The sequence below is a fragment of the Phyllobates terribilis genome, unplaced genomic scaffold, assembly GCF_046119375.1.
Source record: "Phyllobates terribilis strain yellow unplaced genomic scaffold, ASM4611937v1 Scaffold_7__3_contigs__length_470593459, whole genome shotgun sequence".
NCBI lineage: Eukaryota > Metazoa > Chordata > Amphibia > Anura > Dendrobatidae > Phyllobates > Phyllobates terribilis.
In genome coordinates this window covers 82,083,362-82,227,540 of record NW_027362767.1, presented here as the reverse complement: position 1 = coordinate 82,227,540, position 144,179 = coordinate 82,083,362, and the positions used below count along the sequence as shown (strand labels likewise).

The following is a 144,179-nucleotide window of genomic DNA, read 5'->3' as shown; positions in this document are numbered from 1 at the left end:
ATGAACCTGTAGCCGCCATCTTGGTAATGATAAATCATATCCAGGGATGGCCACACTTCAGCAGCCCCCACCCTTGGGACCTTCTGTTAAAACGTCAACTAGATAGTTTCCCCCCATCCAGGCTCCTGTAAGATAAGAAGCCCCGGGGCCTACTTAACACTTGAATGCTAGGAGCTTCAAAGACTTCGAGAGGAAACACAGCCAGCAGGGGGGGGTGCTTCGTCTATCTGTACCTGACCATTTGTCCCATAGGACTAGTTTCTTTGTCTGTCACAAGCATGGAGGCATAAGATATAGAAACATGAAAAGTACACGCATGTTGCATGGGATGGGCCAATAAAAAAATATCACGGCGTCCCGGAGCCATTGCGCACACAAGCCTCCGCGGTAGACGTTTGTACGTGCTCTGGAAGCCAAGATATAGCGCGGAGCCATTCCTGAGGACCGTATGGTATCATAATTGATATCAAAAGGTCGGTTACGGCGGCCCGAATCCATGGGAACCCCTGGGGGTATCATGAGACCATCCCAGAAGAAGTTATTGGGTTCCATAGAATTTGGGCTTCTGATCGAAGTTAGACCTGAGGGTGGAGACTGAGCCAGCTGACCTCACCAGCAGTGGGCGGGACGGGGCAGGTAAGATAGCAGGACAGACAAGAGATAAGTCAGTCTTGACCCAAGAGTGGGGTGCTGAACATCTGAGCACCAGCTGAGGCCACCAAGGGGAGGAGCAGTTTGACCATGCGGTGGTAGGCCTCAGCCTGTAACAAAGAACCGTGCCTGCGACCGCAGAATCCTCTCCCTGCGTCACAAGAAAATCAAGAAACCGGTAACTGATATGCTGTGGTGATTCTGTGTGTTGTATTCCATTGTTGTATAGTTTAGCCTGACCTTATACCTGTGTATATTTAGTTGTATATCGTGTATCTAGTGTATTATTATAATCAATTACCTCAAGTAATTGTGGGCCTGCCTTTTATTCTGCATAACGAACGCACGTCCGTGTGAGCTCGGCTCAAGCCAAAACGCTACCCAGGGTTGGTTCCTGACCCGATATAGGCCCATTCACGGACTGGGCGTATATCTAAAATAGGGACTGGTGGCAGCATACCAACTGGGGATTGGGGAAGGCTGGTAGTGACGGTCGGAGGTTCAGATATATATATTCCTGGCGCGGCCAAGGAAGATATATATACCGCCCTCACTACAGAGGGCCCCGATACCCAGTAGGTTACAGGACAGTCTCCCTGGCGACCGCTTATCCTAGGTGCAGTTCCTTGACTGACCTGAGGCTAAGAGGGCGCTAGCGAGTTGTGCTGTGTAGTGACGTTACGGTTTAGTGACGTTGAAGGGATAACACACTACCGTGTTCCCTGCGCTGGTTGCAGCTTCCTGGCACTACTTTCTCTAGGTGCAGTACCTTGACTGACCTGAGAGGTAAGGGGGCGCCAGAGAGCTGCACCCACCGGCCGGCTTTCATCACATTGAGTAATGAAGAAATTCTTTTGTAACCTTGGCCAGATCTGTGCTTTGCCACAATTCTGTCTCTGAGCTCCTTGGGCAGTTCCTTTGAGCTCATGATTCTGATTTGGTCTGACATGCACTGTGAGCTGTGAGGTCTTATATAGACAGGTGTCTGCCTTTCCAAATCAAGTCCTATCATTTTAATTAAACACAGCTGGACTCCAATGAAGGAGTAGAACCATCTCAAGGAGCATCACAAGGAAATGGACAGCATGTGACTTAAATATGAGTGTCTGAGCAAAGGGTCTGAGTACTTATGACCATGTGATATTTCAGTTTTTCTTTTTTAATAAATTTGCAAAAATTTCTACATTTCTGTTTTTTTTTTTTCAGTCAAGATGTTGTGCATAGTTACATAGTTACATAGTTTATAAGGCCGAAAAAAGACAAGAGTCCATCCAGTTCAGCCTATTTATTGTGCACTGCAGCTATTCCGCAACGTTGATCCAGGGGAAGGCAAAAAAAAAACATGCGGTATAGGCCAATTTACATCACTGAGGAAAAATTCACTTCCTGACTCCAATCTGGCAGTCAGATTAAATCCCTGGATTAATTAACTATCACTAAGCATAAGATGTAATTTTATTGTTCTCAAGAAAGGTGTCCAGGCCTCTCTTGAACTCATTAAGTGAGTTGGACATCACCACTTCCTCTCCCAGAGAGTTCCAAAGTCTAACGGCTCTGACCGTAAAGAATCCCCTTCTATGCTGGTGCAGGAACCTCCTTTCCTCCAGACGCATAGTGTGCCCCCTCGTCTTTGTCACCATCCTTGGTATAAACAGGTCATGGGAGAGATCTCTGTACTGCCCCCTGATGTATTTATACATGTCTATGAGGTCTCCCCTAAGCCTTCTCTTTTCCAACGTAAATAGGCCTAATTTTGACAACCTCTCTGGGTATTCTAGGCCCTCCATTCCCTTTATTACCTTAGTCGCCCTCCTTTGTACCCTCTCTAGCTCCAATATGTCTTTCCTGAGCACCGGAGCCCAGAACGGTGCACAATATTCTAAGTGCGGCCTTACCAGCGCTTTATACAGAGGAAGAACAATGTTCTCATCATATGCCCCTATTCCTCTTCTGATGCATGCCATGACTCTATTTGCCTTCGCAGCTGCTGCCTGACACTGGGCACTCCAATTTAATTTGCTGTTAACCAAGACGCCCAGGTCCTTCTCCATGTCAGATTTCCCCAACGGTTTCCCATTTAATATGTATCGGTGACTGCTGTTTTTCTTTCCCATGTGCATGACCTTACATTTATAGGCATTGAACCCCATTTGCCATTTTTTGGCCCAACTCCCCAATTTATCTAAATCCTCCTGTAGCTGTGCCCTATCCTCATCTGTATTAACTACTTTACAAAGTTTAGTATCATTTGAAAATATTGCTATTTTACTATGCAACCCTTCCACTAGATCATTAATAAATATATTAAATAATATAGGGCCCAAGACAGACCCTTGAGGCACCCCGCTAGTAACCCTGACACACCCTGAGCTTACTCCATTGATAACCACCCTCTGCTTTCTATCACTCAGCCAGCTATTTACCCACTTGCACACATTATCCCCCAGACCAAGCATTCTCATTTTATATACCAACCTTTTGTGTGGCACGGTATCAAACGCTTTGGAGAAGTCAAGGTATACAACATCCACTGACTCTCCCCGGTCCAGCTGTGAGCTCACCTCCTCGTAGAAGGCCATCAGGTTTGTTTGGCAGGAGCGATCCCTCATGAATCCATGTTGATATGGAGTTAGACAGTTATTATCATTAATATATTCTACAATAGCATCTCTAAGAAATCCTTCAAACAATTTACCCACAACAGACGTTAAGCTGACTGGTCTATAGTTCCCAGGGTCACTTTTAGACCCCTTTTGAATATTGGTACCACATTTGCTTGGCGCCAGTCTAGTGGGACAGTCCCTGTCCATAAAGAGTGCTTGAATATAAGATACAGCGGCCTGTCTATCACATTACTTAATTCTTTTAGTACCCGGGGGTGTATGTCATCTGGACCTGGTGACTTGTCTATTTTGATATTATTTAGGCGTTTCTCAACTTCCTCCTGGGTTAGGTGGGTGATATTTAGCGGAGGGTTTACTTTATCACTCTGCATTTCCTCCGATAAATTTTTTTTTTGTGAAAACAGTGGAGAAGAAGCTATTGAGTAGGTTTGCTTAACCCTCATCGCCCTCTATGATTTTACCCAGGTTATTCTTCAATGGGCCAACTCCATCAGTTTTAATCCTTTTACTGTTTATATAGTTAAAGAACAGTTTGGGATTCTTTTTACTTTCCTTGGCAATTATTCTCTCTGTCTCCTCTTTTGCTATTCTTATTTGTTTCTTACAGATTTTGTTTTTTTCCCTATAAGATATTAGCGCTTCCCCGCTGCCTTCTTGTTTAAGTTTACCGAAAGCCCTTTTTTTGTTTTTCATTGCCCTCTTGACTTCCTTATTTAGCCACATTGGCTTCCTCCTATTCCTAGCCCTTTTATTCCCATAAGGTATGTACCTTCTACAGTGACTATGTAGGACTGTTTTGAAAATTTCCCATTTTCTATCCGTGCTCCTATTACTGAAGATACTATCCCAGTCTATAAGGTGAAGGGCATCTCTTAGCTGATCAAACTTTGCCCTCCTGAAGTTCAGTGTTTTTGTGACTCCCTTGCTGGGCACCCTACTGAAGCACATGTGGAATTGTATCATGTTGTGGTCACTATTTCCCTGGTGCCCCCCGACCTGCACCTCAGTTATTCTGTCTGGCCTGTTAGTTAATATTAAGTCTAAAAGGGCCGTCCCTCTAGTTGGTTCCTGCACAAGTTGTGACAAATAATTGTCTTTGATAATTGACAGAAACCTGTTTCCTTTCTGAGATCTACAGCTTTCGGTTTCCCAGTCTATATCGGGGTAGTTGAAGTCCCCCATAATAATCACCTCGTTATTTTTTGCTACTTCGTCTATTTGTCTCATTAATAGACTTTCCGTGGCTTCTGCTATATTTGGTGGTTTATAACAGACTCCTATGATAATTTTGTTATTGTTTTTTGCCCCATGTATCTCCACCCATAAGGACTCGACCTCCTCATTTCCCTCCCATACATCCTCCCGTATTGTAGGCTTTAGACACGTCTTTACATATAGACAGACTCCACCCCCTTTCCAATTTCTTCGATCCCTTCTAAACAGACTGTAACCCTGTAAGTTAACTGCCCAGTCATAGCTTTCATCTAACCATGTCTCGGTTATTCCCACTATGTCATAGTTACCTGTAGATATTTCTGCTTCCAGTTCATCCATCTTGTTTGTCAGGCTTCTGGCATTTGCTAGCACGCAGTTTACACGATTTTGTTTTGTTCCAATCTTCTCCCTGTGGATTGTATTAGAAATTTTCTTACCTCCCTTCCAAGTATCTTGTCTTGGACCTTCTTTGTCGCACTTCATATCTTTCATTAGTATGTTCTCTGGTTTCATGTTCGTGTCCGGTGTTTTTCTTCCCATCCCCTCTTCTTCTAGTTTAACGCCCTCCTGATGAATGTTGCGAGTCTCCTGGCGAATGTGTGTTTCCCGGGTTTGTTGAGGTGTAGTCCGTCTCTGGCAAGGAGTCCGTCATAGAGGTAATTCACATCGTGGTCCTGGAATCCAAATCCTTGTTGTCTGCACCATCGTCTCAGCCAGTTGTTCACATCAAGGATCCTGTTCCATCTCCTGACGCCATGCCCGTCTACTGGAAGGATAGAAGAAAAAACTACCTGCGCATCCAGTTCTTTTACTTTCTTCCCCAATGCTTCAAAGTCCTTGCAGATTGTCGGTAGGTCCTTCCTTGCCGTGTCATTGGTGCCAACATGTATCAGAAGAAATGGGTGGACATCCTTGGAACTGATGAGCTTCGGTATCCTATTGGTAACATCCTTGATCTTCGCACCTGGGAGGCAGCATACTTCTCTTGCGGTTATGTCCGGTCTGCAGATAGCTGCTTCTGTTCCTCTCAGTAGTGAGTCTCCCACCACCACCACTCTTCTTCCCTTCTTGGCTGTCCTTTTTCTTGTCGCTTCTGAGTGTTTCTGGGTGCTCTTTTCTTCTTTGCTTGCTGGTAGTGCCTCATCCTTAGGTGTGCCATCTTCGTCTTCCACAAGTCCTTGGAATCTGTTTCTCAGTTGTGTGGTTGGTGGTGTCTCCATGGTCTTCTTGCTTCTTTTGGTCACTTGCCTCCACTTATCTGCCTCTGGAGGTTCTCAGACGCTTCCTTCACTTTCCGTGACCAGTAGTGACGCTTCTTTTCTGTCCAGGAAGTCTTCATTTTCCTTGATGAGTTTTAATGTCGCAATTCTTTCTTCCAGTCCCCGCACCTTTTCTTCTGAAAGAGCCAGTAGTCTACACTTCTGGCAGGTGAAGTTGGTGAAGTTGCAGAGTGACTTTAATGAGAAAAAATGAACTTTTTAGAATTTACCAAATGGCTGCAATGAAACAAAGAGTGAAAAATTTAAAGGGGTCAGAATACTTTCCGTACCCACTGTATATTGATGATTTCATTATCTATTTTATAATCTACCTTATTTTGCAGATTATAAGGCACATCAGACTATAAGACACACCACAAATTCTGGGGTGGAAAATAGGAAAACATTTTTTTTTTTAAATAAAATGATGGTGCATCTTATAGTTTGTTCTAACAATGGCTTACCTGGTGGGCGGATGCGGTGGAGCGGGGTCACAGGAGTCAGGGTCGCTACTTCAGGAGGCCGGTGGCGGCGGCGATGCTGCAGTGACAGGGTTCTCATTAGTTGTCAGAGCTAGTGAGAGGAGTCCCCTCCCCAGTAGATTTTTCTGCGGTGGGCTTCAGGAATATGGCCTCCGGAGGTGGTGCATGTGCAGATTGAGATCTTGGGAGACAAGATCTCGTCTCCCGAGGTCTCATTCTGCACATGTGTCGCCGGAGTCGGCCATTTTCCTGAAGCCCACAACAGGGAAATTTACTGGAAAGGGGACTTTGCTCACCGGCGCAGACATCGTCTGAGAGCCCAGGCACTGCAGCATCGTCACACTCCTGCCGCCACCGGCCTCCTGAAGCAGCGACCCTGCCTTTTCTGACCCCACTCAACTGCAGCCCCCCCCGGTAAGCCCACTTTGGATTATAGGACACACCCCCAATTTCCTCCCAAATTTGGAGGAAAAAAGTGGGTTTTATAATCTGAAAAATACATTATTTTGCATATATATTTATATTTCTTTTTTGCTATATCTTGTGTACACAGACTAATATTTGTAGAGAATACAACACTATTATCTATACTACACCCTTTTCTAAAACGTTTGTCGGGAACTTTCTTTTGTGTTTTGCCCCTCGTGATTTTAATGTATACATATTTTAATCTTTACGTATCAATAAAATACATATTTTTATGATATTTTGTTTTGTGGCTACTCACCTCCCCTTCTTATGTGTAGATTATTATTATTATTTTAGCATAATACATTGTGAAATGCTGTAGATTAAAAGTGTCACAATAAAATATAACTAGTAACATTAATCAAACATTAAGGGAATGTAGCAGAAATACAACTGGTCTGCAACATTGTCTGGAAAGTCTTCCTACCCAAGACATGTGCAGATGGTAATGGGATGTGAACACCTGCTCTTTCTGGGGTCAAAGACGGTGTGAGTTGTGGGATCAGGTGTCTCTTGGAGCCTTTTCTCGCACTTACTTTACACCTATGTAGAGCCGTGCAGAATACAGGAGGTGCATTGTCCTGACGCACTAATTACACTGTTCAACTGCCAAATTGTTTCTTAACTCCTTAGAATATTGACATGTTTCTTATATGTTTTTGTTCAGATATGCCTTTTTCTTGCATTAACAACCAGATAGTTTTCGCTACATATGAGAAGTCACTTTTGTGTCACAAAGGCAAAACTTGACTACGATGATAAGGAAAGCCTACAACCTGTATTTTGATGCAGAATAGGAGATCAGGACAGAGTTGGGTTACACACATATGCTGCAATAGAAGTACATCACATCTTACCCAGTGGTTGCTTGGGAAGAGGCAATTTATGCCTTCTACCGTCCCAATGACCTGGAGAGAGATGTGTTGCGGGTGTGTCAGAAGTGACAGTCTCCCCGTAGTTGGTTGCAGGAGATCTCTATGTTTGACATTACAGACATCTTCTTAGAGGCTGTCTCTAGGACCCAGCGGCTAACTTCTTCTGGCTAATTAAGTCCCTGGCCTGAGTGTATAAATACCTGGTGTGTTCTAGAGGGAGGTGCCGGCGATATTCATTACTGCTGGTGAAGGCTTTAGCAAGAGCAGTACTTCTTCCTCTCTGGAGCTTGAGGGCATGTGCGTATTTGTCTGGAGTCATCTAAAGTGTAGCATCGGCGTCCCTGCCTCCTGCTAGGCAGGGACGCAGCTTCCCTCACCTCTCCGCTCCGTGCCCGGCGTCTTCCTCCCGCTCTGCTGGCAGCGCGCGCTGCTTTCCGGCCTCTGTGCTTAGGGCGCGCGCGCGCTCTCCCTCTCTTAAAGGGGCCGCGCGCGCCGTCCTAAGGAGTCCCCGGCCAATGGCCGGAGGACCTCACCATATATAAGGCACCTCCTCCAAAATGGAGGTGCCCGAGCAATGTTGTTGCAAAGCCTTTCAACTCTGCTTCAGCCCTCAGGTCCCTTTACCAGTTACCTGCCAGTCACCTGCCAGATTCCTGCTTGATACCTGCCTGGTACCTGCCTGATACCTGCCTGATATCTGGTTACCTGCTTGTTATCCTGTGGTCCGACAGTCTGCCTACCAGCACCTGCCAGTCTGTCTATGGATCAGTCCGCCTGCGGACAAGGAAGTACCTGCCAGATACCTGCCTGATACCTGCCTGCCTGTCCAGAGATTCTTACTCGCTCACTTGGGAGCGCTCACCTGCTACCTGCCTGCTAGCCTACCTGGAGGCTTAGCCGTCACTTGCTGTGACCACCTGCCTGTCCAGAGACTCTTATTCGCTCACCTGGGAGTGCTTACCTGCTACCTACCTGCTAGCCTACCTGGAGGCTTAGCCGTCACTTGCTGTGATCACCTGCCTGTCCAGAGACTCTTGCCCGCTCACCTGGGAGCGCTCACCTGCTACCTGCCTGCTAGCCTACCTGGAGGCTCTGCCGTCACTTGCCGTGACCACCTGCCTGTTCAAAGACTCTTGCCTGCTCACCTGGGAGCGCTCACCTGCTACCTGCCTGCTAGCCTACCTGGAGGCTCTGCCGTCACTTGCCGTGACCACCTGCCTGTCCAGAGACTCTTGCCCGCTCACCTGGGAGCGCTCACCTGCTACCTGCCTGCTAGCCTATCTAGAGACTCTTTCCCTGCTGTCACTTGCCGTGACCACCTGCCCGTCTAGAGACTCTTTCACTGCTGTCACTTGCCGTGACCATCCGCCTGTCAAGAGACTGTCCCCGTCACTTGCCGTGACTTCCTGCCCTTCTACCCAGAGACTGTCCCTGTCACTTGCCGTGACTACCTGCCCGCCTTCCCTGGGAGCCACCCGCTTCCTTACAAGGACTGCCCCTTTGTATAGTTGCTCAGAGGTTCCACCTCCCAGACCCGTTACAGTTTGCTCGGGCCATGGAACCCGGTGGCACCCAAGCTCCCTCGCTCTCGGACCTATGCCATGAACTGTCCCGTCAGAGGTCCCAACAGGAGTCCATCCTGAGTCACCTGTGTAGTGTTAACTCCCGCCTGGACACACTGACTACATCTTCGGGACCGGCTTCCAGTCGCACGACTCCTACCCCGGCAGCGTCGCTGCCCATCAATTCCATGGCATCTCTTCCCGGTCCCCGCCTCACCGCCCCGCCTCGTTTTGTCAGGCACGGGGCTTCATTAACCTGTGCACTCAGCACTCCGAACTGTTGGCACATCAGTTTTCCACCAATCGAGCCAAAGTAGCCTTCATCATGTCCCATCTCACGGGGGAGGCGCTGGCTTGGCTAAATCCTCTATGGGAGAGAGGAGACCCCCTGGTGTCCAATCTGCCACCTTTCTCTCGGCTTTCCGGAAGGTCTTCGACGAACCAGGACGGAGGACCTCATTCGCCTCATCTCTGCTACGCCTCCGCCAAGGAAGTCTCACCGTGGGCCAATATGCCATAAGGTTCCGTACCCTTGCTTCGGAGCTTGCCTGGGATAACGACGCCCTGGTGTCCGTCTTCTGGGAGGGTCTGTCCGGCCGTATTAAAGATGAACTCGCCGGTCGGGACATTCCTACCACTCTCGACGACTTAATTACACTTGCCATCCGGATTGACATCCGGTTCCAGGAGCGCACCAAAGAGGTCACCCATGAGAGAAGGTTTCCACGCCTTGTCCCTACCTTCCAGAGACCCGTCACTTCCTCCGTTACTCCTCCGGCGCACTCACCCGAGCCTATGCAGGTCGACCAGACCAAGATGGTCAAGACCCGTCAAGAATTACGCCGTGCCGAGGGGAGCTGCTTCTACTGTGGCAGTAAGGAGCACCGGATCCGTTCCTGCCCGGAGAGGTCGGGAAACGCCTGTGTCTAGGATCGCTCAGAGAGGTCACCCTAGACAGAAATAAACCCTCTCCATCTCTAATGCTGTCGGTCTCTATCATCTGCGGGGAGAACCGTTATTTTGAACTGGCTCAACTTGACTCTGGAGCTGCCGGAAATCTCATTTCTCAGTCCCTGGTAGAGGAATACCGCATTCCCACCAAACCTCTGGCTGTACCCTTATCTGTCGCCGCCGTGGATGGGGGCCTCTTACCACATCCCATCCAACTCATCACCGAATCCATAACTCTGCAGGTGGGAATGCTGCACTCTGAGAGCATCTTCTTCCATGTTCTGCCTGGACTCTCTCACGCCCTCTTGCTAGGCCTACCTTGGCTCCAGAGACACGCACCCGTGCTTGATTGGCAGACCGGAGAAGTTCTTCGCTGGGGACAGGACTGCCATAAGACTTGTTTAGTTCCCGTTCATCCTGCTCATCCTTCTCCTACCCCAGCCAATCTACCCGGCCTACCGGTTCCCTATTGGTCTTTTGCGGACGTCTTTAATAAAAGAGAAGCAGAGACATTACCCCCTCATAGACCATACGACTGCCCAATTGACCTGATGCCCGGCGCTACTCCTCCCCGTGGGAGTATTTACCCTTTGTCCGCTGCTGAGACCCGGTCCATGTCTGAATATATTGAGGAGAATCTGGAATCCGGGAATCTACCTCCCTGGCGGGAGCAGGCTTCTTCTTCGTCAAAAAGAACGACGGCTCACTCCGTCCCTGTATAGACTATAGAGGCCTTAACCAGATCACAGTGAAGAATAAATACCCCCTTCCGCTCATTCCTGAATTATTTGACCGTCTGAGGGGGGCTAGAATCTTCACCAAGCTGGACCTCCGTGGGGCGTATAATCTGGTCCGTATCCGTCAGGGGGATGAATGGAAGACGGCATTCAACACCCGGGACGGCCACTATGAATATCTTGTAATGCCCTTCGGTCTCTGTAATGCTCCCGCCGTCTTTCAAGAGTTGGTCAATGACATCTTCCGTGACCTTCTCTACTCCTGCGTGGTGGTGTACCTGGACGACATCTTGGTCTTCTCACCGGATCTTCTCACTCACCAGAGGGACGTTCGTCAGGTCCTGCTCAGGCTCAGGCAGAACCACCTCTGCGCTAAATATGAGAAGTGCCTCTTTGAGCAGACCTCGCTTCCGTTTCTGGGCTACATAATCTCTCAGACCGGCCTACAAATGGACCCTGAGAAACTGTCTGCCATCCAGAAGTGGCCCCGACCAGAGGGGTTGAAGGCTATTCAGCGGTTCCTGGGCTTCGCCAACTACTACCGCCTCTTCATTCCGCACTTCTCTTCCCGGACTGCCCCTATCTCGGCGCTCACCCGTAAGGGCGCTAATCCCAGAGAATGGCCGCCCGAAGCAGAGGAGGCCTTCCTTTCCTTAAAACGAGCTTTTTCCTCCGCCCCTGTGCTGCATCGTCTGGACGGCAACAAACAATTCTTTCTAGAAGTCGACGCTTCCTCCTCCGGAGCCGGAGCAGTACTTACTCAAAAGTCGTCTTCCGGAAGAATGGTAACTTGCGGCTTCTTCTCCAAACTCTTCTCCTCTTCTGAGCGCAATTATTCTATAGGAGACCGAGAATTGTTGGCCATTAAGCTGGCACTGGAGGAGTGGCGTTACCTGCTCGAGGGGGCTCTTCACCCGGTAATAATTTACACGGACCACAAGAACTTGGCTTACCTCCAGAGTGCCCAGAGACTTAACCCGCGCCAAGCCCGGTGGTCCTTGTTCTTCGCCCGCTTTAATTTCATTCTTCATTTTCGCCCGGCTGACAAAAACATCAAAGCTGATGCCTTATCCCAATCCTTTTTGGTCTCTGATCTTGAGGAGGAGCCTAAACACATCATCGACCCCGCCAAAGTAATGCAGGTGGCCCCCGTGAATCTAAATCGTCTTCCACCCGGTAAGACGTTCATAACTGTTCCTGATCGTGAGAAGGTTCTACACTGGGGACACTCGTCCAAGCTAGCTGGCCACGCTGGTCAGAAAAAGACCCTTCAGCTTATTACCCGGCATTACTGGTGGCCTACCCTGCACAAGGACGTAATAGACTTTGATTCAGCCTGTGTGTTCTGCGCCCGCAACAAGGTTCCGAGACATCTGCCAGCCGGCCGTCTTCTTCCTCTTCCTGTACCTGCTGCCCCGTGGCAGCATATAGCTATGGACTTTATAACGGACCTCCCTGTCTCTGCCGGTTGTACGGTCATATGGGTGGTCGCTGACCGCTTTTCCAAAATGGCTCACTTTATTCCCCTGCCGGGTCTCCCGTCTGCATCAGAGTTAGCTAAAGACTTTATCCATCATGTCTTCCGTCTTCATGGTCTTCCTCTCCACATCGTATCCGACCGAGGGGTTCAGTTCACCTCTCGTTTTTGGCGAGCCATGTGTAAACTGCTGGGGGTCACCTTGGACTTTTCTTCTGCTTATCACCCACAGTCCAATGGCCAAGTAGAACGGATCAACCAAATTTTAACCAGCTACCTCCGGCACTTTGTTAATGCTCACCATACCGTGGGCCGAGTTTTCTTACAATAATCACGAGAGCGAATCTTCCTCCAAATCCCCGTTTTTTGTAGTCTTCGTTCAGCATCCTCGGATCCCGTTTCCCGTCTCCGCCTCGGTGGACAATCCGGCTGCGGAATCTCTCGTTAACGAATTTTCCTCCATTTGGGAAAGTACCAGATCCACACTTCTTCAGTCATCCGAGCGGATGAAAAAACAGGCTGACAAGAGACGTCTGGATCCACCACAATTCCGTCCTGGAGATAAGGTCTGGCTCTCGTCCAAATATGTCCGGCTCAAGATTCCTTCCTACAAGTTAGGGCCTCGGTTCATCGGCCCACTGGAAGTTATCAAACAAATCAACCCGGTGGCCTATAAATTGAAACTCCCGGCCAACTTGCGGATCCCTAACTCCTTCCATGTATCTCTACTCAAACCCGTTTTGCTTAACTCTTTTTCCAAGTCTACAGGTACGCCTCCTGCTCCGGTTTCCGCTGAAAACGAGTTTGAGGTAGAGAACATTCTGGCCACCAAAAGGGTAAGAGGAAGGACCTTTTTTTCTAGTGGATTGGAAGGGGTTTGGTCCTGAGGAGAGAACATGGGAGCCCCGGAAGAACATCCATGCCCCGCTCATCCTTGATAAATTTCTGTCTGGCCTAAAAAAGGGGGGGCCTAAAGGGGGGGTACTGTAGCGTCGGCGTCCCTGCCTCCTGCTAGGCAGGGACGCCGTTCCCCTCACCTCTCCGCTCCGTGCCCGGCGTCTTCCTCCCGCTCTGCTGGCAGCGCGCGCTGCTTCCCGGCCACTGTGCTTAGGGCGCGCGCGCTCCCCCTCTCTTAAAGGGGCCGCGCGCGCCATCCTAAGGAGTCCCCGGCCAATGGCCGGAGGACCTCACCATATATAAGGCACCTCCTCCAAAATGGAGGTGCCCGAGCAATGTTGTTGCAAAGCCTTTCAACTCTGCTTCAGCCCTCAGGTCCCGTTACCAGTTACCTGCCAGATTCCTGCTTGATACCTGCCTGATATCTGCTTACCTGCTTGCTATCCTGTGGTCCGACAGTCTGCCTACCAGCACCTGCCAGTCTGTCTATGGATCAGTCCGCCTGCGGACCAGGAAGTACCTGCCAGATACCTGCCTGATACCTGCCTGCCTGTCCAGAGACTCTTACTCGCTCACTTGGGAGCGCTCACCTGCTACCTGCCTGCTAGCCTACCTGGAGGCTTAGCCGTCACTTGCTGTGACCACCTGCCTGTCCAGAGACTCTTACTCGCTCACCTGGGAGCGCTTACCTGCTACCTACCTGCTAGCCTACCTGGAGGCTTAGCCGTCACTTGCCGTGACCACCTGCCTGTCCAGAGACTCTTGCCCGCTCACCTGGGAGCGCTCACCTGCTACCTGCCTGCTAGCCTAACTGGAGGCTCTGCCGTCACTTGCCGTGACCACCTGCCTGTCCAGAGACTCTTGCCCGCTCACCTGGGAGCGCTCACCTGCTACCTGCCTGCTAGCCTATCTAGAGACTCTTTCCCTGCTGTCACTTGCCGTGACCACCTGCCCGTCTAGAGACTCTTTCCCTGCTGTCACTTGCCGTGACCATCCGCCTGTCAAGAGACTGTCCCCGTCACTTGCCGTGACTTCCTGCCCTTCTACCCAGAGACTGTCCCTGTCACTTGCCGTGACTACCTGCCCGCCTTCCCTGGGAGCCACCCGCTTCCTTACAAGGACTGCCCCTTTGTATAGTTGCTCAGAGGTTCCACCTCCCAGACCCGTTATATAAAGCTAAGCTATTTCCCCTTGTTTGTCCTTCCTTGTTGTCTATAGTGTTTAGTGGAGATCGACTAGTGCTCATCTCCTCCCTTCCCTAGCCTGAGCCTAATGCCAGGGAAAGACAGGGCGAGGCACGCGTGTGGCGATTGGTGAAGAGCCAATATAGAGACGTTAGGGAAGACAGGGTGGCGCTAGATCAACCTAGGAGGTCTCCACTCCCCCTCCCTTTCCCTAGAGTCTGGGTTCCCTTTCCCTCTTCCCTTTGTATTGCACTAAGTCATTCCCACACTTTGCATGACAGACAGCAGATCACACTACCAATTGTGTTTCTGTATGGTGCCCCCCATTAGGAAAGGAGTTTTAAGGAAGAAGAAGTGGACTTTACAGTATCCAAACATTCCATCTACGATACGCGCAGTAAAGCAAACCGGAGAACTGTCGGTCAGAGAGCCTATGCATACAAATATCAAAAGACTAACCGTCTCTTACAAACAGAATACTGGTCTGAACAGGTGCATACTAAGAGTATCCATCTCCATACATAAATAACAAATAAAGTTTTTACAGCAGCAGTTTTTACCTACCCATATAAATGTAGGCTATCAGCCCAGGAGAAGATCCCCTTGTTGTGACTACTGGGCATACGTGAATTAGCCAAATTATGTGCTAAGTATCTTTGTTTTTTTTTCTATTTTCTATAGCAGTAATACAATTCAAATTTCATATATTTCATGTTTGCATGCTATAGCGTTATAGAGTGAAACTTTATTTGTTAGTTATGGCTACTCTTAGTATCCACCTGTTCAGACCAGTATTCCGTTTAGAAGTGACGGTCAGTCTTTTGATATTTGTATGGATAGGCTCTATGACCGAGCGCTCCACCCATCAGCCTGTAGTAGTTTTAATTACAGCAGGATCTTACCTACCCATATAAATGTGGGCTATCAGCCCAGGAGAGGAAACACATTAGGATAGGTTCCCAGCAAAGAAGATCACCTTGTCATGGATGCTGGGCATACATAAATTGGCCAAATTATGCCGATTTTCTAAAGCAGTAATGCACTTCAAATTTCATATATTTCATGTTTGCATGCTTTAGCACTACAAAGTGCAGCTTTATTTGATTGTAATACATGGAGATGGCTACTCTAAGTGTGCACCTATACACCTGTTAGTAATGCCTCCTTTCATTTAACATAAGCTCTGGAGGCAGATTCTCAGGGAGATCTATGTCCGGCTCATAGATCTTAACATCTGATTTACATATCAGGAGACTTAATATCTGTCTACAAATATCTCAAGGGCTGTCACATTGTAGAAAGATCATCTTTATTCTCATTTTCACAAGGAAAGACTAGAAGCAATGGGATGAAACTGAATGGGAGGAGACACAGATTAGATATTAGAAAAAACTTTTTGACAGTGTGGGTGATCAATGAATGGAACAGGCTGCCCCGAGAGGTGGTGAGTTCTCCTTCACTGGAAGTCTTCACACAGAGGCTGGACAGATATCTGTCTGAGATGATCTAGTGAATCCTGCTTTGAGTAGGGGGTTGGAGCAGATGACCAAGGAGGTCCCTTCGAACTCTACCATTCTATGAGTCTATGATTCTATACTGAGAAAAATGTAGATTTCTCCGCAATAAGACATCAGATCGCAGATATCAGCGTGTCATTTTATTCAGCTTCTTATGACCAACATGCTTATATAGAGGGGCTATTAGTGTTGATTCTACTGACAGATTCCATTTAAAGGGAATCAGTCACCATGTTTTTGCTACCTAATTTGAGAGCAGCATAAAGTAGGAACAGAGACCCTGATTCCAGTGATGTATCAACTACTGGGCTGCTTGCTGTAGTTTTTATAAAATCACTGTTTTATTAGCAGGAGATTAGGACTACTTGGCTTTCTGCCAAGTAGTCCAACCCCCCAACAACTAATTGGCCACTTTCTGCTTATACACAGTGTACACAGAAAGTAGCCAATCAGCGGTGTGGGTGGGGTTATACGGAGCTCAGCATTAAAAGACCTGCTAGATCTGCAGCAGATAAAGCAGTGTTTAATCAAGACTGCAGCACCCAGTAAAGTAAATGATACATCGCTGGAATCAGGGTCTTTGGCCCTACATCATGATGCACACAGATGAGGTAACAAGTACCTTGTGACAACTTCCCTTTAAATCATCGATCAGCACAGGACTGGAAGCATATTGGCTGGCACTACTGGAGTATCAGGGCACCTGGGATAATAAAGTTATATTAATAAGTTATACACACGTGGTCAAAATTGTTGGTAGCCCTCGTTTAATGAAAGAAAAACCCACAATGGTCACAGAAATAACTTGAATCTGACAAAAGTAATAATAAATTAAAAATCTATGAAAATGAACAAATGAAAGTCAGACATTGCTTTTCTGCTTCCGCAGAATTTAAAAAAAAAATTAAACTCATGAAATCGGCCTGGACAGAAATGATGGTTCTTCTTAACTTAATATTCTGTTAAACAACCTTTTGAGGCAATCACTGCAATCAAATGATTCCTGTAACTGTCAATGAGACTTCTGCACCTCTCGACAGGTATTTTGGCCCACTCCTCATGAGCAAACTGCTCCAGTTGTCTCGTGTTTGAAGGTTGTCTTTTCCAGACGGCATGTTTCAGCTCTTTCCAAAGATGCTCAATAGGATTTAGGTCAGGGCTCATAGAAGGCCACTTCAGAATAGTCCAATGTTTTCCTCTTAGCCATTCTTGGGTGTTTTTAGCTGTGTGTTTTGGGTCATTATCCTGTTGCAAGACCCATGACCTGTGACTGAGACCAAGCTTTCTGACACTGGACAGCACATTTCTCTCTAGAATCCCTTGATAGTCTTGAGATTTCATTGTACCCTGCACAGATTCAAGACACCCTGTGCCAGATGCAGCAAAGCAGCCCCAGAACATAACAGCCTCCTCCATGTTTCACAGTAGGGACAGTGTTCTTTTCTTGATATGCTTCATTTTTCCGTCTGTGAACATAGAGCTGATGTGCCTTGCCAAAAACTTCCATTTTTGTCTCATCTGTCCATAGGACATTCTCCCAGAAGCTTTGCGGTTTGTCAACATGCAGTTTGGCAAACTCCAGTCTTGCTTTTTTATGATTTTTTTTCAACAATGGTGTTCTCCTTGGTCATCTCCCATGAAGTCCACTTTGGATCAAACAATGACGGATGGTGCGATCTGACACTGATGTTCCTTGAGCTTGAAGTTCACCTTTAATCTCTTTAGAAGTTATCCTGGGCTCTTTTGTTACCATTCGTATTATTCGTCTCTTTGATTTGTCATCAATTTTTCTCCTGCGGCCACGTCCAGGGAGGTTGGCTACAGTCCCATGGATCTTAAATTTCTGAATAATATGTGCAACTGTAGTCACAGGAACATGAAGCAGCTTGGAGATGGTCTTATAACCTTTACCTTTAACATGCTTGCCTATAATTTTCTTTCTAATCTCCTGAGACAACTCTTTCCTTTGCTTCCTCTGGTCCATGTTGAGTGTGGTACACACCATGTCACCAAACAGCACAGTGAGTATCTGTAGCCCTATATACAGGCCCACTGACTGATTACAAGATTGTACACACCTGTGATGCTAATTAGTGGACACAACTTGATTAAACATGTCCCTTTTGTCACATTATTTTCAGGGGTACCATCATTTCTGTCCAGGCCTATTTCATGAGTTTAATTTTTTTTTAAATTCTGTGGAAGCATTTTCATAGATTTTTAATTTATTATTACTTTTGTCAGATTCAAGATATTTCTGTGACCATTGTGGGTTTTTCGTTCATTAAACGAGGGGTACCAACAATTTTGACCACGTGTGTATAACTTACTATTTTTAGATTATTTAGGTACATTTTCCCCTGGAACACCCCTTTATGAAACATTTTCATCAGGGGAACCCATAGACCCTGGTTGGCTTCACTTGGCCCGCTCCCATAAGGCAGGTGTTAAAAAAATCAACACACACACATTTTCTTTGCAATTCAGGCTGTGGCCCAAACAGTTTTTTTAAAGAGCGGCAATGAAATTAGGGAATAGATCAATAAGCTTTTCTCAGACTTATGAGAAAATGAACTGCCCCCTCCAACTCCTTGCTCTGCCCACTGACTAGAGATGAGCGGACCCATGGAAGTTTGGGTTTATCAGGTTCGAGAGATTCAGAACTGTACCCGAACTTGAATCAGATCCCCAACCCCATAGAAATCAATAGGGACCCAAACTTTGGACCTGGAAAATTTGTCTCTTTCTGAACACGAAAATGGAGTCTTCGAAGTTCGGCACCGGACACCCCAAACTTTACAGTTCGGGTTCGCTCATCTCTACCACTGACCTTTACAGCAGACCTTTTCAACAATTTCTGCTCCATGTGACCTGGCACCTATTTTAGGAGTGCATCCGGCAGGTCTCCAGGGAGCATGACTTGTGGCTCACGTTTCCACCAGTCCAGACTAACCTTAGTTTATGAGTTTTGTATAGAACTAATTTACATTTCCAAGTGCTACAAAATATATTAGGAGAGTTAAATGGACTACATTTTCCATCAGTAAACTAAAAACGTAGGCTTACATTATATAGCTACCTCCTCTGTCTTGGGTTATTCCCAATTCCAAATCATTCCCTTAAAAAATGGCTGCCCTTCATTGGTGAATGATGAGTTAATAGCGGAGGGAGTCTCGGCGGAACAACATACCTGTAACGGGTCTGGGAGGTGGAACCTCTGAGCAACTATACAAAGGGGCAGTCCTTGTAAGGAAGCGGGTGGCTCCCAGGGAAGGCGGGCAGGTAGACACAGCAAGTGACAGGGACAGTCTCTGGGTAGAAGGGCAGGAAGTCACGGCAAGTGACGGGGACAGTCTCTTGACAGGCGGATGGTCACGGCAAGTGACAGCAGGGAAAGAGTCTCTAAACGGGCAGGTGGTCACGGCAAGTGACAGCAGGGAAAGAGTCTCTAGATAGGCTAGCAGGCAGGTAGCAGGTGAGCGCTCCCAGGTGAGCGGGCAAGAGTCTCTGGAAAGGCAGGTGGTCACGGCAAGTGACGGCAGAGCCTCCAGGTAGGCTAGCAGGCAGGTAGCAGGTGAGCGCTCCTAGGTGAGCGGGCAAGAGTCTCTGGACAGGCAGGTGGTCACGGCAAGTGACGGCTAAGCCTCCAGGTAGGCTAGCAGGTAGGTAGCAGGTAAGCGCTCCCAGGTGAGCGAGTAAGAGTCTCTGGACAGGCAGGTGGTCACAGCAAGTGACGGCTAAGCCTCCAGGTAGGCTAGCAGGCAGGTAGCCGGTGAGCGCTCCCAGGTGAGCGAGTAAGAGCCTCTGGACAGGCAGGCAGGTATCAGGCAGGTATCTGGCAGGTACTTCCTGGACCGCAGGCGGACTGATCCATAGACAGACTGGCAGATGCTGGTAGGCAGACTGTCGGACCACAGGATAGCAAGCAGGTAAGCAGATATCAGGCAGGTATCAGGCAGGTATCAAGCAGGAATCTGGCAGGTGACTGGCAGGTAACTGGTAACGGGACCTGAGGGCTGAAGCAGAGTTGAAAGGCTTTGCAACAACATTGCTCGGGCACCTCCATTTTGGAGGAGGTGCCTTATATATGGTGAGGTCCTCCAGCCATTGGCCGGGGACTCCTTAGGACGGCGCGCGCGGCCCCTTTAAGAGAGGGGGAGCGCGAGCGCCCTAAGCACATAGGCCGGGAAGCAGCGCGCGCTGCCAGCAGAGCGGGAGGAAGACGCCGGGCACGGAGCGGAGAGGTGAGGGGAACGGCGTCCCTGCCTAGCAGGAGGCAGGGACGCCGACGCTACAGTACCCCCCCCCCCTTTAGGCCCCCCCCTTTTTTAGGCCAGACAGAAATTTATCAAGGATGAGCGGGGCATGGATGTTCTCCCGGGGCTCCCATGTCTCTCCTCAGGACCAAACCCCTTCCAATCCACTAGAAAAAAAGGTCCTTCCTCTTACCCTTTTGGTGGCCAGAATGTTCTCTACCTCAAACTCGTTTTCAGCGGAAGCCGGAGCAGGAGGCGTACCTGTAGACTTGGAAAAAGAGTTAAGTATCACAGGTTTGAGTAGAGATACATGGAAGGAGTTAGGAATCCGCAAATTGGCCGGGAGTTTCAATTTATAGGCCACCGGGTTGATTTGTTTGATAACTTCCAGTGGGCCGATGAACCGAGGCCCTAACTTGTAGGAAGGAATCTTGAGCCGGACATATTTGGACGAGAGCCAGACCTTATCTCCAGGACGGAATTGTGGTGGATCCAGATGTCTCTTGTCAGCCTGTTTTTTCATCTGCTCGGACGACTGAAGAAGTGTGGATCCGGTACTTTCCCAAATGGAGGAAAATTCGTTAACGAGAGATTCCGCAGCCAGATTGTCCACCGAGGCAGAGACAGGAAACGGGATCCGAGGATGCTGACCGAAGACTACAAAAAAAGGGGATTTGGATGAAGATTCGCTCTCGTGATTATTGTAAGAAAATTCGGCCCACGGTAAAAGATCCACCCAGTCGGAATGATGAGCATTAACAAAGTGCCGGAGGTAACTGGTTAAAATTTGGTTGATCCGTTCTACCTGGCCATTGGACTGTGGGTGATAAGCAAAAGAAAAGTCAAAGGTGACTCCCATCAGTTTACACATGGCTCGCCAAAAACGAGAGGTGAACTGAACCCCTCGGTCGGATACGATGTGGAGAGGAAGACCATGAAGACGGAAGACATGATGGATAAAGTCTTTAGCTAACTCTGATGCAGACGGGAGGCCCGGCAGGGGAATAAAATGAGCCATTTTGGAAATGCGGTCAGCGACCACCCATATGACCGTACAACCGGCAGAGACAGGGAGGTCCGTTATAAAGTCCATAGCTATATGCTGCCACGGGGCAGCAGGTACAGGAAGAGGAAGAAGACGGCCGGCTGGCAGATGTCTCGGAACCTTGTTGCGGGCGCAGGACACACAGGCTGAATCAAAGTCTATTACGTCCTTGTGCAGGGTAGGCCACCAGTAATGCCGGGTAATAAGCTGGAGGCTCTTTTTCTGACCAGCGTGGCCAGCTAGCTTGGACGAGTGTCCCCAGTGTAGAACCTTCTCACGATCAGGAACAGTTATGAACGTCTTACCGGGTGGAAGACGATTTAGATTCACGGGGGCCACCTGCATCACTTTGGCCGGGTCGATGATGTGTTTAGGCTCCTCCTCAAGATCAGAGACCAAAAAGGATCGGGATAAGGCATCAGCTTTGATGTTTTTGTCAGCCGGGCGAAAATGAAGAATGAAATTAAAGCGGGCGAAGAACAAGGACCACCGGGCTTGGCGCGGGTTAAGTCTCTGGGCACTCTGGAGGTAAGCCAAGTTCTTGTGGTCCGTGTAAATTATTACCGGGTGAAGAGCCCCATTGAGCAGGTAACGCCACTCCTCCAGTGTCAGCTTAATGGCCAACAATTCTCGGTCTCCTATAGAATAATTGCGCTCAGAAGAGGAGAAGAGTTTGGAGAAGAAGCCGCAAGTTACCATTCTTCCGGAAGACGACTTTTGGGTAAGTACTGCTCCGGCTCCGGAGGAGGAAGCGTCGACTTCTAGAAAAATTTGTTTGTTGCCGTCCGGACGATGCAGCACGGGGCGGAGGAAAAAGCTCGTTTTAAGGAAAGGAAGGCCTCCTCTGCTTCTGGCAGCCATTCTCTGGGATTAGCGCCCTTACAGGTGAGCGCTGAGATAGGGGCAGTCCGGGAAGAGAAGTGCGGAATGAAGAGGCGGTAGTAGTTGGCGAAGCCCAGGAACCGCTGAATAGCCTTCAACCCCTCTGGTCGGGGCCACTTCTGGATGGCAGTTTCTCAGGGTCCATTTGTAGGCCGGTCTGAGAGATTATGTAGCCCAGAAACGGAAGCGAGGTCTGCTCAAAGAGGCACTTCTCATATTTAGCGTAGAGGTGGTTCTGCCTGAGCCTGAGCAGGACCTGACGAACGTCCCTCCGGTGAGTGAGAAGATCCGGAGAGAAGACCAAGATGTCGTCCAGGTACACCACCACGCAGGAGTAGAGAAGGTCACGGAAGATGTCATTGACCAACTCTTGAAAGACGGCGGGAGCGTTACAGAGACCGAAGGGCATTACAAGATATTCATAGTGGCTGTCCCGGGTGTTGAATGCCGTCTTCCATTCATCCCCCTGACGGATACGGACCAGATTATACGCCCCACGGAGGTCCAGCTTGGTGAAGATTCTAGCCCCACTCAGATGGTCAAATAATTCAGGAATGAGCGGAAGGGGGTATTTATTCTTCACTGTGATCTGGTTAAGGCCTCTATAGTCTATACAGGGACGGAGTGAGCCGTCCTTCTTTTTGACGAAGAAGAAGCCTGCTCCCGAGGGGAGGTAGATTTCCGGATAGATCCCCGGGCCAGATTCTCCTCAATATATTCAGACATGGACCGGGTCTCAGCAGCGGACAAAGGGTAAATACGCCCACGGGGAGGAGTAGCGCCGGGCATCAGGTCAATTGGGCAGTCGTATGGTCTATGAGGGGGTAATGTCTCTGCTTCTCTTTTATTAAAGACATCCGCAAAAGACCAATAGGGAACCGGTAGGCCGGGTAGATTGGCTGGTGTAGGAGAAGGACGAGCAGGATGAACGAGAACTAAACAAGTCTTATGGCAGTCCTGTCCCCAGCGAAGAACTTCTCCGGTCTGCCAATCAAGCACGGGTGCGTGTCTCTGGAGCCAAGGTAGGCCTAGCAAGAGGGCGTGAGAGAGCCAGGCAGAACATGGAAGAAGATGCTCTCAGAGTGCAGCATTCCCACCTGCAGAGTTATGGATTCAGTGATGAGTTGGATGGGATGTGGTAAGAGGCCCCCATCCACGGCAGCGACAGATAAGGGTACAGCCAGAGGTTTGGTGGGAATGCGGTATTTCTCTACCAGGGACTGAGAGATGAGATTTCCGGCAGCTCCAGAGTCAAGTTGAGCCAGTTCAAAATAACGGTTCTCCCCGCAGATGATAGAGACCGACAGCATTAGAGATGGAGAGGGTTTATTTCTGTCTAGGGTGACCTCTCTGAGTGATCCTAGACACAGGCGTTTTCCGACCTCTCCGGGCAGGAACGGATCCGGTGCTCCTTACTGCCACAGTAGAAGCAGCTCCCCTCGGCATGGCGTAATTCTTGACGGGTCTTGACCATCTTGGTCTGGTCGACCTGCATAGGCTCGGGTGAGTGCGCCGGAGGAGTAACGGAGGAAGTGACGGGTCTCTGGAAGGTAGGGGCAAGGCGTGGAAACCTCCTCTCACGGGTGACCTCTTTGGTGCGCTCCTGGAACCGGATGTCAATTCGGGTGGCAAGTGTAATTAAGTCGTCGAGAGTGGTAGGAATGTCCCGACCGGCGAGTTCATCTTTAATACGGCCGGACAGACCCTCCCAGAAGACGGACACCAGGGCGTCGTTATCCCAGGCAAGCTCCGAAGCAAGGGTACGGAACCGTATGGCATATTGGCCCACGGGGAGACCTCCTTGGCGGAGGCGTAGCAGAGATGAGGCGGATGAGGTACTCCGTCCTGGTTCGTCGAAGACCTTCCGGAAAGCCGAGAGAAAGGCTGGCAGATTGGACACCAGGGGGTCTCCTCTCTCCCATAGAGGATTTAGCCAAGCCAGCGCCTCCCCCGTGAGATGGGACATGATGAAGGCTACTTTGGCTCGGTCGGTGGAAAACTGATGTGCCAACAATTCGAAGTGCAGAGTGCATAGGTTAATGAAGCCCCGTGCCTGACCGGGATCTCCGCCAAAACGAGGCGGGGCGGTGAGGCGGGGACCGGGAAGAGATGCCATGGAATTGATGGGCAGCGACGCTGCCGGGGTAGGAGTCGTGCGACAGGAAGCCGGTCCCGAAGATGTAGTCAGTGTGTCCAGGCGGGAGTTAACACTACGCAGGTGACTCAGGATGGACTCCTGTTGGGACCTCTGACGGGACAGTTCATGGCATAGGTCCGAGAGCGAGGGAGCTTGGGTGCCACCGGGCTCCATGTCCCGAGCAAACTGTAACGGGTCTGGGAGGTGGAACCTCTGAGCAACTATACAAAGGGGCAGTCCTTGTAAGGAAGCGGGTGGCTCCCAGGGAAGGCGGGCAGGTAGTCACGGCAAGTGACAGGGACAGTCTCTGGGTAGAAGGGCAGGAAGTCACGGCAAGTGACGGGGACAGTCTCTTGACAGGCGGATGGTCACGGCAAGTGACAGCAGGGAAAGAGTCTCTAGACGGGCAGGTGGTCACGGCAAGTGACAGCAGGGAAAGAGTTTCTAGATAGGCTAGCAGGCAGGTAGCAGGTGAGCGCTCCCAGGTGAGCGGGCAAGAGTCTCTGGACAGGCAGGTGGTCACGGCAAGTGACTGCAGAGCCTCCAGGTAGGCTAGCAGGCAGGTAGCAGGTGAGCGCTCCCAGGTGAGCGGGCAAGAGTCTCTGGACAGGCAGGTGGTCACAGCAAGTGACGACAGAGCCTCCAGGTAGGCTAGCAGGTAGGTAGCAGGTAAGCGCTCCCAGGTGAGCGAGTAAGAGTCTCTGGACAGGCAGGTGGTCACAGCAAGTGACGGCTACGCCTCCAGGTAGGCTAGCAGGCAGGTAGCAGGTGAGCGCTCCCAGGTGAGCGAGTAAGAGTCTCTGGACAGGCAGGCAGGTATCACGCAGGTATCTGGCAGGTACTTCCTGGTCCGCAGGCGGACTGATCCATAGACAGACTGGCAGATGCTGGTAGGCAGACTGTCGGACCACAGGATAGCAAGCAGGTAACCAGATATCAGGCAGGTATCAGGCAGGTATCAGGCAGGTATTAAGCAGGAATCTGGCAGGTGACTGGCAGGTAACTGGTAACGGGACCTGAGGGCTGAAGCAGAGTTGAAAGGCTTTGCAACAACATTGCTCGGGCACCTCCATTTTGGAGGAGATGCCTTATATATGGTGAGGTCCTCCGGCCATTGGCCGGGGACTCCTTAGGACGGCGCGCCGACCCCTTTAAGAGAGGGGGAGCGCGCGCGCGCGCCCTAAGCACAGAGGACGGGAAGCAGCGCGCGCTGCCAGCAGAGCGGGAGGAAGACGTCGGGCACGGAGCGGAGAGGTGAGGGGAACGGCGTCCCTGCCTAGCAGGAGGCAGGGACGCCGACGCTACAATACCTCTATCTAACGAGGCTCTACTAGCCATTAACAGTAATGGTTACCCTGCAGTACCTTATTTTGACTCTAAAGTTATTAGCTGAACATAGGTCTCTCCTTATAGAGAGTGACATGCCTGGCATGAAAGTGTAAGGAGACTTGTAGACCATGCAATGCTCCTATGGAAAATTAAATATGCAAATTGATTCTTCAGAAAGGAAGAAGACTAGAATTCTAGCGCCACCTATTGGAATTAGCAATCCTAGAAGTCAATATTGACCCTTTAACGCGCTTTGAAATATGACTTAGGATACCAACCAAATCTCAATTTGCAGCCACATGTTTTGGGGTGTTGCACCTCCTCAGTGCAAAGCAAGAGATCTGATTTGGCTGTATGAGAGGCATCTGACTGGTGTGTAAGGGTTAAGGTCTCTTCTTGTGGAGAGTGATATGAGGCAATTTGTCAGGACCTGTCAAAAGGTGCAAAAGAAGGCAGTTTTTGCTCTTATTTTATTCCCGCTGCTCCCCTGAGTATGCTTTTGTTTCTATTTTTTTTAAATCCACACTGCCCCAGAAATATGAGCCTTTTTATTAAATGGGCCCAATATTCTAATTTTTATGGTCTTTACCAAGGAGACGCTGTTCACAGGACTGAAAAGTGATTAAAGAAAACAAGAGGGGAGAAATTCAAAACAAAACAAAACAAGAAAACAATAACAGCAATTTCGCTATTGATTTTTTGGGTTCTGTTTTTACTTTGTCGTAAAAATGACTTGATGACTTTTGTCTCCCAGTTAGTATAATTATCGTTACCAATTAATAAAAATAAAAAAAAAACTTGCAAAAGAAAAATTGTTTTCAGTCTCCATATTCTGAGAGCCATAACTTATTTATTTATGTTTTGGTCAATAGATTTGTTTTAGGAAAGCCCTATGCTATAGATGTGCGTATCCCCCTCTTGGCTTCCTCAGGGGAGCTAAATACACAATGTGTACATCTTTATTTTGCCTATAGGTTTTGGCAATATTTATTGGTTTTAGTGTACTATTATTAAATGTTATATTTTATAATACTCGCCTTAATGCTATAGACCAGATCATTTTTATCCCAATATACATAGTAACATAGTTTTTAAGGTTGAAGGAAGATTAAGTCCATCTAGCTCAGGGGTCTCAAGCACGCGGCCCGCGGGCCGCATGCGGCCCTTCAGGCTGCTTCATGCGGCCATCAGGTACCATAGACCAGATCGCGGCCCGGTCCAGGAGCTGCCGGCAGCTGGGCTTCAGTTCAGTGTATTGCCGCGCAGAGACCGGCTCTCTGCACAGCAATACCAGTGCCAGCCGCCGGCCTATCAGAGGCCAGCAGCTGACATCTGCGCATGGCAGTGACATCATACACCGCTGCGCTGGGATGCAGATGTCAGCTGCTAGCCTCTGATAGGCCGGCGGCTGGCACTGGTATTGCTGTGCAGAGAGCCGGTCTTTGCGCGGCAATACACTGAACTGAAGCGCAGCTGCCGGCAGCTCCTGGACCGCGATCAGGGTCTATGGTGCCTGCGGGCCACAAGTGCAGAAAGGACGCCGAGGGAACGGAGGACAGGTGAGAAGAATCTTTTTTTTTTCTCTTGTATGTGTAGAACGGCACAAGGGACAGTCCTCCAAGATGGGGACCAGGCTGGGGACAAACCTAAAAGATCGGGACCAGGCTGGGGACAGTCCTAAAAGATGGGGACCAGGCTGGGGACAGTCCTAAAACATGGGGACCAGGCTGGGAACAGTCCTAAAACATGGGGACCAGGCTGGGGACAGTCCTAAAACATGGGGACCAGGCTGGGGACATTACTATAAGAGGGGGACCAGGATGGGAACATTCCTAGAAGATGGGGACATTACAACAAGATGGGGACCAGGATGGGGCATTACTACAAGATGAGGACATATCTACAATATGGGGACCGGTATGTGACATTACGACAATATGGGGCCCAGGATGGGAGACATTACAACAATATGGGGATCAGTATGGAATATTACGACAAGATGGGGACAAAGATGGGGGACATTACAAGATGCAGACCAGGGTGGGGCACATTACTACAAGATTTTGGCAGAAAAACTTCAAAATAAAGCATGAAAAAATATTTTGCCACTAAAAATGCTGCTTTATATCTAAACTAAAGTAAACAAAAAAAGTGCATGTTTTATTATCGCCACATCCATAATGACCCAAGCTATAAAAAATAAAACAGCAAAAATGTTCAAAAGGTGTATAGAAAAAAATGGTATCACTAAAAATGTCACTTTGTCCTGCAAAGAATGCGGCCCCCCAAATTAATTTTTTTTCCATGTGCGGCCCATATACCCAGCCGAGTTTGAGACCCCTGATCTAGTCCAACCCATAGCCTAACATGTTGATCCAGAGGAAGGCAAAAAAAAACCCACGTGGCAAACACTAAGCTCCACATTGGGGAAAAAAATTCCTTCCTGACTCCATACGACAATCAGACTAGTTCCCTGGATCAACGCCCTATCAAGGAATCTAGTATTTATAACCTGTAATATTATACTTTTCAAGAAAGGCATCCATGCCCTTCTTAAATTTTAGTAGTGTATCACTCATTACAACATCATGCGGCAAAGAGTTCCATAGTCTCACTGCTCTTACAGTAAAGAATCCGCGTCTGTGATTATGATTAAACCTTCTTTCCTCCAGACGTAGAAGATGCCCCCTTGTCCCTGTCTCAAGGGGGCATTGTAAAATTATGTTCTCCTCATGAGCATCTATGCCTCTTTTAATGCATCCCATTATTTTATTTGCCTTTGCAGCAGTTGCCTGACACTGGCCACCAAACATGAGCTTGTCATCCACCAATACACCCAGGTCTTTTTCAGTTACAGTTTTGCCCAGTGATTTACAATTAAGCATATAATTATACATTTTATTTCCTCTGCCCAAGTGCATTACCTTACATTTATCCCCATTAAAGCTCATTTGCCATTTATCAGCTCAATCTTCTAGTTTACATAGATCCTTCTGTAATAAAATTGTCCTCCTCTGTATTGATTACCCTGCAGAGTTTTGTGTCATCTGCAAATATTGAATCCGCGTCTGTGATTATGATTAAACCTTCTTTCCTCCAGATGTAGAAGATGCCCCCTTGTCCCCGTCTCTGGTCTCAGAGTAAAAAGATCAGTAGAAAGGTCTTTGTTCTGTCACCCCATATACTTGAACATAGTAATAAGATCACCCCTAAGCCTTTGTTTGTAATAACCTGTCTTGGTATTGCAGACCCCCCAGTCCTCTAATAACCTTGGTCGCTCTTCTCTGCACCCGCTCTCGTTCAGCTATGTCTTTCTTATACACCGGAGACCAGAACTGTACACAGTATTCTAAGTGTGGTCGCACTAATGACTTGTATAGAGGTAAAATTATGTTCTCCTCATGAGCATCTATGCCTCTTCTAATGCATCCCATTATTTTATTTGCCTTTGCAGCAGCTGCCTGACACTGGCCGCCAAACGTGAGCTTGTCGTCCACCAATACACCCAAGTCTTTTTCAGTGACAGTTTTGCCCAGTGATTTACAATTAAGCATATAATTATACATTTTATTTCCTCTGCCCAAGTGCATTACCTTACATTTATCCCCATTAAAGCTCATTTGCCATTTATCAGACCAAGCTTCAAGTTTACATAGATCCTCCTGTAATATAAAATTGTCCTCCTCTGTATTGATTACCCTGCAGAGTTTAGTGTCATCTGCAAATATTGAAATACTACTCTGTATGCCCCCTACAAGGTCATTAATAAATATGTTAAAAAGAAGGGGGCCCAATACTGACCCCTGTGGTACCCCACTGTTAACTGAGACCTAGTCTGAGGGTTTTCCATTAATAACCACCCTTTGTTTCCTATCACTGAGCCAATTCTTAACCCACATACATATATTTTCCCCTATCCCCATTGTTCTCATTTTATGTATCAACCTTTTGTGTGGAACCGTATCCAAAGCTTTTGAAAAGTCCATATACACAACATCCACTGCATTTCCTTGGTCCAGTCCAGAACTTGCCTCCTCATAAAAGCTGATCAGATTAGTTTGACAGGAACGGTCCCTCGTAAACCCATGTTGATATTGGGCCATGAGGTTAATCTTCTTCAGATACTCTAGTATAGCATCTCTTAGGAAACCCTCCAGGATTTTACCCACAGTAGAGGTTAAGCTTACTGGCCTATAGTTTCCAAGTTCAGTTTTTGTCCCCTTTTTGAATATTGGCACCACATTTGCTATACGCCAGTCCTGTGGTACAGACCCTGTTATTATGGAATCTTTAAAGATTAAAAATAATGGTCTATCTATGACGTTACTTAATTCCTGCAGTACTCGCGGGTGTATCCCATCCGGGTCCGGGGATTTGTCATCTTTAGTGATTTTTAGACACCGCCGTACTTCCTGCTGGGTTAAGCAAGTGACCTTTAATGGAGAATTTTTGTTATCACTGATCATGTTTTCTGTCATGAGATTTTCTTGCGTAAATACTGTTGAAAAAAAATCATTTAGCATATTGGCTTTTTCCTCATCCTCATCCACCATTTCACCCAGACTATTTTTAAGGGGGCCAACACTATCGTTTTTTAGTTTTTTACTATTTATGTAGTTAAAGAATATTTTGGGATTATTTTTACTTTCTCTGGCAATGATTCTCTCTGCCTCAATCTTTGCTGCCTTGATTTTTTTTTGACGAAATTAATTTAATTTTCTGTATTTATTTAATGCTTCCTCACTACCTACTTGCTTTAGTTCTCTAAATGCTTTCTTTTTGTCACTTATTGCGCCCCTTACAGCTCTATTTAGCCATAGTGGTTTCCTCCTATTTCTAGCATGTTTATTCCCATAGGGAATATATTGTGCACAGGTCCTATTCAGGATGCTAATAAATGTCTCCCATTTGCTTTGTGTAGTGTAGTCGCACTAAGATCATCTCTCAACTAGTGTTGAGCCACCCCCGTAGTGTTCGGGTTCGGTTCGGTTCGTCGAACACCGGGATGTTCGAGGAACTGTTCGTCGAACTGTTCGTCGAACACCTTAGAACACCGTCGAACACCGTTAAAACCAATGGCAGGCAAACAAAAACACATAGAAACACATAGAAAACACCTGCAAAGGTGTCCAAAAGCTGACAAACTGCTCAGAAGACACTCTCTTTAAAAAAGCCGGCCGGCAAATTCAGCAGCGGCATACACCGGTACCCGACAATTTAGACAAGAAGGAATAGAGCATCACACATAGATTAGATAGATAGAAACATGTCAGTCACACATATAAGAAGCACAGTGACAGTGTTGGTTACTGCACTTGTCATTTAGTGTAAAGGATTTATTAAAAAAAATATTAGTGTTTTCATGCACCGTCTCTTTAAAAAAGCCGGCCGGCAATTCAGCATCTGTACCCGACAATTTAGAACAGAAAGAATAGAGCTTCACACATAGATTAGATAGATAGAAACATGTCAGTCACATATATAATAAGTACAGTGATAGTGTTGCTTACTGTACTTGTCATTTAGTGTAAAGGATTTATTTAAAAAAATAATAGTGTTTTCATGCACTGTCTCTTTAAAAAAGCCGGCCGGCAATTCAGCAGCTGTACCCGACAATTTAGAACAGAAAGATAGAGCATCACACATAGATTAGATAGATAGAAACATGTCAGTCACATATATATGAAGTACAGTGATAGTGTTGGTTACTGCACTTGTCATTTAGTATTAAAATAAAGGATTTATTATTAAAAAAAATTGGCGTGGGGTTCCCCTTAATTTTAGGCTCTAGCGGAGGTTAAGCAGACGGCTGGGGCAGATGTTTGAAGCCTGGGAAGGGGGTAATACCCACGGAGCTTCCCAGGCTACTAATATCAGCCCCCAGCTGAATACATAGCCTTTACTAGCTATTAAAATGGGGGACCCCCCAAAAAAAATGACGTGGGGTCCCCCCTAATTTAATAGCTAGCAAAGGCTAGGCAGACAGCTGGGGGCTGATATTAATAGCCCAGGAAGGGAGCCATGAATATTGGCCCCCTCCCAGGCTAGAAACACCAGCCGTCAGCCGCCCCAGAAATGGCGCATTCATAGGATGCGCCAATTCTGGCACTTAGCCTCGCTCTTCCACGCTGCCCTGGTGCGGTGGCAGGGGGTAATAGGGTTGGGGTTGATGTCAGCTTATAATGCCAGCTGACATCAAGCCCAGGTTAGTAATGGAGAGGCGTCTATAAGACACCCCCATTACTAACCCCATAGTCAAAGTTAAAAAAAACACAAACACCCAGAATAAAGTCCTTTAATTGAAATAAAGACACAATCCTTTATTGTTCTAAATTAAACCATACTTACCATCACGCCCATTCCAGCTGAAGCCAACGATCTCCTGCAATAAAAGAAAAATAATAAAGCAACCTCATCCTTACCTTTCCATGGTTCCCACGACAGCTTCAGCTCTGCTACATCGAGATGACAGGCTGGACCGCAGCAGAACGCTGCCATCCAGCCTGTCATCCCGCAGACACTGAGAAGCGCAGGCTTGCTTGCGCTGCTCAGCGTCTCTCTGTGACGACATCCAGATGAGCCGAGTTCATGTCCAATGAACTCGGCTCACCTCATGCACGTCACTGACAGCGTGGGAAAATTCTCACGCTGAAGCGCTGATTGCAGGAGAATTTTCCCACGCTGTCAGTGACGTGCAGGAGGTGAGCTGAGTTCATTGGACATGAGCTCACCTCATGCACATCACTGACAGCGTGGGAGAATTCTCCTGCACTCAGCACTTCAGCGTGAGAATTTTCCCACGCTGTCAGTGACGTGCATGAGGTGAGCCGAGTTCATTGGACATGACCTCGGCTCATCTGGATGCCGTCACAGCGAGACAGTGAGGAGCGCAAGCATGCCTGCGCTTCTCAGTGTCTGCGGGATGACAGACTGGATGGCAGCGTTCTGCTGCGGTCCAGCCATTCATCTCGATGTAGCAGAGCTGAAGCTGTCGTGGGAACCATGGAAAGGTAAGGATGAGGTTGGTTTATTATTTTTCTTTTATTGCAGGAGATCGTTGGCTTCAGCTGGAATGGGTGTGATGGTAAGTATGGTTTAATTTAGAACAATAAAGAATTGTGTCTTTATTTCAATTAAAGGACTTTATTCTGGGTGTTGTGTTTTTTTTAAATACTTTACTAGAAATTCATGGCGGTCATGTCTAATACTGGCGTGACCCCATGAATTTTGGGCTTGGGGCCAGCTGATAATACCAAGCTGGCCCTAACCCCTTTATTACCCAGTGAGCCACCGCACCAGGGCCCTGGATGAGTTGGGTACAGCGCCAGAAGATGGCGCTTCTATGAACGCGCCATTTTCCGGGGTGGCTGCGGACTGCAATTTGTAGCGGGGGGGGGCCCAGAAAGCTTGGGCCTCCCTGCGCTGCAGATTCCAGCCCCCAGCTGCCTAGTTGTACCTGGCTGGACACAAAAATAGGGCGAAGCCCCACGTACTTTTTTTTTAATTATTTCATGAAATTCATGAAATAATTAAGAAAAAAGGCCTTCCCTATATTGTTGTGTCCGGCCAGTTACAAATAGGCAGCTGGTGGTTGGGGGCAGCCCGTTCCTGCCTGCTGTACCTGGCTGGACACAAATATAGTGCGAAGCCCCACTTCAATTTTTTTTAATTATTTCATGAAATTCATGAAATAATTAAGAAAAAAAGGCCTTCCCTATATTGTTGTGTCCGGCCAGGTACAAATAGGCAGCTGGTGGATGGGGGCAGCCCGTTCCTGCCTGCTGTACCTGGCTGGACACAAATATAGTGCGAAGCCCCACTTCAATTTTTTTAAATTATTTCAGGAAATTCATGAAATAATTTAAAAAAAATTGACGTGGGGCTTCGCACTATATTTGTGTCCAGCCAGGTACAGCAGGCAGGAACGGGCTGCCCCCAACCACCAGCTGCCTATTTGTACCTGGCCGGACACAACAATATAGGGAAGCACTTTTTTTCTTAATTATTTCATGAAATAATTTAAAGAAAATTGACGTGGGGCTTCGCCCTGTTTTTGTGTCCAGCCAGGTACAACTAGGCAGCTGGGGGCTGGAATCCGCAGCGCAGGGAGGCCCAAGCTTTCTGGCCCCCCCCCCGCTGCAAATTGCAGTCCGCAGCCACCCCGGAAAATGGCGCGTTCATAGAAGCGCCATCTTCTGGCGCTGTACCCAACTCATCCAGGGCCCTGATGCGGTGGCTCACTGGGTAATAAAGGGGTTAGGGCCAGCTTGGCATTATCAGCTGGCCCTAAGCCTGAAATTCATGGGGTCACGCCAATATTAGACATGACCACCATGAATTTCTAGTAAAGTATTTAAAAAAAACACAACACCCAGAAAAAAGTCCTTTAATTGAAATAAACACACAATTCTTTATTGTTCTAAATTAAACCATACTTACCATCACGCCCATTCCAGCTGAAGCCAACGATCTCCTGAAATAAAAGAAAAATAATAAAGCAACATCATCCTTACCTTTCCATGGTTCCCATGACAGCTTCAGCTCTGCTACATCGAGATGACAGGCTGGACCGCAGCAGAACGCTGCCATCCAGCCTGTCATCCCGCAGACACTGAGAAGCGCAGGCTTGCTTGCGCTCCACAGTGTCTCTCTGTGAGGGCATCCAGATGAGCCGAGTTGATGTCCAATGAACTCGGCTCACCTCATGCACGTCACTGACAGCGTGGGAAAATTCTCCTGCACTCAGCGCTTCAGCGTGGGAGAATTCTCACACTGAAGCGCTGAGTGCAGGAGAATTCTCCCACGCTGTCAGTGACGTGCAGGAGGTGAGCTGAGTTCATTGGACATGAGCTCACCTTATGCACGTCACTGACAGCGTGGGAAAATTCTCCTGCACTCAGCGCTTCAGCGGGAGAATTCTCAAGCTGAAGCGCTGAGTGCAGGAGAATTCTCCCACGCTGTCAGTGACGTGCAGGAGGTGAGCTGAGTTCATTGGACATGAGCTCACCTTATGCACGTCACTGACAGCGTGGGAAAATTCTCCTGCACTCAGCGCTTCAGCGGGAGAATTCTCACGCTGAAGCGCTGAGTGCAGGAGAATTCTCCCACGCTGTCAGTGACGTGCAGGAGGTGAGCTGAGTTCATTGGACATGAGCTCACCTTATGCACGTCACTGACAGCGTGGGAGAATTCTCCTGCACTCACCGCTTCAGCTTGAGAATTTTCCCACGCTGTCACTGACGTGCATGAGGTGAGCCGAGTTCATTGGACATGAACTCGGCTCATCTGGATGTCGTCACAGAGAGACGCTGAGCAGCGCAAGCAAGCCTGCGCTTCTCAGTGTCTGCGGGATGAGAGGCTGGATGGCAGCGTTCTGCTGCGGTCCAGTCTGTCATCTCGATGTAGCAGAGCTGAAGCTGTCGTGGGAACCATGGAAAGGTAAGGATGAGGTTGCTTTATTATTTTTCTTTTATTGCAGGAGATCGTTGGCTTCAGCTGGAATGGGCGTGATGGTAAGTATGGTTTAATTTAGAACAATAAAGGATTGTGTCTTTATTTCAATTAAAGGACTTTATTCTGGGTGTTTGTGTTTTTTTTAACTTTGACTATGGGGTTAGTAATGGGGGTGTCTTATAGACGCCTCTCCATTACTAACCTGGGCTTGATGTCAGCTGGCATTATAAGCTGACATCAACCCCAACCCTATTACCCCCTGCCACCGCACCAGGGCAGCGTGGAAGAGCGAGGCTAAGTGCCAGAATTGGCGCATCCTATGAATGCGCCATTTCTGGGGCGGCTGACGGCTGGTGTTTCTAGCCTGGGAGGGGGCCAATATTCATGGCTCCCATCCTGGGCTATTAATATCAGCCCCCAGCTGTCTGCCTAGCCTTTGCTAGCTATTAAATTAGGGGGGACCCCACGTCATTTTTTTTGGGGGGTCCCCCATTTTAATAGCTAGTAAAGGCTATGTATTCAGCTGGGGGCTGATATTAGTAGCCTGGGAAGCTCCGTGGGTATTACCCCCTTCCCAGGCTTCAAACATCTGCCCCAGCCGTCTGCTTAACCTCCGCTAGAGCCTAAAATTACGGGGAACCCCACGCCAATTTTTTTAATAATAAATCCTTTATTTTAATACTAAATGACAAGTGCAGTAACCAACACTATCACTGTACTTCATATATATGTGACTGACATGTTTCTATCTATCTAATCTATGTGTGAAGCTCTATTCTGTCTGTTATAAATTGTCGGGTACCGCTGCTGAATTGCCGGCCGGCTTTTTTAAAGAGACGGTGCATGAAAACACTATTATTTTTTTTGATAAATCCTTTACGCTAAATGACAAGTACAGTAAGCAACACTGTCACTGTACTTCGTATATATGTGGCTGACATGTTTCTATCTATCTAATCTATGTATGATGCTCTATTCTGTCTGTTATAAATTGTCGGGTACTGCTGCTGAATTGCTGGCCGGCTTTTTTAAAGAGACAGTGCATGAAAACACTATTATTTTTTTAAATAAATCCTTTACACTAAATGACAAGTACAGTAATCAACACTGTCACTGCACTTCTTATATATGTGACTGACATGTTTCTATCTATCTAATCTATGTGTGATTCTCTATTCCTTCTATTCTAAATTGTCGGGTACCGCTGCTGAATTGCCGGCCGGCTTTTTTAAAGAGACAGTGCATGAAAACACTTTTATTTTTTTTGATAAATCCTTTACCCTAAATGACAAGTACAGTAAGCAACACTGTCACAGTACTTCATATATATGTGGCTGACATGTTTATATCTATCTAATCTATGTGTGAAGCTCTATTCTTTCGGTTCTAAATTGTCGGGTACCGGTGTATGCCGCTGCTGAATTGCCGGCTTTTCATGTTTCACTGTTGGCACTGTTCCCATCGATTTGGGCAATCACTGTAATGCCACAACCACCATGGCTGTGGCATTACAGTGAGTGGCAGACAATCCCTGCATGATTGGTGCTCTAAATAGCGCCAGACATGCAGGACACGCTTTTGGTGCACGAACAGTTATCGAACATAACCTCGAACAGCCGAATTTTTTGCAAATCGTTCGGGTTCGTCGAACAACTCGAACACCGCCCAAAACAGCTCGAATTTCAGATTGGCGAACAGTTCTAGTCGAACACCGCTCATCTCTACTCTCAACCTTTGGAAATTTGCCTTCCTGAAGTTTAGAACTCTGTAAAAATTATACCCTAAAAAACAATGACATTATATTGCAGCGTAAACAGTGAGATAAAAAACTACAACTCTTCGCCCCCAAAAATACAAGTTCTGGCTCTTGGAAGAGAAAGCAGCGGAGATGCAGGTCAGCACCGGCGCTTCCCGGCTTCTCCTCAGGTGAACACTGCAGTGACGGTACAGTCCAGATGTGCCGTGTGCACTTCTAGGAGCGGACGCTAGGTGGCGAGCTCAGTTCCGCCAGTTGGTATCGGAGACGCTCTGCCCCGCACTCTATGGTTGTACAGAAGGGAGAACGAGCGCTGAAGGCTAAGGCCGCTCGTAGCTGGAGGACCCGAGCTTCCTCCGGGGGTGAGAGGAGATAAGATGGCCGCCGTGAGGCCGCCCGGGCCCCTCTCCAGTCGTTGTGTCCCTTTCCTTTTGCGGACGGGAAGGTGAAGGCGGCGGCCCGGAGGACGGGGTGACGGAGGAACATGGGGTCTCAGACGCTGCAAATCCTCCGGCAGGGAGTGTGGGCTTCCATCACCGGGGGCTGGTACTACGACCCTCACCAGAGCACCTTTGTCAACACCCTGCACCTCTACATATGGCTCTTCCTGCTCTGCTTCCCCTTCACCCTGTACATGGTGAGTATCCTGCCTCCTCCATCTTGTGTGCAGGCCGCATACTGGAGCTGCCAGCCCTGATCCGGGCACTGCTGGCTGGTGGGGGGCCCTGCTGAGGCAGGGGTGTGATGGTGGGGGACACTCCAGGTGGGGTGGGGGTGGTGGTGTGGGCACTGCTGGTTAATGGGGGGGCCCTGCCGGGGCAGGGGGTGTGATGGTGCTGGGCACTGCTGGTTGAAGGGGGGCCCTTCCGGGGCAGGGGGTGTGATGGTGGTAGGCACTGCTGGTTGGTGGGGGGGCTGACGGGGGGTCCTGCCGGGGCAGGGGGTGTGATGGCGGGGGGCTGACAGGGGGTCCTGCTGGGGCAGGGGGTGTGATGGCGGGGGGCTGATGGGGGGTCCTGCCGGGGCAGGGGGTGTGATGGTGGGGGGGCTGACGGGGGGTCCTGCCGGGGCAGGGGGTGTGATGGTGGGGGGGCTGACGGGGGGGTCCTGCCGGGGCAGGGGGTGTGATGGTGGGGGGGCTGACGGGGGGGTCCTGCCGGGGCAGGGGGTGTGATGGCGGGGGGGCTGACGGGGGGTCCTGCCGGGGCAGGGGGTGTGATGGTGGGGGGGCTGACGGGGGGGTCCTGCCGGGGCAGGGGGTGTGATGGTGGGGGGGCTGACGGGGGGTCCTGCCGGGGCAGGGGGTGTGATGGCGGGGGGGCTGATGGGGGGTCCTGCTAGGGCAGGGGGTGTGATGGCGGGGGGGCTGACGGGGGGTCCTGCTAGGGCAGGCGGTGTGATGGTGGGGGGCTGAAGGGGGGGCCCTGCCGGGGCAGGCGGTGTGATGGTGGGGGGCTAACGGGGGGGGCCCTGCGGGGGCAGGGGGTGTGATGGTGGGGGGCTGACGGGGGGGCCCTGCCGGGGCAAGGGGTGTGATGGTGGTGGGCACTGCTGGTTGATGGGGGACTCACAGGGGGGGGGCCTGCTGTCATACTGTGCTGCCCAGTGAGCAGGGTGAATATATATATATATACAAACATACTGCAGTTGAGCAAGATGTACAGCACTAAAGTATGGCAAAAGTATAATACAGGAGAACAAGATGTGTAAGATACAACATAGGGATATAACGGATATAATAAAGGAGGACTAGATGTACAAGGCACAACATGGGTATAACATAGAAATATAATACAGGATGGCAAGATCTGCAACAGCTAAATGTGTAACGTAGGAGTATAATACAGGAGGGTAAATATGTATAATACGAAAAGGCAAGATGTGTAAGATACATGAATATAACAGGTATAATACAGGACAGCAAGATGTACAGCACTAATGTATAACAGGGGTATAATACAAGAGGACGAGATGTGTAAGATACAACATTTGTATAATAAAGGAGGGCAATATATAAAGGGTACAAGACAGGACGGCAGCATGTACAACACTAATATATTACACATCTTGCCCTCCTGTAGTATACCCCTATGCTATACCCATGTTGTATCTTACACATCCTTCCCCCCCTTGTATTACATATATTGCCTTCCTGTATTATATAATACAGGATGGCAAGTTGTGTAAGATACAAAATAGGTGTAACATAGGGATATATTACTGGAGGACACAATGTATAACTGTAGGTTATGACATGGGTGTGACATAGGGATATAATACAGGAGGGTAATATATATACCCTTATGTATAGGTGTAGGAATGAAATATATATATATAAAAATCTCACACACACAGTGGGTACAGAAAGTATTCGGTCCCCTTTAAATTTTTCACTCTTTGTTTCATTGCAGCCATTTGGTAGATTCTAAAAAGTTCATTTTTTCTCATTAAAGTACACTCTGCACCCCATCTTGACTGAAAAAAACAAATGTAGAATTTTTTGCAAATATATTAAAAAAGAAAAACTGAAATATCACATGGTCATAAGTATTCAGACCCTTTGCTCAGTATTGAGTAGAAGCCCCCTTTTGAACTAGTACAGCCATGAGTCTTCTTGGGAATGATGCAACAAGTTTTTCACACCTGGATTTGGGGATCCTCTTCCATTCTTCCTTGCAGATCCTCTCCAGTTCCGTCAGGTTGGATGGTGAACGTTGGTGGACCGCCATTTTCAGGTCTCTCCAGAGATGCTCAATTGGGTTTAGGTCAGGGATCTGTCTGGACCAGTCAAGAATGGTCACGGAGTTGTTCTGAAGCCACTCCTTTGTTATTTTAGCTGTGTGCTTAGGGTCATTGTCTTGTTGGAAGGTGAACCTTCGGCCAAGTCTGAGGTCCAGAGCACTCTGGAAGAGGTTTTCATCCAGGATATCTCTGTACTTGGCTGCATTCATGTTTCCTTCAATTGCAACCAGTCATCCTGTCCCTGCAGCTGAAAAACACCTCCATAGCATGATGCTGCCACCACCATGTTTCACTGTTGGGATTGTATTGGGCAGGTGATGAGCAGTGCCTGGTTTTCTCCACATATACCGCTTAGAATTACCACCAAAAAGTTCTCTCTTTGTCTCATTAGACCAGAGAATCTTATTTCTCATAGTCTGGGAGTCCTTCATGTGTTTTTGAGCAAACTCTATGCAGGCTTTCATATGTCTTGCACTGAGTAGAGGCTTCTGTCGTGCCCTCTGCCATAAAGACCCGACTGGTGGAGAGCTGCAGTGATAGTTGACTTTGTGGAACTTTCTCCCATCTCCCTACTGCATCTCTGGAGCTCAGCCACAGTGATCTTGTGGTTCTTCTTTACCTCTCTTACCAAGGCTCTTTTCCCACAATTGCTCAGTTTGGCTGGACGGCCAGGTCTAGGAAGACTTCTGGTGGTCCCAAACTTCTTCCATTTAAGGGTTATGGAGGCCACTGTGCTCTTAGGAACCTTGAGTAATGCAGAAATTCTTTTGTAACCTTGGCCAGATCTGTGCCTTGCCACAATTCTGTCTCTGAGCTCCTTGGGCAGTTCCTTTGAGCTCATGATTCTCATTTGGTCTGACATGCACTGTAAGCTGTGAGGTCTTATATAGACAGGTGTGTGCCTTTCCAAGTCAAGTCCTATCAGTTTAATTAAACACAGCTGGACTCCAATGAAGGAGTAGAACCATCTCAAGGAGGATCACAAGGAAATGGACAGCATGTTACTTAAATATGAGTGAGCAAAGGGTCTGAATACTTATGACCATGTGATATTTCAGTTTTTCTTTTTTAATAAATTTGCAAAAATTTCTACATTTCTGTTTTTTTTCAGTCAAGATGGGGTGCAGAGTGTACTTTAATGAGAAAAAAACATGAACTTTTTAGAATTTACCAAATGGCTGCAATGAAACAAAGCGTGAAAAATGTAAAGGGGTCTGAATACTTTCTGTCCTACATACTTTCACTGTATCGTATGTGTGACATAGTGTCATATTTACCCTCTGTATTATATTATATCCCTGTTATACAGATGACAGTGTATAACACAGGAGGGTAATGTGCACAGTATAGTTGTAACAGGCCTGTAATACAATACATGGTGGTAAATGTAGCACTTTGTTATACAGTAAGGGGATAGGATACAGGAGGGTAAATATGTTATTTCCAAGGTCAAAAAAAAATATTTCTATCTTATTAGCCTGCAAATAGGAAATGATAAATTCTTAATCCTCAGTCCTGTGATTTTTTTAATACCATAGATATAATACAAGAAGGTGAATATATAACACTGTGCTGTAAATGTCTATCAATACAGCATAGTCCTATAATGTATGACGGGATGGATGTAACACTAATATATAAAGCAGAAGGATAACAGATCTGTCCTGTAATAAAGGGTAACATCTACAGCAGCAAAGAAATAATATAGTACAATAATATAATACTACATGCAGCCACAGATGAAATGGTTTCTCCGGGGAAAACAAAGGTGATAACCTGCTATAAGCCATTGTGCCTGTTAGACTGGAGCAGCTCCATTCACTTCATATGGGGCTCATCTTTTTCCCGCAGCCCCATAGAGAATGAATGGAGCAGTGGTGAGGCGTCCAACTTGCTGCTCTATTTTGTAAAAGGGATGCAAAAATTCTCCATTCTACTGATCTTTGTGGGTCCCAGCGATCGGACCTTCAACAATTGGCAAGTTATCCTCTATCCACAGGATGGCCCCTTTGTACAAATCAGGGCTAATGCAGTGGTATAACATCCACAAAAAATGAGTTCATACAACTTTGTAACATTTACAATAACTTGGGGATATAAATGGAGTCTTATTAGCAGTAAGCACAGTTTGTGGTGGTGTAATGTCAGTCTTGCACTCCTGTGTAGTATTCTGCATTGTACCCATTCATAACTTACTAGATGTTAGATAGTGTCTGTGAGGATCTATCCAGCCAGGATAACATGTAAGGTCAGCACTGATGTTTAGTGGTCTGGTCAACAGTTCTCCTTCTAAGTCATTGCATAATGACATGAGCTCTTGTAAGCTACCTGCAGGTGTGAATACGGCTGTGACTTTCAGCCTCAATGCTCCACATCACGGATCTTCTTTCCCGGTGTTGTGCCTCTTCAGCTCTCAGTATGTCCACACAGCCAGCATCTGCTTGGTTGGACAAACAAAATGAATAAATAAATGCATGGTGATTCTGCTGTGCCCGTCTACATCTACTAGGATGTGCTGCAACAGCAGTGATGCCAATATGGCCACAGAGACGACATAAGCTAAAAGCTACTGGCAATGCTAAGTCATGACATTTATGAGATCAGGAAGACGCTGTACTGGAGGAATTATGTTTCAGGCTGGTTTGTTGGTAGCAGGTCATTAAGATGCTATTGAGTGTGTTTAAAATAAAATTACTTGAGAATCATTGAGTATAGGCGGTCTATACACCTAAGATAGCAGTCTGCCAAACAGCAGCAGTTAGAGGTGAGCAAAAAGATTTGCAAGACCCTGGTCCAGCGGCCACTTTGCAGCGCCTTGCAAACCTCTCGTACCTGTTGGCATCTTTTTGTTGTACCTTAATAGCAGAGGATATATTGTCACATCACAGACCTTTCATCCATGCTGATGTCACATGATTGGCCATCATTATGTACACGGGGTAAAGGACCAGAAGCAGAACGGATCTGTTCATTTTGGTTTGCAGTATTCCAGAATGAAGAATGGAACCAATCAGGTTGCTGGAAAAGGGGCAACTGGAATCTGATTGGCTTAGAAGATGTACTTTGATACCTTGACTAATGAGTGCATCTACTTACGAATTTATCGAGATAAGAGCCATTGCTCGGTTGATTTATTGTTTTATGATGTGAGCTGAGATCTGAGTTACACGACACATGGTTATCCTGCTATACAAGCTTCTCTCTTTGCTGTTTAACTTTTGACCTTTTTTTGTGAATCATTTCTGGGGGTGGGGGGTGGACTCTATTTTTAGCACTGCATGCATTTGACATGGGGCTGTAAATAGGATCCATGGTTATTTTTTGTTCTATGCTTCTGCTTTTTTTTTTCTGTGGCAGTACTGTGTGATACTTCACATGTGCAGCAAGGTACAGTATACTGCACTATTATGTGCACCCTCTGACTCTTTAGAGTGTTGGCTTTAGGGTTCAGTATTTGCTATTTTTATATGTGAAGTTATTAAAAATAATAAAAAAAACTACAGCACAGCAGTTTTTTTTTACATGTTGAATAGTTTTTCATAATGTACTTTACTGTATTTGTTAAAGTTAATTCTTATTTAAAACCACCTTTCAAAAAAATTGGTGTTGTTTTTGTGGGGCTGGAATGAATTAATAGCATTTCAATTCATTTTAATGGGAATATTTCATTTGATATACGAACAAAATGAGTTAAGAGCTCGGTCACAGAACGAATTAAACTCATAAGTCAAGGTATTACTGTTCTATTAATTGCATATGACATACATTTAGGCTCATTTTCTCGTTCTAATCCCCGAACGTGCCACAGTTCCCCTGCTTGCCTATGTTTGCAATGTCTGCGGCTACATCGTGCTAAACAGACTACAGCAGTGACATCAGTAAGTAACAACCCATGACTGCCACAACCAGTACAAATGAAGGCTAGCAGGGGATCATGGACTGATTGTTCTGGTGAATGTTAAAGGAGATTGTGGACTATTTCATTTGGGGCTACTTAGAAACTTTTTGTAGGGCCAGACTCCAATTGTAAAGGGTTTTTCACATCTTATCAGATGATGGCATATGCCACTAGGCTATGCCATCTCTTAATGATCATTGGCGTTTTGGCTTCTAGGACACCCACTGATTCTGAAATTGAAGCGGCTGCAGCACTGTGTTCCAGTCAGTGTTTCCCTGGTCACCTGACTAAACTACAGCTGTCTCTAGTCTATTGAATGGAGGTGCAATGCAGCTGGGGGCTGGCAATGACTTTGTAGGAAGGATGTTCGAAGGCTTGAATTGCTGAAGCCGCACTGTCGCATCTTTATTCTCAGGATTGGTGACTCTTTGAGGTGTGACCCCCACCTCCCCCTTAACTCCCCTGCAACCATTAGTGATGGCATGTACTAGCGATTTGCTATTACTTGCTGAAAAGGGAATATCCCTTTAACTGTCTGAGGAAATGCCTGTATCCTTTAAGCTTTAGGTCCACACAACATGTAATGGCAGTCAGATAAACTGGCGATGTCACCCCCGCTCATTGTTGTTTTCTGTGGTGAAAATCTGTAACAAAAATGGGTTTACTGTGATATCCAGTGTGCATTGCTGGGCAGTTTCAGAGCATGTGGATGCAATTTAGTAAGATCTCGTTCAGTTTGATGCTGTGGATCTTGTGCCTGGAAAATCTAGAAGGAAATTCTGCAGCTGATCCCGCAATGTAAATGATTAAAATGACTCCACTCCTAAGTACACGGTAGAACTGGACGTTGTTTGAGATGTTTTTTGAGCCGGTTTGTTGGTTGACCTGTAGTGAGACAGTGATGGTGACGCTTTAGCTTTTGTGTTTTTCCCAGTGTTTTGCTGCCTCACGTTTCCAATGGGTTGGAAGTGTAGTTTAGAAACTAAAAGAGGGGGTTGTCCTATAAACATTTATCACCTATCCAGAGGGGAGGTGATAGTTATTTGATTGCCCCAGGCCTTACTGTTTGTGGCATGACCACCGCTCCGCTAATGTGGCAGTGACGCATGCACACGCTACCACTTCGGGATCATCGTTCTCGTCATCCGCAGTGGTCAGAACCCCAGCTAGAATACATTTCTGTCCTGGGGATAGGTGATAAATTTTTATGGACACCACTTTAATTGATTATGTATGTTTTTTTTCTATATACATACTTAAAGGGAATCTGTCACCAGATTGTTGCTATGTAATTTGGGAGCTGCACGATGTAGCAACAGAGACCCTGATTGCGGGGATGTATCACTTACTAGGCTGTTTTTTTGCTTTTTCAATAAAATCAGTGTTTTATCAGCAGGAGATTAGAGAGCAAACTTGCTTGTGCCTCCTGTTCCACCCCCACCCCCACCACTGATTGGCAGCTTGCCGACAGTGTACACAGAAATCAGCCAATCAGGTATGTGGGCGGAGTTATACAGAGCTCAGTATTCCGAGTTCTGCTAGATCTGCAGCAGAGAAAACATGGATTCTATCACAATTGTTGCACCCAGTAAGTGATACAGTGGTGGCCAAAAGTATTGGCACCCCTGCAATTCTGTCAGATAATGCTCAGTTTCTTCCTGAAAATGATTGCAATCACAAATTCTTTGGTATTATCTTCATTTAATTTGTCTTCAATGAAAAAACACAAAAAGAATTGTCCTAAAGCCAAATTGGATATAATTCCACACCAAACCTAAAAAAGGGGGTGGACAAAAGTATTGGCACTGTTTGAAAAATCATGTGATGCTTCTCTAATTCTTGTAATTAACAGCACCTGTAACTCACCTGTGGCACCTAACAGGTGTTGGCAATAACTAAATCACACTTGCAGCCAGTTAACATGGATTAAAGTTGACTCAACCTCAGTCCTGTGTCCTTGTGTGTACCACATTGAGCATGGAGAAAAGAAAGAAGACCAAAGAACTGTTTGAGGACTTGAGAAACCAAATTGTGAGGAAGCATGAGCAATCTCAAGGCTACAAGTCCATCTCCAAAGACCTGAATGTTCCTGAGTCTTCCGTGCGCAGTGTCATCAAGAAGTTTAAAGCCCATGGCACTGTGGCTAACCTCCCTAGATGTGGACGGAAAAGAAAAATTGACGAGAGATTTCAACGCAAGATTGTGTGGATGGTGGATAAAGAACCTCGACTAACATCCAAACAAGTTCAAGCTGCCCTGCAGTCCGAGAGTACAACAGTGTCAACCCGTACTATCCGTTGGCGTCTGAAAGAAAAGGGACTGTATGGTAGGATACCCAGGAAGACCCCACTTCTTACCCCGAGACATAAAAAAGCCAGGCTGGAGTTTGCCAAAACTTACCTGAGAAAGCCTAAAACGTTTTGGAAGAATGTTCTCTGGTCAGATGAGACAAAAGTAGAGCTTTTTGGCAAAAAGCATCAACATAGAGTGTACAGGAAAAAAAAAAAGAGGCATTCAAAGAAAAGAACACAGTCCCTACAGTCAAACATGGCGGAGGTTCCCTGATGTTTTGGGGTTGCTTTGCTGCCTCTGGCACTGGACTGCTTGACCGTGTGCATGGCATTATGAAGTCTGAAGACTACCAACAAATTTTGCAGCATAATGTAGGGCCCAGTGTGAGAAAGCTGGGTCTCCCTCAGAGGTCATGGGTCTTCCAGCAGGACAATGACCCAAAACACACTTCCAAAAGCACTATAAAATGGTTTGAGAGAAAGCACAAGAGACTTCTAAGGTGGCCAGCAATGAGTCCAGACCTGAATCCCATAGAACACCTGTGGAGAGATCTCAAAATGGCAGTTTGGAGAAGGCACCCTTCAAATATCAGGGACCTGGAGCAGTTTGCCAAAGAAGAATGGTCTACAATTCCAGCAGAGCATTGTAAGAAACTCATTGATGGTTACCGGAAGCGGTTGTTCGCAGTTATTTTGGCTAAAGGTTGTGCAACCAAGTATTAGGCTGAGGGTGCCAATACTTTTGTCTGGCCCATTTTTGGAGTTTTGTGTGAAATGATCAATGATTTGATTTTTGCTTCATTCTCTTTTGTGTTTTTTCCTTGCAAGCAAATTAAATGAAGATAATAAGACCAAAGAATTTGTGATTGCAATCATTTTCAGGAAGAAACTGAGTATTATCTGACAGAATTGCAGGGGTGCCAATACTTTTGGCCACCACTGTATATTGCTGGAACCTGTGTACATTGTGCTGCTGCCAGATTACATGGCAAATAACCTGGTGACATATTCTCTTTAAGCTCCCCATATATTAGATAAAAGTAGGTTTGGGGCATGTGACTGTTTTACCATGCTAGATGTTTGGGCAGGTGGGTGAGGTTCGGGCATGTTGAATTTAACATGCCTGTCTTATCTGGTTAGAGAGAAGATGCTGCCCAAATGGTCCTGCAGTCGATTGTCTCCGTTTCCCCAGTTATATAAGCGTGCTTGCCCGACTGAGCCTAGCATACATGTTTGTCCGGAGGTTAGGGGAGAAGACGGCTGTGTAATGTCTACGATCGGCTGTAATAAGGCAGCACCATACACATTGGCTGGCCACGTCCCCTAACTTGCTCATGTTTCTGAGAACAATCTCCCCCCTGCTTGACCTATGTGCCGATTGCTGTCACATACAGTTATTGTCTGCTTACATTGCCTGTGGCATACTGCTAATTGCGGCGAGCCAAGCCTAAGAGAAAATTGCAAAGATCATCATGGGCTCGTTCAGGACACGGGGTGATGAAGGAACGTTTTCCTGCTTTGTCCTGACTCCACCAGATACCATCATTGGCCTGTAATATATTGCACCTTTTCAGCTGTGTTATGACTCTATTAGAAGCCAGCATACATATTGGGAGAAAAGGTCATACATTTGTGTGAGAACTGGATCCAAATCTGGGAATTTATACAAAGGAGCTTGTGAATGTTGTAACCCTGTGCAGTAGGTTGTATTCTTCTCCACATTATTATGTTGAGGCTCCTAACTTTTTGTCAACTGGGGGGGAATTCTGTGGCTTTATTTCTAATCTGATTTGTTAGAGCTTACTATACTTCACCAATTCTTAGGTTTTCGGCAGCAGCCCTGGGTTTGGCAGCTCCACTTCCGGGCTCGAAGCACGAGTGCTCTTTGGTGCCCTCTGTGAGCGCTACCTCATTTCAGTGGCACAACCAGTCCCCTTCTGTTTATGCATTTGCTATGAGATGGTGGGGGCTGGCTTAGATATTGAAACGAGCCATCCCGCAAGTCTCTTGCTCTGATAATGTGAAGTCGCCATTGTCGAGCACAGGGCCTGGAAGTGGAGCTGCTGAACCCTGGACTGATGTCCGTATAGAAATAAACGTAGATAAGCTCTATATATTCATACTGATTACATATCTCCAAGAATGCACTTTCTTCATCTTGTCACCTCTCTGGTATGTTTTCTAATACCAAGTTTTCTTAGCGAGTTTGGGTGATGTGCCTCATGAGCTGTTCTTATTACTTGCTATAAATTATATTCCGTATACATTTCCAGCTATAGCTACAATATAAATTCTCCTGCTAGAGCTTTGTTGGCTTGTATTTCTTAATACACGGCTAGTCCTCTCTGATGGTAACAAAGGATCTGACCTCATGAGCCACTAATCAATGAGCCGGGCTCCTTAGATATTGAAAATTCCATCTAGTTCAGTACTCCTGAGCCCTGCATCAATAAAAATACTTTTATGAAGTTCTCTGTGGTGGAACAAGTAAGTGAATGAGGCCGGGTGCAGTTCCCTGCACAACCTGGTGGCCAATAGCCCTGCTAAGCTGGGGCTGTGGTCCTAATGCTGTCAGGATCAGTGGGGGCTCAGGAGGTGACTCACAAAGTGATACCTTAGTGATACGCCTTCACTCTGAGATGGGAATAATAATTTTACTGCATATGATGTGCACGTGTTCTGGATGTAGGTGACTTGTGATGAGGTCACCAATCAATCCAGGAGGGACGAGTGGCGATCTTGACTGTTTGGGCGAGTGGCTCCACACCTGTGACTTCTTACTGCTGTATCAATGTAGTGGTGAAAGTTATTTTCCACTCTTATGCCTAATGATTGTCAACCTTCAATTCTAACAGCTACAACTAGAAAGTTTAACATGAAGTAAATTCTATTAAATTTGCCTAATAGATTATTGGGGGCTGCAGGGGCTGCGCAGACTCTGTGGCTTTTGTCATTATGGTTCATATTTGCTTCTTCATTTTACTTTATTTCCTAGAATTGTTAATTGAGTTCAAACAAGTAGAAGAATCCAATGAAAGTAAAGTCGTCCCCCCACAATGGATATTTAATACTTCTTCACACATGTGATAAATATCTGATTCCTGGAGACCCAAGTCTTCCTGTTCCTCTGCACTGTCGTAGTCTGAATGCAGTGCTTGTCTCCATACAAACTTCTCCATGCCGCAGTCGTACAGGGTCATTTTTTTAGTGATCGTTGAGGCCCCTATTAATTTCCCTTCCATCATCTATCATGCTAAAACCCCTTTAAGCACAAGTCTGTATTAATGTATGTTAGACAGTTACTATCAAAGTGGAGAAACTTTACCGTGGTGCAGCTAAGCGCACAGGTCAGCTTGGCAATTTCTGAATCAACCACTAGGGTGAAATGGAGAAAGAGGGGAGGATATGGCATATGGCTGGCTAGGAGGATTTATGGGTTAATGGGCCAGGAGGTAGAGAGCTGACTTGCACAATTTTATACAGTGAATTAAGAAACCTAACATCTGTTATAACTAAAGGAAATCCATTACAAAAATATTCTTGGTGGCTCCATGATAATCTTTTTGGCCAGTGTAACTGTTGTCATTGCTCCTGTGTAACCCTGGCCATTGCTTGACTGTCTTTTTACGTGCTTTTGCGTTGCATATATTTTTTTTTTTGTGTGTGTAAAGACATAAAGGTGGGAATTACAAGCTGGGGTCATACACGGCCGGAGGAATTTTAAGCTGTTTAAATACTTTAATCTGTAAAAGAGTTGGCAACTGTGTTCTGTGTGTTGCGTTAGGATGTAGTGTACCCATCACTGCTTGTGCCAGACTTTTTTTAAGAAAATAAGCAGCCGCATACTAAGTCTTTGATTGAATATGATTAATAAAAAAAAAAATAGCAAACTATTCGTAAGCAGCTTCTAAAAGAGTCTGGTCCAAACTCGCAGGTTGAAGGATCTCCGCATGTTGATCGGCATCCTACAACCCTCCATGGTCGCTCTCGGTATATTGCATATTCGAGGATCATTTTTGCTGTCAGTATATACATGGAACCACAGGTAACAGACTTCCCAGCATGCAGGACCTTCCTTTTGGAAATAATAGTTTGCATTGAACAGCAGGTATAAGACAAACTTTCCGTTACGCAAAAAAAAAAAAAAAAAAAGCTGTGGAGGGAAATGGCACAAAAAATTGGGTAACCCTATTTGAGGTGGACAAAAAATACCATGGTATCGCTCACCTAGGGGATTGCATTGTAGCCCCTAGTCTGAAAATCCAAGTGCTGCTGCCTTGTAGCTGGGGGAGATCCTCCAGGTAAAATTCACCCAAAGAATAAAAAACTCTTTAAAATATGCTGCGCGGCTGGAAGAAAGTCTCTTGCTGCAGAAATGGTAGATGACTGCTCCTTTATTGGACGATGCTTTTTGACACCATTGGGCATCTTCTTCTTTTTTTTTTTTTTTAAGTACCAAAAACTCCAAAATAGTTGTTTTTTTGGTGACTTTAAAAAGACGGTAGTACGGTATCGAAATGCGTTGTCAAATAAAGGAACTTCCAGCTGCAATTTTTACAGCAAGAGAAAGTAAAAATAATCCCCAAATATTCTTTAACTACATAAATAGTAAGAAACTAAAAAAATGATAGTGTTGGCCCCCTTAAAAATAGTCTGGGTGAAATGGTGGATGAGGATGAGGAAAAAGCCAATATGCTAAATGATTTTTTTTTCAACAGTATTTACACAAGAAAATCGCATGACAGAAAACATGATTAGTGATAACAAAAATCTCCAGTAAATGTCACTTGCTTAACCCAGCAGGAAGTACGGCGGCGTCTAAAAATCACTAAAGTTGACAAATCCCCGAGTCCGGATGGGATACACCCGCGAGTACTGCAGGAATTAAGTAACGTCATAGATAGACCATTATTTTTAATCTTTAAAGATTTCATAATAACAGGGTCTGTACCACAGGACTGGCGTATAGCAAATGTGGTGCCAATATTCAAAAAGGGGACAAAAACTGAACTTGGAAATTATAGGCCAGTAAGCTTAACCTCTACTGTGGGTAAAATCCTGGAGGGTTTCCTAAGAGATGCTATACTAGAGTATCTGAAGAAGAATAACCTCATGACCCAATATCAACATGGGTTTACGAGGGACCGTTCCTGTCAAACTAATCTGATCAGTTTTTATGAAAAGGTAAGTTCTGGACTGGACCAAGGAAATGCAGTGGATGTTGTGTATATGGACTTTTCAAAAGCTTTGGATACGGTTCCACACAAAAGGTTGATACATAAAATGAGAACAATGGGGATAGGGGAAAATATATGTATGTGGGTTAAGAATTGGCTCAGTGATAGGAAATAAAGGGTGGTTATTAATGGAAAACCCTCAGACTAGGTCTCAGTTAACAGTGGGGTACCACAGGGGTCAGTATTGGGCCCGCTTCTTTTTAACAAATTTATTAATGACCTTGTAAGGGGCATACAGAGTAATATTTCAATATTTGCAGATGACACTAAACTCTGCAGGGTAATCAATACAGAGGAGGACAATTTTATATTACAGGAGGATCTATGTAAACTAGAAGCTTGGGCTGATAAATGGCAAATGAGCTTTAATGGGGATAAATGTAAGGTAATTCACTTGGGCAGAGGAAATAAAATGTATAATTATATGCTTAATTGTAAAACATTGGGCAAAACTGTCAGGGCTGTGGAGTCGGTATAAAATGGACCGTCTCCAACTCCTAAAATATATAATAAATTGTGTACAGTAGTTCAGTGCAGAATGTGCTGAATATTTTTTCATAGGAATTTGGGAAAGTTATGAAATGTCCTATAAATGGCTGTTCTATACCTGATCTAAGGCTACATTCACACACAGCGTTTTTGCTGCGTTTTTTTGAGGATACGTTTTTCAGCTGCAAAAGCAGATCAGCTTTTTAAAAAAACGATCTGTTTTTGAGCCCAAAAACGGATCCTCACAAAGCGATGAGTCTGAATGTCATATCTTGAAACCCATTGACTTTGCTGGGATGCCCAGAGTCACTGCATTTTACTGAAAAAAAAAAACGGATCTGCAAAAACGCTGTGTGTGAATCATGGCCGTAGCCAGCGAGGGGCAGGGGGGGGAGCTGCCCCCCCCACTAGAAGCAGGGGCACGCACCTATCAAAACTTACTTGTCTGCTGCAGTGCTCCCGTCCTGCACCGGCTCCAGACTGCAGGGGGCAATCTCCCCTCCTCTGTCCTGCCTTCTGCCATCTTCACTCTTCACCAGAGAGAGGAGGGGTAGGGGTGCCTGCCCTGCACAGGATCCGATTCCTGGGCCCCGAGCTGGAGAAAGTGAAAGTACTACTACTCATCTCTGTCACAGGAAGGTAACTAATGCTAATATTGTAGGTGATTATTATGTGCTCTCTGTACAATGTGTGAACTATATGTACAAATGTACTATTTGCTGTCTGTAGCTGTCATCTGTCTATCACACTCTGTCTATCCCTCCATGTATTCGTCCATCTAGCCGTCCGTCCCTCCATCTAGCCGTCCGTCCCTCCATCTAGCCGTCCGTCCCTCCATCTAGCCGTCCGTCCCTCCATGACTTTATCTATTTAAATATAAGCAATATATGTGGGAGTCGTGGAATCGGAGTCAGAGTTGGTGTAAGGGAAATTGAGGAGTCTGAGTCGGAGTCTTAGGTTTGGCTTACTGACTCCACAGCCCTGAAAACTGTCACTGAAAAAGACCTGGGTGTATTGGTGGACGACAAGCTCACGTTTGGTGGCCAGTGTCAGGCAGCTGCTGCAAAGGCCAATAATATAATGGGATGCATTAAAAGAGGCATAGATGCTCATGAGGAGAACATAATTTTACCTCTATACAAGTCACTAGTGCGACCACACTTAGAATACTGTGTACAGTTCTGGTCTCCGGTGTATAAGAAAGACATAGCTGAACTAGAGCGGGTGCAGAGAAGAGCGACCAAGGTTATTAGAGGACTGGGGGGTCTGCAATACCAAGACAGGTTATTACACTTGGGGTTATTTAGTTTGGAAAAACGAAGGCTTAGGCTATGTGTCCACGATGCAGAAATGCTGCATATTTTTTCCGCTTCTCCCTGGCAGGAAAAACGCATGCAGATTTTACATGCGTTTTTCCTGCCAGGTAGAAGTGTTTGTCAAGCGTTTTTTCATGCATGTCTGCATGTGGGTTATCAAGCGCTTTTCCAAGCGATTTTAGCATCACTTGGAAAGTGCTTGACAACTTGGTCACACTATATAAATCCATGCAACCGGCATGGATTTATATAGTGTGACCAAGTAATAGTTAAAAGAATAAGAATGGTAAAAAATAAAGATTATACTTACCTTCCGATGGCCCCCGGTCTCCTTCTCCGATGTGTCCGGTCTCCCCGGTGTCTCGCGGTTGTGTAAAAGGACCTGCCATGGCGTCATTTAGTCATGTGACAGGTCACGTGACTGCTGATGTCAGTGGTCGCGTGACCTGTCACATGACTAAATGACGTCATGTCAGGTCCTCACACCACCGCGAGCCGCCCAACACATCGGACCCATCGCTGAGGAGACCGGGGGTCATCGGAAGGTAAGTGTAATCTTTATTTTTTATTTTAAATTCTTTTTTTTTACAGGTTCTATGGTACCCGAGTCTGGATGAGAGTCTCCTCTTCTCCAAACCCGGGTACCATCCGCACATTGAATCGCTTCATATCTGCGTGTGCACATGTACTCATGCGGATATTAAGCGTTTCAATGCAAGTCAAAGGCGGCAATTACGCTGCGTGTCCACAAATTTAATGGACATGCTGCGGATTTTTCCGCAATGATAATCCGCAGTGGAAATTTCCGCAGCATGTGCACTGCAAATGCGAATTATCATTGGGGACCATGGGGCACTTATTACCAAGCGTTTTTTAGGCATTTTCGTTGCGGAAATTCCGCTGCAAAAAAACGCTTGAAAAACGCATAGTGGGCACGCAGCCTTAGGGGTGATCTTATTATCATGTACAAATATGAGGGGACAGTACAAAGACCTTTCTACTGATCTTTTTACTCTGAGGCCTGAGACAGGGACAAGGGGGCATCTTCTACGTCTGGAGGAAAGAAGGTTTAATCATAATCACAGACGGGGATTCTTTACTGTAAGAGCAGTGAGACTATGGAGCTCTCTGCCGCATGATGTTGTAATAAGTGATTCACTACTAAAATGTAAGAAGGGCCTTGATGCCTTTCTTGAAAAGTATAATATTACAGGTTATATATACTAGATTCCTTGATAGGGCGTTGATCCAGGGAACTAGTCTGATTGTCGTATGGAGTCAGGAAGGAATTTTTTTCCCCAATGTGGAGCTTAGTGTTTGCCACGTGGTTTTTTTTTTTTTGCCTTCCTCTGGATCAACATGTTAGGCTATGGGTTGAACTAGATGGACTTAGTTTTTAAGGTTGAAGGAAGACTATGTTACTATGTTATTGCAGCCGCGCAGCCTATTTTAAAGTATTTTTTATTCTTCTGGTGATCTTTCCACTTTGTCACTTTTTTGTCACTTTAACCATAAGTAATACCTGCCAAATGTGTGGTGACTGACAGTTCTCTGCCTGCATGCATGTATAGAAAGGGACCTGTCATTCCAGGGCAGCAGGGAGGAGAAGCTGTTGGGACCGGCCTGTCTGACTAGTCGTCTGTGCTAGACCAAACCTGTGCTCCTGTGTATGGGAAAATCTGCCCAGAGGGTTTGGCTAACGACCATGTAATGTGTATGGCTGCCTTACCTGTAGTCCGATTCTATTCATAGCCCTAGGGATAGCTTCATGGGTTTGGAGTGGGTCCGCTCCCAAAACCAGCCTGAAATGGGCTAACAAAAACAGTCGCAAATCATGCACACGGAAGCGACGCAAATCATGCACACGGAAGCGACGCAAATCATGCACACGGAAGCGATGTAAATCATGCACACGGAAGCGATGTAAATCATGCACACGGAAGCGATGTAAATCATGCACACGGAAGCGATGCAAACATATCACCGAGCAGCTGTAAATAGTTGGTGAAAGGGTTAACAAAACATACTCGTTCATCACTAATAACCATATAAATTTCTATGCAACAACAATTTGCTGCTCCTATGTTCATTCTTTTGAATGTCTCTTAAGAACTTCAGATTTGCAAAGACTCCAAGCGGTTAAAAGACAATGGACCTGACAATTCAGGTGTTTTCCACTTTGAAGACGCTCAATACTTTACAATACAAATCGATGGGAAGGCTCAATAGTCACCCGGAAGATGCCTGCTTGTGTTTTTGAGCTTCCAAAACAGCTATTGTTGAATGAATTAAAAAAAATAAATAAATAAAAAAAAAAGTCAAATTCGCCATAACAGAAAATGCTAAAAACTGGGGGCAAAAAAAAAGAAGCTTCATAGAGAAACAACCAAAGACTGTATGAAAAGCAGACCTTTTTGGCCCCCTGAAAAAAACCATTGTGTGAATGTGTATAGGCGGTCTTTCCTATAAGGTGCTGGACGGTGGCATATACCATTTGTTCTGCCAACCACATCTATCTATCTTCAGCCTTGAGGCCTCTGTAGGATACTCTGCCAACATCATCCCTTAAGGGGTCTGTGGAAATAAAACCACACTCCTGTGTCTGGATCTGCCCACCAAGCTCCAGTCCCAGACTATTTTGCGAAAAAATGTAACTTATTTAATTCTGGGCTTAGTTTTCTAATTTGTATCTGGAAGGCAAGTATGCAGCCGTTCCTGATATTTCTGTAACACATACAAGCATATACCCAGTCACTGCCGCCTTGCTTGTGACGTAGCGTGAAATGATGGGGGTTGTGTGGTCTGGCATCTGTAGTCTTGCAGCTTCCTTAGGGCATCTATGAAACAAGCCAAGTGGCATGTTTTTCCTGCTTTTCTTTTCTGAAGCTACTCAGGTGATAATACTGTTAGATTTCCTTGCAGTCTGAACAGCTGCAGCCATTGTGTCTGCGCTCCATTCATAACAAGCCATTGTTACATGTAGTCGCCAGGAAGCTTTCACAGACCAGTCTCTGCTTGTGAACTGCATCTTGTGTCTTGGAAGGAATAGATTATTCTTTAAGTTCCATGCAGTAGAAAAATTCTATTGTATCATTCTTCCCTGAGATACAAATTTGGATACAGCATTACTTTGATTTTCATAAGGAGGGGGATATCGGATAGAAAGAAAGATGCACATCTTGTATGCCGAAGGCAAACCTCTGCCAGGAGTTTGTATGTTCTCCCCGTGTTTGCGTGGGTTTCCTCCGGGTTCGCCGGTTTCCTCCCACACTCCAAAGACATACTGATAGGGAATGAAGACTGTGAGCCCCAATGGGGTCAGTGATGATGATGTTTGTAAAGCGCTGTGCAACTAATGGCGCTATATAAGCCAGGAAAATAGGTAAAAAATAAATTTGAGAATTATTTGCCTCGAGCATAAGTTTCCATGTGCGAGATGTATATTGAGTACCAAACCGTGGCTGTGGGTAAAGGCTCCCATGCACATTAGATAGCTGTCGGCCACATGATCGATCGGCTATCCTCTTTCTCTCCCAACTACAACATACACAGGAACGTTCGAGACTGTGAACAGTTAACTAATGTGTTTGGGGGCCTTAAAGAGTAGCCAAATTTTATTTTTTTTTAAATAATTTTGTCCCGTGTGAAAAGTTATGAAACTTTGCAAATCACTTTATTAAAGGATTTGTCCTCTTTACTGTACAAAAAAATTGCATGTAAGTGACTTAAAAACCCTGCTTTTTCCCCCAGTCTATTTGCCTGCCTTAAAGGGGGTTATCTAATTAGTAGTTGATGCCGCTCCAGCAGTGTCGGCACTTGCTCTCCTTGAGCTGCCATCACATTGGCTGCAGGGCTCGTGTGACAATCAACACTGACTTATTCTCTCTCCCCGCCTTCTGACAAATCAAAAATGAACAGGAAGTCGGATCTGCAGCTAGCCACTCACTTCCTCTAGACGTTTGATTCGCCTGAAAGCACAAGTGAGGTCAGCGCTGATTGGCTGCAGGGCTTGCTTGACACTAGTGCCGACATCTCTGCAGCACCGGAGTGTTATTTGACACAGGACAAACATGCTGATTGAGACTGGTTTATCCAAGTAGTGGACAACCCCTTTCAGCTGCATTGATATCGACATGTACTCATACATATAATGCTTTTGAGAGATAATGTTATAATTGTGCTGTGATCAAAGCTTGTGTGCAAAATATATAAATGTTTGTCAACTGGACCACTGAAGCCTGTGGTTGACTGCAGCGTTGAGTTGACTTGAAGAGCAATATCCTGGGGCTGCTCACTTCTGCTTACCTGACTGCTGCTGCCAGTCACAGGCTTTACCCTTTTCTGTGCCCACTTTCTGATGGTCGAGTGATGTAATAACTAGTGTTGAGCGAGTATGTTCTATTAACCCTTTCGCCGAGTATGCTCTGGCCGAGCTCCGAGAATTTATAGCTGCTCGGTGATGAGGTTAAATTGCTCCCGTGTGCAAATCATGCACACGGGAGCGATTTAACCTGATCATCGAGCAGCTGTAAATACTCGGAGCTCGGCCCGAGCATACTCAGACAGAACATACTCGCTCAACCCTAGAAATAACCCCAGGTAGAGCGTCAGTATAGTACAATGCTCGTCCTGCCATTACTATGGCTTCCACACAGCTTCACGTACGGATTCACTTAGGGTACGGCCGCCATGGGGCAGCAGTGAGGCCAAAGCTTCGCTCACGCACAAAGGGGCCAATGGCTGCACAATTGTGAGACAAAATCATCTGACAATCGGCCGTGGTGGCGGGGGAAGTTCATCTTGCCCTACACTTAGGAGTAGCCTAAAGTTGTCATTTTCTGTGCTTCTCCTAGTTGCAATTTTTTTTTTTTTTTTGCAGACTACATTGTGATCATTTTGTGATTCAAGTGGAGAAATGAGATTGTTTTTTAGGTGGCGAGTTATGATTTACTCCTGGAGTATGTTACACGCTGTTCTTCTTTGCCTGGAAAGGAAATGAGTCAGTCATAACAGAATGTTGTAGTTAGCAGCGGTCATTCTTAGAAATGGATGTGTGGTTTTGCACAACTTTGTCTTGTGAAAGCATAAGAATAATATTCAGTCTCTTCCTTGTACTGGAGACAGGGACTGTGCGGTGCACGCACACCCGGCCGTCGAGGCAGTGACTGTACGGTGACCGTGCAGTGCACGCCCGGCCGTCGAGGCAGTGACTGTACGGCGACCGTGCAGTGCACGCCCGTCCGTCGAGGCAGTGGCTGTGCGGTGCGCGAGTGTCCGTTGAGGCAGTGGCTGTGCGGTGCGCGAGGGTCCGTCGAGGCAGTGACTGTGCGGTGCGCGTCCGTCGAGGCAGTGACTGTGCGGTGCGCGTCCGTCGAGGCAGTGACTGTGCGGTGCGCGTCCGTCGAGGCAGTGACTGTGCGGTGCGCGTCCGTCGAGGCAGTGACTGTGCGGTGCGCGTCCGTCGAGGCAGTGACTGTGCGGTGCGCGTCCGTCGAGGCAGTGACTGTGCGGTGCGCGTCCGTCGAGGCAGGGACTGTGCGGTGCGCGTCCGTCGAGGCAGCGACTGTGCGGTGCGCGTCCGTCGAGGCAGCGACTGTGCGGTGTGCGTCCGTCGAGGCAGCGACTGTGCGGTGTGCGTCCGTCGAGGCAGCGACTGTGCGGTGTGCGTCCGTCGAGGCAGCGACTGTGCGGTGAGCGTCCGTCGAGGCAGCGACTGCGGTGCGCGTCCGTCGAGGCAGCGACTGTGCGGTGCGCGTCCGTCGAGGCAGCGACTGTGCGGTGCGCGTCCGTCGAGGCAGCGACTGTGCGGTGCGCGTCCGTCGAGGCAGCGACTGTGCGGTGCGCGTCCGTCGAGGCAGCGACTGTGCGGTGCGCGTCCGTCGAGGCAGCGACTGTGCGGTGCGCGTCCGTCGAGGCAGCGACTGTGCGGTGCGCGTCCGTCGAGGCAGCGACTGTGCGGTGCGCGTCCGTCGAGGCAGCGACTGTGCGGTGCGCGTCCGTCGAGGCAGTGGCTGTGCGGTGTGCGCGCGCCCGTCCGTCGAGGCAGTGGCTGTGCGGTGTGCGCGCGCCCGTCCGTCGAGGCAGTGGCTGTGCGGTGTGCGCGCGCCCGTCCGTCGAGGCAGTGGCTGTGCGGTGTGCGCGCGCCCGTCCGTCGAGGCAGTGGCTGTGCGGTGTGCGCGCGCCCGTCCGTCGAGGCAGTGGCTGTGCGGTGTGCGCGCGCCCGTCCGTCGAGGCAGTGGCTGTGCGGTGTGCGCGCGCCCGTCCGTCGAGGCAGTGGCTGTGCGGTTCACGCGCGCGCCCGTCCGTCGAGGCAGTGGCTGTGCGGTGTGCGCGCGCCCGTCCGTCGAGGCAGTGGCTGTGCGGTGTGCGCGCGCCCGTCCGTCGAGGCAGTGGCTGTGCGGTGTGCGCGCGCCCGTCCGTCGAGGCAGTGGCTGTGCGGTGTGCGCGCGCCCGTCCGTCGAGGCAGTGGCTGTGCGGTGTGCGCGCGCCCGTCCGTCGAGGCAGTGGCTGTGCGGTGTGCGCGCGCCCGTCCGTCGAGGCAGTGGCTGTGCGGTGTGCGCGCGCCCGTCCGTCGAGGCAGTGGCCGTGCGGTGTGCGCGCGCCCGTCCGTCGAGGCAGTGGCCGTGCGGTGTGCGCGCGCCCGTCCGTCGAGGCAGTGGCCGTGCGGTGTGCGCGCGCCCGTCCGTCGATGCAGTGGCCGTGCGGTGTGCGCGCGCCCGTCCGTCGATGCAGTGGCCGTGCGGTGTGCGCGCGCCCGTCCGTCGATGCAGTGGCCGTGCGGTGTGCGCGCGTGCCTGGCCGTCCTCGCTGCTTGGCCTGTGTAGAGTGATTGCTCCGCAATTACAATGAGCAAGTTTTGCACAACACCTATAAGTCTCAGATTGCAGTGGGGAGTTTACATAGAAAGGAACCGATGGAGAGAATGTATAGAAAATCTTCATCTGTCGACACATCCGATAATGTCGTGATACTGTGACACATGGACAAATAAATAACTGTCTGCAGACTGGGTAAAGGTTCATTCCTACTCACTACATACAGGACGTCCTTGCTAGTAGAGACCTATTTTATGTGTTTTCAGGGCATCATTAGATGGCTTACTTGTTTTAGAGGTACTCACTGTTTTTGGGTTTTTTTCAGTTTTCATTCTAGTTGCATTTGTTTTTTTTCACTTAAAGGGTTATTCCCATCTCCAAGATCCTATCCCAATATGTAGTAGGTGTAATAATAATATTAGCAAATACCTCCAATTAGAAATGTAGTATAGTTCTCCTGATTTGCTATGTCTTTTATCCCATGTGTTGGCCATTGCAGTAGCTTGGGTATCCATGGTTACGACCACTCATAGTGACAGTTGTTAGCGGTCATAACCATGGATATCTAAGCTACTGCAATGCCCTGTTCATGGGGTAAGAGACATAGCGAATCAGAAAATATACTACATTTCTAATTGTAGGTATTTGCTAATATTATTACACTTACTACATATTGGGATAGGATTTTGGAGATGGGAATAACCCTTTAAACAGTTTGTCTAAACTTTTTTTTTTATCCATTGACTTTTGGTAATAGATCAGTTAAAAAAATGCATGAAACCTGGTCTGGATGAGATTTTGCCTTTTGCCGTTTTAGGAAATTAAATTGCCAGCTAGGCTCTTTTGGGTGTGCACCTAACCCTAAAATAATACTTATATGGGTACCTTAAAGACTTCAGACCACATGTTATACAAATTTGATATGTAGCTTGTCTTTTTCTTTTGCAATTGTCATTTTATATCTTACACTTTTCCCCCTCCTACAGGCACTTACCTCTTCTCTGGTGATCGTAGCTGTGTACTGCCCTGTGGTAGCAGCTGTTTTCATAGTGTTAAAGCTTGTGAACTACCGACTACACAGGGCCCTGGATGAAGGAGAAATTGTGGAGAGGAGTGCCAGTGAGTTGACGGAGAGGGTCGCAAAGGCGGAACGTAGTGACAGCTCAGCCAGAAGAGAAGACAGCAATGGACCTGGGTAAGAGGGCATCTCTTCTGACGCTACCTGCTCCGTACACTGCAGAGGCGAATTTAGAGGAGTTTTCTGGTAATATCCTTAGGATGTGTCATCATTATAAGATTGGTGAGGATCTGACACACCGCACCTCCATTAATCAGCTGTTAGCTCCAGCCGCAGTCCCATGTAAACATTGAACGGAACTGCACTATGCTTTACTGCAGGTCGGCTCCTATCTAAGAGAATAAGAACCCTTAATCAGGTGTTTTCCTATACTGATATGTACTGAAAAAGTGGTGGTCAAATGCCATGGAAAAAAGAGCCTAATGTGATCCCATTTCCAGGGTTTCTGATCATACTGAAATGTAAAGAACCGCTGAAAAACAACAAATGAATCACAGTAGGAACTTTGGGTATATCAGTATGCTGTTTGTTGATATAAGTGGATATTTTGTGTTGGAATGTGATTTTTCTGCAATGTACCTGTAACTAAAAAAAAGAGAAGTGCACAGGCAAGAAATGTTATCATAGGGACTAATGATGAGCGCAAGTGCTCGTTACTAGGGTATGCACAGAGTATTGCGGGTGCTCGAGTGACATGTTCAAGACGGGTCCCCGCGCCCACATGTTTCGCAGCTGTCAGACTGCCACAAAACATGCAGGGATTGCCTCGCATACATGGGCAATCCCGCATGTTTTGTGTCTTAACAGCCGCGAAGCATGCGGCCTCTGGGACGTGAACATGTCACTCGAGCACCTGCGATACTCAGTGCATACCCTAGTAATGAGCACTTGTGCTTATCACGAATAGGGACCCATGGGTAACTTTATAAACGCCAATTAATGGCAATGGGCTATATATTTAGCTTTGTTTACATTTTATTTAGCGTTTTTGCTAGCTCTTCTTTAATGTTAATTACTTTTACAATGTAAAAAAATATGATCTCCAACATTAACATCACTGTTCACCACATTCTTATGATTCTTAAATAAACCTTTTGTTTCCTCTGTCAGCGACCCTGGTGGAGGGATTGAGATGTCGGAGTTTGTTAGAGAAGCCACCCCTCCTGTTGGATGCAGCTCACGTAATTCCTATTCTGGGTTGGATCCAAGTAACCAGGTATGAACTACACTGTCACCCAAAAAACTTTGTACCTATAAGTTTAAGACTACGTTCCCACTGAGGTTTCGGTGAGTTTTTTTTATGCTCCGTAGTTTATAAAAAAAAAAAATGCAAGTAACCCATTTTACTCAATGGGTGCAGAAATGGTACAGAAAATCTGAAACCTCAAAAGGTCATCGTGGCAACGTAGCCTAAAGTGCAGTTCCTAGTGCCGGCGACAGCCAGATGTCGTCATTTGTGGAGCTGCACAGCTCCATCAACTGTCGAGTGCCCGCAGCCGGGTATTGCAGATTCGTCTCTATTCGAATGAATGGATCTGCAGTACCCCGCTGTGGCCACTATACAGTTGGCGGAGCTGTGCAGCTCTGCAACTAATCGCATCTGACTGGGCGCTAGCATTGATCGTGTGAGGGCTCTGCCTATCCCACCACCACCAATAAAGATAGGTCATCAATATAAAAGTTGTGGACAACCCCTTTAATGAATGGAGGTTTTTAACAATGATATTATTATTATTTCTATATCGTGAACATATTCTGCAGCACTTTACATTTTTTACAACCAAACTTTACTATATACATTTTAATTACATTATTTCTTTGCTTTCCCCCTCTACAGGTTGGAATGTCTAGATATGGAGTGGCATCAACAAGTAAAGGTAAGAGTAAACCAAACTAAAGTTATTAGGGACATAATTTTTTGCAATATTTTTGATTAATAATGAGTTTAACGTTCTCCGTGTGGGAAAAAAATTCCAGTTTGCAACATGACATTCAGTGACTGCATCATAGACCACAAAAAAGTAGTGTTAGGACTTAGTAGCTTGCTTTAGAGAAGAGTATTCCAGTAAGTCATGAGGGCAACCCCTCTAACTACAGTTGAAACCAGAAGTTTCCATACACTAAATAAAAAGACACATATTCATGTTTTTCTCAATATCTGACATGAAATCAGAATAAACATTCCCGTTTTAGGTCTATTAGGGTTACCATCATTTTAATATTTGCCAAATGACAGAATAATGAGAGATAGAGAATGTTTTAAGGCATTTTTATTACTTCCTGCAAAGTCAAAAGTTTACCTACACTAAGATTACTATGCCTTTAAACAATTCTGGATTGCCCATATGATGATGTCATGTGTTTGGAAGCTTCTGATTTTTTGGCAACATCTCAGTGGTACCATTGCCCTTAAACTGAGTGACTTGGGTCAAACTTTGGGATATCCTTCCACAAGCAGCTCACAATAGTTGGTAGGAATTTGGGCCCATTCCTCCTGACAAAACTGGTGTAACTGATCCAGGTTTGTAGGTCGCCTTGCTCGTAGCCTTTTCAGCTTTGCCCATACATTTTCAATATGATTGAGATCAGGGCTTTGTGGTGGCCACTCCAAAACATTGACTTTGTTATCCTTAAGCCACTTTGTTACCTTTTTGGCAGTATGCTTCAGGTCATTGTCCATTTGGGAGACCCATTTCCGCCCAAGCTGTAACTTCCTGGCTGATATCTTGAGATGTTGCTTCAGTATTGCCACGTAATCTTCTTTTCTCATGATGCCATCTATTTTGTGAAGTTCACCAGTCCCTCCTGCAGAAAAACAACCCCACAACATGATGCTGCCACCCCTGTGGTTCACAGTTGGGATGGTGTTTTTAGGCTTCCAAGCTTCTCCCTCTTTCCTCCAAATGTAACAATGGTCATTATGCCCAAAAATTTCAATTTTAGTTTCATCAGACCACAAGACATGTCTCCAAAAATTAAGGTCTTTGTTCCTGTGTGCATTTGCAAACATTAATCTGGCTTTTTTATGTTTCTTTTGGAGTAATGGCTTCTTCCTAGCAGAGTGACCTTTCAGCCCACGTTGATACAGTACTCGTTTCACTGTGGATATTGACACAATCTTACCAGCTTCCGCCATCATCTTCACAAGGTCTTTCTTTTGCTTTTGTTCTTGGGTTGATGTGCACATGTTGGACCAAAGCACGTTCATCTCTGGGACACAGAACCCATCTCCTTCCTCAGCGGTGTGATGCCTGGACATTCCCATCTTGTTTGTACTTGCGTATAATTGTTTGTACAGATGAACGAGGCACCTTCAGGTTTCTTGAAATTGTACCCAAGGATAAGCCAGACTTGTGCAAGTCCACAATTCTCTTCTTGATATCTTGGCTGATTTCTTTAGACTTTCCCATGATGCTACAAAAAGAATCAGTGTATTTCAGGTGTGCATTAAAATACATCCACAAGCGTCTCTAAGTAACTCAGATGTTGCCAAAAAAACAATCAGAAGCTTCCAAGCACATGACATCATCATATGGGCAATCCAGAATTGTTTAAAGGCATAGTAATCTTAGTTTATGTAAACTTTTGACTTTGCAGTAAGTAATAAAAATGCCTTAACATTCTCTCTCTCTCTCATTATTCTGGCCTTTGGCAAATATTAAAATTATTGTAATCCTAACTGACCTAAAACGGGAAAGGTTTATTCTGATTTCAGGTCAGATATTGAGAACAACATGCAGATGTGTCTTTTTATATAGTGTATGGAAACTTCTGATTTCATCTGTATATGCGGGGGTGGTGTTCTTTTCTGTCGGAGCATAAACCGGATCTGGAGGAGAGAATGCAGAAGAGGGAATTATATAGAGGGAAGAGAACCAGACCCTGCTTCCTAATATGATAAAAAGAAAAATAATGTAATAAAGGAAATCGGGAAGGAGAGTGGTTAGAGGTAAAGGATATAATGGCAGTATTCGAGAGAGTCCATGTCGACCTGCATCTCTAGGGATTCATATGAAGAGAGAGATCTTGAGAAATAGTCAGCAAAAATGTAAATCTTCATGATAGACCAAAGACAGTGCAACTAGAACAATATCGGAAATAAAGGAAGATATTAGAGACTTTAGAATGGAGAAAACTCCAGGACCGTATGGTCTACTTAATCACGTTTATAAGAGAACGTGTTGAGGAATTAAACTGTGCTTAATATGATTTCTTAAGGAAAAACTCCTCCAATGTCTGTTTCAGGCCTATAAAATGTTTTCAAAAGTCGACAGATTCCCTACCAGTATCTTAGAGAGGATCTATTCAGTGAAGTGGGGTGATCCCCCCTCAGTCATTGATGGAGATCAATGCGGCTTTGTTACAAAAGAAATATACAGCAAATATAGCACGCGTGCCCACTATGCTATTTTCAAGCGTTTTTGCCGTGGAATTTCCGCAGCGAAAATGCTTAAAAAACGCTTGTTAATACGTGCCCCATGGTCCCCAATGATAATCCGCATGTGCTGTGCACATGCCGCAGAAATTTCCGCTGCAGATTATCATTGCGGAAAAATACGCAGCACGTCCATTAATTTTGCAGACACGCAGTATATTTGCCGCCATTGACTTGCATTGAATATCCGCATCACTACATGTGCACATGTGGGCATTAAGCGATTCAATGTGCGGATGGTACCCGGGTCTGGAGAAGAGACTCTCATCCAGACCCGGGTACCATGGTACCTGTTAAAAAAAAGAATTTAAAATAAAGATTATACTTGCCTTCCGATGGCCCCCGGTCTCCATAGTGATGCGTCCGGTGTGTTGGGCGGCTCGCGATGGTCTAAAAGGACCTTCCATGACGTTACCTGACCTGTCACATGAATAAATGACGTCATGAAAGGTCCGTTCACACCACAACGAGCCGTACAAGAGACTGGACACAGCGGAGAAAAGACCGGGGGCCATCAGAAGGTAAGTATAATCTTTATTTTTTACCATTCTTATTCTTTTTTTTAACTTTTACTTGGTCACACTATATAAATACATGCCGGTTGCATGGATTTATATTGTGTGACCAAGTTGTCAAACACTTTTCCAAGTGATGCTAAAATCGCTTGGAAAACCGCTTGATAACCCGCATGCAGAAATGCATGTGAAGAACGCTTCATAAAAGCTTCTACCTGGCAGGAAAAACACATGTAAAATCTGCATGCGTTTTTCCTGCCAGGGAGATGCGGAAAAAATATACAGCATTTGTGCATCGTGGGCACATAGCCTTAGTGAATATGTCTTTTGGTACATGTGTAAGTTTACAGTCTATAGATACAGTCCAGTCCAAATGTTCGATATTGTGGATTGGAGAGTGCAAAAGTGGCCCTAATATGTCCGTCAGGGAGCGTTGTTTTTCTTTAATCCAGAGTGTGGGACTAGGTAAGGCTGTCCTTTACTCCCTGCTCTTTGGCAATAGATCCCTTAGTAATTAAGGTTAAGGAAGGTGAGAAGATGGGTGGGTTCGAAGTAAGGTGGAGAATAGGAAAAATATCGCTGTATTGGGGCGGGGGGAAAAGTCAGACAGTGAAAGATTCTTGGTGATAGCCATCAACTAGAAGAAATCAGTTGTGATCATAGAAAGAGAGAGAAATGTTTAAAGGGGCTTTCCAGGGCTGGTATATTGACGATGTATCAATTGGATAGGTCATCAGTATTAGATCGGGTGAAGTTTGATACCCGGCACCCCCCATAATCAGTGGATATCTGCTCCAGCCAATGGACGGCGTGGAGCACAGCGTCCCCGTACACGGCCGGGTACTGCCCCTTCTCTTTTATTCACTTGATAACCATTTATTTGTGTATTCTGTTGGTAGCAATTAGTTTTCTGTTATGGTTTGTTCACAAACGCAATTTTTTTTGTAGAAATTTTCAGACCTAAATAATCTCGTTGCTTTGAACTTGTGAACGTAGTGTTGAAATTTTGCAAAACCCGTTCAAGTGACTAGGCTAGATCTCAACGGAAACCCGAGAGCATAACCGTCATTGTCAATTGGCCCTGATGTTTTAGTGTATCTGGTGACCACTAACTGCGGACACATCAGTATGACTCTTCTTACCTCTGCAGGGGATACAGATGCCAAAACTTCAGATGACATCAGTCTGAGCCTCGGACAGAGCTATAGTTTGTGCAAAGAAGGAAGCGAAGACCAAGGTAACGAAGATCAGTGAATGCCGGATGCTCCGGCTTCTTCCTCCGTCAGTTGTCTGTAACATGCATCCTCATACCTAAAACACGTGTGGAAATCTGGACACGTTGTGGCTAGACAAATGCCACTGTTTTATGTAGGGTCTGTGTGCTTTTATCACCAGGCTCGAGGAATAATCACCGCTTAGTGCAGTAGTTATCAAGCGTTTGTAGAGCAGAAAGAAATGCTCTTTACCTGGCCGTGCTTAGTGCATACAAAATCCTGTCAAGGGCTATTCTTCATGAAGCTGTAAATGTTACGCTGCATTTTCCCACTGAGTTACTCCAATCTGCTTTTCACAAAAGCAGAAAATCAGACGCATCATGCTTTATAGCACGGGAGCCCCAGGCTTTGTAGCGGGTAAGGCCCTTAAAAAGTTGTCCAGGAGCAAAAATTTACAAATCTGAGTATAAATCTTACTAATATAGTTTAATAGTGAAAACAGCAACTTTATACTTATTTTAGTACTAGCGAGGAATCTTTACTTCTGTATTACTTCCTACACAGCAGAGAGAGACCCTATCGGTGCCAGCGACATGCTCGAACGGGCTGGCTCCCTGGTTCAGTCTATTTACTAGGCCATCCTCCTGTATATTAGCTGTGATGGAGAAGGGGGCTGGCTCAGTTTGTTTGTTAGGCAAGCCTCTTGTCCATTAGCTATGATGGAGAAGGGGGCTGGCTTCTTAGCTCAGTTTATATACTAGGCCTGCCTCCTGTGTATTAGCTGTGATGGAGAAGGGGGCTGGCTCAGTTTGTTTGTTAGGCAAGCCTCTTGTCCATTAGCTGTGATGGAGAAGGGGGCTGGCTTCTTGGCTCAGTTTATGTACTAGGCCAGCCTCCTGTGTATTAGCTGTGATGGAGAAGGGGGGGGGGGGGGGCTGACACAGTTTGTTTGTTAGGCAATCCTCTTGTCCATTAGCTGTGATGGAGAAGGGGGCTGGCTTCTTGGCTCAGTTTATATACTAGGCCAGCCTCCTGTGTATTAGCTGTGATGGAGAAGGGGGGGGGGGGCTGGCTCAGTTTGTTTGTTAGGCAAGCCTCTTGTCCATTAGCTGTGATGGAGAAGGGGGCTGGCTTCTTGGATCAGTTTATATACTAGGCTAGCCTCCTGTGTATTAGCTGTGATGGAGAAGGGGGCTGGCTCAGTTTGTTAGGCAAGCCTCTTGTCCATTAGCTGTGATGGAGAAGGGGGCTGGCTTCTTGGCTCAGTTTATATACTAGGCCAGCCTCCTGTGTATTAGCTGTGATGGAGAAGGGGGCTGGCTCCCTGGTTCAGTTTATTTACTAGGCCAGCCTCCTGTGTATTAGCTGTGATGGAGAAGGGGGCTGGCTCCCTGGTTCAGTTTATTTACTAGGCCAACCTCCTGTGTATTAGCTGTGATGGAGAAGGGGGCTGGCTCAGTTTATTTACTAGGCCAGCCTCCTGTATATTAGCTGTGATGGAGAAGGGGGCTGGCTCTGTTTTTGTTAGGCAAGCCTCTTGTCCATTAGCTGTGATGGAGAAGGGTGCTGGCTTCTTGACTCAGTTTACTTACTAGGCCAGCCTCCTGTGTATTGTCTCTAACTTAACGTGCCTGATTCCTATCCCGTTTACAGTGTCTTATACAGACAGATACAGAATATTAAAGTCTCCTAGATTTTGCTAACTTTTCCTCTATTCTCTTGCAGATTTAACTGTGGATCAGAAACTTTTTCGTCTGGTCTCCAATGACTCCTTTGTCTCCATCCAGCCTTCAATATCATCGGGAGGCAAAGACCTAACTAGGGAGTTCAGCGACAAAGGTTCAATCGCAGCTCACAGCCACCATCACCACGTGGACCTGTCTCTGTCCAACGCGTGCGACACAGAAATGGCTTCACTCGTTCCATTGCATTCGCATTCATACAGAAAAGAACACCGACCAAGAGGCGTCCCGAGGACCTCGAGCTCCGCCGTGGCTTTTCCAGACACTTCCCTCACCGACTTTCCTCTCTACCAACAAAGGCGCGGGCTGGATCCTGTTAGTGAACTTGAAGCTTCGAAACCACATTCTGGGTCCAAAGATTCTCTCGTAGAAAATGCTTGTGCTTCAGGGATTTTTCAATTAGACTGTCTCAAAAGCAAAGGAGCCCAACAGCTTTCCAGGAACGGTAGCGTGAAACACATGAAGTCCGACAAAAGCATGGATAGTTTGAGGAGTCTTAGCACGAGGAGTAGCGGATCTACAGAAAGTTACTGTAGCGGGACAGACAGGGACACGAATAGCACCATTAGCAGCTATAAAAGCGAACAGACGAGCTCCACTCATGTCGAGAGCATCTTATCCGAACATGAGGAGGCAAGTGCTGTAAAGAGAGGCCTTTGTAGTGACCCCGAGGAGGAGCATAGCTCAGCTACCGACAAAAGGACTAGTAGTGTAAGGACTGCTGTAGAAAGAAACTCCGCTCAGGAAGCCAAGGATGCCAACACGTCTGACGATGTGCAAAGCCCAAGGGGTCTCAGCTCGTCGGCGTCTGAAGAAGCAAACAAGAACCCCCATGCAAACGAACTAACGGCGCAAGTTGACTGGCTCCCGGGGAAGCTTTCTGGTACTCACGATGACCTGGGTGAGAAACCAGTCATTTTAGTAGACTTAAGATCCTTCAAGGAAACGGGTATTAAACATCGGGATAGTGATGTGCGACCCAAATCATCCAGCTTAATACACAGGACGTCCTCCTCTCATAAATCGTGCAGGAGGCGGACAGGGAAAAAAAGAGCCAGCAGTTTCGATGCCAGTAGACACAAAGAATACGTCTCGTTTCAAGGCATAGCTGATACCAAACCTCACAGCACTGGTTTTTGTCACGACGAGGACTCTAGCGACCAAAGCGACTTGAGCAGGACCTCAAGCGTGCAGTCGGCCCACCGTTTTAGCAGTGATAGCTCTTCCAGCACCACTTCCCACTCATGCCAGTCTCCCGAGGCCAGATACACCGCTCTAAGGACAAAGTATCACATCAAAGAGAAAGGCGTAGACTCCCATCGAACTCACTTAAGTTGCGAAGGAAGCGGCAAAAAGCGCTCCAACCGTAGGACTTCAAGCGCAAGTGGTACAAAAAGTCGTGCCAGGGTATTGAGCCTGGACAGCGGCACTGTAGTTAGCTTGGGTGACCCAAACAGACTGGCAGCCCCTGAAAGCATCAAACCATTAACCACTTCAAAATCAGATCTAGAGGCCAAAGAGGGGGAAGTTCTAGATCAGCTGTCGTTACTAGGTCGCGCGTCACAGTTAGAGTCTGTAACTCGCTCAAGAAATAGTTTACCCAGTCAGGTTACTTTTCAGGACGTGGAAGAGCGAGAATCCGCGGTTGCAGGTATGTGTTACTGAACGTAGAGTGTCATGGGATTCGTTTTATAGGCCTGAATTCTATGTATTGCATGTGGCAATAAATGTAATAACAATAGAAACTTTATAAATTGCAAATGTAATGCACATGTGTATGAATGCAAAGCCGATTTATATTTAGTAGTTTATTCATTGTCAGAACTACTATTGCGGAGAGAATAAGGTCCTCAGAACCTGGTCAGCAAACTAGACGGCTGGTTATAGATGTCAGTCATGTATCTGTGGAGCTGCCGACTGACGGAGAACAGTGCAGTGTATCCTGGGGACCGGAGTTTCAGAAAGCAATCTTGCTGCCAATATTTTTTTCTTGCTGCCTGAACCACAGCAGCATGAATCCAGCACAGGCTCTGTTATTACAGACATTTATGTTTTACTCTGAAGCATTTACTAGAAAACACATTTTAAAGTGGCAACCGGGAACGAGGTTAGTAGGATGACTGATCAGACTTCTCCCTGACCCCCCCCTTCTCTCCCCCCCACCCCCCGCCGTCGCCTGCTTCTCCCTGAAAAATCCCCCCCCCGCTGTTTGTTTGTTTTTTTTTTTGTTTTGTTTTTATTTAACACCGCAGCTTTTCAGAGTAAAATGTACAGGTGCATCTCACTAAATTAGAATATCATCAAAAAGTTAATTTATTTCAGTTCTTAAATACAAAAAGTGAACCTCATATTATAAACAGAGTGATCTATTTCATGTGTTTATTTCTGTTAGGGTATGTGCACACGATGCAGAAATGCTCAGGATTTTTCCTGAGCGTTTCTGCATCTCTCTGGCAGGAAAAAACGCATGCGGATTGTACATGCGGTTTCCTGCCAGGGACATGCGGAAATGAAGCGGTCTTCACTTTCATTTCCGCATGCGGGTTGACAAGCGCTTCCCAAGCGATTTTAGCATCACTTGGAAAGTGCTTGTCAACTTCACACTATATAAATCCATGCAACCGGCATGGATTTATATAGTGTGAATGTCAAAAAATAAAAAATAAATATATACTTTACCCTCTGATGGCCCCCGGTGTCCTGCTTCATCGGTCCCGGCTGCCGGCAGTGAAGACTTTAGGACCTTCCGACGTCAGCGTCACGTGACCCGTCACATGACTCTGACGTCAGCGAAGGTCCTTCATTCAACCGCGAAGTGCCCGGGAAGCCAGCAGGACGCAGCGCGGGCCGTCAGAAGGTGAGAATATATATATTTTTTATTTTATTCTTTTTTTTTTAATGGTACCTGGGTCTGGATGAGAGTCCTCTCCTCCACACCCGGGTACCATCCGCACATTAGACCGCATGAAAAGCGCATCAACATATACAGTAATGCGGATTCCATGCGGTCTAATGCAAGTCAATGGCGGCAAAAGAGCAGCATTTCCGCAAAATTAATTGACATGCTGCGGATTTTTGACCGCAGCGTTTACGCTGCGTAAAAATCCGCATCATGGGCACAGCACATGCGGATTTCCATTGGGGAACATTGCTGCCCTTCTACCATGCGTTTTTCATGCGTTTCCGCAACTGCAAAAACGCCGCGGAAACGCATTAAATACGCATCATGTGAACTCAGCCTTAATGTTGATGATTATGGCTTACAGCCAATGACAACACAAAAGTCATTATCTCAGTAAATTAGAATACTTTATAACAGCTTGAAGAAGGATTTTAAAATCTGAAATGTTGTCCTACTGAAATGTATGTTCAGTAAATGCCTCAACACTTGGTCGGGGCTCCTTTTGCATCAATTACTGCATCAATGCGGCAATGTGGCATGGGGGCGATCAGCCTGTGGCACTGCTGAGGTGTTATGGAAGTCCAGGTTGCTTTGATAGCAGCCTTCAGCTCATCTGCATTGTTGGGTCTGGGGTCTCTCATCTTCCTCTTGACAATACCCCATAGATTCTCTATAATAGATTCTCTATGGGGTTAAGGTCAGGCGAGTTTGCTTCCAATCAAGCACAGTGATACTGTTGTGTGTAAACCAGGTATTGGTATTTTTGGCAGTGTGGACAGGGGCCAAGTCCTGCTGGAGAATGACATTTCCATCTCCATAAAGAGGGAAGGGAAACATGAAGTGCTCTAAAATGTCCTGGTACACGGCTGCGCTGACTTTGGTCTTGATAAAAACACAGTGGAGCTACACCAGCAGATAACATGGCCCCCCAAACCATCACCGATTGTGGAAACTTCACACTAGACCTCAAGCAGCTTGGGTTGTGGCCTCTCCACTCTTCCTCCAGACTCTGGGACCTTGATTTCCAAATGAAATGCAAAATTTACTTTGCATTTACTTAGTGTCAATGACTGCCTTCTAGACATCTGTCAAGTTAGCAGTCTACCCCATGATTGTGGAACCTACTGAAACAGACTAAGGGACCTTTTTAAACATGTAGGAAGCCTTTGCAGGTGTTTTTTGTTAATTATTCTAATTTACTGAGTTAATGACTTGTGTTTTCGTTGGCTGTAAGCTATAATCATCAACATTAACAGAAATAAACACTTGAAAGTTTCCCTTTTTGTATTGAAGAACTGAAATAAATTAACTTTTTGATGATATTCTAATTTAGTGAGATGCACCTGTACATGTCTGCAATAACAGACATGCCAGGCTCTTAATTCGGGCAGCATAAATCAGCAAACATGTTCCCTTTCAGGAGTGACCTAATATATGGCCTGGTGTAATAACAAAGTACAAGGTGCACTGTACTGTTCTGCTGCTTTGAAACAAAAAGCAAAATTGTTAATGGATTGAACACAATGGGCATTTATCACCCATCCACAAGACATGGGATAAATCTGTGATCGCTGGGACTCGCACACTTACTAGAACGGGGTCCCAAGCCCCCCTAGTCCCCCTCACCTTCGACCTGTCCCAGCACTGTGGGGAGAGGCTTGTATGGGGCAGTGGTTGTGCTGCTCCCTGCTGCTCTCTCCTGTGTCTGAGGTGGATGGAAAGAGTCCTGTGCTGTCTCTGTCGTCCCCGTAGAGTAAGTGGAGCGGTACTGTGCACGCTCAACCATTGTGGAGTAAAATGGGGTGCTGGAGGGGTTCTAGTGATTACTGGGGCCCCCAGCGGACACACAGTTATCACCACCTCTTTGGATAGGTAATAAATGGTCGTTAAGCAACCATCCCTTTAAGGTTTTAGTGGGGTTCACCTGATATGATGTGCTCATTTGCTTGGTGCTGGTACCCGGCCTTGTGCTGGTCTGTACCTGTAATTGTGATGCTATGATGTGCTTCAGGTTTGTCCTTAAGAAAATTCTGAATCTCTTGTAAATTTTCATTCTTGTGCACCAATTATCAGTCCGTTCTCTGCTACAAAAGGAAACATCCAGAACCCCATATTTCTGCCCGTAGTGACCAAATCTGTACTTTGTCATGTACAATGTATTTCCCAGACATGTGCTCTTCTGACAAACCTGCATCACATCGGGGTGGGGAAGTGACACGTCATTTCTGAGGTCAATTATATGTTATATCTGTGTAATATGTTCATATGGCACCAGCATAGACTTATTAAATGTGACTTTTCCTTCCCTGTGTCGCTGATGGTTGCATGCTTGGCCTACGTGGATGGGTGTCCCCTCCTCAGTCCTCTCTTCTTTTAACCTTCATATGCTTTGTATGTGGTTTGCCAATGGATTCTATAAATCAGCATTTTTCAATCTGTTTGTTAAAAAAGTCAGGATTTTATTTGTATTTTTGCACATTTTTATACTTTAGTTTGGCAGCTTTCTGACGATCTTAATATAAGTCCATTTTAACATCCATCTTTTTTAAGCTTCAATACAGTACCGCCTCAGGTTTTGCTTGGAGGGATTGTCCTGTCCCTTTAAATGCTCTTACGTTATGCCTGCCAGAAAGCAAACTTGGATCATCCTCAGAAATGGCAGTTTATTTCCTGGTTTGTTGCAGATTTTTCACTTAGATTTCATAGTGTAACTAAAATATTAACAATAAATCTGCAGTGATGTGTAGTGTTGTGGATTACAGTATTCTGATTTTTTTTCATCAATGTATTAGAATTTGCATTGGCAGTTTAGCAAAAAATCCACACTAAAATCTGCAACATTTGGTACAGAATTTCTGTTACTGATTTCCCTGCTGATTTTTGTCATTTTTCAGCAGAAAATCTGTGTGCTTCCCTAAGCTGTTAGACCACCCCAGGAACATGTAAGGTTTTTTTTTAACTAAGCATGAAGCAGTTATACAGACCGCAATCTCCATTAGGAATCACAAGTCAGACAATGTAGCACATGTAAGTGCATTTCTACACAGCTTTGTCCATCTCTGAATCACACTTCTCAGAAATTTTGCTCCTTTAGTCTCTTGTTAATCTTCCATCTTTCCTTCTTCCAACCACAACATAATTCTTGTCTGTGCGTTTTGTCCTGGTCTGGTTTACTTCTGCACCTAATCTATGCAGTTTTCGAGATCTCTCTTCTGTTTGATTGTTATCTCAAATTTGTGGCAAATAATCACTTTTTGTCTCTCTTTCTTTTACAAAGTAGAAAGTTTGTTTTTTATATATATATATATATATATATATATATATATATATATATATATATATATATATATAATAAATAATAATGATAAAAAAATATATATTTTTGTCATAATGTCATACTATACTAACTATATTATATTAACATATATATTAATATAATTAATATATTAATATAATATACTATATATAAAGATATATTTATATAAATATAATATAGTATGACATTATTTTTTTAAGTTCAGGCTGTGAAAAAAATGTTTTCTTTTTTCTTTTTATAAATAAATATTTTTTACTTTTCTGTTCCACTTCCACAATAATGGGGCGATGTGGTCATTCTATCCTGATCCACTACTTATTGTAGGTTACCTCACTCTCACTTTCTATATATATATATATTTTTTTTAAGAACACTTGCTAGCAGAGTCAGTGCGGGTCATAGCATTTATACTTTTAATCTTTATTCTGTAACAGATAATAAATGTATTTAGTGGGAGCACCCCATTAATATCCAACACTTTTGTTTTCTTTTGATTCCTCTCACTTTCTTTGATTTTACGTAGGATGACTTGCGCCACAAAATAACATTACTTTGTGACCCTGTTCATAGTTATAAAGGAAAACATTTTTCAGTTTTCAGGTAATATGCGGATAATATATTCCCTCTTTACTCTGGTTTCAAAAAATCATTTTTTTTCTTCGAATCTCTTTTTTTTTTGTCTTAGTGAATGAAGTGCGAGCCACTAACAGCTGCGGCATTGTCATGTCTTTATGTCCCCGTGTGACGGATCTGCTGCTTTCTTGTTAATTAACCCTTGTTTTGTGGAATTCACATAAGTGCAGATATGGCTTTGTCTCTGGAGTGTTTGCAGTCAGGGCCTGCTTTGTCGCAGGCCGCAGTCACTTACAGTAAATTGAGCCAAACTAGGCAGATTCTTATGGAGAACAATATTTTCGTTGTAGTGAGATGTAATGCGACCCATAGCGATGTTCTTTATTTAATGTCGCCTTTTTTTGTGTCTGTACTTTTATTTTGACTCCCATATTAGAGATGTATATTCTTTATTCCATACAAAATTGGATCTTACCACCAGAAGATCAAAACTTCCGGCTTCCTTCAGCCACCACTAGAGGGCGCTCTGAGGACTGCACTTCAATGTGTAAAGAGTATGGAGTAATCTCCCAAGCTCCCTCTAGTGGCAGCTGGGGGTAACAAAGTATTAGCACCTAAAATTGCAACTGGGTTTTAAAAGGTTCACTCTGTTATGTCATCCAAGAGTGGGGCGAGCGAGAGGAGCCAATGCCAGCATGCATGATCTTTCCCAGTGGCTGATTTACCCGTCATTAAAGGGATTGTCTGAAATAATTTAAATGAGGCACCAAAACATTTGAAATAAATAAAATATATTTCCGGGCCATTTGAGCACTGCATCCCACTTCCGGTGGGCCTATATAGGTTTGCTCTGCAGCTGGTGTTGGCTGCCGTCTGGTCATGTTTCGAGCTTGCCTTCCTCAGGCGGTACAGTTCCACTTGCCTGTGGGGTTTTGATCTTTTTCCGCTCCCTCTCTAATCCCAGCATTAGGCATTTTTGCACTATTAATGTGTAGAACACACTGTTTGCCACACGCCAATCATTTTTCGATCACGAGCTAGCCTTGACACGAGTCCTTCCATTTCCACCTCGCCCTTCCGCTTGCTCAGCGCACACTTGTGCCAATGGTAACGTGTCTTACTATATCGCTGCATGTCTGACCAGAGATGATGTCCGGGGGTTTGGCGGCATTCATGTTTCGTTGCCTTTTTTTTTGCATCATGTTCATTTTTTATTTCTTGTATATTATTATGTTTATGTAACATCTGAAAACGCTGGGGATAGACCCACAAGGAGGCTGTACGGTCTCCGGAGTCAGCCAATTATATTGGATAGTTTTTAATATTGGAGTTAGTTGTTTTTTTGTTTTTTCACCTGAAGTCTCTGTCTTGCTGCTGCAGCACACACCAGTGAGGAGACAGTAACATTTCGCCGTGAACGCAGCACATTTAGACGCCAGGCTGTACGGCGCAGGCACAATGCAGGGAGTAATCCCACTCCTCCCGCATCGCTCATTGGATCACCCCTCAGGTATGGTATTTCCACCTTCCATGATATGGCATGCTGCAGGCTTCTAGCCACGACCCTGAGCTTGCTCCACTCCCTAATACCGTAAAATACATACTTCTTGCTTTGATCCTTTTCCCCCCTTTCTCCATCAGCTTTCTCTGCATGACACCGTGAGCACGTGATCTGCATGTCTCTGCTGCAATGCTGTCATTTACTACCAGTAACTAACCTGTATAGTAAACTATTTAAAATTAAGAATAAAACCGCCAATCACTATAAATCCTTCCGCTATCCTCTCTGTCAAGCTGGTCCTGTTCAGCACTTTCCTAATTCCATCGTGGAGCAAGTTAAGAGATTGCCGAGATAATTTCACATAGAATCTGCTTAATTAGTAGAATTTTTTTATGGATAGGTCAAATAATACAAGATTTATTTGTTTGTCATATAAGTTTTATTTTTTCATTATTATTATTTTTTTTTTTTTTTTTTGCTAAAGCGAATTGGTCCCCAGATTTTAAGTAGATCTTAGACCTGATGAGACTGGTATGCTTACTTTAAAAGTAAAAAAAAAAAAAAAAAATCTCTGTCAGAATGGCTGTAGAATCCTTTTTTGAAGCTTTCAACTCAATCCTCGCTCTCTGATGCTGCTGAGATCTCATGCTGCTCACTACAAGCTGCAGCTGTCCATCAGGCTGGGTGGGTGGAGACTGAATATATTGGACTCTCTCATTGTTTAGCTGCACTCCTAAAATGCCCATCTTTAATATCATGATCATACAGGCATTCTGACATGTACTATCAAAGTAAATACATCAGCCTCATCAGGTCTAAGAGGGCTATGCAGTTTGTATTGTGTAATCTAGTGACTAATTTACTTTATATTGCTTTCATTCCCATTACAGACGTTGAGACATATCACTAGGATAATGCTGTTAAAAGGGTTTTCTGGGCTTTAGCTAACATTATTGCACTCTCTATGTGAATGTGTGTTAGTGAATCCTGACAGTGTGTATAATGTACAATGTCAGGATTCCCCTATAGCTTGTGACTGTAAAAAAAAAAAAAAAAAAGAAGTAATTTGCATGCAGATGGTCACACTCTGATTATACCTCATCTGCTTATCTCTTCTATTACGAGAAACTGATGAGAATATAGTTGGCACATGCAAACCTCAGGCTGATGGTCACATGACAACCTCTTCATATTGCTATAGAGTGGGATCATGACAGTGTACATAATGCACACAGTCAGGATTCCCTAATCTGTGTTCTCAGAATGACTGCAGAGGTTTTTCTGAAGCCCGAAAAACTCCTTTAATATCCAATAACTTGTCTGACTGCTGAGACCACCCACCGATGGCTTGAACCCTTTTTGACTAACAGGGTAGTGCCCACACCACTTTGTGTCTGCTCTACTCACATGGACTTTTCCAGAGGCCCTTTATAGTCAATGGCCGGCCTAGCCGGCAGGCACACGTCCCTTCTTTCTGTAGGTGGTGGTCACAGTAGGTGATCTCCTACCAATTACATCGATGGCATTAAGAAATAATAGCTTTTAGCTGGAGATTTTGCACCATATTAAATAACCCATCTGCAGTGAGTTGTCAGAATAAGAAATAAATTGCAGCCCGTTTCACCTACTGTCTCATATTACATGAAACGCTGGCCTTGCCATTTTTGCCATTTCTAAATTATTCATGTGATGCTACAGTATATAGCCCACAAGCATGACATTTCTGACAATTCACAATTCGAGCAGCTCGTGTATCTAGACATGGGCTTTGCTTGCAGCATTCACTTCTGGAAGATTTATATTGATTACTACGAAAAAAGCAATACATTGTTAAAGGGAATTTGTCGGTAGGTTTTTGCTATGGAAGCAGCATGATATAAGAGCAGAGACCCTGATTCCAGCGATGTATCACTTACTGGACTGCTTGGTCAAGTTTTGATAAAATCCCTGTTTTCTCTGCTGTAGATGTATCAGAATACTGAGCTCTGTATGTCCCCGCCCACCCCACTGATTGGCAGCTTCATGTGTGCATTGTCAGAATGCTGCTAATCAGTGATGGGACGGGTTACACAGATAAGCTGGACTGCGTGGCACAAGATGCCTAGTCCTGCAGTGATAATCTCCTGCTGATAAAACACTGATTGTATGTTCAATCATACATGGTAGAAAACCCACTAGATTAAGTTTGTAGACCAATGCTTATACTGGACTCCATTGTATGCAGTCAGCAGTAACAGGGTTTTCACACCTACATGTAACCAAAGGGGTTCTATCCACTAACCCCAAGCGGGGATGTTGAAAATGGTGAGACATTGGGTCAGTCAGGTAATGTGCTTTTATTGTCTAATAAGTAAGCAGTTGTTATGAAATCCTAGAAATCTTTCCTATACTAGAACACTACACGTGGACACTCGTTCGTGTCCTATAAGGATTACATTTTCAACATCTGTTAAAGGGAATGTCGTGAGAAAGCTACATTGTTTAAATCAGGTTTTTGTTACATGTATTTAAAAAAAAAATTGAGGTTATTTTTTTCCTTATCACCATTTTAATTAAGCAAAATTAGTCATTGTGCAATTTTTACACTGGCCACTGGGTCTTTTTTTATTTTTAGACTCCTACCCCTGTCATTTCAGTTTACAGCCGTTTCCTAATAACATACATGACAGGTAACACCTCTATACACAGCAAACAGGATCCACCAATCACAATAGGCGATGTCACAGCTCCCCTGCTTTGTCTGCCTTCGCACATGCTCATTAGATGCTTCAGTTTAAAAGATGGCGTCAATGTCCTGTTATTTGTGGCTATGTACGTGTGTTGTTTCCTGAAACAGGAAGTTAGAATCTCAAAAAAGCCCCAGTGATCAATGTGAAAATTGCACCTTTTTTTAAAAAATGTAATACAAATTGTAATAATAAGAAAAAATAAACACAAAAACCTGATTTAAACAATTGCTTCTCTTTTGGTACCCAAATCCATTCATAGTACACATGTTTTCTTGATATTGTTAGGATCTGCACAGGTAATTTTTCACATAGGTTTTTGTTTCACTACCCCCGTTAACATCTACCCAATAACTGTTTTCTTGTAGCCTTCAAGATGGTCATCAAGGCCAGCAGCCATCAACCCAGGTCAAAATCCAGTCCCGCCCCCCTTCCCAGGCTGCAGTGCTCAGCGCTAGCGCCTCCTTGCTGGTGAGAAATGGGAGTGTCCACTTAGAGGCATCACATGACAATGCATCTGCCGTAGGCAATAGCAGTTTGCACGATGAACTTGGTATGCAGGCCTTATGTAACCTTGGGGACATGGAAGTTTTAATGCAGCACATTTTGGGTAATGATGCAGTTCACTTCTACTTTTTCCATTCCAGAACCCTGTGTGAATGTGGAGATTTTCTGGCTGACATTTTATTTTTATGTTTTATCGATGATCTCTCTCCTGACAGCGCAGTGAACATAAGTACCTATAAAAACACATACCCTGGGGCTCGTGTATCACTTTTTCTCTGGTGTAAAGCAAACTTTCAGATTAAAGGGTTGTCCAGAACTTTAAAATTGATGGCCTATTTTTAGGGTGTATCATCGGTATAGGCACACCTATCCTTCAGATGTAGGCGGGAAGTAAACCACGTATGGAGCTGGAACAGCACAGCGCCACACACTGTGTAGTGGCTGTTTGCTGTTATTGTATAATGTCGTACACTGTAGTGGCCATTCTCTGTTACTGCAGCTCAGCTCATTCATTAATAAAAAACTGGGCTACAGTACCCAAAAATGGGTCACTGCACAGTGTATGGCCCTTTGCTGTTCCCGCTCTGTACAATTTTTATTCCAGCCACTGCAGTAACTGCCAATAGCTTATTGGATGTTGCAAACAAGAGAAGTAGGAGTCATAGGTGCTTTATAAAATTAAGTTTTTATTTAAATCTATTAAAAACCATAATCGGCATGATATGTTAATGGTTTAAAGATTGACACCCCCTGAGGAAGCGAGAGATGCGAAACATGCATCAATTTAAGTGGAGTTGACATGTTATTATTATGCTATTTAAATATGCAAATCTTGAACCTTGTTGGTATTTTAGCTCATTGGAAGTTTTCTCCTCCACCCCATCGTTCTGATATAAGCTAGGCAATCAGTTTCCGAGTCCTGGACATACCTTTAATGGCCATTCATGTAAGGACTGGATGGACCAGGTCCAGCACAGTAACAACCACTTCTGCTCTCTGCGCTGGGTCATATGTATGTGTTCACGACCCCTGTTTTAGTTTCACACTTTGATTTGCTATACATATAGAGTCTTTATTACTGTGCCATGCTGTAAATGTAGCTGTTAAATATAGTTATTAAATAGATAGCTGACTTGTGCTTTTCTCCTTACAGCATTTAGGTTGCGGACTGGTTGACCTCCCTGCGTGCTTTAATAGAATTATAATTGATGTTTTTGTTTGTTTTTTGCTAACTGTTATATATTACAGACCGTTTTCTTATACACTTTGTTTTCAGGTTCCTCTCATCGTGTTACATCTTCTAACCGTTTTTTAGTACTTTTTATGTTTTCTATTGTTTATCATCTGTTGTTTCTCTTAATCTCTAATGTTAATGCCGGCATTTCTCCTAAAGTCTGTTACAATATAATGAATTTACACTTGAACAATACATGGTTGTCTTTTTTTTGGCTCATTTCATGTCTTCCTAACTATGTTGGTGCCATATAAACATGTTTCCTGAATGTGTGTACTATAATCCTATGTGTCACTTTCATGAATGGATAAATCTCCTTGGGGGGAAATTAATGCAAATGGCTTGTAATCTGATAATTCCTCTAATCCTATATGTCTATAATCCAAGCCCTTTCTGCTGCACAATTTTTTTGGATCACTTCTACTAACTCTGTATGCCTTTCACATAACATTGCAAGTACGTCACATTGTAGCATTTGGGAAAGGTGAGGCTACAACTGGGGGGGATGTAACACATCTGTCCGCAGGATAGATGACAGCTGGCGGGATTCCCACTGGTCCTGAGAACGGTGCTGTAAAATGCAGGGACCACCGCTCCTTTCTTTGTCTATTAGATCAGAGGTCCCCAACCTTTTTTGCACCAGGGACCGGCTTTAAGCAAGACCAGTTTTCCATGGCCCGGTGGGGGTGGGGGCGGGGCTTTGGTCATATGGGGGTGGGGTTATGGAGGGGTGGAGCTGTATGGGGAGGATGCTGGCGGGACCTCGGTGTACAGCGCTGCTAAGTAGCAGCATTGTACATTGAGCGTCAGTGTATACAGCGCTGCTGCTTAGCAGCGCTACACACTGAACACCGGTACCGGGAGCCGCGTCACTGAAGCCAGTCTGCTGCCCCAGCACGCCCCACATAACATGTTCTGCCGGGGGCGTGTCAGTGAGGAGAGCCTGCCGCCCCACCCCGTCAGGAACACACCATGCTGTGCAGGAGGGCCGCGTCACTAAGACCCGCCCCGTGACGTACAACAGGTACCATGCTGTGCTGTGGAGGGCTGCGTCACTAAGACCCGCCCGACGCCCCACCCCGTCCTGCATAATGTTCTCTGCCGGGAGCTGCGAGCTGTCACGGCTATGGCAGAAAACATTATAAATCCACACAGAGCGAGCTCTGACCAGGCGCAGGGCCGCGGAGCTAGCTGTCAGCGGCGCCGCGGACCGGCTGAAAAACCCCAACGGCCCGGTCCTGGTCCGCGGACCGGCGGTTGGGGACCTCTGTATTAGATGACCGAATAACCTTCTATAGGGTTATTCCCTCCTTCATAGATTGATATTTTCGAGTAGTTCCTGCCATTTATTGCTTTATTAAAATTTGCAGCCGTTTTTTAATTATTAGCACTTTTTCTCATGTGTACAGCTCATTGCCTAGGTGACCGACAACTGCTGCTGTTTAGCAGTGGTGGTCGGTTTCCAAGGCAGCCTTCTGTAAACAAATCAAAAGACAAGCATTAATATATCTCAAGAACTGCTAAAAATTTGAGTAAGCCGTGAATTGCAAAATACAAGAACGATTCGATCATACCTATTTATGAAGATGGGGAATTACCCTAATGAAAGGCAATGCAAGTATCACGCAAGATGTAGAAAGGGACATTAAGCAGAACATGGCGCTATGTGGCCCTAGTGAAAATTGTAGTAATGAGTTAAAGAAAAATGTGGCTCAAGCCAGGAAATTGAAGAAATTAGAAAAAAAAAAACCCAGTACAATGCAAATACTGGTGTTTTGGCAGGAAGAATGCAATTTAAAATAAGTGCTTTTTTGCGAGTGCTTTTTTTTTTTTTTATGCATTGTTTTTTTTTTTTTTGCCATTAACTTCATTGGATGAAAAACGCTGAAAGAATTGACATGCTGCATATATGAAACTGGATATGAAAAAAGCGCCATGCCTGTGACCTCTCAGAAATCTCATTAACTTAGCTGTTACAGTAAAAGAAAAAAAGCAACATTTTTTGTGGCAAAAATGCAGCGTCTGAACAAGCCCTTATTTGGCTTAGATAAAACTTTATCGTGTGCGGCTTACACACGTTTTTACAGATATTCCACTATGGAAACGGAATAAATACATATGTGGGTTGTTTTTTTTTTTTTTACCAGCAGATTTTTCCTAATTTTATTCAAATCTGTGGCGAAAATCCACAAATAAAAATGCATTTTTACCGAAGGGCAAAATTGCGGTAAAAATGCAGGAGCCGCAAATAAAATCAGAAAACGTGTTAACCCTTTGTGTTCAGCAAATGCTTGTGAGCTTGCAAGAAACCGCGTTATAGTTTGTAGCAATGTCCTAGTGATTTGTACTGATCGCCTTCACTGTTGTGTGATCCAGACTAGTCTGCAGGTTGCTGTAATGTTCCTAGCGGCTTTCCTGTTTCCTCCTGTATCTTCTGCTTTTTTTTGTGTTTGTGTGTTGTGTGTGTGACATTTGCTGTGTAGTTGATGTATGCCCTGGAAAGCTTAAGAATGACTCTGTTCCTTTCCTCACTTTGGTGTAATGTGATTACATTGCTTAATATTGCTAGTATTCCTTATTGATGTATTATATGTAAAGGTGCCCACACTCACAATGGAAGTTATGGAATAATTTATAATGGCCTCCACGGCTTGTCCATTTTAGGACAGATCCAAGCAGTAACTGACGCTCGCAAAGGTATACCTTGATTTACTTCACTAGATTTTTGCTACCCCATCTGAAAGCAGCATAATTTAGGGACAGAGACTCTGATTCAAGAAATGCTTTACTTGCTGCAAATTTGGTAAAATCCCAGTTTTCTTTGCTGCAGATCCAGCAGTTCTCTGACTGCTGAGCTCTTCATAACCCCGCCCACACCACTGATTGGCAGCTTTCCGTGTACACAGGCAGAAAGCTTCCAATCAGTGGTGGGGGGCGTGGTTGTACTACATGCCAGTGAGTTTACAAATTCTCCTGATAAAACAAGGATTTTATCAAAACGACAGCAAGCAGCCCAGTAAGTGACACATCGCTGGAATCAGAGTCTCCATCTCACCATTATGCTGCTGTCAGATTAGGTGGCAATCTGCCATTTTGACACCAAGATGAGAATCCCATGGCATATTGGACAGACCTGATAAGTCACTGTTTGCATCCATTATACGACAGATCGACTGAGCTTAAATGAGCAGATTTAAGAAGCTTGTGGGATTTCTGCTTCCACACGTCTGGGCACCTTTCTCTGTTCATATATGGGGGGAAAAGCATGTGAATAATGGTCACCATTAGCATTGTAAAGCCTCCTGTTACTTGTGTGACGTTATTTAACCAGTCCTGTGCCCTCTTGTTTTCTCCCATCACTTCCAGGTAAATTCACCCCATCCCTCTATGAAACTGGTGGCTGTGACATGTCATTGGTGAACTTTGAGCCAGCTGCACGAAGAACGTCCAATAACCTCTGGTGAGTATAATCATTTCTGTATAGATTTGGACCCCTGTCAATTGTGCATTGGTGGCTGCAAATGTCTACTAGACAACCCCTTAACGAAAGGAGAAAAGTTCTTACTTCCTACATCAATTTCTGTATTGCCTTGGTGTAAAGGCGACCGATCAAGCCTTGCTGACGGTTCGGCTGCTGGAAATGCTGCGGGAATGCAGCACTAGATAAAGGGCCAATACTTGTCAGAAACCAGATCTGTTGTTCCTTCTAGTTTATTGGCTTTATCTCAGTATGGTTGATTGCTGGAGGACAAAGTTCTCCATGACCCTTCATAACCAGGCAGTCTAGAATTAATATGTAATTCACCTGCACATATTTTAAACTGATATTCCCACTTAAAGATCTTAATCCGTCGGTGGGGGCGGGAAGGGGGGTCCAACCTCCTAGTGATGGACTATCACTAGGAGAGTCCATCACTAGGTGGTTGGACTCCTCCGGCGGATTGAGATCGATAAGTGGTCTCAAGGCTTTTCACAGATTTCAGAAAAACGAGCGCTTTGACTATAGAGTTCCAAAACTGATGCATAAGACACATGGTAAAAACCAGGCTCCTGAGGAAGCGTTGGCAGCGACGCGAAAGCTGCTGGCTTTTCCCCTGTTCCTTCCTGTGCGCTGCAAGAAATAGAAGCTGTTTTGGACCCAATTATTGCTGCGAATTTCTACTTGCATATGAGGATAAAGATAAATAATGCAACAACTATGCCATAATTACCGTATTTTTCAGACCATAAGATGCAACCTAAATTTAGAGGAGGTAAATAGGGGAAAAAATGTTTAATCTGAAAACTGGGTTCTTATAGTCCGAATTTAGCTTACTGGCGGTAGAGAGGGGTCACAAGAGGCAGGGTCTCTGCGGCAGGACTGGGGCAATGCTGTGGGGCCCTGGGCAGGGAGGAAGGGGTGTCCTGGCAGTGTGAGGCAGGAGCCATTTGTCTCCCGGCGGTGGGCTTCAGGAAAATGGCCAGCGGAGGCGTCGCATGTGTAGATTGAGATCTCAGCTCATCGTTTTCCTGAAGCCCACCACCAGGAGATCAACGGCTCCTGCCTCACACGTCCGGGACACCCCTCTTGTCAGCCCGGGGCCCACAGCATCGCCCCCACTCCTGCCGCCTGTGAACCCGCTCTAATGCCCACCCCCAGTAAGCTACATTCAGACTATAAGATGTATCCCTATTTTCCTCCCAAATTTGGGGGAAAAAAGTGTGTCTTATAGTCCGAAAAATACGGTATGATTTTATGCACCTGATTGCAGCCGATATTAATTTTGATATGTTCCCAATGGCTGATACTTCTTGTACTTGCAATTAAAATGTGTAAGTTTAACGTTTTTTATTCTTGTTTTTTTCTTACAGCGACACAGATTCCCATGTATCAAGTTCTACCTCAGTTCGATTCTACCCACATGATCTAGTAAGATTATTTTCAGTTCCTTTTTTTTTTTCTGCTCTCCTTCTTTTTATTATACCAGCTGTAAAAAATAAAAAAAAATAAAAATAAAAATGTTCCCAGTTTTACTGCCCCACAAATACTGTATGTTGTCACCAGTATTGTGCCCTGTTGTCTGGTTGCTGTGCCCGGTACAAGGCTGCTTATTATTATTATTGTTATTATTACTCATGCCCCGTCACATAATATGCCATGCTAATAATAATATTATTATTATTATTATTATTATTAATAATAATAAGCCTTGTACCGGGCTCAGAAACCGGACAACAGGGCAAATAATAATAATAATATTATTATTATATGCCCTGTTGCTGTGCCCAGTACAAGGCGTTGTTGTTGTTATTATCATGGCATATTATGTGACGAGGCATGAGTAACCTTGTTCTCCGACCCTGTCTGTTTATAGCGTCTTCTCTTCCTGGGGTCAGACTGACCATTTCTGGAGCCCAAAAAACATGATTTACAATTGCAAACATGGTTTGCTGTGAGAACAAACTGGAGTGAACAAAAAGTGCATGAATTATTTACATGCGATTGTTTTAGTACTTATTTGACAAATTGCACTTTCCTGACTAAGCGATGTATTGCGCAATAGATTAGAAAATCGACAGGAATTTCTTCTGGCCTAGCCACTTAGTCACAAAACAATATGTTGCCTTTCTGTCTAGATATGTGTTGAAACTTAAAGGGGTTGTCTGAACCGCCGGCACCAGAGAATCCTCACCGTTGGCGCGATGTGAGGATTCCCAAATCTGCAGTTACATAGTGACTGCAGACTTGTAGACTAAGGCCGGAGAACCCCTTTAAGGTGTCTCCCTCTAACGCTCTGGTAGCTCTCTCTCCCTCAGATTCGATTAAACCGGCTGCTGACCATAGACACCGACTTGCTGGAGCAGCCTGATATTGACCTAAGCCCTGACCTGCAGGACCAGATGCAGCCGCAGGAGCAGGCGTCCCACAAAGTGAAACACTACTACCGCTTCTGGATTCTGCCCAAGCTTTGGGTTGGCATCAACTTCGACAGGTTGACACTCTTGGCCTTGTTTGACAGGTAAATGAGGCAAGTGGTGCTTGTGACTGTGTCTTTTATATTACCTCTTTATTGCTTGATATAAACACTGGTTATATCTATTGCAATATAATAGAAGTACTGTTCATTTCCCAGCTATATTACCTTATAAAAGGCCTTACCTCTGGGTTGTCCACCGATCCTGAGAATGAAGGCTCTGTTGAAGAGCTCCGTCCCTTTTTAAGTTTTCCCTTTGCGCTCCTGCTCATGTGAATGGGACTGCACAGCAGGGGGCCCGGAGAAAACCTGACAAGGATGCAGTGCTTCATTATTTTTCCCAGGCTCATCCCCCTCATTCTCAGAATCAGACCCCATTAAGATGACACAACCCTAACAGCCTAAAGAATTGCCATCATTGAATAAGATTGGACAGGGTGCATTGATGGATTCTCTTTAGCGCTAAAGTTTTTACACATTTTGTCCTGTTTGCCCCAAAAGTCTATAAATTACAAGAACAACCCTTTTCGCTTAAAATGCTTTTCCAATGGAAAGCCACTGCCACACTTTTTATAATAAATGATATTGCCTGGCCCCTATTGAAGTGGACAGATGGGAATACACGTTGATCCCGGATTCTCCAGATTGAGAGTCGCTCTTTACCCCCTGTGCTAGCAGCCTGCACACCTAACCACATATCTACAGGGGTGTCCGCTCTTGTAAACCTCTATGTACAGGTAATGTTTGCTTCCTTTTACAGCTCGCTGTCTAATACTGCAGTACAGGTACTTCCGCAGGCATTTATGCTCCACAACTTTTTCTTTCAGGAATAGAGAGATCCTAGAAAACGTCCTGTCCATCATCCTTGCCATTCTCGTTGCCTTTTTGGGCTCCATTCTTCTAACGGGAGGCTTCTTCAAAGATATCTGGGTCTTCCAGTTTTGTCTTGTTATTGCCAGCTGTCAGTACTCCCTTCTTAAGGTGAGCCGCTTTCCTACGTTTTTTTTGTTTTCTATAATATTATTGAAGGATGAATGCACAATTTGTAGGTACCTATGAGTAAGGACATGGATGTCTGAAATGCATAATGTTTTTCTTGGATTTCCCTCTACCTTCACTTTTTCTATTTTTAATGCTGTTTTTGATTTAACGGATTTAAATTAAATAAATTGTATTTTTTTTATATTTTATTGGTGCCGAATTTTCTTCTTTTTCCTGCCTGTTGTACCCGGCGCCAGCACAGAGTGGTCACTGACCGCCCCTGCCGGTGATTCAGCTGCTACACATCAACAGAGCAGCTCTTCCTCTTCTGGGCTGCTCTGTCGACAGGGCATTCTTAGGCCTGTCGTAAAAAAAAAATAGTTCCAGTCTTTAATAAGGCTTTAAGGACCACCCTGTTTGCCTACTTCGTGGAATGAGGGGCTTGACCCATTTTCAGGTTCTGCTCCAGGCATGATCTATTTTTCTCCAAAGCGCTCATTCCCCTCAGAGGACACACAAACCTTTTGTAGGACACGAGCCACTTTCCAAATCTGCAAGCCATGTTGAGCTACACTGAATATCTAAATAGGAAAATCCTTTAAGATATATGATCTGGTGATGGCTCTTACTATAGTATAGTAGGCAAATAATATGTTCTGACCTTGGAGCCAGCAGTGATGCTTTATCTTATGTTCTACAATTAGTACACAAAACTGTAATATCTGCAGCGGCCAACAGTTATTATTCTGTTGGTAAAAATCTTGATTTTTTTTCTATTTCAGAGTGTTCAACCTGATTCTTCTTCCCCTAGACATGTAAGTGTTCAGTTGTCAAAGCATGAAAATAAAATGAAAAATAAAAACCTAATTGTTAACCTACACAAGTGTTTCAGGCCATGAGGGTCTAATTCTTCACAGGTGCTCAGTGTCTAACCTTTCGTTGCAGGGCCATAACCGTATCATAGCCTATAGTAGGCCTGTTTACTTCTGTGCCTGTTGTGGCCTTATTTGGTTACTGGACTATGGAAGCAAAAACCTGTCTACCACCAAATACAAATTGTATGGAATGGCCTTCACCAATCCTGTGCTCCTCATCTCAGCAAGGGACTTAGTCATTGGTAAGTGTGTCTTCTGCGGTCAGCGGATAGTCATTGGTAAGTGTGTCTTCTGCTCTTATCTGGTTAGTGGATAGTCATTGGTAAGTGAGTCTTCTGCTCTTATCTGGTTAGCAGATAGTCATTGATAAGTGTCTTCTGCTCTTATCTGGTTAGTGGATAGTCATTGGTAAGTGAGTCTTCTGCTCTTATCTGGTTAGCAGATAGTCATTGGTAAGTGAGTCTTCTGCTCTTATCTGGTTAGAGGATAGTCATTGGTAAGTGAGTCTTCTGCTGTTATCTGGTTAGCGGATAGTCATTGGTAAGCGAGTCTTCTGCTCTTAACTGGTTAGTGGATAGTCATTGGTAAGTGAGTCTTCTGCTCTTATCTGGTTAGCGGATAGTCATTGGTAAGTGAGTCTTCTGCTCTTATCTGGTTAGAGGATAGTCATTGGTAAGTGAGTCTTCTGCTCTTATCTGGTTAGCAGATAGTCATTGATAAGTGAGTCTTCTGCTCTTATCTGGTTAGCAGATAGTCATTGATAAGTGAGTCTTCAACAGTCAGCGGCTGATCAGGGCTTTAACGCTGTTCACATATTGCAGTTATGGCCCAGTTTTTGCATGCATTGTTATTTCTCACCCACTTGCTGCCTCACTATGTAGGCTTCCTTTCATACAATATCCTCTCATAATGAGCATACATATGTGATTTTTGTTTCTTCTCTCTCCAGTGTTCACTCTCTGTTTCCCAGTTGTGTTTTTTATTGGTCTTCTGCCTCAGGTGAACACATTTGTTATGTACCTATGTGAACAAGTGGATATACATGTATTTGGTGGAAATGGTAAGTGTTTGTTCTTGTGAAAATTACTAACCTTTGTGTGTTATATTATTGCAAACTACACAGTCAGTGGTGCGATATATGTTAGTAATTCCTGTAACCTAAGTGTATGCGCACTTCTAAGTAAAGTTTAGTATTAAATTACACTTCATCATAAACATTGTTTATGTGCTTAAATATACATGTCTGTGTATGCATGTGTGAATATGATATACCAACACAAAGTAGCATGTATTTGCAAAGTGTAAAGGAAATGACACATGGTTTTCTAATTATTTAAAAAATAGAAATCTGAAAATTGTGACGTGCATTTGTATACAGCCCCCTGTAGTCTGATAACCCCTAAATATAATCCAGCGTGAGCAATTACCTCCACAAGTCAAATAATTAGTAAATTGAATCCTCCCATGTGTAATTTATTCTCAATATAACCACAGCTGTTTTGTGAAGGCCTCAGGTTTGAGAACATTAGGAATCAAATAGTATCATGAAAATGAATGAACACACCAGACATGTCATGAATAAAGTGTTTTGGAGAAGAGTAAAGCAGAGTTACCGTAGGTTATATAAAAAATTAAAATAGCCCAAGTTCTGAATCTCTCACGGAGCGCTATTCAATGGAGGGTGAATAGGACAACTACAGACCTACCAAGACATGGCTGTCCACCTAAACTGACATCCCAACAAAGAAGATCAATAATTACAGAAGCTGCCAAGAGGCCCATGGTCTGGAGGAGCTGCAGAGATCCCCAGCTCAGGTGGGAGAATCTGTCCTCAGGACAACTATTAGTCATCTTCTTCGTTCACAAGTCTGGCCTTTATGGGAGAGTGGCGAGAAGAAAGCCAAATCCCATTGAGAATCTGTGGAAAGACATGAAAATTGCTGTTCACAGACGCCTCCATCCAATCTCATCCCAATCTAAGTTTGTGAGTGTAATGTGAAAAAATCTGGAAAAGTTCATGGGGTATGAATAATTTCTCAAGGCACTGTGTGTGTGTGTATACCGTATTTTTCGGACTATAAGACGCACCGGACCATAAGACGCACCTAGGTTTTAGAGGAGCAAAATAAAAATTTAAGCAAAAAATGTGGTCATGATGCACTTTTAAGGGGGAGGGGGTCTTCTGCTGTCCCCCAATTCTGACAATATCCCCCATCCTGGTATATATGTCGCCCCCCTTCCTTTTATACGTGGTCCGCATCCCCATCCTGGTATGCCTGGCATCCCTCCATCCTGGTATGCATGGCACCCCTCATACCTATCCTGGTATGCATGGCACCCCTCATACCTATCCTGGTATGCATGGCACCCCTCATCCCTGTCCTGGTATGCATGGCACCCCTCATCCCTGTCCTGGTATGCATGGCACCCCTAATCCCTGTCCTGGTATGCATGGCACCCCTAATCCCTGTCCTGGTATGCATGGCACCCCTCATCCCTGTCCTGGTATGCATGGCACCCCTCATCCCTGTCCTGGTATGCATGGCACCCCTAATCCCTGTCCTGGTATGCATGGCACCCCTAATCCCTGTCCTGGTATGCATGGTCCCCCTAATCCCCATCATGCTGCACATTAAAAAAAAAAAAAAACTGTTACTCACCTTTCTTCTCTCCTCCAGCGCTGCGTCCTGTCTTCTCTCCTCCAGCGCTGCGTCCTGTCTGCCTGCACTGATCTCTCCCTGTGAGCCGTGCAAGACGTCACTGCCATGTGCGGCTCACATGGAGAGATCAGCTGCCGGAAGTCACTGCTCCCCTCCTCACTCTCCTTCATAGCCGGCACACAGCGGAGCTGCGCTGCGGCTGCTGCTGCCGGCTATCTCCTGTGCCTGCTCATTAAAGGGCATGAATATTCACCTCCTCCCCACGGAGGAGATAGCCGGCAGCAGCAGGAGCTGCCGCGCAGCTACACTGTATACCGCTATTAAGGAGCATGGGCGTGGGGAGCAGTGAATATTCATTTTCTTTAGCAGCGGGGACAGTGTAGGCTGCAGCGGGCGGCTGCTGCCTCCTGTGCCCCGCTCCTCCACCGATACCGCTTCCCCTCCCCCAACATTCGGACTATAAGACGCACCCCCCATTTTCCTCCAAAATTTTGGAGGAGAAAAGTGCGTCTTATGGTCCGAAAAATACGGTATATGTATGTGTGTGTGTGTATATATATATATATATATATATTAATCAGACACACTTACACTTTACTCACATTAACATTGTTTATGATGAGCGATTTTAATTCTAACCTTTGCTTTGAATACATGAGCACAGCTCATCCTAAGCCAAACAACAGGTTTATGTCCACTGGACATGAATTTTAATGGTCCCCACTGAATAACTGCAGAGATCTTGAAAGCTATGATCAAATAAGATAGAACATATGTTGGGAAGGTTTATTTCATTCCATATACAACAAAAGGCAGTTTTGTTTTGTTTTTCTCATCATTTTTTTCCTTTGTATTTCTCAGCTACCACCAGCCTGCTTGCAGCACTTTACAGCTTTATTCGTAGCATTGTGGCAGTAGCTTTACTCTATGGACTGTGTTATGGTGCTCTTAAGGTAAGTCATTACAAAGCCGATTTATACCTAGACAGATTGCTCAGATTGTCTTGTCACATGCAATGGGACATGAGGGTCCTGTGATCAGACCCATCCGGTAGGAGAAAGTGAAAAAATATTTTTGTTTTTCTCATGAGAGAAAAATCTGCTGAAACTCAGACCAAACTCTGGTGACTCTCTGCTGAGCTCTGAACAAAATCTCTGAGGAAACATGGAGCAATTTCCTTGTTTGAGAAAATCAATGGTGTATGCATGAGCCCTAATACACATGAAGGACACACTTCCTTGGACATGGGTGTAACCGTGTAAAATGGCATATTCTCATGTAAGATTATACCATTAATACAGACCGAACCGCTCTACATGAGTACTACTCTTCTCCTACCAGAGGCAGTCGGCAAAGAATAGCACGTTACATGTGCATGGTCTGTATACAGCTAGGAGAGGCACTGTAGCTTTCTTTCTCTCTTCATTGGGTGACACTGGTAACCATGGGTGTATGCCTCTGACACTATGCACAAAGCGTTACCTCCTCCCCAGCAGTGTACACCCATTAACTGGCACGGAGTTAATCAGTTTTAGCTTAGCCTCAGTAGGAGGCAGATACGGCTCTGGACCTAGGCCTTTTTCTACCTTTTTAGGTTTTGTTTACTAATTGTGTATAACTAGGAGAGGCACTGTAGCTTTTGTATGTGGCAATGGGAGAAAGTGGTGTAGGTGCCACTCTTACAGGCTGTAATTCATCCAGGTGGTGAAGGCCACGTTAAGATGAAGTTGTTATTCAGTTGTTCTGCACCTGCTGCATTGTGTATAGTAATGTACACACTGTAGATTGATGAAGATTATTTGTATGTTTAGATTTATAGGTAAGTTATATTCTGCGGGAGGCACACGCTTAAAATTAAAACAAGTTTAACCCATGCTGGCTTACAGTATATCAGTGCAAAATAGTATCTGGATTATTGATCATTAGTTCATGTATTGATAATTGCAAAATATGCAGCTAGTGCAAAGCAAAAATCCTAGTAGAATGATGCTGTTGGGCATGAAATATCAGATAATGAATTCATCTAGATGTGGAGTCCACTTTGCTGCTGGTATGGTGTTAGAAGTGAATGTTTGCCTTCTTTTAACCCTCCTATTAGCCTACACTGATACGTGATCCTTAAAGGGGTTTTACACTACTCAGACAACCCCTTCTGAATCCCTGTGGTTTCCACCCATTAAAATAACACCTATATGCACCCTCGGTGCCTTTCCAGCACTGGCTGTCATGCGATCACTGCAGCCAATAGGTGCTGGCTTCATTCTCCATTCCTTCGGATAAATCAAGTCATCCGGAGATAGTGAGGGAGCAGCCGCAGCTTTCACCTTTGCCGGATGTCAATTACGTCAGGTGGAGGGCAAAGTGAATTGGCCTCAGGGATTGCGTGACACGCCAATATCATGCAATCCGCGGGAGAGCCACTGCTGACTCCACAGGAACCATGCCGACACTGGAGGGGAGTATAGCTGCTATTATTTTACTGGAGGTAAGACATAGGGATTCAGAAGGGTTTCTCGGAGTAGTGGATAGCCCCTTTAATATAAGGCAGCTGATGTACTTCAGATTTCTGTACCTTGCCTTTTAATGTAACATTTTACTTACAGTAACTTTGTGCATTTGCTTTTTTGTCTTTATTTATCACCTTGTGTTGGATATCTTTTTACTCTGCCTATAAAACTTGCTTGTACTTGCCCATATTTTTCGGGTTGTCGGTGTAATGTATTAGTGTCTAGTACTGGTAGCCACATTACACTTATTTAGGATTTGATGTCGCTAGCACAGAGAGCACTTGAAATGCGACTGTTTTCTTCCTCTTCAGGACCCCTGGGACGCCCCGCATGTTCCTGTGTTGTTCTCCATCTTTTGTGGCGTGCTAGTGGCCATTTCTTACCATCTCAGCAGACAGAGCAGCGATCCTTCTGTCCTCATGTAAGTTAATAAACATAAGGTTTGCAAGGGATACTGATTAGAAGAAGCTGTATTGCCTACTCAATGCCTATACTAAACACCGCTTTTAATAATTGGCTCCCATTTAATTGACCCATAGGTGTGTCTTCAAGAAAATGATTATTTGCTACGTGTTTAAGTCTCTACTTTGCATTCGTTGTCTTATTTCAGTGTTGTATTTCCCCTTGGTTTGTTTTTAGCTCTTTGGTGCAATCAAAACTCTTTCCAAACAATGAGGATAAAAATCCAGAGGACCCTCTGTCTGAGGTGAAAGACCCTCTTCCTGAGAAGCTGAGAAATTCTGTTGTAAGTAGATTTTATGTCCTTGCAAAGTTTTAGGCTGTGTTGCTGTTTCAATAAAATCAGTGTTTTATCAGCAGGAGATTATCAGTACAGGGCTAGGTGTCTTGTGCCTCCTGCTTTGTGTAACCCCACCCCCACCACTGATTGGCTCCTTTCTGTGTACACTATATAAACCTGTTGCCATGTAGTATAATCCCGCCTCCACCACTGATTGGCTCCTTTCTGTGTACACAATATAAACCCGCTGCCATGTAGTATAATCCCGCCTCCACCTATGATTGGCTCCTTGCTGTGTACACTATATAAGCCTGCTGCCATGTAATATAACCACGCCCCTTACCGCTGATTGGCAGCTTCCGGTGTATAGGAAGAAAGCTGCCAATCAGTGGTGTGGGCGGGGTTATACACAGCCCAGCATTCTGAGCTCTGCTAGTTCTGCAGCAGAGAAAACTGATTTGTATCAAAATAACAGCAAGCAGACCAGCAAGTGACACATAGCTGGAATCAGGGTCTAAGTCTACATCATGCTGCTTTTGGATTTCATAGCTAAAAAGACAGGTGACAGATTCCCTTTAATCACACACCTGTGGCTATGATTGATAGCCTGCATACTCCCTCCTTTCATTTTTTTTTATGCAAATTTGATAATTCTAAAGTTGTTTTTTTTTACACTAATGTCTTGTTTTACTATTTGATAGAATGAACGGCTTCAGTCTGACTTAGTGGTCTGTGTGGTCATCGCGGTTCTCTATTTCGCCATTCACGTCAGCACTGTGTTTACAGCATTACAGGTACTTGGTTTTTCCCGCTTTTGTGTCAATGTGATGAACACTATAGATTGGATTGGTACTGATGCTTCTTCTCGCTGTTTCGCAGCCCGTTCTGAGTTACGTTCTCTATGCAGTAGTCGGCTCAGTCGGTTTCCTCACTCACTACGTTTTACCACAAGTCCGCAAACAGCTCCCCTGGCACTGCTTCTCACACCCGCTGCTAAAAACTAAGGAATATTATCAGTTTGAAGTTCGAAGTAAGTGACTCGGGGGTAATAATATAGTGCGCTGTCGCCGTGCAGGTTTTTGTGACATTTATCTATCTTTTTCTTCCCAAGATGCTGCTCATATGATGTGGTTTGAAAAGGCTCACGTCTGGCTGCTCTTTGTGGAAAAGAATGTTATTTACCCACTTATAGTTCTCAATGAACTTAGCAATGGTGCCAAGGATATCGGTAGCCCTAAGAAACTCGGTGCAGAGTGAGTATCCCTCATCATTAAAGGGGTATTTCCATCTCCAAGATCTGTAATAGGTGTGGTAATAATAATAATCGCAAATACCTCCAATTAAAAATGTAGTGTAGTTCTTCTGATTAGCTGTGCCTCTTACTTCACGTGTAGGGCATTGCAGTAGCTTAGGTATCCATGGTTACTACCACTCATATAGAGACAGTTACTTGTTAGTGGTCGTAACCATGGATATCTAAGCTACTGCAATGCCCTGCACATGGGGTAAGCGACATAGTGAATCAGAAGAACTATACTACATTTCTAATTGGATGTATTTGCTAATGTTATTATAGGATCTTGGAGATGGCTAGTTTATAGCTTTAACTATAGTATAAAAAATGTTTTCATATAAACATGAACGATGAGAAAGGAGCGAGCCGCTCAAAGCATTAACCAAGCTGCCCCTATAACTCTCATGGGCCATGCACTTTTACCAGCTAAAGTTTCTTTTTCTTTTAGACAAGATTTGACAAGCAGTGAATCTTGATATTATTTTACCTCTTGTATTACTTCCTAATACTTCTATTATTTTCTCTAGCTTTTGTGATATCTGCTTTTCTTCCCGCAGGGTTGGTGCATTGTTGATCACCATTGCTGGAATGAAGCTGCTACGGTCGTCTTACAGTAGCCCTACCTGTCAGTACGCCACCTTCATCTTCACTGTACTCTTCTTCACATTCGATTATAAGGATTGCTCCGAGAAACTCCTACTAGACCTGTTCTTCATGTCCATCCTCTTCAGCAAGGTGCGTACGCCACCTTTACAATATATGATTTATTGGTCACTCCAGCAAACCATAGTTACATTAGCTAAGGATGATCATACCATTTTATCCCCATCTTAGGAGGTGATAACTATGGGTAGGTGATAACTTGCTGACCTATTTGTGTCCTAACACTTGGACCCCACCCAGGTCTTGAGAACGGGACTTGTGTGTGCAAAGCACCACGTCACGGCTGCCTCATAGACAATGAATGAAGTGGTTGTGCTCGTGCTTTATGCAGAAGAGGCAATATAGAGCCTTATTCTCGGATCGTGGTGGTCCTTACATTCACAATGGTAGGACCCCAGCAGGGAAGTGCTAACTTGCTAAGATTGGAATAGCCCTTTAATGTTTTACTGGATTATTCTGCAAAAGATCTACCAAGATAATAAATTATCCCCCCTACACAGAGAATCAGGAACCCTAACTATTACCACCTTTCCTGACAGTGCACTCCTCCCGCTAATTGGAAGGAGGTCGACTACATTTATTGTAAAAGTGACTGATTAGGATGCCCAAGTAAAGCACATTGTCATTTCCAGCAGTCTCCTAGAAAATTGGAGTGTGTCCTCAGTTTTTTGAGAAAAAACTAATGTTATACACTTTGAAAGTTACAAAGTTTTTGCGCCAAAATTTTGTGAATTTTTGCATCAGTCTCCGGCTAAATGGGCAGAGCTGGGGAAGGTTATGGGTTGTAGCTACGCTCGCCCGTTGAATTCAGCGAAAGTGGTGGAATACATTACTCCAGAATTGTTACTCTAGTCACTGACTTGAGTAACATTATTCGCGAGTAGCACACCACTGATAACATGTGCCGAATTCATTAAGTGGCATCCGCCTGTTTATGAACTTAGTGCATTTGATTTTTGTACACTGCTCATCAATACTGACATACAAAACGCTGGTCTTAATGAATGACTAGAGATGAGGTGCACATGCTCTACATCTACTCTCTTCACTCGGTGCTTGCAGTTCCCCGTTCTTCGGATCCTTTGGTTGGATCCCAATTGATCAGTAAGCGATCCACTATCAAATGGTAACTTACAATGTGGTCCAACCTCTTTAAGGTTTAGATCGGCAGTCCCTAGCTTTCATACATTCAAAAAGATGTTTTGTTTAAAAGTCTTGACTGAATATTGCACCCAGGATACTTACCTCTGCGGCTAGATTTTCTTGAGACTTATAAAAGGGTTAATAATGTTCGCATTGCTGCGTCTTGTCTAGCAATTTGATCCCAGGTCTGCTGACAGCTCTTCTGTTTGTCATGTACTAATATGCAGTATTGGAAAAAGCAGCACGGATGGTAATGATGATGGAATATTCTAACTCTTACTTGTGTTTCAGCTTTGGGAGCTGTTTTACAAGTTGCGCTTTGTCTACACATACATCGCTCCGTGGCAGATTACGTGGGGGTCAGCGTTCCATGCCTTCGCCCAGCCGTTCGCCGTACCTCGTATCCTTTATGAATTCATCAGTTAATGCCAAACTTCTTTTATTTCCTATTGCCCACATATTCTGCGGTGCAGCGTAATGCCACATGTGTCTGTCTTCTGTGGGGATCAGTATTGATTTAAGGGTTTTCTTCCTTAGCCCCACTTTCTCAGATTCTGCTATGCTCTTCGTCCAGGCAGTCGTGTCTGCTTTATTCTCAACCCCTTTGAACCCTTTCCTTGGGAGTGCAATATTCATCACTTCATATGTGCGGCCCGTAAAGTTCTGGGAAAGAGACTACAAGTAAGTAATTGGAAAATCACATATTTGCTCTACTGCAAGTTTGTGACATCATTTCACTTTACGTCCAATGTTTAATTTCCTCTTTTATATTTCCAGGTTTTTTTTTCTTTAAACCTAGTGTGATCTTGTCAGTGGAAAGCTTTCTGCCTCATATCATAGCCGTAATATGCAAACTAACCAGTCAATCAGTTCCTACATCATAGATAATACTACTTATGCACATACATAATATTCAAAGATAGATGTATATGTATTTTTTTTTTACAATATATACATACAGTACAGACCAAAAGTTTGGACACACCTTCTCGTTTAAAGATTTTTCTGCATTTTCATGACTATGAAAATTGTACATTCACACTGAAGGCATCAAAACTATGAATTAACACATGTGGAATTATATACTTAACAAAAAAGTGTGAAACAACTGAAAATGTCTTATATTCTAGGTTCTTCAAAGTAGCCACCTTTTGCTTTGATGACTGCTTTGCACACTCTTGGCATTCTCTTGATGAGCTTCAAGAGGTAGTCACCGGAAATGGCCTTCCAACAATCTTGAAGGAGTTCCCAGAGATGCTTAGCACTTGTTGGCCCTTTTGCCTTCACTCTGCGGTCCAGCTCACCCCAAACCATCTCGATTGGGTTCAGGTCTAGTGACTGTGGAGGCCAGGTCATCTGGCACAGCACCCCATCACTCTCCCTCTTGGTCTAATAGCCCTTACACAACCTGGAGGTGTGTTTGGGGTCATTGTCCTGTTGAAAAATAAATGATGGTCCAACTAAATGCAAACCGGATGTAATGGCATGCCACTGCAAGATGCTGTGGTAGCCATGCTGGTTCAGTATGCCTTCAATTTTGAATAAATCCCCAACAGTGTCACCAGCAAAGCACCCCCACACCATCACACCTCCTCCTCCATGCTTCACGGTGGGAACCAGGCATGTAGAGTCCATCCGTTCACCTTTTCTGCATCGCACAAAGACACGGTGGTTGGAACCAAAGATCTCAAATTTGGACTCATCAGACCAAAAGCACAGATTTCCACTGGTCTAATGTCCATTCCTTGTGTTCTTTAGCCCAAACAAGTCTCTTCTGCTTGTTGCCTGTCCTTAGCAGTGGTTTCCTAGCAGCTATTTTACCATGAAGGCCTGCTGCACAAAGTCTCCTCTTAACAGTTGTTGTAGAGATGTGTCTGCTACTAGAACTCTGTGTGGCATTGACCTGGTCTCTAATATGAGCTGCTGTTAACCTACGATTTCTGAGGCTTATCCTCAGAAGCAGAGGTGACTCTTGGTCTTCCTTTCCTGGGGTGGTCCTCATGAGAGCCAGTTTCTTTGTAGTGCTTGATGGTTTTTGCAACTGCACTTGGGGACACTTTCAAAGTTTTCCCAATTTTTCGCACTGACTGACCTTCATTTCTTAAAGTAACGATGGCCACTTTTTTTTCTTTACTTAGCTGCTTTTTTCTTGCCATAATACAAATTCTAACAGTCTATTCAGTAGGACTATCAGCTGTGTATCCACCAGACTTCTGCACAACACAACTGATGGTCCCAACCCCATTTATAAGGCAAGAAATCCCACTTACTAAACCTGACAGGGCACACCTGTGAAGTGAAAACCATTTCGGGTGACTACCTCTTGAAGCTCATCAAGAGAATGCCAAGAGTGTGCAAAGCAGTCATCAAAGCAAAAGGTGGCTACTTTGAAGAAGCTAGAATATAAGACATATTTTCAGTTGTTTCACACTTTTTTGTTAAGTATATAATTCCACATGTGTTAATTCATAGTTTTGATGCCTTCAGTGTGAATGTACAATTTTCATAGTCATGAAAATACAGAAAAAGCTTTAAATGAGAAGGTGTGTCCAAACTTTTGGTCTGTACTGTATATATACTATACACTTTTCTATATTTTGCTGTCCTCTGATCCCTTGTGCTGTATACAGCAATACCACAGTCTCCTGTGAACACCATAGAAGTACATGGATCTTCAGCAGACACCCGACACTGATGACAAACTATTGCATTTTGGGACCGGGATGGGCTTTTGGTACAATGCGACCCCTGAGCCGCGCTCTGTAAATGCCACTTGACAACAATGTGACAGCATAGGATAACAGCAGCGGGCATCCGTATATTATGTCGGTTAAGGGTTAACAGGACCATAATCCACTGTTCTTTAGAGATTGCTAAATGTTTTATGGCTTGTAAATAGTGTATTATTTTGTTTTTGCAGCACAAAGCGCGTCGATCACTCGAATACAAGGCTGGCCTCACAGCTCGACCGTAATCCAGGTGAGCAAAGACTTTCTTGACTGCGTACCAAATAATTGACTATAATCCCAGTAAGGCGAAGTTCACACGGTGCAGTATTTGGGGTGGATTTTTCATGTAGAAAATCTTCAGTGTAAAACGTTACCAGCTAAGTAGATAAGATCTCAGTAAGTCTTCTCTACATACTGTGGACTTTTTCTACATGGAAATTGAACTGTGGTGCAGGTTTTTGCATCTGCAGTATGTAGGGTTTTTTGTGCAAATTTCACCTTTTTGCAGTGGAAATGGTGACGTGGAGTTTTACTGCAGATACACAAAATACGCAATTTGTGAAGTTCGGTTTATAAGGAGGCAGAAGAAAGTCTTGTAATGCTGCGTGGCAGATTTAGTGCGGATTTCCTTTATTCCTGCCTTGAAAGGAGATTTTTGTGTATTCAGTCAAATAACTTGGGGCGATCTACATCTTCTGTTATATGTAAATGTCCTCTTTTCTTGCTTTTATAGGGTCAGACGACAACAACCTGAATTCAATCTTTTACGAGCACCTGACCCGCTCCTTGCAGCACAGCCTCTGCGGGGACCTTCTGCTCGGCCGCTGGGGCAATTACAACACCGGAGACTGTTTTATCCTCGCCTCCGATTATCTCAATGCTCTCGTTCACCTCATAGAGATTGGGAATGGACTTGTCACCTTTCAGCTTCGAGGTTTAGAATTCAGAGGTGCGTAGATTTTTTTAGCTTTTTTTTTTTTTAAACCTCTTTTCACCTAGATCACATATCATGTCATAGAAAGCTGTACAGATTTGTTTCCCTCCATTCACCTCCTAGTTTTACTAGCTAATTGCAACCGCCAAAGCATCCAGCAGATGAGTTATTGTGAACTCTGTTACACCGATCAATTGTGTTAAAGGGGTATTTTGGAATAAAATGTTGTTGGCATAGCCTTAAATGGGTTGTCCAGTGAAGGTAAGTTATCCTATCACCTATCCTTTCCTATGGATAGGTGATGACGTAAAAATATGTGGGGTTCCAATCGCTTGGACCCGCACCGATCAGACTTTTTAATCCCCATTTAGATTGGCACGGAAGTGCACATGCCCGAGCATCCCTCCATTCATTCTCTAGGGGGCTTCTGGAGAAAGCTGACGTCCCATAGGTAATGAATGGAGCGATGGTCAGGCCTGCGCACTACCACTCTATTCTATTCACCTAGGTGATGACCATCTTCACTGGACACCCCCTTTAAAGGGATTGTCTTACGACTTTTTAAAAGAGGGTTGAATTCGTGAATTAATGCCTTTTAAAAAACGGCACTGATGTGTGATTGGGTGATTAATGGACTACCACCATTTAGCATAAAGAAGGGATTGTACCTGATATAGCACCTCTTTCATCAGTGTGACTAAACGTGGTACTGCAACTTACACCAAACTTTGTCTGGTGTAATGAAAAGACCTCAGAGCTCCAACTAGTGCTGTGAGCCCTTCATTTTGACAATGGGTGGAGGTCTTGGCATTGAACCCATATACATCACATATAACGAATAACAAGTCATCAGTGTTATGTCTATGATGGTTTGCATTATGATGGCGCGTTAGGGTTGACATTGATTGTCAACAATGGGGCTGTTCTACAACTTGTGCAAAATAAACTTTTTTTTTTCCCCTTCATTTTCTATATTTTTAGGGACGTATTGCCAGCAACGGGAGGTGGAAGCCATCACAGAAGGGGTAGAAGAAGATGAGGGATTTTGCTGCTGTGAACCTGGACACGTTCCCCACATGCTCTCTTTCAATGCGGCCTTTGGACAGCGGTGGCTTGCATGGGAAGTCTTGGTGACCAAATATGTTTTGGAGGGTTACAGCATTACAGATAACAGCGCGGCCTCCATGCTTCAGGTTTTTGACCTCCGTCGGATTCTGACTACCTACTATGTTAAGGTAAGAAAAGAGAGCAGAGTAGAAATTAAAGATATGGGTTTACTACTCAAAAGTGGATATTGGCTTTACAAATGCCCACTTTGACGTGCTAACTGCTGTCTATATTTTTTTTCAAGGGCATTATCTACTATGTGACTGCTTCTGCCAAACTGGAGGAGTGGTTGGCCAATGAAACTATGCAGGAAGGACTCCGACCATGTGCAGATCACTGCTATGTGGATGTGGACCCGACATTTAATCCAAACATTGATGAAGACTATGACCTTCGCTTGGCCGGCATTTCAAGAGAGAGCTTCTGTGCAAGCTATCTGAACTGGATCAAGTACTGTTCCTCCCGCAGAGAGAAGGTGAAAAATGGGGAAAAAAATCATCTATCTGTGCAGTTATCACCAGCTCGGATATCTCTTATTAATTTAATATTAGTTTTGCCTTTAAAGCCTTTTACCATAATTGCAAATCTTGGGGAAAACGCAAACCCATATCTCTCATGCCTGATCATCCACTTGTGTGTTTCTATTTCTGATCTACTATTGTGGGTAATTGCATTTTATTTTTTATTTTTTTGCATTCATATTTTTTTTTCCCAGCCTATTGAAGCCGAAAAAGATTCCCCCCTGGTGACCCTTTGTTATGGGCTTTGTATTTTGGGGAGACGAGCTCTTGGAACAGCTTCTCATCATATGTCCAGGTAGTGACCTTATTTTTCCACGAATCGTATTCTGACATTTTTTATTTATTTTTTTTTTTTTTAACAGCGCTGCAGGTAAATTCTTAATAAAAAATGCATTTGTGTTGTTACAGTCTGTTAGAAATTATTGTATAGTCCATAACCCCAGAGCGCTACGCAAGATTGCAAACACTGAAGCACACTGGAAAATGAAAGAGATTTATTTATTTATTTTTATTTTAGAAAAGTAGACCCCCAAATGTTTCCAAAATTGGATAGTACTCGCCTCCCCTGACTCTCCGCCAGCACTCCGGTCTGTATTTTAGCTGCAACGGTGATGTCATGTCGACAGTTAACATCACCACCACTGCAGCCAATCACTGAGCTCAGCAGCTCGGAAAATGTAGGTGGAAAGGACGAGGTGCTGAGCTCAGTGATTGTCTGCAGCAGTAATGTGAGATGTCGACGTGCAATCACTGCTTCAACCAAAACACTTGAGAACAGAGAACCGGCAGAAAGCCACTGAGGGAGACTACCATCTGACTGTTATTTTACAGTATAGGAAACGTTTGGGGTCCACTTTTCTAAAAGTAGAAAGCCCCTCTAATGGTGCTGCACAGAGTGCTGCACGCAACATCCTATATTACACCTGATGTTACCTGTTGCTCTGTGCAGCCTCATATCTTAAAACTGCTTCATGTTGCAAAATTTCCTTTGTCTGCAGTTTTGTCAGTCTTTTTGCAGGTTCTTTTTCCAATACTGTACTGGTAATAGAAATATACATTTTAATCATTTTTGCTGTATGCCTACACAGGTGGCCTGTTTTTGCTGCAAATGTACTGCATGAGTTTGATTATATATATATTTTTTTTCACTTTTAGTAACCTGGAGTCTTTTCTCTACGGTCTACATGCCTTGTTTAAGGGAGATTTCCGCATCTCCTCTATTCGTGATGAGTGGATTTTTGCAGATATGGAATTACTCAGAAAAGTAGTAGTCCCTGGAATCCGCATGTCATTAAAACTTCACCAGGTTTGTATAGAAGGATTTTTTTTGTCCATACACATTCGTTGATTTTCAGCCAAATCCACCAACCATCTATTATGATCTATAGGACTATGCCGACTTTCTCTAAGGCCAGGCTCAGACGAGTATAAGAAAAATCATCCATTTTTCTTGAAATAACGAAACAACCAAATGAACAATTTTCTTCCGTATTGTCCGTTTATTACATCTATATGACATCCGTTTGGCATCTGGTTTTATTAATGAACAGATAAAAAAAATTGCTCTAGACTAGATAGTTTACATGTACATATGTATGTTTGTGTGTGATACACATATATTTATCTATGTAAGTGTATCTGTGTGTATGTGTGTGTATGTATGTATGTATATATATATATATATATATTATACAATATTGGACTGAAATGTTGCCACATAGGCTATTAAACAAGATCTTTTTACACTTTATATTTGTGTGCTGCCTCCGCATTTTTTGGATATATATATATATTTATTTATTTATTTTACTCACTTGTATAGCTCCATTAATTCCACAGCGCTCTACAGACATTACGGGCACTTTCCCCAATGGGGCTCACAATCTAAATTCCCATATATATATATATATATGTATATGTGTGTGTGTGTGTGTGTGTGCGTGTGTATTTTTTTTTGTGCACCCATAGACTTAAATGGGCGAGTCCCATCTCAAAAACGGAAGTAACTAGAGCATCTTCTGATGTTTAGGTTTTTTCACACACTCTTAAATACTTATCCAAACAGCTTTTGTTTATCAATATTGTCCTGTGTGGTTAACACAGAAAGAACATGTACAAAAATACACTCGTCCACACGAGCCCCTAACTGTGCGTGGAGAGGTTGTTTTGGGCTGCTTGGTTTCGCCGTGCCTGCAGGGGACATAATCCGCCACCAGAGATGTCTGCAGGAGCGGCTTTCTTCCCTCTCCGCATTTCAGATGCATGCTCGGCGAAGCTTGCTTGTTTTTGGTGAGGAGGTCATGAGGAATAGCTGTCAGAAGATGACGTTTTTGGGCTACATCAGGTAGTTCCTTCTACCTAGTTAACGGTGATAATCTACTTGTATGACTACAGTTAGTAATGATGGTGTGCAGATTATAAGGGAGAGACGTATCTTGCTTTTCTCAAGCTGTTAATTGATGATGTACATTATCTGCTTTGTAATTCTCCACTTTAGGATCATTTTACCTCTCCAGACGAGTATGACGACCCTGCAGTGTTGTATGAAGCCATCATGTCTCATGAGCAAAATTTAGTAATTGCCCATGAGGGAGATCCAGCATGGAGAAGCGCTGTTCTCTCCAACTCTCCTTCACTACTCGCCCTGCGCCACGTCATGGACGACGGAACCAACGAGTACAAGATTATCATGTTAAATAAACGCTATCTCAGCTTCCGCGTCATCAAGGTGACACTTTTTTCTAACCCTTTTTGATTCTGCTCTGTCAGACAGGATACGCTATGAATAACTTTGATATTAAGGTTAATTGTTTTTCCGACTAACTTGCATAGCAGACTCTGTATCTACATGGCCGTGCAGGGCGGTCGCATTCCCTACTGCGGATGACACATATCTATACACGAGGAGATGGAGCATCCTCTGTCCAGTAGGAGCTCCGGAGCCATAGTAGATATGGTAATGGGTCCCTACTGGATGCCAGAGCATACAACACCAAGCCAGGACTGTTTCCAGGTGTACGTCTATGAGCAGCGCTGTGGTTGGACTGTGCTGTTCTTTAATAGCAGAATCAGCTATGCAAGAAGTAAATGATTTATTTGCTTATTTTATGTGCATACACATTTTATTATTGTGCATACTCCTGTGCTAGAAATTTTTATATATATATTATATATATATTTATTTTTTTCTTTTAGGCTATGTGCCCACGATGCAGAAATGCTCCGGATTTTTTCCTGAGCGTTTCTGCATCTCCCTGGCAGAAAAAACGCGGATTGTACATGCGGATTGTACATGCGGATTGTACATGCGTTTTTCCTGCCAGGGACATGCGGATTTGAAGCGTTTTGCACATTTGATTTCGCATGCGGGTTGTCAAGCGCTTTCCAAGCTATTTTAGCATCACTTGGAAAGTGTTTGACAAATTGGTCACACTATATAAATCCATGCAACCGGCATGGATTTATATAGTGTGACCGAAAGAATGTTAAAAAATAAATATATACTTACCTTCTGAGGGCCCCCAGAGTCTTTATTTGATGCGTCTCGGCTTGCTGGCAGCTCGCGGTACACTGAAAGGACCTGCCGACGTCAGCGGTCGCGTGACCCGTCACATGACTAAATGACGTCATGGCAGGTCCTTGAGTCCACCGCGAGCTGCCGGCAAGCCAAGACAAAGACACCGGGGGCCATCAGAAGGTAAGTCTAATATTTATTTTTTATTTTATTTTTATTTTTTTTACAGGCTCTATGGCATCCGGGTCCGGAAGAGAATCTCCTCTTCTCCAAACCCGGGTACCATCTGCACATTGAAACGCATGGAATCTGCATGTACAGATCCAGTGATGCGGATTCCATGCTTTCCAATACAAGTCAATGGCGGCGAAAACGCAGCGCGTCCGCAAAATAATTGGTAGTGCTGCGTTTTTTTCCGCAATGATAATCCGCAGCGGAAATTTCCGCAGCATGTGCACAGCACATGCGGATTATCATTGAGAAACATGGCAGACCTTCTACCAAGCGTTTTTTAAGCGTTTCTACAGCAGAATTGCCGCTGCGGAAACACTTAAAAAACGCATAGTGGGCACACAGCCTAAAAAGACTCCTAAGTCCTTAACAAAATCCAATTTTCCCATTCTACCAGGTAAACAAAGAATGCGTTCGTGGACTATGGGCCGGCCAACAGCAGGAGCTAGTTTTTCTCCGGAATCGCAACCCAGAGAGAGGAAGCATCCAAAATGCTAAACAGGCTCTCAGGAACATGATCAACTCTTCTTGCGACCAGCCTATTGGATATCCCATCTACGTGTCCCCATTAACAACTTCCTACTCTGACAGCCATGATCAGCTCAAGGAAATTGTCGGAGGACCTATAAGTGTGGCAAATATCAGGAATTTTATTGTGTCTACCTGGCACAGGTAAAAGGAAACGTTTCTATGGCTTAGATTATTATAGACAGCCTATACACTCTCCTGACATGTTGGTAAATACTTGCATTCCTCAGAAGTTAAAGGGATATTCCCTTCTCAAAGATCCTATCCCAACATTTAGTAGGTGTAATAATAGAAAATCCTTCCAATTTAGAAATTTAGTATAGTTCTTCTGATTCGCTATATCGCTTACCATGTGCAGGACATTATAGTAGCTTAGGTTACAACCACTAGTAAATAATGGTTACTATTTGAGTGGCCGTAACATGGATATCTAAGCTACTGCAATGTCCTGCACATGGTAAGTGATATAGCGAATCAGAAGAATTATACTACATTTCTAATTGGAGGTATTTGCTAATATTATAATTATTACACCTACTACATATTGGAATAGGATCTTGGAGATGGGAATACCCTTTTAAGAATATGCGTTGTGCTGTTCCTCTATTTTTCCTCCTTGGAAAGTATGAAGAAATTGATCAAATGTCTGTTAAGCGCTGCGGAATTAATGGCGCTGTAGAAGTGAGTAAAATAAATAAAAAAAAATATTTATCTGTTACGATTTCCCCATCTATATGACCTATTCCTTCACACTGATTCTGTCTAACCAGTCCTGACCGTGTTGGCATTAATAGGTTAACGTTGTCTATTCATACATTTCCAGGAGGAATAACAGAAGAAATGCAGTTCTAAAATAGTGCACCAAAAACATTTAATAGGGAATACAAATATTGGGTAAAAGCTGATAGATCCCCTTTTAAAGGGTTGTTCACACATGTATCGTTTTGTAATGCATTTTTCTTTTTACAGCTAGTTCTTGGGGCGGAGAAAACATAAACCCCGATTCATCAAAGCATTTATGCCAGAAAACTGGAGTAAAGCGCTTTGAAAAGTCAGAAAGTTTCTGCTCAACGTGAAGATGCTCAAAAATCTTGCGACTTTTTGACCTTTTCACAACAGACTTGGGCAACTCTGGTTAAAAAGGATGTACAGTAGTTGGGAAAGAGATGGGGCTGGGTACATCTATACCCGCTTTTCAAAAGAGTTGGCGTTTCTAACTCCAGAAATGTTACTCCAGTCCACGGAGGCACTTGCCACTGAGAAGTTGCATTGATTTCATTAAAGGGGTTTTCCAGGTTTGGAGTTCAAGTCTGCTGTCACTCTGTAACTGCGGGCTTGTGAATCCTCAAACCGCGTGGTGTGCTTGTTATGATTCTCTGTTGACCACACGTTTTACAATTTGCATACATGCGGTCACATGCCAACTCGACATGCAAGGTCTCGCTCAATAGAAGTGAATTGTGCTAGGCCAGACATGTCTAGTCGGAATGTGGCTGGAAGTACAGTACAGACCAAAAGTTTGGACACACTTTCTTATTTAAAGATTTTTCTGTATTTTCATGACTATGAAAATTGTACATTCACACTGAAGGCATCAAAACTATGAATTAACACATGTGGAATTATATACTTAACAAAAAAGTGTGAAACAACTGAAAATATGTCTTATATTCTAGGTTCTTCAAAGTAGCCACCTTTTGCTTTGATGACTGCTTTGCACACTCTTGGCATTCTCTTGATGAGCTTCAAGAGGTAGTCACTGGAAATGGTCTTCCAACAATCTGGAAGGAGTTCCCAGAGATGCTTAGCACTTGTTGGCCCTTTTGCCTTCACTCTGAGGTCCAGCTCACCCCAAACCATCTCTATTGGGTTCATGTCTGGTGACTGTGGAGGCCAGGTCATCTGGCGTAGCACCCCATCACTCTCCTTCTTGGTCAAATAGCCCTTACACAGCCTGGAGGTGTGTTTGGGGTCATTGTCCTGTTGAAAAATAAATGATGGTCCAACTAAACGCAAACTGGATGGAATAGCATGCCGCTGCAAGATGCTGTGGCAGCCATGCTGGTTCAGTATGCCTGCAGTTTTGAATAAATCCCCAATAGTGTCACCAGCAAAGCACCCCCACACCATCACACCTCCTCCTCCATGCTTCACGGTGGGAACCAGGCATGTAGAGTCCATCCGTTCACCTTTTCTGCATTGCACAAAGACACGGTGGTTGGAACCAAAGATCTCAAATTTGGACTCATCAGACCAAAACCCAGATTTCCACTGGTCTAATGTCCATTCCTTGTGTTCTTTATCCCAAACAAGTCTCTTCTGCTTGTTGCCTGTCCTTAGCAGTGGTTTCCTAGCAGCTATTTTACCATGAAGGCCTGCTGCACAAAGTCTCCTCTTAACAGTTGTTGTAGAGATGTGTCTGCTACTAGAACTCTGTGTGGCATTGACCTGGTCTCTAATCTGAGCTGCTGTTAACCTGCGATTTCTGAGGCTGGTGACTCGGATAAACTTATCCTCAGAAGCAGAGGTGACTCTTGGTCTTCCTTTCCTGGGGCGGTCCTCATGTGAGCCAGTTTATTTGTAGCGCTTGATGGTTTTTGCAACTCCACTTGGGGACACATTCAACGTTTGCCCAATTTTTCGGACTGACTGACCTTCATTTCTTAAAGTAATGATGGCCACTCGTTTTCCTTTACTTAGCAGCTTTTTTCTTGCCATAATACAAATTCTAACAGTCTATTCAGTAGGACTATCAGCTGTGTATCCACCAGACTTCTGCACAACACAACTGATGGTCCCAACCCCATTTATAAGGCAAGAAATCCCACTTATTAAACCTGACATGGCACACCTGTGAAGTGAAAACCATTTCGGGTGACTACCACTTGAAGCTCATTAAGAGAATGCCAAGAGTGTGCAAAGCAGTCATCAATGCAAAAGGTGGCTACTTTGAAGAATCTAGAATATAAGACATATTTTCAGTTGTTTCACACTTTTTTGTTAGGTATATAATTCCACATGTGTTAATTCATAGTTTTGATGCCTTCAGTGTGAATGTACAATTTTCATAGTCATGAAAATACAGAAAAATCTTTAAATGAGAAGGTGTGTCCAAACTTTTGGTCTGTACTGTATGCAAATCACATATTTGTAGTCACATGACCACCCACTCCGCTGAATCCTGACAGTGTTCACTGTGAGGTTTCATAAATCTGCTGTCCCATAGAGTAACTGCAGACTTGAGCTCTAAGCCTGGACAAACGCCTTTAAGTGGCGTGCACCTCTTGACGACTTCTGTACATCTTATTTCTGCATGCCCCTCATTAAGACTGGTGTATGAAACTCAAGTCTTAATGAATCGGGGCCATAGTGTTTTAAAGTAGCAACAAAATTATTGAGATTTCTCAATTCTTATTTCATGCAGAAATAAAACTCACATCAAAAGCGCTGCATGTGACTCTATCCTGACTGCATAATCTATATAGTTTGTCTGCTTTTATTTTCTCCTAGGTTAAGGAAGGGCTGCGGAGCGGGATGTAATAGTGGTGGAAACATAGAGGACTCTGACGCTGGAGGCGGGACCTCCATAAACAGTAACAACCCTACTAATGCAAATGATGCTCAAATAAGTGTATCACAAGCGGGCATTCCTGGGGGTACAGGACCTGTACAGACTTCACGCCTCCAACCTCCAGGAGTCCCTCATCTATCAACACTAGGTAAGGAGGGACAGGATTTCAGTTCTATTGTTACGCTATAGATACTTTCAATACAGTGCATTCAGGAAAGTCAGCAAGAGTTTCTTGTTACATTTATTTTTGTATTTTCTTAAGGGACTTTTCCTGCTTAAAATCTGAATAATTGTATAGACATTATCAAATTAACAACATCTGACATTTAAATGCTGTTAAAGGGGTTGTTCAGGTTTGGGGCTCAAGTCTGCAGTCACTCTCTTAGGATTCTCCGGTGCCGGCGGCGATACAGAGCAGTCATATGATTGTAAGTATGCATACTTCCAGTCACATTCCAACTAGTCTTATCCAGCCTTGTTTAATACACTTGTGTTGAGTGTGGCTATGCACGTCTAGTCTGCATGTATTTGCATATTTGGGGTCAAGTTCCCGCCCGTTGCTGGTATCGGAGAAGTCTCACAGCACTCACACTGTACGCTGAAGATTCATAAGTCTACAGTCACATAGTGATTGCAGACTTAAGCCCGTAGTCTGCTGAACCCCTTTAAATACTCAATTGATATTTACCTACGTAATATGATGGCGCCACCTGCTGTTCAGCCTTCTTGTTGTTTTCTTGTTTGTAGGAACCAGCCACAGTTCTCACTCCATGCAATCAAGCCTTGTCCGACATTCCCCTGCTCGTGGCTCCGTAGCCAGTCAGTCATCATACTGCTACAACAGCCGTCACTCATCCCTCCGGACGTCCAACACAGGATTTGTGCCTTGCAGGCGATCCTCTACCAGCCAGATCTCTCTCCGTAACCTCCCGACATCCATCCAGTCACGTTTGTCTATGGCAAACCAAGCAGACCCTGCAAGCCAGTCAGTTGTGATCGGCCTTCCTTCCTCTAGCAGCTCCAGCCAGAGTATACCTGCATGCAAGCGGCACACTTTAGTAGGGTTTTTGGGAACTGAAGGGGGAAATAATCTTATTGAAACACAGTCATGTGGCAACTCAAGTCCAGCAACACATTCAAGAGCCAAAAAGGAAGACGTCATGTACAGAGTACAGGTTAGGACACATCTTGTGTAGTACTGTTTAGTCCTGTAAGACACGTGCCTGGGTATATAATGTTTATCTCTTGATTATAGAGTGGTGGGTGCCTCCAAGTGTTTCCCACCGTGTGGCCCAGCACTGGTTTCAATGAAATATCACATAGCTGCTATTTTTGCCCAGCAATGGATTTCCAAGCCTTTCCTTTTCTACTCTGCTGCTCCCAAATCTCTTGTACCTAAAAGGGTTTCCAAGGTTAGGAAGAAGTGGGAAGTGGAAAATTGTGACTTGCTAATATAATTACAGTATTGTGAAAAACTGTTTGCACCCTACCTGATTTCTTTTTCTTTTGCATGTTTGTGACACTAAAGGCTATGTGCCCACGATGCAGAAATGCTCTGGATTTTTCCTGAGCGTTTCTGCATCTCCCTGGCAGAAAAAACGCAAGCGGATTGTACATGCGGATTGTACATGCGGATTGTACATGCGGATTGTACATGCGTTTTTCCTGCCAGGGACATGCGGATGTGAAGCGTTCTCCACATGCATTTCCGCATGCGGGTTGTCAAGCGCTTTCCAAGCGATTTTAGCATCACTTGGAAAAGTGCTTGACAACTTGGTCACACTATATAAATCCATGCAACTGGCATGGATTTTATATAGTGTGACCAAGTTAGTTAAAAAAAAAGAATAAAAATGGTAAAAAAAACAAACAAAACATATACTCACCTTCCGATGGCCCCCAGTCTCCTTTTCCGATACGTCCGGTCTTCCCGGTGTCTCGCGGTTGTGTAAAAGGACCTTCCATGATGTAATTTAGTCATGTGACAGGTCACGCGACCGCCGACGTCAGCATTCGCGTGACCCGTCACATGATTAAATGACGTCATGGCAGATCCTTTTAGACCATCGCAAGCTGCCGGGAAGCCAGGACGCATCGCTATGGAGACCGGGGGCCATCAAAAGGTAAGTATAATGTATATTTTTTATTTTAATTCTTTTTTTTTTACATGTACTATGGTACCCGGGTCTGGAGGAGAGTCTCCTCTTCTCCAGACCCGGGTACCATCTGCACATTGAATCGCTTAATATCCGCATGTGCACATGTAGTCATGCTTATATTAAGCGATTCAATGCAAGTCAATGGCAGCGAAAACACCGCAATTGCGCAAAATAATTGGTAGTGCTGCGGGTTTTTCCGCAATGATAACCCACAGCACATGCGGATTATCATTGGGGAACATGGCAGACCTTCTACCAAGCGTTTTTTTTAAGCGTTTCTGCAGCGGAATTGCACACAGCCTATATGTTTCAGATCACAAAACAAATTTAAATATTAGACAAAGATAACACAAGTAAACACAAAATGCAGTTTTTAAATGAAGGTATTTATTATTAAGGGGAAAAAAATCCAAAATTACAGGGCCCTGTGTGAAAAAGTGATTGCCCCCCTTAAAATATAAATTAACTGTTTATCACATCTTTGGGAAGCTGAGTTCAATTTCCCTAGGCACACACAGGCCTGATTACTGCCACACCTGTTCTCAATCAAGAAATCACTTTAAACAGGACCTACCTGACAAACTGAAGTAGACCAAAAGATCCTCAAAAGCTAGACATCATGCTGCAATTCAGAGACATTCTAAGACATTCTGGAACAAATGAGAAGCAAAGTAATTGAGCTCTATCAGTCTGGAAAAGGATATAAAACAATTTCTAAAGCTTTGGAACTCCAGCGAACCACAGTAAGAGCCAATTATCCACAAATGGTGAAAACATAGAACACTGGTGAACCTTCACAGGAGTGGCCGGCCAACCAAAATTACTCCAAGAGCGCAGCAACGACTCCTCCAAGAGGTCCCAAAAGACCCCACAACAACATCCAAAGAACTGCAGGTCTCGCTTGCCTCAGTTAAGGTCAGTGTCCATGACTCCACAATAAGAAAGAGAATATGCAAAAATGGCAGGCATGACAGAGTTCAAAGTCGAAAACCACTGCTAATCAAAATTAACGGTTTTGCCAGAAAACATCTTGATGATCGCCAAGACTTTTGGGAGAATACTCTGGACTGACGAGACAAAAGTTGAACTTTTTGGAAGATGTATGTCCCATTACATCTGACATAGAAGTAACAAAGCATTTCAGAAAAGAAACGTCATACTAATAGTAAAATATGGTGGTGGTAGTGTGATGGTCTGGGGCTGTTTTACAGCTTCAGGTCCTGGATGACTTGCTGATAGTAAATGGAACTATGAATTCTGCCGTCTACCAAACAATCCTGAAGGAGAATGTCCGACCATCTGTGACCTCAAGCTGAAGCGCACTTGGGTTATGCAGCAGGACAATGATCCAAAACACACCAGCAAGTCCACCTCTGAATGGCTTAAGACAAACAAAATTAAGACTTTAATTTAAGACCTTAATCTGATTAAGGTGCTATGGCATGACCTTAAAAAGGCGGTTCATGCTCGGAAACCCTCCAATGTGGCTGAATTACAACAATTTAGCAGAGATGAGTGGCCAAAATTACTTTAGAGCGTTGTAACAGACTCATTGCCAGTTATCGCAAACACCTGACTGCAGTTGTTGCTGCTAAGGGCCCAACCAGTTATTAGGTTTAGGGGGTAATCACTTTTTCACACAGGGCCCTGTAGGTTTGGATTTCTTTTTCTTTTAATAATAAAGACCTTCATTAAAAAATTGCATTAGGTGTTTACTTGTGTTATCTTTTGTCTAACATTAAAATTTGTTTTGTGATCTGAAACATTTAAGTGTGACAAATATGCAAAAGAATAAGAAATCAGGAAGGGGCAAACACTTTTTCATACCAACGTATGTACCGTAATGTACCTCTGCTTATTGGGAAATACTAGTATAGTGCAGGCCATGTAAAACAATGAGCAGCACTGGCAGTGATCCCTGCCTTACTGGGAATGGAAGGATAAAGCTTCTGTGCTTTTTTTTTTTTACTCCCAGAAATTATAGCAAACACAGTCTTTACTAGGCAGAGAAGTTACTGTATCAGTAAGCACAGCTAGCAGCACTGACCATAGCTGATCCATTGGAATAATCCTTTATGATGTCATTACTTTAAGGATAAGTTTCCATATGCCATAAATGCTGCCAGTTTTCCGCGGCTGATTTGCTTGTTGCTGCGTATTAAATCACCAGAATTGTGAATGAGTGTTAACTAAATCTCATTACCACTCTGTGTAAAAAAAATATAAAAATCTCCATCTGTGCAGATTTGAAATCGACAGCAAATCTGCTTATTATGTGGATATAATTGCTTATTGCAATGTAAAGGGTGAAATGTGCAGAATGCCTGCAATCTTTCCACCGTGAAATCTACAGCAGTATTTACCGCTAAAGATTTGCTGTGTTTTTTTAATAGGAACTTACCCTAACTCTTCCTGTAGTGGTCACTTTAAGGTGTATTCTCATGTTATACAGTGAAGGAAATAATTATATGATCCCTTGCTGTTTTTGTAAGTTTGCCCACTGACAAAGACATGAACAGTTTCTATAATTTTAAGGGTAGATTAATTTTAACATTAAGAGATAGAGTATCCAAAAAAAAATCAAGAAAATCACATTGTATAAATTATATACATTTGTTTGCATTTTGCAGTGAGAAGTAAGTATTTGATTCCTCTGGCAAACAACACTTAATACTTGGTGGCAAAACCCTTGTTGGCAAGCACAGCAGACAGATGTTTTTTGTAGTTGATGATGAGGGTTGGGCACATGTCAGGAGGAGTTTTGGTCCACTCCTCTTTGCAGATCATCTCTAAATCATTCAGATTTTGAGGCTGTCGCTTGGCAACTTGGAGCTTCAACTCCCTCCATAAGTTTTCTATGGGATTAAGGTCTGGAGACTGGCTAGGCCACTCCATGACCTTACTATGCTTCTTTTTGAGCCACTCCTTTGTTGCCTTGGCTGTATGTTTTGGGTCTTTGTCTTGCTGGAAGACCCAGCCATGATCCATCTTCAATGCTCTTATTGAGGCAAGGAGGTTGTTGGCCAAAATCTCGCGATACATGACCCCATCCATCTTCCCTCCAGTACGGTGTAGTTGTCATGTACCCTTTGCAGAAAAGCACCCCCAAAGTATAATGTTTCCCCTACCATGCTTCACGGCTGGGACGATGTTCTTAGGGTTGTACTTATGCTTCTTCTTCCTCCAAACACAGCGAGTTGAGTTGATGCCAAAGAGCTCAATTTTTGTCTCATCTGACCACAGCACCTTCTCCCAATAACTCACAGAATCATCCAGATGTTCATTGGCAAACTTGTGACTGGCCTGCACATGTGCCTTCTTGAGCAGGGAGACCTTGCGGGCACTGCAGGATTTTAAACCTTTAAGGCGTAATGTGTTACCAATGGTTTTCTTAGTGACTCTGGTCCTAGCTGCCTTGAGATCATTAACAAGTCGTCGTCGTCCCCCCCCCCCCCCCGTGTAGTTTTAGGCTGATCTCTCACCTTCCTCATGATCAAGGATACCCCACGAGGTGAGATTTTGCATGGTGCCCCAGATCGATGTCGATTGACAGTCATTTTGTATTTCTTCCTTCTCACCCAGCGTCTTACTTAGGGATTTGTATTCCATTCCAGCTTTGTGCAGGTCTATGATCTTGTCCCTGACATCCTTAGAAAGCTATTTGGTCTTGCCCATGTTGTAGAGGTTAGAGTCTGATTGAGTCTGTGGGTAGGAGTCTTTTATACAGGTGACTATGTAAGACAGCTGTCTTTAATGCAGGTAACGAGTTGAATAGGAGAGTCTAACTGGTCTGTAGGAGCCAGAACTCATAATGGTTTGTAGGGGATCAAATACTTATTTCTCACTGCAAAATGCAAATTTATCTAAATTATACAATGTGATTTTCTTGATTTTTTGGGATATTCTATCTCTCAATGTTAAAATTAACCTACCCTTAAAATTATAGACTGTTTCGTGTCTGTCAGTGGGCAAACTTACAAAAACAGCAGGGGATCAAATAATTATTTCCTTCGCTGTATAATTGCTTTAGTTAGCTTGAGATTAAGAAAGTTTACATTTGACTAGCTTTGTCTATCTGCTGTCATTCTCCTGCTGTAACAGCTTTTATCTTACATAGTGTACAGCTTGTTTCCAAGGAGCTAGTAAGCACAGTAGCTACATTCCAGAAGTGGAGTTAACTCCTGAGATCCCAGTCGGCTCTCTCCAGACCATTGATTTCTATACAGCAGTTAATAGCTCCATAGTTGAGAGCGGAGGGAGGCTAGCAAATATCATTCTTGTAAGATCGCCAGCCTCCTGAGCCCCACCATTGACTGCTTTCAGAGCAGTTCTCCTAATCACAGCTCTCACTTTCCTGAGCCGTGTGCTTGTTGAAATGCTTTTTTTTAATCTCTATAAATATAGTGATAAGTGTACACTCAGAACAAGCTCTGACAGACCAGTAATGTGTAGCAGCGGAACTGTCACTCAAGCAGGGGCACCTCACACCCCCCACCCAGCAGCCAGGAAGTGACTGCAGAGCTCTGAGCAGAGACCACTTGAAGCCACCCTGCAGTTACATATATCACCTATTGTGGCAAAACGCCTCCATATTTGTAAATGTGAATTCATCTTATATTTTTGTATTTTTTTTTTAGATTGTGGATCCAAGCCAGGTGCTTGAAGGAGTGAATATATCCAAAAGAAAAGAGCTGCAATGGCCAGATGAGCTGGTGCGGCTAAAAGCCGGGAAAAATAGCTGGAAAGACTGGAGCCCTCAGGAAGGCATGGAAGGCCATGTAGGTTGCTACAGTTATGATGATTACTATTAATATCTCCAAGGGAGAAACATTTTTTTTTTGTTTTATCCTTGATGACAAATTGACATTGTTCCATCTGTCAGGATACCTTAAATTAATAAAGTATTTTTCTTTTGTTTGTTAATGGTAATTGCAAAGGACCCAAGTGTTTTTTTTTTTAAATCAGAATCGAATTCCTGTTGCACATATCCTGGATATCGCTCAGCTTTGTCTTGGGTGGGACATATTGTTGCACTGATGCTTTTTAATAAACAGGGCTTACTGATAAATCTAGGTTTTCAGTCCTTCGTTATTTTGCCACATGTTGTGGTCGGGATTCCCAATTGAAGAAGAGGTCACCTTTTAGGGTTTATAAGCTATACCTATTTACAGGCTGCCTGGCACCTTACATACACCTAGCTTTAGATCTTAGTACACGGAGTAAACATGCCTGAAAAAAAAGAATTAAGCATAAACCTAAACTATGTTTAGGTTATGTGCACACTGAGGCTTTTTTACGGAGTTTTCCGAGCAAAAACGGAGCAGAAATTTGAAGTTTTTGAGGAATTTTGAAATTCTGAGAGGTTCTACTCTAAAATCTCCATGTGCACGTAGCCTTAGGGTGCATTTACTCAGCAAACCCACATGTTAATGCCAACATTTCTTCTGTGGCCATCTTAAAATGGCCATACACATCAAGCAATGATTCGGCTGTCAGCTATCTCACCTGACTCCCTCATACACAGGACTTGTCGGCTCGGCTATTAGCTCCTGTGGTCTCTACGAGAAAGCCACTGCCAGAACCATTTGACAATGGATTATTTCCGCGCCTAACATAAAAGAGCAATTGAATTTCAAATACATGATTATGTCCCTCAATACAATCTAACGGAAGACCCCAAAATCCTTATTAGATGGTCGACCGAAATTGGCGGGTTCGTACAACTTTTATCTAATGTGTATGGGGACTGTTACTGCCATTGTACAGGGTGGGCCATTTATATGGATACACCTAAATTAAATGGGAATGGTTGGTGATATCAACTTCCTGTTGGTGGCATATTAGTATATGGGAGGGGGGAAACTTTTCCAGATGGGTGGTGACTATGGTGGCCATTTTGAAGTCGGCCATTTTGGATCAAACTTTATTTTTTTCAATGGGAAGAGGGTCATGTGACACATCAAACTTATTGAGAATTTCATAAGAAAAACATTGATGTGCTTGGTTTTAACGTAACTTTATTATTTCATGAGTTTATAAACGTATAAAATGTGTTCAAAGTGTTGCCCATTGTGTTGGATTGTCAATGCAACCCTCTTCTCCCACTCTTGACACACTGATAGCAACACCGCAGAAGAAATGCTAGCACAGGCTTCCAGTATCCGTTGTTTCGGATGCTGCACATCTCGTATCTTGATGGTATGGTGTGGTATATGGGGTACAAAGATAGTGGGGCCATTCTTCATCAATGGAAACCTCAATGTCACTGGATATCTGAAGTTGCTACATGATGATGTGTTGCCCTCTTTATGCACTGAAGATGGCACGTTCCCTGAGTTTTTCCAACAAGATGGTGCACCACCACATTATGGGTGTCGGGTCCGAGCATTCCTACATGAACAGTTTCCTGGAAAGTGGATTGGTCGTCGTAGGCCAGTTGAATGGCCACCAAGGTCTCTCGATCTGACCCCCTTAGACTTTTATCTTTGGGGTCATCTGAAGGCAATTGTCTATGCTGTGAAGATACGAGATGTGCAGCATCTGAAACGACGGATACTGGAAGCCTGTGCTACCATTTCTTCTGCGGTGTTGCTATCGGTGTGTCAAGAGTGGGAGGAGAGGGTTGCATTGACAATCCAACACAATGGGCAGCACTTTGAACACATTTTATAAGTGGTCATAAACTTGTAAAAAACTCATGAAAGAATAAAGTTACGATAAAACCAAGCACACTATTGTTTTTCTTATGAAATTCTCAATAAGTTTGATGTGTCACATGACCCTCTTCCCATTGAAAAAAATAGTTTGATCCAAAATGGCCGACTTCAAAATGGCCTCCATGGTTACCACCCATCTGGAAAAGTTTCCCCCCTCCCATATCAACTTCCTGTTTGTGGCACATTAGTATATCACCAACCATTCCCATTTAATTTAGGTGTATCCATATAAATGGCCCACCCTGTAGTTTACTAAAAGCATTACCACAGTAAATTGTTTTGGTTTGGTGTGATTTTCTACCTCTCAGTCCTACCCTGTGTAAATACATCCTGAAGTTTTCATATACCCTAAAAAATGAAGCAACTTGAACAGACTTTTGGTAGTCTAATCCTGCAGTTGTCTCCTTCCATCTGTCGTCTCCATCCTACTAACTCACTAAATGTGTGTGTATGTATGTACTGTATGTGTGTGTGTGTGTGTGTGTGTGTGTATGTATGTATGCATGCATGTATATGTGTGTGTGTAAAAAATAAGTATTGAACACGTCACCAATGTTCTAAGTAAATATATTTCTAAAGGTTCTATTGACATGAAATTCTCGCCAAATGTCAGTAACAACCCATCCAGTTCACAGAGGTAGATAAATAAAACCCTAAATATCCATACATCTAGTTATGTGTCATAATGAGAAATGACACAGGGAAAAATATTAAACACATGAAGAAAGAGAGGTGCAAAAAGCCATGGAAAGTCATGACAGCAGCTGAACTCTATCAGTAATTAGAAAGCAATCCTGCCACTTAGTGAAAATTATCAGCTGGTTCAACTGATGGCCTCTAAAAGGGGTCTCATTACCAAGGTGCCACACAAGAAACCTCTCATGATGGGTAAAACCAGAGAACTGTCTCAAGGCCATCACAACCTTATTGTTGCAAAACATACTTATGGCATTGGTTACAGAAGAATTTCTAAACTACTGAAGGCTCCAGTGAGCGCTATTGGGGCTATAATCGAACAGCGAACATCAGAGCGAACATCATTTCACCATAAATTGTCATGACTAGGTGCTCCACGCAGGATTTCAGACAGAGGAGTGAAAAGAATTATCAGAAGGGTTGTCCAAGACAGGGCTGGGGAGTCTGTGTCCATTTTGGTGGAGTCGGTATAAACAATATGTAATAAATTGGGTACAGTAGTTCAAGCAGTTTGTGGAGAATAGTTTTTCATAAGAATTTGGGAAAGTAATGAAATGTCCTATAAATGTCTGTCCTATTCCTGATCTAAGGGTCTAGACTTTTAGCTGAAATGAATCTGTGGTACTGTAAATGTATCACTTAAATATGAAACATGTATGAGGGAGTCGTGGAGTCTGAGTTGGAGTTGGAGTCTGAGGTTTGGCTTACCGACTCCACAGACCTGGTCCAAGAGCCAAGGACCGCCTGTGGAGAGCTACAGAAAAACTTGGAATCAGCAGGTACAATTGTTTCAAAGAAAACTGTAAGTAATGAACAAAAAGCATGTTCAAGTTGGTTTAAAGTTTGCACAAGAACATATAGACAAGCCTGTGAAATACTGGGAGACTATAGTGTGGTCAGATGAGACCAATATTGAACTCTTTGGATGCCATAATACACACCATGTTTGGAGGCCAAACAACACTGCATATCACCCCAAAAACACCATACCAACAGTGAAGTTTAGCGGTGGGAACATCATGGTGTGGAGCTGTTTTTCAGCATACTACACTGGAAAACTTCATACCATAGAAGGAAGGATGAATGGACAAATGTACTGAGACATTATTGCTAAAAATCTGCTGCCATCTACCTGGAGGATAACTATTAAACGAGGGTGGACATTTCAGCAAGACAATGATCCCAAACACACAGCCAAGGAATCTCTCAATTGGTTTTGGAGAAAGACTCAGCCATTCTAGCATTTATATTCTATCACCTGACCTGAATCCAATAGAAAATTTATGGAAGGAACTAAAGCTCAGAGTTCATAGAAGGAGCCCACGGAAGCTTCAGGATGTGAAGAGTGTTAGTGTGGAAGAATGGGCCAAAATCACACCTGAGCAATGCCTGCGACTAGTTTCTCCATACAGGAGGCGTCTTGAAGCGGTCATCACCAACAATGGCTTCTGTAGGAAGTATTAAATTCCAGTAAGCTGGTTCAATATGTGTCATTTCTCATTATTACACATTATTTACTGACCTCTATGGTTGTGATTTCTGCGTGGATTGGATTGGTTGTTACTGACATCTGGTGAGAATTTCATGTCAATAGCAAGTAAATCTATATGTGTTCAATACTTATTTCACCCGCTGTGTGTATGTATGTGTATATATATGTGTGTGTGTGTGTATATGTATGTACCGGTATATAAATTATAGTGTGTGTGTACGTACATATACACACACATTTGCCAGAACTAGCTTCATAATGGAAGGGAATTACACCTGCGGGATCAGATTACTTAGACCATTACCCTGGAAATGTGTAAAAAATGGACAAAGCCTTTAAGCTTAATTATTGGTGTTTGATTTTTCTTCAGCTCTGAAATCTCCCCATTTAAATTGCCGCTCAGGAAAGGGAAAATAAAGGCAATGTAAACTCTGTGGATCTGGCGTTGTGATTCTGGCCCTGATGAAGGCTTATTTTTAACTTGTAACGTCAAAACAAAAAAATTTAACTGCACATGAGCTTGAAAATATTACAATGATACCTGTTTTTAATGCATTAACGGCTGTAAATAACTAAAAATGTATAGAAAAACAAATGTATTTATATTTAATCTTTTTGGCAAAAAAAAAAAAAATGGCTAAATGAAATGCAAGTGAGTTGACCAGACAGACATCTAACTCTCGTCTCTCTTTTGATCTCTTCCCTTCTTTGTCTCACTCTGTTCTTTTGTGTCGCTTTCCACAGGTAATTCACCGCTGGGTGCCTTGCAGCAGAGACCCTTGTAATAGGTCCCACATTGACAAAACTATCCTGCTGATTAAGATTGAGGACAAATATGTTGCTGTGATTGAGACTGGGGTGCTTGAGCTTGGGGCCGAAGTGTGACTGCGGTTCACTCATCTTTTCAAGCTTTCAGACAGGAATGAACTTTTAACTGTTTGGGGACAGAGTTCAAGATGGAGAAGAGCTCTGACATAGCCCAAACCTGTAAAATTATTATTATTCTTTTTTTCTGCGTTTGTTTTAATAATCTGCGGATGTTCACCTGCATAAAGAGTATAAACAGAAAAAAAAAACAACTATAAGACCGTTATCTTATATGTACAATGGAATAATGCTATGCATTTCATATGCTTTAAGTCAGAAACCAATTGAATTTCTCCATGCAGAATATGATCTTCATATTTTTCTAATTTATTTGCCAAAAACAATTGCCTCTCATACTGTAGCATGTTTTTGTTTTTTTTGTTCTTTTTTTTTCATATTACTTTTCTTTAAAATGTGCAGAATTTTTTTATCCACTTATTTTGTAAAATCCAGAAGACTTCAGTTTTTTTTTGTTTTCCTTCTCAAATAATTTTTTTTTATTTTCGGAAACTGCACTAAACCATTTTCCTACAACAGTGCACTAAGAGAATAAATCTGCTATTGGTCAGAGTGTTTATTTATAAATATAGAAATATATAGAAATATACAGAAATGACATAATTTAAATTGATTTTTATTGAATCTAAACCCCTGCCGACTCTCCCCCCACCCCCTTCCTTGCTCTCCTAAACATGGCTTTTGCCATTAGTCTATCCAGCAGTGGCTTATTGTAGCCATTCATTCAGTTTTCCTAAAAATAAAATGCAGTATTCCCAGAAAGTTTAATGCCTGCTTGTAATGTGCTGCATCACATTTGTATGTGTATATCTTACTTTCAGGAAAGTGGGCAAACGTTGGACTTCTTCAGCACTAGACATGTATCTATACAGCCTGTGTAAATTTATATTCACTGAAATCCAGGGTAAAAAAAATCCACCAAAACCCCTAAAAGTATTAGTTATCCAAAATATCTTATAGGGTGCATATGGGTTTTAGTTTAGAAGGGATTATCCTACTGGAGAGGTGGTGGTTTAACAAAGTAGTGGCTTTGCAAATATTCAATTGAAGGGGTTATCAAGGACTATTTAATTTTTTCACTACGGGCCTGAGGTCTAACAGGCAGGTAGTGCTAACTACTTGCCTGTTGTGCCCAGAGCCAATCTTTTGCAGCACAGAACGGTCACAGACCTCACCTGCTGGCGATCAGCTTCTTCCACTGACCTCATGTTGACAGAGCAGCAGCTTCTCTAATGTTCTTATCTGTTTTTGGGGTGTGACTGGAGACGTCTTCTTGATTTGCAGCCAGATCTCTGCTGCCTAATTGCGGGGAGCCGGCTGTCAATCAGCATGACATCGACAGTCAGCTAAGAGGAGCTGCTGTATTGAGCAACTGAATGGCCGATAGCAGCAGTTGGTGAGGCATCGCTGAGTTTTTAGGCTCCTAGTAAAAAAAAATTAGTCCTGGATAACCCTTTTAAATCACCCTCTCTTCCCATAAGACAGCACAAAGCTGAAACTTGAATAGACATTTCATGGTGGCACATTCATTTTAATGGGTGCCATGTGATACCAAATTCTTTCCTGCAGCTTCATCCTTTAATCACAGCTGTGGGTTCCCGATCTACCTATTTAGACAAGATGGTGTTGAAATAAGATAACACTTTCCAGGAATATTTACATAGGACTTTTTAGCGATGGGGGGAAATAGAAATGCACCAGGTCGTGCGGATTATGCTGCTTTGATACTCTATTAAAATGTACGGTTTTCTGAAAATCTGTGGCGTAAATCTGCAGCACAAATTGGTATGCAGTGCTCATCAATTTACGCTATGATTTTTTTTTTTCTGCAGCGTGTAGATGAAGTTTCTTGAAAGAAATGTTCCGCTTTGTATACGAATCATTGTGAACATTGAGATTTTTGCCATTATTTTGAGCAAAATCTCAGTAGAACTAACTTCACACACAATTTTATTTTTTTGCTGTATTGTGAAAGGTTGCTATGTTCTTCATGCTTTTTACTTTTTACAAGCCGTTTTTGTGGGAAAAAAAGAGGATTATATACACAATTGTGTTTTTTCTTTTTCTTGAGAAGACTACAGACAGTAGACTGTAGTCTACTGTATTTAAAAAAAAAATAATGCCAAAAAAACACACACTTGAGCGTTTCAGATTTTTCCATTAACTCACAGGTAGGGTCTGGCTACATTGTTTTGCTGTGAAAAAAAACAAAAACAAAGAAAACTCTGAAACTATCCTTAGAGAGTAGCTTAATGTTCATTTAAAAAAAAAAAAATATTTTGTCTGACACAAAGTTATGAAAGTTTGCAAATCACTTTATTAGGGGATTTGACTTCATTCCAGTAAAAAAAAAAAAAAAATTGCATACAAGTGGCTTCCAAACCCCGGCTTTTTTTCTCCAGTCTATTTGCCTGGCTTCAGCTGCATTGATATCAGAATGTATTCCTCTGGAGTACAGATGATGGCAGTGAAAGGGTCAGCACTAGAGATGGCAGAATCGATTTGCAAGACTCAGTCGCTCAGGTGAGTAATCTGTGATCGCTGGACGGGAAGCCTGCAAATCTCCTCTTACCTTCTGGCGATCCTAGCTCTTCTTCTGAAGAGTCGTGCTAGCCCTGCTAATCAAAATAAGAGCTGGGAATGCGGGGAGGTAAGGAGATTGACAGGCCCTCCTGTCCAGCGGTCACAGATTACTGACCTAGCCGATGCACCGGAGTCCTGCGAGTTGATTCTCCCATCTCTAGTCTGCACCTATGTCCTCTTGAGTGTTAATTTCCTACAGCAGCCTATCCCCATAGTTAGTGAGATACAGGTGATGACTTTCACTGCCATCATCTGTCCTCCAAATGAGAATGTTCTGATATCAATGCAGCTGAAGGCAGGCAAATAGACTGGAGAAAAACAGGGGTTTGCAAAACACTTAATGTATATGCAAAAAAAAAACTAAATTTTTACAGGAATGAAGACAATCTGTTAAAGTTTCATACCTTTCCAGTCTGGACAAAATTATAATATATATATATATATCTCTATCTATCTCTATCGATCGTTGATCCCCATGGATTAAAGAAAAAAAAACAACCCAGAAAGCCCCTGCCTAAAGACCACCATACAGATGGAGATAGCAGTCGGCTGAACAATGCTTCAGCCAATCATTCGTCCGACTCTCCCATTCACAAGTGCGCTTGTTTGGCTGAACACTTATGTCTAAGAGAGTCGCTGTCAAACAGGAGGTGACTTATCGCGGGGAGAACAAATGGATCGATATCTTCCCTGACATTGTCTGGGACTACGCCTGTCGATATTGACAGGTCCAACCAACATAGTGTAATGTGCTTGGGGGGGCTTCCCAGTTACTTCTAGCTCCGTTTCCTATGGCCTGGGAGCAAAATGATAAACTAAGATTTACTGCAGTCACACCTGATTATTGAAGTAATGTTTCTGATTGGATTTTACGTCAAATTATTGGAATTGGGGGTTTTTTTGTATCATTTTTAACAAGTAGTTTTACAGCAGGCTTGTTGGTTTCTAATAAGACGGGCTTACTTCTCATTGACTGAGAAATGAATGAATGTCCTTAATCTGAGGGAAGCTTCTGCCACTGTGTAATCATATCCAAACTATTTTTCCTTTCCCGGTTTCATCCTCCTTGTAATCCCCCTTCAATATACAATGGACGTTTTGAGTATTTATAACTGTGGCAATGAAATATACATACGTGTTGTCAAATTTGTTGGTTTATTAGATTGCTATCCATGCATTTTCACAGTGTAAGAATACCTTGTAGCTGTGTTTTTTTTTTTAATACGATTCTTCTACCCCGCCTTCCTTGCCTAAATCTTTCTATAGAAATGATGGTTTTGAATTTATTGGCCTCCAAAATGTGCGGTCAACACGTGCAAGAAAAGCCCATTTTAATATGAATGTTCTGGATTTTTATTTTATTTTTTTTTTTACATTGCCTTTACTTTCCATTATTTTATTTTTTTTTAATATCCTGGAAGTATTCTTATTTATTTGACATTTTCTTTTTTTGTATTCGATTAGGTATAGAAGCTCAGGAAAAGCTGTGTGTATTGATCATTTTTGCTATATGTTTCTTGTGCTGTTTAGACACTTGGGCGACATGCCGAACATTGGAATGTTATCAGTTGATTACAAAAATAATTTAATTTAAAAAAAAAACTGAACAAAACGTGACCGTGAGTTTAATATTTATTTCATTTGATGCTTGTGTTTTATTGTACTTGTTTAATTTTATCAATCCGCTTTGGCATTTCTGCAACCAAAGTTCTTTGGATACATAATACATGTAAATGCAATCACACTACCTGGATAAATGTAATTTACAAATCAATGTCTATGGGTGGGGGAGGGGAAATTAGTTCATACTTTTTTTTTTCTTTCTTTAATATGTTGGCTTTAGCCGACACTTTAAGTCTAAACATGATCGCGGCAATGGGCTGTCTTGAAATGCTCTATATGATACATCCTATATAGCGAGCATGTGAATGCTCTTACTAATAGATTAGGGGTTGTGTGACTGCAGATTAATAAAAAATGGAAAAGAAAAGGTCACGGTGCAAGAAAAAATTGCAGTGCTTCAGGAAATTAGGGAAGGAATTGTTCCAGCATCCAAATCTTCATAAAAACACTACGGAAAAAATATTAAAAGGTCACAAGTCCAATACTGACTGGGGCAAGCCAACGCGTTTCAGGCGGCTGACTTTAATAAATGCAATGATCATTATCAAGATTCTTATTCGCTGGTGGTTATACAAAGCTTGTTATAAGTACAGTTTCCATTTAACTTAAGGGAAAGGTATGGCATCTAAATCCGGGAGATAAGTAAAGGCCTTCCCAGATTGATATTTTGTAAAAGTTTACTACTATTACAAGATATCCATTTTTGCTTCTGAACAGATACTGCTTATGCGATCAGAAAAACTGCCCAGGGTGTTGGTGTTAATTAACTGGCTATAAAGGGACACTCGGGCATTATATGAGCTAATCATTCCTTCAAGCCACAAGAAACCTGTAAGCTCTGGCTCCATCAGCTAATTAGTATAGTTAGCAAATGTTTACGCTGCATAAAAAGTAGGGCCTTAGGCTATGTGCCCACGATGCAGAAATGCTGCATATTTTTTCTGCTTCTCCCTGGCAGGAAAAACGCATGCGGATTTTACATGCGTTTTTCCCGCCAGGTAGAAGCGTTTGTCAAGCGTTTTTGCATTCGTTTCTGCATGCGGGTTATCAAGCGCTTTAACAAGCGATTTTAGCATCTCTTGGAAAAGTGCTTGACAACTTGGTCACACTATATAAATCCATGCAACCGATTTATAGTAGTGTGTCCAAGTTAGTTAAAAAAAAAAAAAAAAGAGAATAACAATGGTAAAAAATAAAGATTATACTTACCTTCTGATGTCCCCCGGTATCTTCTCTGATGCGTCCGGTGTCACGCGGTGGTGTGAAGGACCTGCGATGACATCATTGAGTCATGTGACAGGTCACGCGACCGCCGACGTCAGCGGTCGTGTGACCTGTCACATGACTCAATGACGTCATGTCAGGTCCTCACACCACCGCGAGCCGCCCAACACATTGAACGCATTGCTGAGGAGGCCGGGGGGACATCGGAAGGTAAGTATAATCTTTATTTTTTATTTAAAATTCTTTTTTTTACAGGTACCATGGTACCCGGGTCCGGAGGAGAGTCTCCTCTTCTCCAGACCCGGGTACCATCCGCACATTGAACCGTGTGATATCCGCAGCGGAAATTTCCGCAGCATGTGCACAGCACATGCGGATTATCATTGGGGACCATGGGGCACTTATTACCAAGCGTTTTTTTAAGTGTTTTCGCTGCGGAAATTCCGCGGCAGAAGCACTTGAAAAACGCATAGTGGGCACGCAGCCTTATGCACACAGTGTTCCTGTAACCCCATGAGCACTCAATGTGCTGCTGCATACCATTGTCCTATGGAGAGAAACGTAATACAATGTTGGTTGGAGTATACCGTTTCTTTTGCTGGCGTTATATAGATTCCATATAGAGTTGAATCTACACAGAGGTGCAGTAAGGCCTCATAGAAGTCTATGGATACCTTATAACTCTAATGTACAACTTGGGTTCCACAGAACTGTGAATCACTTGTGCATATGAACATTTAAAGGGAATCGGTCAGCGGGTTTTTGCTATTTAATCTGAGCGCAGCAGAATTTAGGGCAAGAGAACCTAATTCCAGGGATTTGTCACTTATTAGACTGTGTGCCGTAGTTTCAATACAATCAGTGTTTTATCAGCAGGAGATTATCACCACCAGACAGTATCATGTGCTAACCAGTCCAGCTAATCTGTGTACTTCCGCCCCCACCACTGATTGGCAGCTTGCTGTGTGCATTGTCAGCAAGCTGCCAATCGGGGGAGTGGGCGGGGTTATACAGAGCTCAGCATTCTGAGCACTGCTACATCTACAGCAGAGAAAACAGGGATTGTATCAAATCTACATCAAGCAGACCAGTAAGCGACACACTTTTATTGACAAATACAATAAATCAAAGACTCAATATTGAATGTTGCCCCTGATTTTCATGACTTCTGTCATGCTGGATATTTTGTTTGTCCACCTGCTTTTTGAGGATTGACCCCCCCCCCCCCAGGTTCTCACTGGTAAACTTTATCCAGTATAAAATAATTAGCGAGCTCTAAAATTAGGACAATTTTGCCGTTACATGTCACATTTACATGAGCCCTTGCATAAATCACATCTATGGCAACTATTATATTAGACTTTATTCACACAGCTGTGAGACTCTGTCATGTCTCAGATCGCAATGCCCGACCTCTCGACACAGCAAGGCTCAGGCCAGATTGCTGGGCGAGCTCTTATGAGCTGAGCACAGTCCGTGTTTTATTTTTATTTTTTTAAAAAGCTGGACTGATATGTAACTGGTAGTAGAAGGTAAATGGAGCCAAGCAGAGGATACGATGTCTACGCTGCATCATCTGACGGACACTGAATATGGGATAATTGTTGAAACTCTGGTGCCAGCAGAAGTAAAATCAGGACCCAGATTCATCACTGGGCATGCATTGAAATATCGCACCACTTTCCATTTTCTTTATTCATGCAGTCCAATAAATCCAGAAAATTTCGAGTTTGTCTTTTTAAGCCGGACCTTCATCAGAAAGATGTGGATTGCTAGGAGTACAGTGGCGAAACCATGCAAGTAGTGCTGTAGGAGATGCCATCGACATCGCAAGCCTGTGTGGCTCCAATTTAGGTGTTGAGTTATTCCCAAAATAACAAATTATCCCCTATCCGAGAGAGCTGCACTCTCCTTTCTCCTGCAATTCCATAGACAAAGGCAGCAGAGGCTGAGCATACCCGCCTCCGCTGCATCAAGAGCCCTTTTTTTGGAATCATGGGTGTCGGACCCCCAGTGATCAAGTTATATCCTAGCCTATACTGACCTTTATCAGTGGAAACAAAGGTTTCATTTGCGTCTCTGGTTGTAGGTTCTCTGGTCATGGCTCTTGGATACTTACAAATAGTTTGCATCTAACAGGAACATATATCGTACATGCCTGAGTGCTATCATTTATTGACTTTCTATATGGGTGAAGAGATCGGCTTGACACATATACAACTGACTGCACATTGCTTTAGGCATTTTCCCTTGGTTCTATATTTCGGCAGATTTATCTTTTTTTTTTTTTTGTTCCCCTGTACTGTGAAGTCTATATGGTATCAAGAGTCTGGAGAATGATGAAATCTCAATGATTGCAACAATTCTAAAACTAGTTCTATTTATTCTGGCTGGTGGGGACATCACTAATGTAGCCAGGAGGTGGCGGCATCAGTCAGAGATGGACTCCTGCACGGGCTGTGGTGGCCAATTCAGTACAGGAAGCGTCTTGCTCATACACAAATTAGCTGCATATCCATCCCATAAGTTAGGAAGTATGCATAACACTTTTATTTACTTTGGAAATTTTCAGAATTGTGACCTCACAGAGCATAATTGTCTTGGATTTTATAAAATAATACAAAAAAATGCTATTTGAGTTTATCCTTTAGACTTCTTGTAAGACACCAGTGATTTATTATGCTTGCTTATATCGCGCCAACATATTCTGCAGCGCTTTACTGGTCTTAATTGTCCCCATTGGGGCTCACAACCTTTATCTCTGCAGTGTGGAAGGAAACCCACAAAAACATCGGGAGAACATACAAACTCCATGTAGGTGTTGGATTTGAACCGAGGACCCCGGTGCTTCAAAGCAATAGTGTTAACCACTGAGCCACTGTGCTTCCCAGTGAAACTATAACTCCCTGGATAATCTAACAGCTTCTTGGAATTATAATATCAAAACGGCTGAAAAAAAACATAGGTTTAAGCCTCATTCAGACTTCATTTTTTTTCTCGTATGAAAATTAAAGACCGTTCTTCATACGTTTACTTTCATCCGTTTTTGGCCCTCATGTCCCACTTTTAGTATCAGTGTTGCAATAATTTTTCTCATATCAAAAAAAAAAATCTAAGCGTCCCTTTTTTTCTGCAGATACTTGGGCAGTAAAAAAAACAAAACAAAGCAAAAACATGGAGAGAACAAGTGCGTGAAGAACGGATGTCAGAATAAGGCCTTAAAGGGAATCTGTCAGCAGATTTTAGCTATGTAATCTGAGGACCGCATGATGTAGGGGTTACAACACAGAATCCAATAATGTGTCACATGTCAGGCTGTGTGGTATTTTTTACTTAGAAGGTTTAATCGCCTAGTAATTATTATTGCTTTGGGTGGCGCAGTGGTTAGCATTGCAGCACTGCGGTCCTGGGTTTAAATCCCACCAAGGACAACATCTGCAAAGAGTTTGTATGTTCTCCCCGTGTTTGCGTGGGTTTCCTCCGGGTTCTCCGGTTTCCTTCCACACTTTAAAGACATACTGATAGGGAATCTAGATTGTGAGCCCCGATGGGGACAGCGACGATAATGTATGTAAAGCGCTGCTGAATATGTTAGCGCTATATATATATATATATATATATATATATATATATATATATATATATATATATATATATATATATATAAAAAAAATTGCTTTGACTACAGCAGCACCTGAGCTCTAGTCTCCGCCCCTTCCTGTGATAAGCAGCTCACTGTCAATAAACAAGGTACATACAGAGCCTGGTGTGGGCGGAGTTAGCTTTCTCAGCTCTGCTGCATTGCTAAATCTAAAAAGTTTGTGTCAGAACGGCTGCACCCAGTAAACTAAGTGATACATTGTTGGAATCAGGGTCTCTTTGCCAACATCATTCTGCTCAGATGAAGCAAAAACTGTTAGAACCTTGCTCTTAGGTTTTTTCCTTTGCTGGTCACATGACCTCGTTGGCCTATTTAATCCTGCTCCGCCCTTCTGGCTTTGCTGGACTTCATTGTATAACTACTTTCTAGCTAGCCTGTGCTCTGTATCTAACTCTGTTAGTTTGCTTGGTCTACGGACCTCAGTGTTCTATATATTTTGTTTGTTTGTCTGACTGCTACTATTTCTGTTAGGAGGTGTCCCATTTTCCTCTCAGTCCTTAGTACTTGTAGGGATTCCTTCCCCACATCTATAGGTCTCCGTACAGACTAGCTTAGGACTTTAGCAGGTCTGATCGCAGGATCAGGTTCCCTGTTACATCGTAGGGATTCAGCTGAGTTCTATCGTAGGGACAGATTTCCTCTCTTTCCTTAGCTCTGGTAGCAGAACATAACAGTAAGTCCAGCCAGCAAATTCTCTAAGGAAAGATTTTTCTGTTCCATCATGGTGTCGGTTCAGGATTTGGTTCATCGCCTGCAGGGACTCTCTCTGGAGGTGGCCGAGCTCCGTCAGCACGTGAGTAACTGTCCTGGAGCACATTTCTTGGAGCCTAAGGTATGTTTGCCGGATTTATTTTTTGGTGAACACCGAGAATTTTTTTCATTTAAAAATGCTTGCTTATTGTATTTTCGTTTGAGACCCAAGTCCTCTGGGGATGAATCCCAGCGCATAGGGTTCATAATGTCACTTTTGCGCAAAGAGCCTCAGGAGTGGGCCTTTTCTTTGCAACCTAGTGATACATGCTTCAGATCAGTGGATAGGTTTTTTTCTGCTTTGGGACTATTATATGATGATCCTGACCGTGTCGCATCAGCTGAGACTGAGTTAAGATGTTTGAGACAGGGATCAGGTAATGTGGAAAAATATTGTACTCATTTCCGTCGTTGGTCTACTCAAACAGGGTGGAACGATTCTGCTCTGAAAAGTCTATTTCTTGCTGGGCTCAATGAAAGGGTTAAAGACCTGCTAATTGCTTATCCTACACCTGAAGATTTGCAACAGGCTATGCAATTAGCTATACGGGTGGATAGGAGACTGCGTGCAAGGGTTAATGAGAGCAAATCCTCTGCTATGTCAGTTTCTGGTTATGAGAATGTGTGTACTAACAGTGGTAAATCGATGGAGATTGGATCGGTGGCACCTCGCTCTCAAGAAAAAGACCGTCGATTTTCTGAAGGCTTGTGTTTCTATTGCGGAAAATCTGGTCATTTGATTAAAGGCTGTGAGCTTCGTATGAAGAAAGAAAAAAAAAATGGTCAGTCATGCCCGTATTGCCTGTTTAAATTCCAAGGGTGTATTTTTAGCTGCTTCCACGATTGCTCAGGATAAATTATTGGAATTTCGGGTGTTTGTTGATTGTGGATCTACTCTGAATGTAATTGATGGGGGATTCTTGGAAAGACTCAATTTAAAACCCGAACCTTTATCATCCCCCATTGCTGTGGTTTCTGTGGATGGTTCCCCTTTAAAGAATATTACTCTCAAGGTCTGTGAATTTCCTCTCACTATTAATGGTGTTCACCATGAGAAATTGGATTTGGTAGTTTTGAATAACTTGCCTTCTCCAGTAATATTGGGATTGCCCTGGTTAAAATTTCACAATCCTGTACTGGATTGGTCTACCAATGAAATTAAATCCTGGAGCCATAAATGTTATGACAAGTGTTGTAACGGGCGTATTGCAGCTTTGGATAGGGGAGAATTGCCTGTTCCTATTCAGGATTTTTGGAGAGTTTTTTCTGAGAAGGAATCGCAGGTTTTGCCTCCCCATAGAGACTATGATTGTTCTATTGAATTTGTCCCTGGAGCGACTCTTCCTAAAAGTCGTTTATTTAACCTTACTATTCCTGAGAGGAAGGCTTTGGATGAATATATACAGACAAGTTTGGCCGCCGGTCACATTAGGCCCTCTAAGTCTCCTGTGGCGGTTGGATTTTTTTTTGTAAAAAAAAAGGACGGCGGTTTACGTCCTTGTCTGGATTTTCGTGAGATTAACAAAATTACTGTACGCAATCCTTACCCACTGCCATTGATTCCTGATCTGTTTAATCAGTTAATGGGGGCCAAGTGGTTCTCTAAAATTGACCTTAAGGGGGCATACAATCTGTTGCGCATGAAGGAGGGTGACGAATGGAAAACTGCTTTTAACACTCCTGTGGGTCATTTTGAGAATCTGGTTATGCCTTTTGGTCTTACTAATGCTCCTGCATTTTTTCAGAATCTTATAAATGACATCCTTAGACCTTTGATCGGCAAAAATGTGGTTGTGTATTTGGATGACATTTTGATTTATTCGCCGGATCTGGAGTCTCATTGGCAGAGCGTACGTGAGGTATTACAATTGTTATTGGACAATTCGCTTTTTGCTAAGCTGGAGAAATGTGAGTTCGCTGTACAGAGAATTAGTTTTTTGGGTTACATTATCTCCAGCGAAGGTTTTGAGATGGATCCGGTTAAGGTTCAGGCTGTGCAGGAATGGCCTAGGCCTATTGGTTTGAAATCGATACAGAGGTTTTTAGGTTTCGCCAATTATTACAGAAAATTCATAAAAAAATTTTCTAGTATTGTCAAACCTCTGACCGATCTCACCAGGAAAGGTGCTGATGCGGTTCAGTGGTCTTCTGAGGCCATTGAAGCTTTTGTGTATCTCAAGGAGAGGTTCACCTCTGCTCCCATCCTTATGCAGCCTGATGTGACTAAGCCGTTTTTGGTTGAGGTTGATGCTTCTTCGGTGGGGGTTGGCGCAGTATTGTCTCAGGATAACGGGGATGGATTACATCCCTGTGCCTTTTTTTCAAAAAAATTTTCGGAGACTGAACTGAATTACGATATTGGTAATCGGGAATTATTGGCTATTAAACTCGCATTTGAACACTGGCGCCACTTCTTGGAAGGTGCGGAATTTCCCGTTCAGGTTCTTACGGATCATAAAAATCTGATATATCTTGATGCTGCCAAGCGCCTGAATGCCCGTCAGGCTAGGTGGGCACTGTTTTTCTCGCGGTTTAATTTCTCCGTTACTTACATCCCTGGTACTAAGAATGTTAAGGCGGATGCCTTGTCTCGCAGTTTTTCTCCCATAGTTGGTGCTGAGAAAGAGGAGAACATTTTACAAGAAGGTGTTGTGATAGCTGCTTTGGACTCCGTTTTGGAAGACGAGATTCTTAAAGCACAGGAGAATGCCCCATCTAACACTCCTCATGGGAGGTTGTTTGTGCCTGGGACCTTTAGGAGAGATTTGTTTATTGAGTGTCACGAATCTCGGTTGGCAGGTCATCCCGGAATCTCTGAGACCAAGAGACTGGTGGGTCGCAGTTTTTGGTGGCCTGGATGGCAGAAGGAAGTCATTAAGTGGGTGCGTCAATGTACTATATGTGCTAGATCTAAGTCCTCACATACTCCTGCTGCGGGGTTGCTTTGTCCTTTGGAGGTTCCTAGTGCTCCTTGGACACATTTGGCTATGGACTTTATAACTGACCTTCCCCCCTCTGAGGGTTTTACTGTCATCTGGGTGGTCGTGGACCGTTTTAGCAAGATGTGTCACTTGGTTCCCTTCGTCAAACTGCCCTGCGCTAAAACTCTCGCTAAGGCCTTTGTCAAGGAAATTGTCAGACTTCATGGCGTTCCTACTGACATTGTTTCTGATAGGGGTCCTCAGTTCGTGGCTCGTTTTTGGCGTGCCTTTTGTGACAGGTTGGGAGTTCATCTGTCGTTCTCATCCGGATATCATCCTGAATCTAATGGCCAGACAGAAAGGAAAAACCAGGATGTTGAGCAGTTCTTGCGTTGTTTTGTGGCAGACAATCAAGAGGGGTGGTCTGAGTTTCTGCCACTTGCTGAATTTGCTCTGAACAATCATACATCTTCTTCTGCTGGTTGTTCGCCTTTTTTTTGTTGTTCTGGGAGACATCCGTCGTTTGGGTCGTTCTCCAAGTTGGGATCTGCCGTGCCTGAGGAGGAGAATTTTTCCGGTGATTTGGAGAGAGTTTGGACGGATGTGCGTGGTAATCTTCAGGAGGCCAACAGAAAATCTAAAGACTACTTTGATAGGAAACGACAGGAGATTTTGTTCGCTGTTGGTGACATGGTTTGGTTGTCCTCTAGGAATCTGCGGTTGAGGATTCCTTCTAAGAAATTGGGTCCCAAGTTTGTAGGGCCCTTTAAGGTGCTTCAGGTTGTCAACCAATCTGCTGTTAGGTTGGAGGTTCCTACCTCCTGGAGAATTAATCCGGTATTTCATGTCTCTCTGTTAAAAAAAGCTGTTGTGTCTGATGGTGACGCCTCTGCCTCTGTTCCTCCGGTGGTGGAGGACGGGGAATATGAAATTTCTCGCATACTTAACTCTAGACGGTATAGAGGTAGTTTGCAGTATCTGGTGGCCTGGAAAGGTTTCGGACCCGAGGATAACTCTTGGGTGAGGTCAGATGATGTTTCCGCGTCCAGACTTATCAGAGCGTTTCACAGGAGATTTCCTGATAAGCCTGGTCCTAGGGGATCCGGAGGATCCTCTTAGAAGGGGGGGTACTGTTAGAACCTTGCTCTTAGGTTTTTTCCTTTGCTGGTCACATGACCTCGTTGGCCTATTTAATCCTGCTCCGCCCTTCTGGCTTTGCTGGACTTCATTGTATAACTACTTTCTAGCTAGCCTGTGCTCTGTATCTAACTCTGTTAGTTTGCTTGGTCTACGGACCTCAGTGTTCTATATATTTTGTTTGTTTGTCTGACTGATACTATTTCTGTTAGGAGGTGTCCCATTTTCCTCCCAGTCCTTAGTACTTGTAGGGATTCCTTTCCCACATCTATAGGTCTCCGTACAGACTAGCTTAGGACTTTAGCAGGTCTGATCGCAGGATCAGGTTCCCTGTTACATCGTAGGGATTCAGCTGAGTTCTATCGTAGGGACAGATTTCCTCTCTTTCCTTAGCTCTGGTAGCAGAACATAACAAAAACCTGCTGACAGATTTTCTTTAAAGCTAGTCTGGAGCCTCATTCTTCCTCAGCCTAAAGGCTGTATGTTTTTCCTGTCCACACAGACCGGTAAGATACTGGAATTGACTGGATGTACCAACCACTTTATTGCACAAACAGCTATGCAATATATATATATATATTTTTTTTTTTCTGAAACATTTCTAGGAAATTTCTAGATGTGGTTCGGCTAAAAACTACATGTGTTACACGTACTAATAACTACAAAAGTGGATAAAGTGCCATAATAATCTCCGATTTGAATGTCCCTAATGTTGCTATATGCCCGTTCATTAATGAATATTACATTTAAGGTTTCTTTAACAAGTAATTATTTTTGAACAAAGCTCTTCTGATGCCTCCATGGAAAGGAATGTGCGAGTAGATCAACAACATGAATGGAATGACAGTGTAGTCTGCAGCAGAGAAGACTATTTGAAGCAACGCATCGTCCCCCCTTCTGCCCCAAGAATTTAAATTGCTCTGCCCCTTGCTGGCTCTATTTTGGAGCATGAGCTCACATGGATTTTTGGCAGAAATCCAGTGTTTGTATCTACCCTGTCCAAAAATATATATATATAATTCATTGTGAATGTATTTCCTGCTTCAGTAGGTGAAGGACATTAATTCAGCTGTGGAGAATGCATTATTACTTAACGCAGCTTATCTTGAGGTTCTGAGATTCACCTCTGGCTCTGAATTGTTATGCATAGCGCAATTTACAATGTGTTGTTTCTCACTTGTTTTAATTTTAAGCTCTTCTAAAATAATTACAAACACTTACATACAGCCGATCAGTGGGCGACACAGAGGTGGAGGTGTGAGAAAGTCCTGGGTGCTGATTCTTGAGCTGAAACTTTACTAAAATGGCAGAGAGAAATTTCAGTCCCTCGGATACTGGTTTGATCTTACATGGCCAATCTATATAGGCTAAACTTATAGCATCTCAGAAGATTTGTGTCACATTGTTCATTGCTTTTGATCTCAACTTGAAACTAAACAAAAAATAAAGTGCTGAAACCTGGTTTAAAGAGGACCTGGCACTTGCTCAAAAAAATGTAATCAAATGATTTGTAAACATCCCTGAGTTTCCTTGTTTCTGGTGCTTTTTTCTGTTTTGCGGTATGTTGTTCCATTGTAGAGATATTCACATTTGTTGCTGTTTGGAGGGCAGTATGTGAAATCTCTGCTTGTAGTACAACTAGCCGTTTTTTCAGAGTCTTCAATGGGGGCGTGCACTATCTTTCCCTCTTAGATGCTGCCAATCAGCTCAGTAGTGTCTGAGACAAAAAGACTGCTAGATCAGTTGCTGAACTGTGGCAGCATCTGGGATTCAAAGGGAGGTGTGTAAACACCCACCCCCCCCAGAGAATACTATAAAGAAACGCCCAGTTTGTTTGCAAGCAAAGATTTCACATAGTGTGCTGCAGAAGAAATAAATGTGAATATCTCTGCTAAGGAGCTACACATCGCAAAACGGAAAAGTATGGCAAAATCGGGGGAGCAAGGATTTTTACAAGGTAGGGAAAGAGACCCTGATTCCAATGATGTATCACTTACTGGGCAGCTTGATGCAGTTTTGATGGAATCAATGCTTTCTATGTTGTATATGTAGCAGTGGTCAGAATGCTGAGCTGTGTATAACCACCACAACCGTGATTAGCAGCCTCCTATGTACACTGCCTTGTCAGCAAGCTGTCAATCAGTGGTGAGGGCGGAGTTACACAGATTATTCTGACTTTCCTGCATGTGAGATCTAGTCAGACAGTGATAATCTCCTGCTGATAAAATGCTGATTGCATTGAAACTGCAACACACAGCCTAATAAGTGACACATCCCTGGAATCAGGCTCTGTGTTATGCTGCTCTCAGATTAAATGGCAAAAACCCGCTGAGAGAATCCCTTTAAATAGAATACAATTGTACCATGTTCTATTAGATGCCGTATTACAAAGCTACACTTCCTTACCTCCATGGCAAGAATTACTTCTGTAATATGCCACCATGTGTCAGGCACTTTCATCCACAACTTTTCCCATTTTTTAAGCTATATTCCAAGTGTTGACTTTTATGGTAAAGTGTGTTATGGATATTTGTGTGATTTCATATTGACTTGTAATTTTAGTACATGTCTGTGATCTGATGGTTTATTAACCCTATAAATGTTCATCTATCTCTTTGAAGCCCAGTTGGGCTAAAGTGATTAGAGTAATAACTTTGGATTGGTGTTACGCTCTCGATAAGATTTTCGCCAAGCGTAGTTACTTGTCGTGTGCATATGTCTCCGATTCAGGGCAGAGCTTGTCACTGTATATAATACCTCCAGTGTTTTGCTGTATGTTCACTGGGGAATTTTAAGTATGCCATGTTATCATGAGCAAGGGGGTTGGGAAATATTTTTCTGAGTTAAAAGCACTTTAGGAAGACTGTGCGCTCAGCCATAGAGGGAAATGGTTCCTTGATAAAATACTTTTCGGGAGGCGCTGTGTGTGGGAAACCATTGACAGGTTTGTAGTTAAAGAATAACATCATTGAGATAAAGGATTCTGGATGTATAATTGCAGACGTGAATATGAAAACCGAGCATGAAATGTAACCACAAGTCCTGCCGCCAGACTACTCTTAAAGCATCTTCGAATTAGCAGAACGTGAGTGCAGCGTAAGTCACTGAGCAGAATAAACGTGAAATTCATGAAAGCTTTCTGCTTTTCTTAGCTGAACTGTTATTCTGCTTTATATGCATTTATTTATTTTGCCTAAAGGAAGCATTGTTTTTTTTGTTGTTGCTGGTTTACCTTGTGAAGACCTCGTTTTTAGATGCAGAAATATTCACAGTACTGCTGTGTTCTCCTATAGACTACATAAAGAAAATGTTCTGCCAGCTCTGAATTTATAAACTGTTTTGACATGGGGATTAAGCTTTTGAGATAAGAGACTTCAGGAAAAGAAACACAACGTCTGGTTCTTTATAAACGACTTATAGGTTTACATAGCGTCAATAAACTAGAAAAATCCATGTTAGGTTAAAGAGCCCAAATACATAAAGCGCCCTCTATAAATATCTATTTTTAAGCCCTAATTACTTTTGTAATTTGCTTTATTTTAAAATAACCTATTATTCTCCCTGTACAGCTAATCCTTATATTTGTTATTTTTTACTTTACTTCCTGTGACTCTTCCTTTGAGGGACGTCTCAAACGAGACGTCACCGGAGGCAAGCCCTGCAGTCACTTTCCTGTAGCTTCTATCACCCCCCAGAAACTAGATGTCACCCGGGACGGCGCTGCGGTCACTTGCCACATCTTCTATCTCCACCGGCCACTGATGATGTCCGAATTTTTAGGATTGCTACATCCTATAGATGACGCTAGAGTTCTAGTCGTCTTCTTCTCTGTAGCGGCTATTTGCATAAATCACACTCTAACATATACACCTCTACTGACCTAAAAGCACAAGAGAAGTCAGCCCCAATATGCTTAACACCATAAAAATAAGCTGCAGAAACTTTATATCTGTTTTGTGGTGAGATAAAACAAAACTGAAACTTTTTGTGCTCATGTGTCAGAGGTATGTCTAGAGGAAGAAGAATTAAGCATACACCGTTGAACACCCTCCCTACAGGAAAGTATGTTAGTGGCTCCATGGTGCTTACAATGAGGCATGGCAGTAGCTCTGTGATGGTCTGGGGCTGCTTTGCTTTTTCTGACACTGAAAACTTGCAGCATGCATGGGGGGAGGGCAAGAAGGATTCAATCAAGTATCAGGAAATCCTAGGAGAAAGTATCATACCTTTTCTGAGGAAACTGAAGCTTGGACATCATTGGACCTTCCCACACGACAACGAACCATACATAACTTAAAGTCCTCCAAGTCTTTGCTTCAAAAGTCCTGGAATATTCTGGAGTGTCCGTCACTGTGTCCTGACTTGAACCCTATAGCAAATCTTTGCAATTTGATGAAGTCAATTGCAACATGAAAACTAGAGGCCATTGCCCATGAGAAATAGGCTAAGATTCCTCACGATGGCTGCCAGAAGCTGGTGTCTAGATGTACATCATGTTTGCAAGAGATCATAAGAGCCAAAGGGACTCTACTAAGTACTAAAGAGCTTGTCCCGAAGGGGTTGAATAATTCTGGAATTCTGAGACAGCAGCAGTCATTAAAAGTAGCATTATCTATTGAATTTGTAGAAACCACTTGTTATATTAGTTGTGTTGAGCTATTTAAATTGTACTTATTCCATCGGTTTATTGCAAACAGCAGAAAATTTGTAAATTTTGCTAATAAACCTAATTTGCAATGGGGGTTGAATAGCTTTGACTGCAATTGTATGTCAGAATACTTGGTAGCATAAGTGTCCTCCATACAGTCTAAGCCCCCCTTCACATATATGTGTTTCCGGTATTTGTGGCATCTGTTTTTTTTTTTCGCGGATACCACACGTACTTATTATAACCTATAGTGATCTTAACATATCCATGTCTTCTCATGGACCTGGTGTCCGTTTTTTCAATTTATGACAAAAGCCAATATAAGCCTTTGGGGTCCGTTAAAAACATGGCATCCGTGTGGCATCCATGTCCTGTACGTGTTTAACATTGCAAAGTATAGGAGAAGCTTTGTAATTGTATTCTTTATCTGTACCAAAAAAACACGGATGGCACACTGATGGAAAACACTGATGAGCTCGATATCGGTTTTATACGGATGTGTGATGGGGGCCCAACAGCTGAACTGGGGTAGCTTCTAGTGATGAGCGAGTATGTTTAGTTAACCCTTTCGCCGAGTATACTCGGCCGAGCACCGAGTATTTATACAATGCTCGGGCTTTAAGTTTTTGTCGCTCCGTGAACATGATTTGCAACTGTTTGACAGATTTAATACATGTGAGGAATGCTGGAAAAACAGGCATTCCTCACATGTATTAAATCTGTCAAACAGTCGCAAATCATGTTCATGGAGCGACAAAAACGTAAAGCCCGAGCATTGTATAAATACTCGGTGCTCGGCCGAGTATACTCGGCGAAAGGGTTAACTGAACATACTAGCTCAACACTAGTAGCTTCCCATTGCAACAAATTATAGTGTAACTTTATTCTCATCGCAGTTTAAGAAATAAAGCTGGGCTCTAGCTGTTTGCTATAGGCAACAAGGCCAACTTTTCTACTAGACCATTTTGATAAACGAGGCCCGGTAATCATTTCTAAACTCAGAGCAGTTGTCAAACTTCTGAATGACTAATATGTTGGCTTTGTTGGGTGGAAATTCATTTTTTAAGTCTTTCTTCATTTTAGCCAGTCATAAAAAAGAAAAGTCAAACACTTGAAGCTCGGTCATTTATGGCATGCTGAAAAGATGCATGCCAATTTAAAGTTTGGAGAGTTTGACAAAGGTTAGTGGCTCTGATTATACTACATTCATTTTGGCACTTAGAGGTTTTCAAAAGGAGGCACGTGAACTACGTTTCGAACAGATGTATCAAGAGTTAGGGTTGATGGGGACTCAAGAATCTTTAATTGTCAAGGAATAAGAGCTTTGTATACCATAAACAATTTAAAAGATTTTATAACCACATTAGAGTCATAACTTTTTGGGGAGCTTAGAAGTGGCAATATTCTGATGAAGACTCACACCTAACATTCATCAGTGTGGTGGCTGCTTAGTATGATACCTGCACATAGATATGCCCAGTCAAATGACTACATGTAGTTTAAGAACCTATCTGTGATTTTATATAGATTTGATCTCATTTTCTGTAATTTATTTGTAATGTTATAGTAGGGACATGTATATACAGTTGAAACCAGAAGTTTACATACACTGTATAAAAAGACACATATACATGTTTTCCTCAATATCTGACATGAAATCAGAATAAACCTTTCCCATTTTAGGTCAGTTAGGATTACCATAATTCTTAATATTTGCCAAATGCCAGAATAATGAGAGACAGAGAATGTTTAACGCATTTTTAATACATCCGTATTTGTAAGATAAAACCAGGAGTGGAACAATCAGAGGAAAAGTATAATAGAAACTCGTCACCACTTCTGTATTTATCACCCACTCCTGGTTTTGGCTTACAAATACTGACCCAATACTGAATGTGTGAATGTGGCCTTATCCTCCTACTACATAGGTCTTTACTCATGAAACGCATTAGCGATCTGCTTGCAATTATTGTAGCGAACTTACAGAACAATCAGGACCATTGCCTCGGGTTGAAGGCTAGCAGATTTTGACCCAAAATATCAACTACTACCTCGTGCTTAGCATTTTTACAGAATGCACTCTGATCTGGTGATAAAGGTTTTTCACTACAGAAAAGTATATTTTCAATCTAAATTTCCTATCAGTATCTTTTTAGAGTATGGGAGGAAACCGGGGGGAAACTCACACAAACGGGGAGAACCTACAAATTCCTTACAGATGTTTCCTTGGTGTAATTTGAACCCAGGACCCCAGCGCTGAAATGCAACAATGCTAACCACTGAGCCACTGCACTGCCTTAACTTCTAGGAAGCCAATCTGAACTAATAGTATGGAGGATCACTAATAGGTTAGAAGCTGGTGTGGTGCACTACACGTAACAATGTGAGGCCTTATGCTTCTACAAATATAATGCTAACCACCACTCTCATGAATGCGAGACTCTG

At 44.0% G+C, this 144,179-nt stretch overlaps 1 protein-coding gene across 5 annotated transcripts; it reads left to right on the top strand.

Moving 5' to 3' along the window:
- The first annotated feature begins 37,007 nt into the window (after nt 1-37,007).
- PCNX1 (pecanex 1) lies at nt 37,008-123,955 on the top strand. Of its 5 annotated transcripts, none has more exons than XM_073638893.1 (36): nt 37,008-37,394; nt 60,532-60,740; nt 61,734-61,839; nt 62,461-62,500; nt 66,724-66,810; nt 68,513-70,180; nt 76,701-76,830; nt 79,916-80,100; nt 84,655-84,748; nt 86,140-86,197; nt 87,070-87,287; nt 88,070-88,223; nt 89,006-89,038; nt 89,169-89,340; nt 90,048-90,158; nt 92,620-92,711; nt 94,577-94,686; nt 94,905-95,010; nt 95,706-95,798; nt 95,884-96,034; nt 96,116-96,257; nt 96,856-97,033; nt 98,396-98,504; nt 98,656-98,785; nt 101,025-101,083; nt 101,567-101,782; nt 102,749-103,002; nt 103,119-103,349; nt 103,590-103,690; nt 104,551-104,701; nt 105,893-106,123; nt 107,538-107,812; nt 111,179-111,387; nt 111,987-112,414; nt 118,036-118,176; nt 123,047-123,955. In XM_073638893.1, exons 1-36 carry the CDS (start codon nt 37,242-37,244, stop codon nt 123,185-123,187), a joined length of 6,966 nt encoding a protein of 2,321 aa, XP_073494994.1. In that variant the 5' UTR covers nt 37,008-37,241; the 3' UTR covers nt 123,188-123,955. The 5 variants fall into 5 exon arrangements, with proteins under 5 accessions (XP_073494994.1, XP_073494993.1, XP_073494992.1 ...); XM_073638892.1 differs by having other exon boundaries at nt 79,916-80,157; nt 87,085-87,287; XM_073638891.1 differs by having other exon boundaries at nt 79,916-80,157.
- The last annotated feature ends 20,224 nt before the right edge of the window (nt 123,956-144,179 follow it).

What these genes read in the sequence shown, in the direction of transcription:
- PCNX1 (XM_073638891.1), top strand. Translation starts at nt 37,242, where the DNA reads ATGGGGTCTCAGACGCTGCAAATCCTCCGGCAGGGAGTGTGGGCTTCC. An exon ending in ACATGTATTTGGTGGAAATG is followed by an intron (nt 90,159 to 92,619) that starts GTAAGTGTTTGT and finishes TGTATTTCTCAG; the next exon opens with CTACCACCAGCCTGCTTGCA. An exon ending in GCTTCTCATCATATGTCCAG is followed by an intron (nt 103,691 to 104,550) that starts GTAGTGACCTTA and finishes TTTCACTTTTAG; the next exon opens with TAACCTGGAGTCTTTTCTCT.